The 144,179-nt window shown below is 44.2% G+C and overlaps 2 protein-coding genes across 6 annotated transcripts in view; one reads left to right on the forward strand and one right to left on the reverse strand.

Annotated features, from left to right (window-relative positions):
* The window catches only part of FAM168B (family with sequence similarity 168 member B), a 43,566-nt gene extending 31,440 nt beyond the window's left edge, over window positions 1-12,126 (reverse strand). The window contains exons 1-2 of one of the 4 annotated variants that reach the window (XM_047772587.1): window positions 11,946-12,126; window positions 2,082-2,162 (exon numbers count right to left, since the gene is read on the reverse strand). In XM_047772587.1, the coding sequence (XP_047628543.1) occupies window positions 2,082-2,151 (70 nt within the window). In that variant the 5' untranslated portion in view covers window positions 2,152-2,162; window positions 11,946-12,126. The other 3 variants (XM_047772584.1, XM_047772585.1, XM_047772586.1) reach the window with 3 other exon arrangements.
* A 9,703-nt stretch (window positions 12,127-21,829) lies between these two features.
* PLEKHB2 (pleckstrin homology domain containing B2) lies at window positions 21,830-81,631 on the forward strand. Of its 2 annotated transcripts, none has more exons than XM_047772588.1 (8): window positions 21,830-21,959; window positions 36,427-36,471; window positions 42,171-42,323; window positions 43,612-43,714; window positions 58,422-58,461; window positions 59,981-60,070; window positions 72,778-72,886; window positions 78,919-81,631. In XM_047772588.1, exons 2-8 carry the CDS (start codon window positions 36,435-36,437, stop codon window positions 79,053-79,055), a joined length of 669 nt encoding a protein of 222 aa, XP_047628544.1. In that variant the 5' UTR covers window positions 21,830-21,959; window positions 36,427-36,434; the 3' UTR covers window positions 79,056-81,631. The 2 variants fall into 2 exon arrangements, with proteins under 2 accessions (XP_047628544.1, XP_047628545.1); XM_047772589.1 differs by having other exon boundaries at window positions 21,833-21,959; window positions 72,781-72,886.
* Window positions 81,632-144,179: the final 62,548 nt, after the last annotated feature.

A 144,179-nucleotide genomic window follows, 5' to 3' on the forward strand; every position in this document is an offset into this window, starting at 1 on the left:
TTTTTTTCCCGTCTTTTTAGGGAGGTTCCCAGGCTAGGAGTCATATCGGAGCTATAAAGGCTGGCCTACCTCACAGCCACAGCAACATCAGATCCAAGCCATGTCTGTGACCTACACCACAGCTAACAGCAATGTTGGATCCTTAACCCCCTGAGCAGGGCCAGGGATAGAACCTGCATCCTTATGGATGCTAGTCAAATTCGTTTCCACTGAGCTACGATGGGAAGTTTTTTTTTTAAAAAAAAAGAACCTCTATTTCTTAACCCGCTTTCCTTATGTTGCATTCTGCTCCTCTTTTTAGAAGTGTTTCACCTGCAATTTATATATTCATATATTATTTAATTGCCCTGCAGTATATGGAGTTTCCAGGCCAGGGATCAGATCTGAGCCATAGTCATGACCTAAGCCACAGCTGCAGCAATGCTGGATCCTTAACCCACTGAGCTGATTCAGGGATCCAAGCTGCATCCCAACTCTCCCAAGACACTGCCAATCCTGCTGCACCACAGTGGGAATTCCACCTGCAATTTAACTTGAATTTTGTTCAAACTTTTGTTTTCACTTAAGTTCCACTTGGTTCTTTCTGTTTTGATTCTTCTAAATCTTCAACCATTCTAAACATGTTTGTGTGATGTGGTTCCATCCCTGCCATCTATCATGATTGGTGACTCTGACATGGCTGGTCTGCTGTTTTATAACGATTTTGACTTATTAACAGACAGAACTTTGTGGGAAAGCCATGCAATTTGAAATGAGAACATCTGCCTCCACAGGAGTTCTGCATTTGCTGCTGTCAGATGCTCCAGGGGGTAATGCAGCTTAAAGACTATTTTTTATGGTAGTTCCTCAATTCACGGTCCCCCTTGGGAAGGACAAGTAATTCAGTGCAGAATCTTAGAAAAGATTTCTCTCTTCCCAGAACCCAAGCAAAGAGGAACTTCCCAGTGGAACCAGTGCATGGACTGTGTATCTCACACCTCTCCATGGAAGCGTCACCCCCTGGAGGAATCAGAGTGATGAGGGGTCCTACTCCAACTCCCAGTCTCACATGGCCTGAAGGCCTCATTTTCCGATTCCAAGAGGGTTGTTAGTACTCACAAATAACAAATGTCCCTAGGACAGGCTGGTCAGCTTAACAGCCAAATGCTCTGGTTTTTATGTCACTTTTTTGGGGGTGGGGGCTTTTTTAGAGCCACACCCACGGCACATGGAGGTTCCCAGGCTAGGGGTCTAATTGGAGCTACAGCCACAGCAATGTGGGATCTGAGCCATGTCAGCTGTGGTGCAGGCGGCAGACATGGCTCAGATCCTTAACCCACTGAGTGAGGCCAGGGATTGAACCTCCAATTTCATGGTTCCTAGTCAGATTCGTTTCTACTGCGCCACTACAGGTATTCCATATGTCACTTTCATATTTAGCTGAAGTCTCTTACTTTCTTGCAAGTTCAGTAAACTTTTTTGAAATGTTTTATTCCATTTTCCAGAGGGTTTAAGCTGCAGGGTTTTGAGATTATCTGTTTTACTACATTACCTAAACTCACAATTGTAATATTACAAATAATTACTCCTTTCGAGTACCAATTAAGACAACCATTTGTTATTTTTGTCCCCCAAATTTTGCATTACCCCCTCCATCACAGGCCATGTTTGACTAGCCGACCTTACTAGTCAAACCTCAGTAGACTCCCTCTAGATCAGGGTGCTGGTATGAAGAGAAAAGAAGCCCTTCAGGGCTTCCCTGCAGAGCCAGACGAAGACGCTCACAGCCAAGAGAGAGGCTGAGCACCACAAAGACCACAACGGCGAGAAGTGTGACCTGTGACCCACTCCAAGATGACACTGAGGAAGTGATGCCAAGCACAGGAGGTAGATACACTAGACCCTAGTCCCCACTATTGGAGCCACCACCAGATCAGGTTTTGACCAAAGCCAGTCCTAATGCTTGATTTTTCAATTCCATGAGGCTTTTCTCTTTCTTATCCAAGTCACTTAATCTGGGTTTGTCCATCAAAAGCATTTTTAGTGACATGGAAATTCACCACGTGTTCAAAGATAATGGAAACAAAATTTTACTTGCTTACCTGGATAACCAATTCCTTTGGCATTTGCATAGGGAACCCCAGAAGAACCCGGGCTATAAACAGGATTCATGATTCCAAGTACTAAAAAAGGAAAAGAAAGTGATTTAGCCAAGCACTTTAAATCTTTTTTCTTTTTTTTTTTTGGTCTTCTTAGGGCCTCACCGGCAGCATATGGAGGTTCCCAGGCTAGGGGTCTAATCAGAGCTACAGCTGCCAGCCTACACCAGAGCAACAGCAACACAGGATCCGAGCCACGTCTGTGACCTACACCACAGTTCACAACAATGCCAAATCCTTAACCCACTGAGCGAGGCTAGGGATTGAACCCGAAACCTCATGGTTCCTAGTCGGATTTGTTTCCACTGCACCACGACAGGAACTCCAAGCCAAGCACTTTTGATCTCAGGTTTTTATCCACCATCAGTCTCAAGAGAGTAGGTAGCTCTAGCCTATTATAAAACAAGGTATTTTATGCTTCTGCCAACCAACAGAGGACAGAAAAAGAATGCCACAGTCCTAACGGGTGCCCATCAGGACACTGTAAGCTTTCCTTTACAGCCCTCTTCAGTCCATCAGAAGCTAAGGAAAAAAGGTGTTCTCTGTGTCCCTGCTAAAACCAATGAAAGAATATCTATAAATAATCTCAATATCCTTATAACAAAGAACAGTTAAGTAAACCAGAGCTATTCTTTTTTTCTTTCTTTTTTTTCTTTTTAGAGCCACACCTGTGGCATATGGAAGTTCCCAGGCTAGAGGTCAAACTGACCTACCACCCTACACCACAGCCACATGGGATCTGAGCCACATCTGTGACATATACCATATCCTGCAGCAACACCGCATCCTTAACCCACTGAGCAGGGCCAGGGATCAAACCTGCATTCTATGGATACTAGTTAGGTACTTAACCTGCTGAGCCACAATGGGAACTCTGAAACCAGATCTATCCAGAGCATGAAATACCATGCAGCTGCTTTTTAAAAAGTGTTTAGGAGTTCCCCTGTGGCACAGCAGGTTAAGGATCCAGGGTTGCCTTTGCAACAGCTCCAGTCACTGCTGTGGTGTGCGTTCAACCCTGGCCTGGGAACTTCTGCATGTCCCAGGAGTGGCCAAAACAAACAAAAAATGTTTAAAAACACAGAATGATATAAGGTTAAGGGGGGGAAGGGGGACAAAACTACATTATGCAGGATGATCCCAAATTTGCACCTACACGTACACGCACTTGCACCTCCAGCACAAACAGAAAAAAGTCTGGGAGGAAATTACAATATGAATAGGTGATTGTCTTTATTTTTTTTTTTGTCTTTTGTCTCTTTTTGTTGTTGTTGTTGCTATTTCTTGGGCTGCTCCCGCGGCATATGGAGGTTCCCAGGCTAGGGGTCTAATCGGAGCTGTAGCCACCGGTCTACACCAGAGCCACAGCGACGCGGGATCCGAGCCGCGTCTGCAACCTACACCACAGCTCACGGCAACGCCGGATCGTTAACCCACTGAGCAAGGGCAGGGACCAAACCCGCAACCTCATGGTTCCTAGTCGGATTCGTTAACCACTGCGCCATGACGGGAACTCCAGGTGATTGTCTTTAAATGGGGTAGTTCAGTACTCTTTTGGCACCTTATCGCTGAAATAATGTTTACTAAACATATGTATATTTCTTAAAAAAGACAAATCAACTACAGCCCAGCAACTCTATTAACTCATTCAATGTTCTATAATTCACAATCTTTTTTTCCTGGAAAGTTCAAGAACTTGAACAGATACAATCATGATTTTATCCCTTCCTCTGAATTTATCACCCAATGTATTCTTAAAGGATGAGCTTCATTAAGACTATTTAGTACTCTTTATCTAGCAGGTCAGCCACTGCTATATGTGGTAGTAAGAATTAAGGGGATGGGAGTTTCCGGCATGGTGCAGCAGAAACAAATCTGACTAGGAACCATGAGGTTGCAGGTTCAATCCCTGGCCTTGCTCAGTGAGTTCAGGATCTGGCATTGCCATGAGCTGTGGTGTAGGTGGCAGACGTGGCTCAGATCCCACGTTGCTATGGCTGTGGCGTAGGGCAGCCACTGTAGCTCTGATTAGACCCCTAGCCTGGGAACCGCCACATGCTGTGGGTACAGCCCTAAAAAGCAAAAAACAAAAAAATAAGAATTAAGGGGATCTTTTTTTTTGGCCACGGCCACAGCACATGGAAATTCCCACAGATCAAATCATACCCTTACCACAGCAGCAACTCAAACCACTGCAGTGATAACACCAGATCCCTAACCTACTGTGCCACAAGATAGCTCCTAGGAGATCGTAAATCCAAAAATAAAAATGGGGGAATTACCATTGTGGCACAGCTGAAAGGAACCTGACTAGGAACCGTGAGGACACAGTTTCAATCCCTGGCCTCCCTCAAGGGGTTAAGGATCCAGCGTGGCCGTGAGCTGTGGTGTAGTTGCAGACATGGCTTGAATCAAGCATTGCTGTGGCTGTGGCATAGGCTGGCAGGTATAGCTCCAATTAGACCCCTAGCCTGGGAACCTCCATATGCTGTGGGTGTGGCACTAAAAGGCAAAAACAAACAAACAAACAAAGAATGGGGAGTTCCTCCTGTGGCTCAGGCCACTGTAGAGGCACGGGGTTCAATACCCAGCCTGGCCCAGTGAGTTAAAGGATACATCACTGCCAAGGCTGCGTGCAGAGGTGATAAATAAATAATTAAAAAATAAAGATAAAAACAGCAATGGAAGAGGGGGCAGGTATATAGGAACTCTGCACTTTCTGCTCAATTTTGCTGTAAACTAAAACTAAACAAGCTAAAACTGCTCTAAAAATAGTTTACTTTTTATTCATTTTTATTTTTTATTTGTCTTTTGTCTTTTTAGGGCCGCATCTGCAGCATATAGAAGTTCTCAGGCTAGGGGTCTAATCGGAGCTACAGCGGCTGCCCTACGCCACAGCCACAGCAACGTGGGATCTGAGCTGCGTCTGAGACCTACACCACAGCTCACGGCAATGCTGGGTCCTTAACCCACTTGAACAAGAACAGGGATCAAACCCAAAACCTCATGGTTCCTAGTTGGATTCATTTCCGCTGCACCACAAGAGGAACTCCAAACAATTTATTTTAAAAGAAAAATAGGGGTTCCTATCATGGCTCAGCAGTTAACGAACCCGACTAGTATCCACGCAGACATGAGTTTGATCCCTAGCCTTGCTCAAGTGAGTTAAGCATCCAGCATTGCCATGAGCTGTGGGGTAGGTCACAGACATGGCTCAGATCTGGTGTGGCTGTGGCTGTGGCTGTGGCATAGACCCTCAGCTACAGCTCTGATTTGACCCCTAGCCTGGGACCCTCCATATGCCTCGGGTGTAGCCCTTAAAAAACAAAAAAGATAAAAGAAAAATAAAAACATAAACTGTACGTGAATTTGCTCTAGTGTCCACCTTCCCCACCACCTCCTTGGCTAGAACGCAGCCCCATGTAGGCAGGGAACTGGAACTTAGTCCTATTTGCAGTACTTCCAGCACCAGTAACAATGTCTGACACACAATGAAGTGCAACTACTTGCTGACTTTCTAAAAAACACATGCACCTTGGAGTTCCTGTTGTGGCACAGCGGAAACAAATCCAACTAGGTACCATGAGGTTACAGATTCGTTCCTTGACCCTGCTCAGTGACTTAGGGATCTGGCATTGCCGTGAGCTGTGGTGTAGGTTGCAGACGCAGATTGGATCTGGTGTTGCTGTAGCTGTGATGAGGCCTTCGGCTACAGCTCTGATTCGACCCCTAGCCTGGGAACCTCCATATGCCGCCAGTGTGGCCCTACAAAGCAAAAAAATAAATAAATAAATAAAAAACACACACACCTCAAAACACTCTAGGTATCAAATTCCATTACAAAGACAAAATACAAAAACAAACCATATCAAATTTTTAGCTCACCTCACTCAAAATATTCACAACCAAAGAGTTCAGTACACACAACTATAGTCAGTCAAGTTCTTAGCCTTTGTAACACGTTCTAATTGAAATTAGAAATAAATTGGGGTATCACTGATGCGGACATTCATTACTTAACTAATTTTTTTAACTTCCATACCAAAAGGCAGATGACAAACTGCCATGACATCCACAACTACGGCTAAGAGAGAGGTCTAGATCAGTGCTATCCAACAGTACCTTCTATGGAGAGGAAGATGTTCTCCATCTGGGCTATCCAGTGTGGCATCTATTAGCTACAAGTAACTACTGAGCACCTGGCAAATGGGGCTAGTGTAGAATCCGGGGGTTTTTTAGTTTTATTCAACTTCAATCTAAATTTAAATAGTGGCTCAGTGGTTAACGAATTCAACCAGGAACCATGAGGTTGCGGGTTCTATCCCTGGCCTCGCTCAGTGGGTTAAGGACCCAGCATTGCCATGACCTGTGGTGTAGGTCACAGTAGCAGCTTGGACCCTGCATTGCTGTGGCTCTGGCGTATACTGGCAGCTGTAGCTCGGATTAGACCCCTAGCCTGGGAACTTCCAAATGCCGAGGGTGGGACCCAGAAAAGACAAAAATAATAATAACAATGATAAATTTAAATAGTCACACATAGCTAGAGTGACAATGGACAATGGAGATCTACAGAACAGTCTAGAAAGAAACACGGATAGGAAGGCATTTAAAGAAGACAAGAGAACTGACTGTGTATTTTACACCACAGTTTAAGAATAAATAGTTGGAAGTTCCTGCCATGGTACAATACGTTAAGAATCTTGACTGCATGGAGTTCCCGTCATGGCGCAGTGGTTAACGAATCCGACTAGGAACCATGAGGTTGCGGGTTCGGTCCCTGCCCTTGCTCAGTGGGTTAACGATCCGGCGTTGCCGTGAGCTGTGGTGTAGGTTGCAGACGAGGCTCGGATCCCGCGTTGCTGTGGCTCTGGCGTAGGCCGGTGGCTACAGCTCCGATTCGACCCCTAGCCTGGGAACCTCCATATGCCGCAGGAGCGGCCCAAAGAAATAGCAAAAAGACAAAAAAAAAAAAAGAATATTGACTGCAACAGTCTGAGTCACTGTGGAGGTGTGGGTTCAATCCCTGGCATAGCACAGTGGGTCGCAGCTGCAGCTTGGATTTATCCCTGGCCTGGGATCTTCCATACGCCTTGGGTTTGGTCATTAAAAAATAAAATAAACAAGTTAGGAACTGGCAATTCCTATTACTCTGACCATTAAGCCATTCTGGGAGGATTTACAACATTAGGATCGTGGAGGTCTTCACATATTTCATCTAATTCTCTGGTTTGACTATCATCTCTAGAGAAGTGAATACCTCCTAAAACTCTATTTCTCTATTCTGTGCCAAGATCTAACTTCATTTTCTTAATTAAATTCAAGATAAGTAAAGCACTGTGCAAAAGCCGTAGAGTAAAAAAGCAAGTCACATTCCTTGTTCTGAGTATACAATCTTTTCTAGTGCTGTCCATAGAACTTCCTGTGAAGATGGAAATGTATGTCTGCTCTGTCCCCATACAGTTGTCACTGAACATTTGAAATACGGGTACGACCAAAGAACTGCATTTTAATTTAACTTTAATTGAACAGCCACATGCAGGTGATGGCTATAGTACTGGACAATGCAGGCCTATAAGACAAAAGACATAAATAAGGGAGATCCTCACTGTGACTCAGAGGTAACTAACCCGACTAGTATCCATGAGGATGTGGGTTCAATCCCTGTCCTCACTCAGTGGGTTAAGGATCTGGCACTGCCATGAGCTACAGTTTAGGTTGCAGATGCGGGCTTTCCTATGGCTGTGGTGTAGGCTGGCAGCTATAGCTCCTATTTGACCCCTAGCCTGGGAACTTCCATATGCCACAGGTAGGGCCCTAAAAAGCAAAAAAGAAAAAAAAAAAAAGACTAAAAAAGAGAACAAATGTCTAATAAAAAAAATGCAGGACTCTTCATAGCAATAAATGTGTAGTTGAGACATTTATTTAGAATATAATTCAAAACTCATCTATTTATTGATTAGAGGATATGAAAGCTGAACCCACCGACCACTCAACCATACCACTTACTATGTACATCCTCGTATGATGGAATTCCTCTACATCATCTGAGGTGTCCTGCTACCAAAACACTAAACTCTGAGTCCAATGGAGCCTATGCATCTAACTCCTGGGTTACAGGAAAAGGCAGGAGTTGGAGGAATATGCTGAATACCATGAAGCAACCAGGCAAACCCAAAAGGAGGGGTGTTCTAGAGGACAAGGGATAAGTCGATGGTCTGTAAAAAGGTGGAGAGTGCAGAGAAGGACAGTTCTAGACTAAGAGAGATTTAGACATGAAGGCCATAGTAAGCTTTTATTTGGATCCTGATTTAGATGGAAAAACTGTAAAAAGGTATTTTAAGGATTTGGGGTTACAAATAAATACATACTAGGTATCAAATGGCATTAAACTGTTAATACTGTTATGTATGATAATACCATTTTGGTTATATAAAGATGCATCGATTTTTAGAAGTACTGTTTTAAACTATGTAAGGGTAGGATTTCCCTGTGGCACAGCAGGTTAAGCACCTGGCACTGTCACTGCAGTGGTGAGGGTTGCTGCTGTGGCAAGGGTTCAATCCCTGGCCTGGGAACTCCATGCCACAAGCGAAAACAAAAACAAAAACAAAAAAATAGACTATTTAAGGATAAAAATGACATAGGTTTGTAATTCAAAGTATTTTTACAAAAGGAATTAGGAAGTTGAGTATATGGCTCTATATTTTGTATCTTACACTTTTTTTGGGGGGGGGTATCTTTTTTTTTAGGGCCGCACCTGAGGCATATGGAGGTTCCCAGGCTAGGGGTCGAACTGGAGCTGTAGCTGCTGGCCTATGCCACAGCCACAGCAACTCGGGATCTGAGCCACATCTGCGACCTACACCACAGCTCACAGCAACGCCAGATCCTTAACCCACTGAGCAAGGCCAGGGATCAAACCCAAAACCTCATGGTTCCTAGGTGGATTTGTTAACCACTGAGCCACAATGGGAACACCATCTTACACTTTTTAAATAAGAGAAAAAACCCACCATCTCTCTGCCTCAAATTCTAGTGCCACTAGCCATTCAGAAACCACCAATTTCCCAGTCTGATATGGTGTAGGCCAAGGATCCCAATTCCAAGGCTAGATCCAGAGGCCATTACTTTTTTTTTTTAAGTTTCTCATTTGTAATGACTCAAATGTCAGAATTCCTATGGGTGGTCTAAGACTTGCAGCAAAATAAATAAATCCCAGATTTACCTTTAAAAAAAATGACAGCAAAAATTTCTCAATTTGACAATTCAATAATAATCAGAAAGTATATTTAAGACTAAAAATATACACTGACCTAAACAAGGTTCCCTCAAAAACCTGTAATTCCAAAATTTTAAAGGCCTTGTATGTTAATATTTCGTATCAACAAAACAAATGTCAAGGAGCTTAAACTCTCTCTCTCAGACAGCAATGTACAAGATAAACTCTCTTTAGCATAATCAACACAGGAAATTCTCAGTAACATCTGATAACACCAGGAAGAGTATACATGGAGCTCCTGCTGTGGCGAAATGGTTGCAGAGTCTTGGGAGCCCTGGAACACAGGTTCAATCCCTGGCCTGACACAGTGGATTAAGGATCTGGCGTTGCCACAGTTGCAGATTAGCTGGCAACTTCAACTCGGATCTGATCCCTGGCCCAGGAACTCCATCTGCTGAGGGGCAGCCATAAATAAATAAGTAAATAAAGTATATAGGAGTTCCCATCGTGGCGCAGTGGTTAACGAATCCGACTAGGAACCATGAGGTTGCGGGTTCGGTCCCTGCCCTTGCTCAGTGGGTTAAGGATCCTGTGTTGCCGTGAGCTGTGGTGTAGGTTGCAGATGCGGCTCGGATCCCGCGTTGCTGTGGCTCTGGCGTAGGCCGGTGGCTACAGCTCCGATTAGACCCCTAGCCTGGGAACCTCCACGGGAGCGGCCCAAGAAATAGCAACAACAACAACAACAAAAAAGACAAAAAGACAAAAAAAAAAGAAAATATATAATTGGAGTTCCTCAGTGGCTCAGAGTGTTAAGGATCCTGTGTTGTCACTGCTGTGGCATGGGTTCAATCTCCTGCCCGGAGAACTTTAGTATGCCACAAGCCCAGACAAAACATAAAAACAAAAATTCTCAATTCCCCCCTCTCAAGGTCTGCAATATATTGGGAGAAATTCATGTAATTCTGCACAGAACTGGAAAGACTTCAAAGATATAGACATTAGGAAGAATACAGATGCAAGAAAAGTAACCATAACTCTATTACACCAGTATACTGTTTTAAAACTGCTCAACTGATCCAGGAAAAGAAGTTGCTCACCTAAGACAAGTTTGGGAGAAAAAATTTCCCTTTAAACTACAAAACAAATAAAAAGCTAAAATAGCACTCTTTAAATGCACTTAAGTTTTTTTAAAAAGTCAGTCCTCTACCTCTGTGGCATTGCTCTACTTGTTTCCCCGCTGTTTGAAAATTAAAATAATTTTGACATTACAGTTCTGTCTAACCTTACAAGAGAAGTGAGTTGAATGGCAGCTGTAGAGCAGAATACTAACTAAAAATCCTAACAAATATGTCAGGGCCTGATAAGAAGGCAGAGACAGCAACAGCAGCAGATGCAGACGGCGCTTCCTCCTCCTCCTACTGGGATGCAGGCTGCCTTCCACACACAGGGCCCAATCCTTCCACTATCCAAAGGGCAGGAGGCAGGAAAAGGGGATGCTACCTGCTTGGCATTTCTAGTGACTGCTTCACAACCAACAGCCATAAGAGCTTAGAGGAGGCCTGCTGTCGCCAACCCTTCAAGTCTGCGGGGACATCCACCAGACCTTCCCTTCCATTTTGGTCACAGACACGACTAAACCAAAGTAATTCTGCAAACACTCGTACTAGAGCAAGCCTGCTTCGTAGAGCTTAAAAAAAAAATCTTCACCGTGTGCACAAGACCTTCAACGTTAGAAAATTAACCTTTTATTGTTCAACTGTTCGCTGGCAAAGCAAAAATAAGTATCTTTACTCACCGAAGGGGAAAAACGCGTGCTTTCTAGAGTTGGCAAGTTTTTCCATATAATGTTTTGAGAAAATAATCTAAAATTACACAAGGACGACTTGAGAATTGGAGTGGAAACTAGACAAATCTTATCATTTCAAAAAAAAAATTGTCTTGCACGGTAAAACACTCCAAATACCTTTATGTATGACTTCAATGAAACATTAACTCATACAACCCATTAGATGCATTCTTACATACACTGTAAAAGAGAAAAACCCTGCGGACACTTTGTAAAGGCGCACCTCTCGCCCAAAGTTAACCCAGACTGGGCCACGATTCGTCCTTTCTGACGAAAACATTGAAAGTCTTTCAAGTTAAGGTTTTGCCAGGCATCGGAATAATATTTACTTTGTGGGTAAACAGAGTGAAGAGTTTACACACTGGAAACGATTAAAATCGTAAGAACCCTAAACCCTAAGTTACAGAAACACCACTCCACTGCTTCCCCATTTTTTCGCACGTTTTTCTGATCTCATCACCCAAACCTTAAAAGGGCCCAGACAACATTCTCATGCAACGAGTGCCCCTCTCACCGGTCCCCGCGCAGAGTCCCCGCCGCCCCTGCCGCACCTGCCCGCGCGCCAGGCCGCCCAGCTCCGCCTCCCTCGGGCCCCGCCGGCCCGCCGAGCCCCGCGGGACAAAGCACCGCCGCGGGCCCGACCTTGGCACCGCCCAGGTCGGCAGCACAAAGCGCCGCACTTCCGGCCGCGCACGCCGCCGCGGAGCCCCCCACCCGCCCCGCCCGCCCCGCCCGCACTCACCGCACCGCGACAGCGGCCTGGGCCTCGGTGACCAGCGCTCGCCCACCCGGAGCGGGCTCCGCGGTGTGGCTCGACGACGGGCGCGCTCCGCGGAAGCCTATTCCGATGCGGGGCTGAGCCGCGAAGCCCCGGTCGCCGTCGCCGCCGCCGCCGGCTCACCGGCCCGCGCTCCCGATTGCCCGGCTCGGCCCGGCCCGCCTCTCCGCAGCCCGCGCTCCCCGCCAACCGTGCGCAGCCGCCGAACTCCGACCTCACTTCCGCCTGGAGCGCGCCGTGCCGGGGGCGCGCCGGCACGTGACCCGACGGCGCCTTCCGGACTCGGGGCGGCGTGCGCGCTCCCGCCGGCAGCCGAGAGGCACCCGGATGCGGAGTCAGCGGGGGGCTGCGGGTTCCAGGCGTCCGGCTTGTGCAGGGCCGAGGGCTCGAGAGGTCACCGCGCCTGGGGACTGTCTCTGTTGACCTCTTCCAATACACGCTCATGTGAAATGTTTTCTGCTACGCTATTTGCGCTCCTATTCGTGCAGTACGGAAAGAAAATAATTACAGCATTTTAGTAACATAAAAAAATGTAATCATTTTGTATTTAAAAACAGCCACACTCTGCGAGAACCCTTGTGTAAATGCAGGGTCGGCGGTGGGGGGAGCGCGCCTCCCGGCTGCCAGGCTCAGCAGCCCTGGCTGGGGGTGCGCAGAAGCCTTGATCGCGGGTGGGCGGCCTGGGGCTCGGCGAGCTGGGACCGCCGGGATTGTGGGGCCGCCACGCTGTCAGCCCGCACGCGTGGGCACTCAGTGCGATCGCCTCTCTCACGCTCTGCACTCATTAAGTCACTTAATACTCATAATAAATCATTTTGCCGACCCAGGATTGAAACCCCAACCTTTAGCTTCAGAGCCCTTGCTCTTGAGGGTGGCTGGGGGTGTTCGGTTTTGCGCTTTCTCAGAACTGCCCTGTCTGCAACGTTAATAGAACCTACAAATTGCGTGCCTCAGCTGAGAGCCAATGGGTCTGCCTTGGAGAAAGGTGGAGGAATCAATCCTGTGGCCCGTACTCAGCAGAAAGAGTCCATGCAGCCTACCTTGCCCTAACCAAGCTGAGAACACAGGCTACGGATCCCAGTCTTTACTTGGCATCTAGAAGAGTTCAATGCAGGTTAAAATAGTTGCAAAGGACTTGATTTTTGGCACACTGTAAATAACAATGGTTTTAGATAAGACTGGATATTACTCTTTAAAATATATCCTTTGGCATATGGACAGCGTGGTGATTTGATTCCCACTATTTTCCATTTTAAAAATACTTGGGAGTTCCCCTTGTGGCACACAGAGGGGCAGCGCCTCTGCAGCACCAGGAGGTGGGTTCCATCCCAGGTCTGGCACAATGGGTTAAAGAATCTGGCTGCTGGAGTTCCCCGTTGTGGCACAGCGGAATCCAACTAGTATCCATGAGAATGCAGGTTCAATCCCTGGCCTCACTTAGTGGGTTGGGGATCCCGCTTTGCCCTGAGCTGTGGTATGGGTCCCATATGCGGCTGGGATTGCCAGTTGCTGTGTGGCAGGCAGCTGTAGCTCTGAATCGCCCCCTAGCCTGAGAACCTCCATATGCCACTGGTTTGGCCCTAAAAAATAAAAGGAATCTGGCTGTTGCAGCAGCAGCAGCATAGGTAGTAACTAAGGCTCAGCTCCCTGGTTCCAGAACTCCATGGCGGTTGGGGGGCGGGACCTAAAAAGAAAAAAACAAAAAACAAAAAACATGAATAAGGAAATTCCCTTGAACCTGAGCAGATTAAGGATCCAGCATTGTCACTGCTGTGGCTCTGGTTACAGCTGTGGTGCAGGTTCCATCCCTGGCCTGGGAATTTCTGCATGCCACAGGTGTGGCCAAATAAATAAATAAATAAAGTTCTGTAACAGAGTGAAATTCTGCTTGTTGGTTTTTCTTCTAAAACTCCTGCTTCCATACCACTGCCCCTACAGAATTTTACCCCAATATATTTGTGTGTTGAGTGTCTTTATTATTATTTTTTAATCACTTTATCAGGATAGCTAGTAAATGCTGCAGTAACAAGCCCCAAATCTCAGTGTCTTCATAAAACAGAAGTTTATTTCTCACTTAAGCATCAAATTCAGAGCAAGTGGAATCACCTAAAAATTACATGGACAATAAGAGAATCCTGCAACAGGTGATAATCAGAATGAGGGGGGGGAAAGCTATCATGAATCTAAATAACTAATTGGATGTAGAGTAGAAGAAAAGACTCATTGTATACGAGTTTACTTATAGGAAAAGTAAATAAGCCGATATATTAATATAACAATATAATACCTAGCAATGAACTCTCATGAGAATTGTGCAAGATCTGTATGAATAAAATTTTAAATAACCACTGAATGGTAGGCAACACTTAAACAAATGGAGAAAAACATCATATTCTTGGATAATTCCTTTAAATTTATGAGTTTAATACAATTCCTATCAAACACCAGTAATTATTTTTGATAAGATAAAGTGATTCTAATTTACACTTCAGGAAAAATTGCAACAAGAAAATTTAAAAGCAACGATTTCCCTTGCAACACAGCAGGTTAAGGATCCTGCCTTGTCTCTGCAGCAGCTCGAGGGGTTGCTGCGGCACGGGTTTGATCCCTGGCCCAGGAATTTCCACAAGCCTCAGGCATGGCCAAAAAGGAAAAGAAAAATCAAAAGCAAGACTATCTTCCAGGGAAACTTTGAAAATAAAAAGTAAGGAGTTCCCATCGTGGCTCAGTGGAAACAAATCTGACTAGTATACATGAGGACACAGGTCTGATCCCTGGCCTCACTCAATGGGTTGAGGATCCTGGGTTGCCATGAGCTGTGGTGTAGGTCGCAGATGTGGCTCGGATCCCTAGTTGCTGTGGCTGTGGCATAGGCCAGCAGCTACAAGCTCTGATTTTATCCCTAGCCTAGGAACCTCCATATGCCACGAGTACGGCCCTAAAAAGACAAAAGAAAGAAAAAAAGAAAAAGAAGGAAAGAAAGAAAGAAAGAAAGAAAGAAAGAAAGAAAAAAGAAAGAAAGAAAGAGAGAAGGAGTAATAGGGAGGGGGCTACCAGACCTACCAGGTAAGAAAATATGTTTAAAAGCCTCAATCAACAAAGCAGTGTGTTACATGAGTAGACAGACCAATAAAATATAACAGAAAATCCAGAAATAAACCAAAATAATTTTTGGAAGATGGAATCTGATAAAGGATATCAAATCACTAGGAAGATGGAATTCCTCTGTGGCTCAGCAGGTTAAAGACCTGGCATTGTCACTGCTGCCACTTGGGTCTCTGCTGTGGCATGGGTTTGATAACTAGTCTGGGAACTTTCAAATACCATGGGCACAACCAAAAAAAAAAAAATCAGATGGAAGAAAGATGAACTGTTCAATAAATGGTATTGTGACAGAAATATAGCCATCTGAGAAAATGTAAAATAAAATCTATACTTCACAGCATACCAGAATAAAACTCAAATCAAAAAAGATAAATGTACAACAATGGAACAACAGAAAAAGAAAATATGGAAAAATTATTGTTTAACCATTTTATTTTATTTTATTTTTTGGCTATTTGCAGCATGCAGCAAGTTCCCAGGCCAGAAATTGAACTCCTCTCACAGCTGTAACCAGAGCCACAGCAGTGAGAATACTGGGTTCTTAACCCACTGAGCCACCCAAAAAGGCCTTTTTATACTCCATCTCAAATGCATGGCTATGGAAAATTTTGGTTTGACAAAGTCACCATGAGCAGAGTGAAAAGACAAATGATTAACAAGGAAGAAACAGCCCTAACGCATATTATAGATAAAGGGTTTATCTCCTTAATATTCAAAGAGTTTCCATAAGTCAGTAAGAGAAAGTCTTACAAGCCAAGAGAAGAATGAGGGGGTTCATAGAAAAGGAAGTAAACGGGGATTCCCCTTGTGGCTTAGCAGGTTAAGAACCTGACTAGTATCCATAAGGATATGGTTCAATTCCTGGCCTCATTCAGTGGGTTAAGGATCTGGTGTTGCCACAAGCGTCAGTGTAAGTCCCGGATGCAGCTCAAATCTGGTGTTGCTGTGGCTGTGGTGTAGGCTGGCAGCTGCAGCTCCATTTGGACCCCTAGCCTGAGACCTTCCATATGCTGCCATAAAGAGTTCCTGCTCTGGTGCAAGGGGATCTGTAGCATCTTTGCAACACCAGGCTGCAGGTCTGATCCCCAGCCTGAGCCTGGCACAGTGAGTTAAAATATCCGGTGTTGTCCAACTTGCGGCATAAGTCTCAACTGTGGCTCAGATCTAATCCCTGGCCCAGGAACTCCATATGCTGCAGGGTGGTCAAAAAGGAAAAAAAAAAAAGAGAAAGAGAGAGAGGAGTTCCCGTCGTGGTGTAGCGGAAAAGAATCCGACTAGGATCCATGAGGTTGCAGGTTTGATCCCTGGCCTCACTCAGTGGGTTAAGGATCTGGCATTGCCTTGAGCTGTGGTGTAGGTCAAAGATGAGACTTGGATCCTGCATTGCTGTGGCTAGGCTGGCAGCTGTAGCTCCAATTGGACCCCTAGCCTGGGAACCTCCACAAGCCGCAGGTGTGGACATGAAAAGGAAAAAAAAAAAAGAGAGAGAGAGAGAGAGAGAAAGAGGCAAATACACATAAACCTTTTCATCCAATAATCCACTTTTGGGAGTGTGTCTACAGAGATAATCTCTGAAGTGTAAAATGAAATAAGTTCCAGCTCCTTCATTACAGCATTGTTGAGAGTAACAAAATATCCAAAACAATCCTAGTATTTGTCACTAGGGGACTGACTGAATAATTTACTCTATAACTCAAGAAAGAAATGAGCAACTTTTTATATACTGAAATGGAAATATCTTCAAGGTAGACTGTTAAATGAACAAAGCCAAGAGTAGAACTGTTGCTATGGGCTGAACTGTGTCCCCTACTCCCAATTCACTTGTGGAAGCCCTAAATCCCTGTGCTTCAGGAATGGAACTGTATCTGCAGCTAGGGTCTTTAAAGAGGTAATTAAGTTAAAATGAGGTCAGTAGGGTGGGCCCTAATCCAGTCTGACTGATATCTTTATAAGAAAAGGAGATTAGGATACAGACAACACAGGTCTATGGACAACCCTATGAGGACACAGTGAGTAGGTGACCATCTGTCAACCACGGAGAGGGGCTTCAGAAGAAACCAATCTTGGCACTGCGATCTCAGACCTCTAGCCTCCAGAACTGTGAGAACATCAATTTTGTTGTCTAAACTGTCTTGTCTGTGGTATCTGTTATGGGAGACTTAGCTAACTGATTCAATTGTGCTAAAGAACATTGTGTAAAAGGGGGAAATGAAAAAATACATATTTGTATTTATTTGCATACAAACACAAATAATTTTAAAAACTCAAGAAACTAGCAGTGCTTACCTGTGGTGAGCCTAGGGCTGAGTAGACCCTGAGCCCATGGGTGATGCGGGTGAGAAGGCTAATTTTCAAGATTTTGCTTTTGAACTATGTGAATATATTACATATTCCAAAATTAAATTAAGAATAAAAATCTCCCAGTTCCCTGGTGGCTCAGTGGATTAAGGATCTGGGGTTACTACTGCTGTGGCTCTGGTGACTGCTGTGGTGTTAGTTCAATCCCTGGCCCAAGAACTTCCACATTCCAAGGGTATGGCCAAAATAAATCTAAAAAAAAATCTGTAAGGATAACTTGATCCCCTTGCTGTACAGTGGGGAAAAAAAAAAATCTCATACATTTTGATAAAAAGTGTAAAATGGGAGTTCCCGTCGTGGCGCAGTGGTTAACGAATCCGACTAGGAACCATGAAGTTGTGGGTTCGGTCCCTGCCCTTGCTCAGTGGGTTAACGATCCGGCGTTGCCGTGAGCTGTGGTGTAGGTTGCAGACGCGGCTCGGGTCCTGCGTTGCTGTGGCTCTGGCGTAGGCCAGTGGCTACAGCTCCGATTCAACCCCTAGCCTGGAAACCTCCATATGCCGCCGGAGCGGCCCAAGAAATAGCAACAACAACAACAACAATAACAACAACAACAATAACAACAACAAGACAAAAATAAAATAAAATAAAATAAAAAGTGTAAAATGGTATAATCATTTTGGAAAAAAGTCTGGTCTTTTTTTTTTTTTTTGCTTTTTTAGAGCTGCACCTGTGGCATATGGAAGTTCCCAGGCTAGGAGTTGAATTGGAGCTTCAGCTGCTGGCCTAGGCCATGATTGTGACCTATACCGCAGCTCATGGCAACTCCAGATCCTTAATCCACTGAGCAAAGCCAGGGATCGAACCCCAGTCCTCATGGATACCAGTCAGATTTGTTACCATTGCGCTACAATGGGAACTCCTGGTCATTCCTTAAAAAAATAAAGATACACCTATACCAGAAAGTCATATGTATTTGCTAAAGAGAAATGAACGCATATCCCCGTGCAAAGAATTGTACAGAAATGTTCAAAGCAGTTTTACTGATAACCAAAAATTAGGACAAATCCACACCTCTATCTTCAGGAGAGCAGCAGCTAACCAGGCTCAGTGATGCAGAGGGCGGCTTTCAACAATTGCACTGGCACCTGAAATCCAGGGACACGTTTTCAAGAGTTTGGCAAGCCATTTGTCAAGCACAGACTCTATTAAAAATTAAATTATAGGACAAACAAAAGGAATATTCAAAATTGATTCCTTCCTTCCTAATTACTATCTTGTTCCCTGTGCCCTGAGGCTCTGGGGCAGCTTTGGGACCTGCTCAGTGGAACTGAGGACCAGCACTAGGTTTCGGGCTTGCTTCCCGCCTCCCCCTGGACCCTGAAATCTGCTAGTGCAGGAATGCAACTCATCAGATAATACTAATCAGGGCTTAATTTATTGTTTCTTTAGTTTTATAGACATGAATATGATGATAAAATATTAATAATGCAGATTAAAATTTAAAAGGGGCGGTGTCAGTGTCATATAAATAGTACAAAAACATTTAGAAAACATTCTTCTAATATTCAAAAATTATTACTGTCCTATACAGCAAAGAAGTCATTCATGTCTAATAAGGTTATTTCACTTTGATCTTACTAGGTAACATAAAGGGAAATAGCAACTCAGAGTACTCTGAGACATGAGAATAATAAATTGTACAAGTTTGTGGTAGCTCAGTATGAAGCAGTAGATAATCAGAGCAGCCCTCTCTTGAACAGCAGCAACTACCCAGCTCAGGTCATGAGATCAATCTTGTCACTAATTGCCTGTATTTTAAAAAATGAACTAAAAGGAGTTCCCATTGTGGCACAGTGGAAACAAATCAGATTGGTAACCATGAGGTTGCGTGTTTAATCCCTGGCCTCACACAGTGGGTTAAGGATCCAACATTGCTGTGAGCTGTGGTGTAGGTCACAGATTTGGCTAGGATCCTGCATTGCTGTGGCTGTGGGGTAGGCTGGTGTCTGTGGCTCTGACTCAGCCCCTAGCCTGGGAACCTCCCTATGTGATGGGTGTGGCCCTTAAAAGCAAAATGAAAAATAAAAAATAAAATAAAATTAAAAATGAGCTAGACTGGAAAATAAAAATGCAGAGTGTGTGGCACCAGAGTAAGGGTAAATATTGTTTTGTAAAACATTTTTCATATAAAATCTTTTACACGTATGTTATGTAATGTATTACAAAGCAAATGTATTATTTTACTTCAAACAGTTTGAAAAAATCAAACAGTTTGAAAATACTGCTTTAGAGTTCCCGTCGTGGCACAGTGGTTAGCGAATCTGACTAGGAACCATGAGGTTTCGGGTTCGGTCCCTGCCCTTGCTCAGTGGGTTAAGGATCCGGCATTGCCGTGAGCTGTGGTGTAGGCTGCAGACGTGGCTCTGGCGTAGGCTGGCGGCTACAGCTCCGATTTGACCCCTAACCTGGGAACCTCCATATGCCAAGGGAGCGGCCCTAGAAAAGGTAAAAAGACAAAAAAAAAATGCTTTAAGGCACTTACCTAAAAGTAGAATTGTTTAGTCATAGGGTACCTGCACCTAAAACCTACTAGGTAGTGCTGAGTTGTTCTTTAAAGTGTTTGAAACAAGCTACACTACCTATCCCCAGTAAGAAATGAGCTCTGGTGGTTTTACTTTTTTGTCATATTTATGATGAACTTCTACCTTTTTGCCACAGATAGGTATGAAATTGTATCTCAGCATTTTTTTTTTGTCTTTTTGCCATTTCTTGGGCCGCTCCCGCGGCATATGGAGGTTCCCAGGCTAGGGGTCTAATCGGAGCTTAGCTGCCAGCCTACGCCAGAGCCACAGCAACGGGGGATCCGAGCCGCGTCTGCAACCTACACCACAGCTCATGGCAACGCCGGATCTTTAACCCACTGAGCAAGGGCAGGAATCGAACCCAAAACCTCATGTTTCCTAGTCGGATTCGTTAACCACTGCGCCACGACGGGAACTCCTCAGCATTTTTTTATAGTTGATTATATAACACTATCAGTTTCAGGTGTGTTGCAAAGTAATTTAGATGTATGTATATGTATTATATATATAATTTTCAGATTATTTTCCATTATAGCTTACTATGAGATATTGAGTCTTACTCCCTGTGTTATACAGTAAATCCTTATTCCTTCTCTATTTTATATATAGTAGTGTGTTCAGGATTTTTTTTTTTTCTTTTTACTGCTGCACCTGCAGCATATGGAAGTTCCTGGGCTAGGGTGTCAAATAGGAACTGCAGCTGAGACCTATAGCACAGCCACAGCCACAGCAACACTGGATCCAAGCCACATTTGCAGCCTATACCGCAGCTTGCAGCAACAGTAAGAGCCTACTGATAGAGGCTAGGGATCTAACTCCTATCCTCACAAAGACTAGGTCAGATTCTTAATCTGCTGAACCACAACGGGAACTCCTGGTCAGGAGTGGTTTTTCTTTCTTTCTTTTTTCTTTTCTTTTTTTTTTTTTTGTCTTTTTGTGTTTAGGACTACACTTGCGGCATATGGAGGTTCCCAGTCTAGGGCTCCAATCAGAGCTGTAGCCACCGGCCTATACCACAGCCACAGGAACGCAGGATCCGAGCCCTGTCCAAGACCTACACCATAGCTCACGACAATGCCGGATCGTTAACCCACTGAGCAAGGCCAGGGATGGAACCCACAACCTCATGGTTCCTAGTCGGATTCGTTAACCACTGAGCCATGACAGGAACTCCAGGAGTGTTTTAATTTCCATTTCTTAAATATCTGATGTACATCCTTGTAAACAATTTTTGGCTGAAGTTCCTGTTTATTATAGAATAGCGGCCTCAAATAATTACTGGTTTAAAGAGTATGAACTATTTTACATAACTTTGTAAGCCAATTATATGCCAATAAAATTTAAAAAAAGTAAGGAGGAGTTCCCGTCATGGCTCAGTGGTTAACGGATCTGACTAGGAACCATGAGGTTGCAGGTTCGATTCCTGGCCTTGCTCAGTGGGTTAAGGATCTGGCGTTGCCGTGAACTGTGGTGTAGGTTGCAGACGAGGCTTGGGTCCCACGTCGCTGTGGCTCTGGCATAGGCCGGCGGCTACAGCTCCGATTAGACCCCTAGCCTGGGAACCTCTATATGTCGCGGGACTGGCCCAAGAAAAAAGAAAAAAAAAAGAAGAACTATTTTAAAACTCTCGATATTATCAAATTTTACTCCAGGATTGCATCAATTTACAGTTGCACAAGCAAGTTTATGACAGTCACAGTGCTTTCCCCGCCGCAGTTTTTGAGTCACTAGTTCCTCAAAGAAGCCCTGCTCGCCTCCTCTTATTGGAAGGTGGTATCTATAAGCACCTTCAGGGTTTACAGAGCCTTTCTTGCTGAAACTTAAGCCCGCCCCGCCCCGCCCCGTGCGTGCCGTGCGCATGCGCGCCAAGGAGGCGTGACGTCGGACGGCGACCTGGACGCTGGCGTCAGGCAGTTGAGCCGAGGAGCCAGGCAGTGTCCTTGTGCTCCGTTCCTTCTCTGGTACCGGGCCGCGGCCGGAGGCTTTGCAGGTGAATGTTCCTGTTGTTCCCATCCGGACCGGAAGATGCGGACCCCCCACAGGCCGGGCCTACCCACTCTGCGCCCCTCTAAGGGAACCTCAGGCCCGCCCCCGCTTCCCTACCCCGCCGTCGGTCCCTCCGGAGCCTCCCTCCGGAGACGCCGTCCGTGCACCCCCCACTCCCCGACCCGAGTGCCTCTCCTCCTTTCTCTCCTCTTCTATGCTCCTCCTTTTTCTCTCTGTCCTGTCCTTCCCCCTCCCCTCTCCCCTCTGAAGTCTCGCTGGAGCCTCTCCTAGACCTGCCCGCCTGTGCCCTCTCCCGAGCGGACTCATCTTTTCCCCCAGCCTGTTCCTCCGGAGTCTCACCTAGAGCTGCTCGCCCGCACCCTCTCCGGAGCGGACCCTCCCCTCCCCGTTCCTCCGGAGACTCGCCTAGAGCCGTCCGCTTGCCACCCCTCCCCAGCGGACTCCCTTTCCCCTTCCTTCTAGTTCCTCCTGAACCTCCCCTAGAGCCGTCCATCTGAGGGCCCTCCAGAGCGGACCCCCTCCCCCTCGTCAGTCTGGAGGCCCCCCCCACCCCCGCCCCGCAGTCTTGCCGCTCTCCCAGAGGGTGCTTCCCACTGGCCAGCAGTCTTTCTGCCCGCTAAGCGCGGGTCTCCGCCCCTGCGGTCTCTGGTTTGCGGGATTTGGGCTCTTTTTGTTTTCCTTCTTGCCGGGAGGTCGCATCCTTAAGGAGTCCGGACTCCTTGAGGCTTTGTGTTCGCGGGTGGGGCCTGCCTCAGCGTCGTTTCTCCTACTCTCGGGTTTGCAGTGTTGTTTTTTGTAGTTGCTTGGTTTTGTATTGTATTTTTTTCTCTCTCTCACGTTTGAGCCTCTGACCTAACCACACTGGGAGCCACAGAAGTTAGGGGTTTTCATTTCGCGTCAGAATAGTGTTTTTTGTTCGTTTTTAACTCAAAAGTAGAGAAATTTACATAGAAGACGCTTCATAAGTGACCCAATAGTAAACTTCCAGGTTTTCAGGGTGAGTGAAAGAAAAGAATGAGGTGGGGCGGTCACAGTGTCAAAAAAAAAAAAAAAAAAGATGGGAACGTGGTTAATTCCAAATGCCATTGACTCCTGAGAAACTTTCACATTTCTAGTGCCTTCACTGACCAGGACCGAGTGGAGCCACTGCGAGAGGGAGAGACGCTTTTGCCTAAAGGAAGGGACGTCTAGATAGTTCTGTTTGTTTGTTTTTTAAGGAAACCAGTGCCGGGGCAGGAAGTGACTTGTCTGAATTCACAGAGGGAATTCGGGCCCGAGCTGGGACTGTCAATTCCCTGTTTGTTTACGACCCTTAATATTTGTCTCACAAATTAATGACCAAAATATCTGTGTATATGTGCGTGTGCAGCGAGACTGCCCCTGCTGCTGGTTCTCTTGTGCTCAGTGTTGCCTGGGTCCAGGAAGTTCCTAACCCTGGGCTGGGGCTGATGGTGTAGATAGGAGGTGGGTGTTGGGAAAAGACATCCTGGCTGAGCAGGTGCCTGTCTGGGCTTCCCTTGTCCCTGGTGTTGACTCTGTGTGGTAGTGATGTCTTTATTTAACACCCCCCCCCCCCCCCAACAGACTGATCTCTAAAGGCAGGAGTCAAACATATGTTGCAGGATTATCCTGGCAGATAAGAATGTCTGGCATGATGTAGATGGTCAGTAAATGCTTCCTGAAGGAGGCTGCAGAAAAGAACTCAGAAATCGACAACAGTTCTTTACTATCATGTTTTTGTTTGTTTCTTTTCTTTTTTTGTCTTTTTGCCTTTTCTAGGGCTGCTTCCCACGGCATATGGACGTTCCCAGGCTAAGGGTCTAATCAGAGCTGTAGCGGCCAGTCTATGCCAGAGCCACAGCAATGCCAGATCCAAGCCACATCTGTGACCTACACCACAGCTCACAGCAACACTGGATCCTTTAACCCACTGAGCAAGGCCAGGGATGGAACCTGCAACCTCATGGCTCCTAGTCGGATTCGTTAACCACTGTGCCACGATGAGAACTCCTGTTTCTTTTTCTTTTTTGGCTGCCCTGGGGATTTGTAATTCCTAGGCTAAGGATCAGATGCAGTTGCAGCCCTGGCCAGGGGATCAAATCTTCGTCCCAGAGCTCCCAGTTCTGTTGGGCCACAGCAGGAACTCTCTCACTAGCTTGTTTTTAATGGTGTTAGCACATTCTGTGAGTAAATTTCCTGAGAAGGACTGAATTTGGGAAATGTGTAGGTCAGTGGTATAGAAGGAACAGAGGCCACTTTTGAGGGAGTCTTATTACTTCCAGGGAAGATAGAGGTTTTTCTTGACTCCTTCTAGAAGGTTTGCTGTACTTCCCAGCTTGCCATCCTACCTTAATATTTGGATTCTTTCTCTTTTCTTTCTTAATTGGATATATAAAGAAATTACAGAATTACCAAAAATTGCTGGGTAAAAAAAGGCTATTAAAAATGTTACAAAGGAGTTCCCGTCGTGGCGCAGTGGTTAACGAATCCGACTAGGAACCATGAGGTTGCGGGTTCGGTCTCTGCCCTTGCTCAGATGGTTAACGATCCGGCATTGCCGTGAGCTATGGTGTAGGTTGCAGACGCGGCTCGGATCCTGCGTTGCTGTGGCTCTGGTGTAGGCCAGGGGCTATAGCTCCAATTCGACCCCTAGCCTGGGAACCTCCATATGCCGTGGGAGTGGCCCAAAGAAATAGCAAAAAGAAAAAAAAAAAGGTTACAAAAAGTGGACTAGTTGAACCAGTCATTTTACTGTGTTTTATTGGTTGTATATTTGCTTCTGAATTTGATCATTAGGGCAGAAAGTTGAACTTTGTTGTCTCTTTGTTTTAGTCCTTTTTTTTTTTGGCTGTACCTGTGGCATATGGAGATTCCCAGGCCAGGGATCCAATGTGAGCTGCATGAGTTCCCTTTATGACTCAAAGGGTTAGGAACCTGACATAGTGTCTGTGAGGATGTGGGTTCAATCCCTGGCCTCGATCAAGGAGTAAGGATCTGGCAAGCTCATTGGGTACAGATGCGGTTCGGATTCTGTGTGTCTGTGGCTATTTGACCCCTAGCCTGGAAACTTCTACATGCTGCAGGTGCTGCCCTTAAAAAAAAAACAAGTAAACAGAAGAAAAAAAGAATCTGAGCTGCAGTTTTGACCTAGCTGTGACAGTGACACATCCTTAACCCATTGCCCCAGGGATTGAACCTACACCACCACAGAGACAAGGCCAGATCTCCACTGTGCCACAGGGGGAACTCCTAGTCTGTCCTTTGATGAGTGCTTATGTTGGGCTTGTTGTTAAGACGTGATTGCTATCTGGAAATGGCCAACACCGCATATGAATTGACCTCTAAATGATGATGGGTCACATGATCCTTCTTGTCCCCTGTGTTTTTTTGGAGTCCTTGAAGAACAGGGTTTTTGTCTCTTTGATAAGGAAATAACTTTTTAGCTAAAATACTAGTTTTTCTAGTTAACACATCCTCTAAGTAAAGTTCCTGATAATCTCAGGGACTGAATTTTGTGAAGTGTGTAGGTCAGTGGTATAGAAAGAACAGATACCATTCTTGAGGTAGTCATAGTATTCCTTGGGAAGATACTATTAACTAGAGGAATCAGGCAAAGTGGGCCTTCAGCTCAGAATTGACAGATTCCCTTTCTACCTCTTAAATTTGTCCCTTTGGACTCAGTGCCTTTTTTTTTTTTTTTGGTCTTTTTGCTATTTCTTGGGCCACTCCCTCGGCATATGGAGGGTCCCAGGCTAGGGGTCTAATCAGAGCTGTAGTCTCCGGCCTACACCAGAGCCACAGCAACGCGGGATCCGAGCCGCATCTGCAACCTACACCACAGCTCACAGCAACGCCGGATCGTTAACCCATTGAGCAAGGGCAGGGACCGAACCCGCAACCTCATGGTTCCTAGTCGGATTCGTTAACCACTGTGCCATGACGGGAACTCCTCAGTGCTTTTTAAAGTGACTTGAGTTTGTATTTAAAATAACTTGAGATGTTGAATATGCTTTTAAAACTTTCTGTAGATTTTATTGGCATGTGAGTAATGTGGCTATTTTATAGCCACTTTGCTGGCATTTTACTCTCTAGGGACCAACAACAGGACTTAGACTTTATCTGATGAAATTTAGTTTATGCATTAGATCCTGCTCCAGGGTATAATTAATAGTGAAATGTTGAAATAAGTTATGGAGAGTAGAATTCAGCAAAGTACATTAAAAAAGTATTCCTGTTCCTTCAGAGACTAATTTACTTAACATATTCTGGGAGGGGTTTTTTTGGTTTGACCCCCCCCCCCCAGGTATGTGTTCAAATTTTGAAAAGTCAAGGGCATCTTAACTAAGTTTCCTAAGTCATTCGAGAAGCAGCCTGATGTGCTTCTCTCTTCTAGAATGTTTTGGGTAAATTTCAGTTAGGTGGGTGGTGAAGAAATAGCAATAATAGTAGTAATAATTGCTTTTGGAGCAGCTACCATTTGTTGAATTTAGTAACTGTCAGGCACAATGCAAATGCAAGTTATTTCACCCAGTTTTCCAAAATCCTATCAAGTAGGTATTAGTATCCGCATTTTATGGATGAAGAAACTAAGGCTTGGGAAAGTTCAGTAACTTGCCCAAGATAGTTTATAAGTCATTGAGCCAGGATTTAAACATGTTTTGTTTTTGGCCACGCCCATGGCGTGAAGAAGTTCCTGGGCCAGGGATAGAACCTGCACCACAGCAGAGACCCAGATAGCTGCATTGACAACAGTGGTTCCTTAACCTAATGCTCCACGGTGGAACTCCTGCTCTTCATTTAGATGTAGTCTTTTGCTTCCTGCCAAAGGAGACTTTTCCTTCCTGTAGATATTCTTCTTGAGTCTACCAGAAACTCTTATGTCAGTTTTTGTTAATTCCACCAGAACCCTCCATCTTTCTCCAGTCAGGCCTGATTTTGTTCCCCAGGCATGTGGCACAGCGACTTCCTGGGCTTGCCTTCACCTGCATCCTGGGCATTTTCTTTCTCTTGGTTCCTTATTGGCTCCCCTAATTCCTTGTGGTTTATGCTCTCATTTTGATGGAATACATTTTTTCACTAGGTTCTGGAAACACGGTAGAGTACATGGAATTTAAGTCTTAAATCTTTCAGCATGTGCATAAATCTTTTTACCTCTTGATTTATTATTTGACTGGGTATGGGATTCTGGCTTGAAAATTTCCTCTCGGCATTTTGCAAATATTGACCCATTGCCTTCCAGCTTCCCACACTTTTGATAAAGATGCCCTAATGTTTTGCTTATCCTTTTGTGACCTTTTTTTTTTCCTCTTTTTCCTCGGGGAAGTTTTTAGGTTCTATTCTTTGTCCCTAGAGTTCTGATATTTCATTATAAACCTTACTGAGGAGCTTTTAAAATTCATCTTGCTGGACATTCATTGAAGCTCTTGTGTACAGAAATGTGTTGTCCTGTTCAGGGAAATGTTTGTATAGTATTTTCTTTCTGGTTTATTTATGAAACTGGGGCCAGGGATCTAACCCGCATCCTCACACAGGCAGCATCAGGTTCTTAACCTGCTGAGCCACAAGGGAAACTCCTCAGCACTATTTTAAAATTTGCGTAAGCATTTTTAACTGAGAGCTCTGAATGTTCCTACTTCAGATCATTTTGGCTTTTTCTTTGATACAGTATTGTTTATCATTTCTTTGATAATAGAAATTTTTAAGGTTTTTCTTTGCTCCTTACATTGTCTTTGATTCTTGTGAAGTTTTTGAGTTTGTTTTTTTTTTTTTGTAGCTGCACCTGAACCTTCACCTACAGCATATGGAAGTTCCGGGCTAGGGGTCAAATTGAAGCTGTAACTGTAGGCCTACACCACAGCCACAGCAACGCCAGATTTGAGGCACATTTGTGACCTACACTGTAGCTTGCGGCAATGCTGAATCTTTAACCCACTGATTGAGGCCAGGGATCAAACCTGCCTCCTCAGCGACACCTATGTTGAGTTCTTAATCCACTGAGTCAAAATAGGAATTCCATTTCTGAGTTTTTCTGCTTTTATTTTTTTTCAGTCTCTTATCTCTTGGCTTTCCTCAGATGTTTGATGATGCATGTTATCTGTTCCTAAGAGAGAGATTAAAAAAACTGGTTGAAAAGTTTGTGTATTTGTTTAAAGTTTATCACTTGGTGAGCTTTCCTGTAGGGTTTTAGCCAGAGACTGGCTTTTTTTGGGGGGGTGTGTGGGGGGGAGTATCATTGAGCCATGGGCTGTGCCCTTTGCCCAGAGCTAGAAAGTCGAATCAAGTAAAGGAAGAGGATGGGGAGTTTAAGACTTGCACTTTGTTACTTCTCTAAGTGTGGCATCTCATTTCCACTCTGAGCTCCCCCTGGTGTCCCCAAAGCTAGAGCCTCTGTTTCAGCTTTCCCAGAAAGGAAATCCTCAGAATTGGGGAGGGTGGTTGCCTGCATGTATAGAGGGCATAGTGACCTTCAGTACATTTTGATATTCTTCCCCACCTTCAGGATTATCTCTTAGCTCTGGTTTCTGAATCTTTGCCGTGTTCCGTGGCTAGAGTTGGCTTGCTATGTTTTGGCTTCTTGTTAACACATGAAAAGAAAAGGAAGCTGAATTTTATATTAGTTACTTCTTGTCCTTTTGCTTTAGAACTTTCATAGTGTTCTTAGCATCTCATCTGCTTTTGTCTCTGCTGCCACTCTCTTCGTCTTTGTGGATTTATGTCCTTTTAACTCTCATTTTAGATGCATTTTTAGGAGAAAGCAGAGTTAGGTCTTTAATCTGTTGTTAATGTTGGAAATAGTAAAGCAGTCACTAGTGTGGGTGATCTTTATGTTACTGATAGATCTTTTGTCTTGGATCCTCATTTAAAATTTTTCTTTCTCAGAGTTCCCATTGAGGCTCAGCAGTTAATGAACCCGACTAGGATCCATGAGGATGTGGGCCTAGCTCAGTGGGTTAAGGATCTGGCGTTGCCGTGAGCTGTGGCATAGGTCACAGACGAAGCTCAGATCTGACATTGCTATGACTGTGGCTTAGGCTGGTAGCTGTAGCTCTGATTGGACCCCCCGGCCTGGGCATCTCCATATGCCGAGGGTGTGTCCCTAAAAAGCAAAAACTAAAATCAAAGAAAATTTTTTTCTTTTTTCTTGTCTTTTTTTTTTTTTGTCTTTTGTCTTTTTAAGGCCATACCTGCAGCATATGGAGGTTCCCAGGCTAGGGGTCTAATCGGAGCTACAGCTGTGGGCCTATGCCACAGCCACGCAGGACCCAAGCTGCGTCTGCCACCTACACCACAGCTCATGGCAACGCCGGATCCTTAACCCACTGATCAAGGCCATGGATCGAACTTGCAACCTCATAGTTCCTAGTCAGTTTCGTTTCTTCGGTGCCATGACGGGAACTCGTCTTTTTTCTTTGTAGGGCTACACCTGTGACATAGGGAAGGTCCCAGGCTGGGAGTTGAATTGGAGCTGCATCTGCTGGCCTACACCACAGCCACAGAAACACCAGCTCTGAGCCACATCTGCGACCTGTGCGGCAGCTTTGTGGCATTGCTGGTGGATCCTCATTTTACTGTCACTGTTAAAAGTGACATTAATTGTTTTCTCTCTTTGACAGTAACTCTTATGTGAAGTGTAGTGTTTAGTGACAAGAAATATGTATTTTCCAGAAATAAGTAATATTTTTATGTATTGTAGAGGGGAGTAATGGGAGGATGGGTATTTAAAGTTTGCCATTTTCTTTTAACTCCCTCTGAGCACCAGTCCTAAGTAACCTCATAGCAAGGCAGGCCAGCAGGATCTGATCTAGGCTCATGAGTAGGGTACCTGTTTTAGGCAGTGGTATGTGAATACTCTATAAAGCTGAGAGCAGGTAGACTGAGTGACAGGTAGTGTTTCCTCCTCCTCTGCCTTGTGGCCAGTATTCAGGCTACATTGGAGGAGTTTGGCTGGGGGCAACTCTAGATAGATTTAGTTGTGGTCCAGCATAGGGAAGGTGGGTCATTTTAGAGCAGAAACAGACAGCTGCTTATTTAAGTACTTGTTGCCCTTGGTGTCTCTTATTTATACAGCCCAGTGTGGGGGTCTGTTGTGTGTTGTATCTTGCTTATGGGTTGGGAGCCAGAGCAAGCGTCCTCCTTCTGATGAGGCAGTATGCGCCATGAGGTGATGTGATGCCAACATGGTCCTGACAGAAAAGGATAGAAGAGTCACAAAGGACACACATCTTTTTAATGGAGGACAAGAACTCACTTTTCTGCCCTCAGATGACTGCCTCTTTCAGTGTCTGCCAGATATAAAATGCCCAGCCTCAGTCCCCTGAGAAGGTGCCTCTTGGCTGATGATGGTGCCTGATCCTAGTGAAGGTCCCACATGCACTTTAGGAAGTTTGTTTAATATCCTCTTGGCTGCTTCTGACTTTGGGAGATTGGCTTATAAGTGCCTGCCCAGCAGGTACAGGTAACCAAATGCACTACCTTCCTGAGGATATGCATCTAGGAGTCATTCTCCCCAGCAGCTTACGTTTGGTTTGGTTTGCAGCCTGTTCTGCAGTCTTCTCTGTGTTTCAGTATGTTTCAGTCTTTAATTCAGGCTGGTCTTAAGAGAGGAATCGTGACATCTTAGTAAACACAACATATAGCTTATTATCAGTGCAATAACTGAACTATCTAGTGAGGGAAAGGAATTATTCAAATCAGAGTGCTTAACTTTTTTTTTCCCCCCTCCAGTTGCTAGGATGCCTTTTAGCCTCAGCTGGTTCTAATGATATGTAATTATTATTTTCACATTGGCATTCATATTGCCACAGTTTGGCCATTAGATGCCCTTTCTTCAGCTAGTTAACTTTTTTTGGTAAGCAACATCATTTAACATTTACTTTTTGAAATTCTGAACTAGTTTGATTAGCTGATTTTAATCCTCTAGTGCTGCCTCTTTAAAATTTTTTTTCTTTTGTCTTTTTAGGGTCCCACCTCTGGCATATGGAGGTTCCCAGGCTAGGGGTCGAATCGGAGCTGCAGCTGCCGGCCTACGTTACAGCCACAGCAACACCAGATCCAAGCTGCGTCTGCCACCTACACCACAGCTCATGGCAATGCTGGATCCTTAACCCACTGAGTGAGGCCAGGGGTCGAACCTGCTGCCTCATGGTTCCCAGTCAGATTTGTTTCCACTGTGCCACCACGGGAACTCCTCTTTAAAATTAAAAAAAAAAAATGTTACAGCCGGTTGACTTTTAAAAATCATTTCTAAAGGCATTCCTGAAAGCATCTTTGTGTTTTTTTTTTTTGTTTGTTTGTTTGTTTTTTTTTTCAATCTTTGTGTTTTAACAGTAAGACATCTTAGGCACATCTTGAGGTATCCTGTCCATGAATTGTAACCAGCTCATTTTCAAGAAGTACTGCTTCCTTTTAGAGGAGACCAGTATTAGAGATAAAAATCTGGGCATGTGAGATTGTTCCATGTAGTGAACGACAGTAGACAGGGTGATACCAGATAAGAAGCTCCTTGAATGCATAGAACCATTACCCTTTTTCAAAAAGTCACGAGTTTTTGGAGTTCCCGTTGTGGCTCAGCGGGTCACGAACCCAACTAGTATCCATGAGGATGTGGGTGCAGTCCCAGGCCTTGCTCAATGTCTTAAGGATCTGGCATTGCCACAAGCTGTGGTGTAGGTTGCACATGTGGCTCAGATCTGGTATTGCTGTGGTAGTGGTGTATGTAAGCCTGGCAACTGCAGCTCTGATTTGAGCCCTGGCCTGGGAATTTCCATATGCTGAGGGTGCGCCCCCTCTGCCCAAAAAAAGGGGTCATTAGCTTCTGTTGCTAATTTCAGTTTGTTTCTTTTTTTCTTTCTACCTTGTTGTAATAATTTAATTTTCCCTCTTTTTAATAGTTTTGAACTATTTTATGTGGGCGTACCAAAGATATGTTTATAATGTCCTCTCAATGTAGAAGTTTTTTTTGTTTTGAATCTTGGCTCAAGTGGCCTGAAGTTGATTTCCAAGTCAACTTTTTGGTTTTCCCTTGTTGACATCCCTTATCTACCTGAAAAGTAAAAGAAATCTCACTTCACCTCAGGGAAACAGGAAAGAATACAAAGAAACACATTATCTGGCAACTCAGATGTTGACCCATGAAATTTATTGCAGGAAATCTCTAGGTCCTTAAGGAACTCTTTCTTACTCTGTGGATGCTACTGTTGGTGGTATTAATCTTATAGGCACACAAAGTTGTTGGCCTTGGATTCTTGAAGACCTGTGAATTACTGGAACTGTTCTTAATTTCAGTGTTAGGCTGAGCTGACATTTTGACTGTCATGAATGTCAGCAAGTGCAGCCAAATTAATATCAAGAATCATTAGAGATGTTAAAAAACTTACCACAAAAGTTCAGGAGACCCTTTCCTATTACTCCACATTTTTACACTCTTCACTTGGTTCCACAACCACCAGCTTGTAAAGTATCAGCAAAGTTGTGTGACAACATTTCACCGAGATTTTATATTTGTATTGTAACTCAGTGGCTCCCAATACCTACAAGTAGTTTTTGGCCTATTCCCAACTATTTTCCTTTTGACATGAAATACAAACTGAGGGTGTATGTTATTATGGCATGAAGTTTTAGTATAAATATCCAAGATTTGGCATGAATGAATACATAATTACACCCTAGCAGTTTTGTATTCTGAGGTAATAATATCACTGTATGTGTATAACATACCATCCCCTGTCTTTTTAACTTACAGATTTAACTTGTTTCTTCCATTAGAGTGGAAGCTATATAAAGCAGGAATTTTGGTTTGGTCAGTGCTGTATCCTTAATGCCTACTGCAAGGCTGGGCACACATTAGATATTCAAAGAATATTTGTTGAATGAAAATATGTTGGTATTATTTCTCTGTGTAATCCTTTTGGAAGCAAATTATTGTTTTTTTTTGTTTGCTTGCTTGCTTGCTTTTTAGGGCTGCACCTGAGGCATATTGAAGTTCCCAGGCTAGGAGTTGAATCTGTTATAGCTGCAGGTCTACACCACAGCCACAACAATGCAAGATCCAAGCCGAGTCTGTGACCTATACCACAGTTCACGGCAACATCAGATCTTTAACCCACTTAGTGAGGCCAGGGATCCAACCTGAGTCCTCATGGATCCTAGTCAGGTTCGTTAACTGATGAACCATGATGGGAACTCTGCAAATGATTGTTTTATTAAAAAAATTTTTTTTGTTTCCTTTTCTGCTGTACCCATAGCACTTGAAAGTTCCTGGGCCAGGGATGAAATCCAAGCTGCAGCTGCAACCTGCCTCACAGCTGTGGTAATGCCAGATCTTTAACCTACTTCGCTGTGCTGGGCGTTGAAGCTGCGCCTCCTTGGCGACCTGAGCCACTGCAGTTGGATTCTTAACCCACTGTGCCACAATGGGAACTCCAAATGATTGTTTTAGAATGTTTTGGGCTGCAAGTTGCAGGAAGCCAGTTCAACCCAGTTTAAATAATAAAGAAGCCTATCATTTTGCCTAATGGAAAGCTTTGTATGGGTATAGGTATCCCGGTGACTCAGTGTTGGCGCTGCCTTCTCAATAGTCAGCTGCCCTCAGGCTCATCCCCTCACTGTCCCTTCACTATCTCCCAGCAGCAGTGAGCACAGGCATATCCAGTGGGAGGAAGGGAAGAGACTGACTTTGGGCCTTAGTTCATTTTGACTGTATGTTTGAGTACCTGGATATATGAGAGAAAGATGGGGAAAGATGAAAAACATCTTTCCTTTTTTTGGTGAGGACAGATAGCATGAATTGGCAGACAATTGCAAAGAGGTTAAGAACTTTCAGATGATGACTTTGGACATGCTGGAATATAGGATGACTAAGGTTTGTGAGACCTGAGCCATACTTAGAGGTGGGAAAAGTTAAATGAGGGAGAACTGTTCTTCCCAGTGCTCTTTTGGGCACTTGGACTTATGCTCCATTTTGCTAACCTTCCAAACCTGTGTGCCTTGAAGAGAATACCTAAAAATGCTAAAGTGGAAAACAAAAGAGGTCCATTATCTCAGCCTCCAAATAGTATCTGTTGATTTATAAATAAATAAATAAATAATAGATTATAATGCTTGCAAATTGTTTTTAAAAACTTAGGTAGTATAGAAAGGTGCAATAGGCCTGAATAGTCATTCTGTTTTCTGATACATATACAGCATTGCCTCATTCCTCTCGTCAGAGGTACACTTTGTTCACAGTTTTTATTTAAAAAAATTTTCTATTAGAGTTGGTTTACAATGTTGTGACAGTTTGTTCACCATTTTTATGATTCTTTCCAGAAGACAGTTGTGCTGTATCAGCTGTGTGCTCATCAACTCTCACTGTTCTCCCTCATTCCTTTGCACATCTGCATCGTGATCTGTCATTTGTGGAAGTGCCCATTAAGCAGTCCTCTTTGGTTGGGGCTAGTTAGTGTTGTGCGGTATAAGCAACATTGCAGTGAATGTCCGTTAGTGTTGGTGAACCTGTGCAGGTGTATCAGTGAGGCATATTCCTAGTAATGCTGACATTGCTGGGTCAGAGTATATAAATGTTTAAAATTTGGATAGGTATTATTAAATTCCCCTCCCAAAAGATTGTAGCAGTTTTCATTCCTGCCATCATGCTTTCTCCTTCCTGGGTATCATGCTTTCTTTCATTTGTGTTTCTCTGATAGGTGATACCGTTAAGTTGTGATTTGAATTTTGTTCAATTGAGAGGAATGGAGTATCCTATGAGTTTTTTTTCCCATTCATGTTTCTTTTTCTGTGAACTGCCAAATGATTGCTGTTTCTGTTTTTCTTTTCCTTTCCTTTTCTTTCTTTTCCCTCCTTCCCTTCTCTCTTTTTTTCTTCAGCTGCAGCATATGCAAGTTCCCAGGCTAGGGGTCAAATCTGAGCTGCATCTGCGACCTGTGCTGCAACTTGCAGCAACAGTGGATCCTTAACCTACTGAGAGGCCAGGGATGGAACCTGCATACTCATGGATACTGTGTCACATTTGTAACTAGCTGAGCCACAACAGGAACTCCTATTTGCTGTTTCTGTTATAAGCCAATTTTGTCTATGACAGAAATTAGCTCGCTGCTGCCATATATATGGTTGTAAATGTTTTTTTCTTCATCTTTTACTGGTCTTTTTGACTTTTCTTGTCACCCAAATTTTTATTTTTATGGATTTAACTGTATCAGACCCCCTTGACTTCTGGTGTTCTGCTCTGATCTGGCCACTCCACCTACTGACACCAGTACACATCTTACCAGGCTGGATAAAGTCTTTAGGACACACCAGAGGTTAGGCCCAGGTAGCTGGACCCCAGGGCCCCAGGATACCAGGCGTGTTCGGAGAAGCCACAAGTCCTTGACTGAGCAGAATCTTTGTGTTCCTGGGGCTGCTTATGTCTGTTAGATGTAATAAGCTAGTGGAGTTAGAATTAGTAAGGTAGGCAGAGTGCTAAAGCTGAAGCCTGGAGTGTGTGGTGGGGAGTGTGTTGGCCCCATTAAGGAGGTATTGGCTGAATTCCAGTGGCTAGTGAGGTAAAATGGCTATGGTCCTTTCCTCAGCTGACACTGAAAGAGATAAGGATAGGGAGTTAGGCTAAAGGGCTGTGATTTTATATTATAGTAAAAAGCATGAACTTCTAAAACTTGTAATTTCCTGAGAGAGGTGCTACAAGTGTCTTTGTTATTCATAATAAACCACTTTTAACTGTACCTCTGTTTATGCTAATGGTGCTGATTCTTGGTGGGCTTCTATATAACTTCAGGTTGAGGCTGGTTGCTAAGGAACCAACCTTGTGATTAGAAAGTACTTCAGCTCCGTCTCTGGACCTCCAGAGATGGAGAGAGGCTGGAGATGGAGCTTAATCACCACTGTCCAATGATGCAATCAGTCATGCCCGCCTAAGGGAACCTTCTTAAAAAAACCCTAAATGACAGGGTTCCAAGGGCATTTGGGTTAATGATTACCTGGAGATGTTGGGAGAGCAGTGCCTGAAGAGGCACAGAAGCTCTGCACTTTTCCCCTACACCTTCCCCTCTGCATCTCTTCTGTCTAATTGTTCCTGTGATGTATCCTTTTATAACAAATAGGTGAAGTGCTTTCCTGCATTCTGGGAGCCACAGTAGCAAATTATCAAATCTGAGGAGGGGGTCATGGAACTCCCAGTTTATAGGTTACAAGTGCCCAGGACTTGGGTATCAAGTGGGAGCACACTTGTGGACATGAGCCCCTAAACTGTGGGCTCTGTTTCTAACTCCGTATAGCTTGTGTCAGAATCTAATTGAATTAGTAGATATCCAGTGGGTGTCCTGAGGGTTGGAGATTCGGTTGTTAGTGTGACACTTCACACATTTGGTGTCAGAAGCGTTTGAGTAAAAGCAGTTCATGTGGGTCATTCTCTTTTTGGGGTATAATTTTTAACCTGCCTGTTTCTTCTTCTTTAGGTGGAAAGATGGCATTTGTGAAGAGTGGATGGTTGCTGCGACAGAGTAAGTGCAGGGCATGAGCCCCTTAGTCTTGTTTTAGTGTTGCTTTAGGGTACATCTTTTTGTTTTTGGTCACACCTTTGGCACCCAGAAGTTTCCAGGCCAGGGATTGAACCTCTACCACAACAATGACCCAAGGCACTGCAGTGACACCGGATCCTTAACCCATTCGGCTACCAGGGAACTCCCCTTAGGGAACATCTTTATTTCTGTGGCTAGAACATGACATTTATAAACAAAATCTATTGATGTTGCAGATTTTTAGAGGTCTGTGAACTATTTTTCTGTACCCACAGAGCTCCTTCTTGGTTGCTGCCTCAACAGGAACCAGGGGACAGTGGTGGTCCCTGCTGGTTTCTCTTTTCTCGCTAGCATGCTGTATTTTTTTTTCCCCTTCTTTTTAAGGCTGCACCTGCAGTGTATGGAAGTTCCTGGGCTAGGGGTCAAATCGGAGCTACAACTGCTAGCCTATGCCACAGCACTTCAACTTAGGATTGGAGCCACATCTGTGACTTATGCCACAGCTTGTGGCATTGCCAGATCCTTAACCCACAGCCAGGCCAGGGATCAAACTCACGTCCTCATGGATACTAGGCGGGTTCTTAACCCACTAAGCCATAATGGGAACTCCTGTCATGCTGTATTGTTAATGGTTGACCTGAGGTTCTTGAGTCTACCCAAACTAGGCTAATACATTAGTGTGGGAGTACTGCTCACTTTATGGGAAATAGCTTTCTTATCTGGGGATTGAACAGTGGCAAGATTCTAAATCCTGGAATCTTTAATATAGATTGAGATTTGACTTGAGGGAACAGATTACTTAAAACCAGACTTTTTGTATCTCCAAAAAGGACTCTGGAGAAGAGACTCAGTTCTTTATTTATGGGATTGAGTTCATTAGATCTAGGCTTTTTTTTTTTTTTTTTTTTTTAAATCTTTAGGGCTCCACCTGTGGCATGTGGAAGTTCCCAGGCTAGGGCTCCAGTCAGAGCTGTAGCTGCTGGCCTACATCACAGCCACAGCAATGCTGGATCTGAGCTGCATCCACAGCCTACACTACAGCTCATGGCAATGCCAGATCCTTAATCCACTGAGTGAGGCCAGGGATTGAACCCGCGTCTTCATGGATACTAGTTGGGTTCGTTACCACTGAGCCAGAAAGGAAACTCCATTCTATTTTTATGGGCCTTCATATACTTATCTATATTTATCTCTGATACTGCCACTTGAAGTGGGATTCATAGTGTTTTAAAGCAGGAATAAGTGGCTCTTTGGGGATTTTTGTTCTTTTTTGTTTTCGCTTTTTTAAAAAAACAATGTTTAAGGATTTTGATGACAGTTATTTATTTTAATGGTAGGAACAACAAAGTGAAATGAATGCAGAGAAAGTCATTACAGTATTGAATCACAGAATTTTAGATATGAAAGCAACATTTTAAAAATAAATGGAGGAGTTCCTGTCATGGCTCAGCGGAAACGAATCTGACTAGGAACCATGAGGTTGTGGGTTCGACCCCTGGCCTTAATCAGTGGATTAAGGATCTGGCATTGCCATGAGCTGTGGTGTAAGTCAAAGATGCAGCTCGGATCCCGAGTTGCTGTGGCTGTGGCGTAGGCCAGCAGCAACAGCTCCAATAAGACCCCTAGCCTGGGAACCTCCACATGCCGTGGGTGTGGCCCTAGAAAGACAAAAACAAAAAATAAATAAATAAATAAAAATAAATGAAGGAATGTTAAAGACCCAGAGATTTTAAATGATTTGTTTAAGGTCATGTCACTGGCCTGGAACAAGCAAGAAGCATGGTGTCCTAGTTCTTTGTACAATATTAACCAGAATACATTTTCAGTAATTTCCATAAGTACTAAGAGAAATAGAAATCAAAGTTAACAAAGACACAAGAAACTTAAAAACCCAACTTGCCTTTCATCAATGAAAGGCAAGTTTTTTACACTCTGATTGCATAATGGCTTGAGAGCATGTTTTAATTGACCTTATTACCTACACAATTGAGGATTAACTGCTTATTTTTTTTTTAAATTTACTTCATTGAAGTATAGTTGATTCACTGTATAGTTTCTGCTCTACAGCAAAGTGATTCAGTTTTATATATGTATATGCTTTTTCATATTCTTTTTACATTATAATTTATTGTAGGATATTGAATATAGTTCCCTGGAAGCAGCTCTGTTTACTGAAAAAAAAAAAAAAAAAGGATTATTCTGCTGTCTTTCTAGAGCAGAGTTAGGAGAAAGTGACTAGTATATCATTTATAACTCTAGCAATAACATGTGGTAGTGTATACTGTTTATAGTTCAGATATGAATTTGGATTTAGGGGATACCTTCAATACTTAGCTACAGTTTAGTCTAGTGGTGAAGAATGAACTGCATACTTTAGACAATTCATAAAAACTATTTATGAAGCTTGTTTGTATTCCTGCTAGACACATTTTATATATGTTATGTAATTATCACAGCAGCTCTGTGAGGTAGTTTCTTTTCCACTTGGAGGAATTGAGGTTCACCGATAACTTGTCCCAGTGGTAACTATGGGTGGCAAGCCTACAATTCAAGACAGCCTCCTTTCAACATCATTGTTTTTTGGAGTTCCCGTCATGGTGCAGTGGAAACGAATTTGATTAGGAACCATGAAGTTGTGGGTTCGATCCCTGGCCTCACTCAGTGGGTTAAGGATCTGGTGATGCCATGAGCTGTGGTGTAGGTTGCAGATGTGGCTTGAATCCCACGTGACTGTGGCTGTGGCTGGCAGCTGTAGCTCCCATTGGACCCCTAGCCTGGGAATATGCTAGGGTGTGGCCCTATAAAGGAAAAAAAAAAAAAGCACCCCAAAAAACAAAACATCTTTTCCAACTAGGAAAGAAGCTTTCAGCCTGTCTGTCTTGTTATTTAGCTCTGTGTTCCCAGACGGGAAGCTGAACAAATGTCCTTTTAAGGTCTATGACAGTGCTGTGTTCTTTTTTTTTTTTTTTATTTTTGCTTTTTAGGTCCGAACCCATGGCATAGGGAGGGTCCCAGGCTAGGGGTCGAATTGGAGCTATAGCTGCTGCCCTACACCACAGCCATAGCAACACCAGATCTGAGCCAAGTCTGTGACCTACACCATAGCTCACAGCAGCGCTGGATCCTCAACCCACTGAGTGATGCCAAGGATTGAACCCACAACCTCATGGCTCCTAGTCAGATTCGTTTCTGCTCTGCAATGATGGGAACTTCCAGACCTGTGTTCTTAGATGGAGCTGTTGCATTGTTGGCTTAAAAAAAAAAAAAAAAAAAAAACAGTCCTGGGAGTTCCTGTCGTGGCCCAGTGGTTAACGAATCTGACCAGGAACCATGAGGTTGCAGGTTCGATCCCTGCCCTTGCTCAGTGGGTTAAGGATCCGGCGTTGCCGTGAGCTGTGGTGTAGGTCGCAGACATGGCTCGGATCTGGCGTTGCTGTGGCTCTGGCGTAGGACAGTGGCTACGGCTCTGATTAGACCCCTAGCCTGGGAACCTCCATATGCCGAGGTAGCGGCCCTAGAAAAGGCAAAAAAAAATACAGTCCTGGCATATTGGAATCTAGCTCCAATGTTTCTATGTTTCCTTGTCTTTGGTTTTGTGATCCTAAAATGGTCAGAGACATGGAGAGCCTTTCCTAGACCTAGGGCGGGAGGTGGGGTCGGGGGGGTGCCTTCCTTTTCTGCACCTTTCTTTGAGGGCAAGCTTTCCTTTCTCCATCATAACTCAATGTAAATGCTCTGTCAGCGTAAGTGAACAGTGAGTGACCCTTTCACCTGGCATGATAATGTACACAAAATAGATGTTCCGTAAATAAGTTGCACAGACTTGAGCAGTGTCCTAGTCATAGCTATCTCAGCAGTGTGTCAGGAGACTTGCTCCATTTCCCCATCTCCCCAATGTGTGGGTTGATTTTCCTTTTTTGCTAAAGCAGAAGTATCAGTCATGTGAAAATAAAATGAGGTGAGATGTGATATATTCACTGAGTTGCAGAGCAGCAGAAATATACATGTGGTTACATGTATGCACGGCTATGCTGTTTTCAGGATTCCTTTCCTGTCATTGGCAAATAATGCCTTAGGACCCAGTATCTGGACCACCTCATTTAGGGTTCTGCAGTCAGGGCTTTGTGGCAGGTGGGATAGCTGGGTAGAACTCCTCAACCTGATGATTATATCTGTCTGTGTTTGGGTAGCTGTCTTTGGTAGTTTCTGCACAGCTCAGGCTCAGCCAATCAGATGGATGCTGAGTGTCATTTAATCAGTTTGGGCAAGTCGACCCTCAGCAAGGGGGGTGCCTGATAGTGGTAAAAGAAATTCAAAAGGCTGCTTTGTCACGTATTTGATTGATAGCTGTAGCAGATATTGGCGCATAAGGAGAAACACATGCAGTGGAATTTGTGCATCTTGGCCAAGAACAGGGTGGGATCTACAGGAATGAAAGATACAGTCAGTAGCCTAGGGCTGTGAGAAAGGTGCAGAGGTAACTTGGAGCTACAGCTGGCTTTGAGTTTTCCCTTTTGGCTGACAAGGAAATTTGAGTTTTGTAAAGTAAAATGCCTAGTCCAAGATGACAGATGAAGGGAGAAAGCCTGAAACTGAAAAGAGACTGTGAAGTAGGAGGATGGGTACATGCAGGGTGGGAGTTAGGCCCTAGGCCAGGGGCAGTGCCCTCTGATGGCCATATCCAATGTCTGAGCCTGCCTTAGGCAGAGACTCTCCCACACTGGGCCGTAAGGGAAGGTGAATGTTAGAGACGAGTGTATGTGAATGCCTTTCAAGAAAAAGAGGAAACTTTTTTCCAGAAGAGGAAGGTATTTCTTTTATTTTTTTAGAGCTGCATCTGCAGCATATGGAAGTTCCCAGGCTATGGGTCAAATTGGAGCTGTAATGGCTGGCCTATGCCACAGCCACAGCAGTGTGGGATCCCAGCTGCATCTGCGACTTACACCACAGCTGACGGCAATGCCAAATCCTCAACCCACTGATCGAGGCCAGGGGTTGAACCTGCATCTTCATGGATACTAGTCGAATTTGTTACTGCTGAGCCACAATGGGAACTCACAACATTTTCTGATCAGTTTGACGCCACTGGGGAGGTTTAGATATCCCACCTGAAGAGTTCAATGTTAAATATGTTTTATTAGCTCAAAATCTAGGTTTTATTGAACTTTTGAACCTTTTAAGTTGGCAGTGTTCTTAGTATCTTGAAGTATTCTGCCTGCAGCCCTGTTGAAGCAGGGGGTGTTAATGCAGTTGGGGTCTGCTTTCACTCCATTTTCATGGACTGCTGTGGGCAGTTTTTTTGTTTGGTTTTGTTTTGGTCTTTTTAGGGCCATACCAGCAGCATGTGGAAGTTCCTAGGCTAGTGGTTGAATCAGAGCTACAGCTGCTGGCATACACCACAGCCATAGCACGTGGGTCCTGAGCCGAGTCTGTGACCTACACCACAGCTCACGGCAACACGGGATCCTTAACCTACTGAGTGAGGCCAGGGATCGAACCCATAGCCTCATAGATCCTATTTGGGTTCGTTACTGCTGAACCACAATGGGAACTCCCTGCTCTGGGCAGTTGTATGCAGGTATATTTTTGGGACCAGAGGAAAGTTTCTTTTGTTTCTGTTACTTGTGAATTAGAGGACAAAGTCCTTGCTTTTCCACTCAAAATTTCCCACCTTTTTTCAGGTACTATTTTGAAGCGCTGGAAGAAGAATTGGTTTGATCTGTGGTCAGATGGTCATCTGATCTATTATGATGACCAAACTCGGCAGAGTGTAGAGGATAAGGTCCACATGCCAGTGGACTGCATCAACATCCGCACAGGACATGAATGTCGGGGTAAGCGGGTCTGTTTGGGCTGGCTCCGTTGCCTCCCCTTCCCCATTCTTTGTGGGTGTTGATTCGTCTTCCTTACTCTGCTTTCATTTATAAACCAAAGAAGGGTTTCATCTGGGAAGAGGGAACCACATGAAACCAGGCACTTGGATTATGACCATATAGCTGGGGCAAATGAATTTTCTCATCTGAAATAGACCCATTAGTCCACTTTCCTTTTCTCATGGAGAAGGTGGTGGAGAACTAAAGAATCAGAGAGCTGGGAACCCAAAAGGATGGAGCCCTCCTAGGCAGTAGAGGTGTTGTGACTCAGAAACTGGCTTCTGCTTGATGTCAACTGCAGTCAGTTTCTTAAAATCCATGGTGTGTTGTTTTCCTGGAACCATGCCTCATATTAATTTTGAAGAAATATATATATATATATATATTTTTGTCTTTTTGTTGTTGTTGTTGTTGCTATTTCTTGGGCCGCTCCCTTGGCATATGGAGGTTCCCAGGCCAGGGGTTGAATCGGAGCTGTAGCCACCGGCCTACGCCAGAGCCACAGCAACGCTGGATCCGAGCCGCGTCTGCAACCTACACCACAGCTCACAGCAACGCCGGATCGTTAACCCGCTAAGCAAGGGCAGGGACCGAACCCGCAACCTCATGGTTCCTAGTCGGATTCGTTAACCACTGCGCCACGATGGGAACGCCCAGAAATATATTTTTTTAAACAAGCATAGACTTTTCTATTTCTAATTAATGGCATGTATAGACTTTCTGTTTGTTTTATTAGCTCTGCTACTGTTTGGATTAGAGAATTGTCTGCGACCACTGGTGTTCATAAAACACAAGTCTCTAGGGCCTGCTGTTGAAGTTCTTATCTAAACCAGGCTCCGATATCATCAGCCTTACTTCTTGGTACACAGAGATACTTGAAACCTCTGATTTTTACTTTTAAAGCAGCTATCTACTTTGATGCTACCTGTGAATAAAAGCAGTAAGTGTTTTGTTAATTGACGCTTTGCCACACTTTTCCTGTGCTTATTCTTCTAATGTCTGAGTTGTTTCGTACAGCACCATGTGTGGATTGCCCTTCAGAAGAGGCCTTCTTGTCACTCCTGCAGGAAGTTTAATTAGAAGGGAGTAATGATTCATGTGTTTGTGTCTGTAGAGCAGAACACAGATGTTTTATAATTGTAATGTACTGAAGTACTGGTCCTTTGCTTATCTGAGCTTTTACTTAAAAAGAAATCCTTAAAAAACCCCAACTATATAAATGTTATTTTATTCTATGTATTTCTCGTAGATATTCAACCTCCAGATGGGAAGCCAAAAGACTGTATGCTGCAGATTGTTTGCCGAGATGGGAAAACCATCAGTCTTTGTGCAGAAAGCACAGATGATTGTTTGTAAGTTTTTTTCCAATGTGTTTAATTTAAGTATTTTGTGTTTTAATTTCCAGTTAGCAGGAAGAGAAAAAAATAGGAGTGGAGTTTTCCTGTTCTGTAGGCAGTGGAATAAGTAACTCAGAGGATATGTGAAAGAAATTAATAGAGTCTTAGACCATGTCTGGTAACTCTGATCCTAGTTTATGCCTCTCCAGAACTGCCCGGGGGAAGGATCACGTTATAGTGGGCATGGAGGAAATGTTAGCATACAGTCGCTTTGCACTCTTATTTTTTCATTACTAACTGTATATTGGGTGATGGGCATAGCTGAATGTGTTCCTAAATCTTCTTTGTATTTAAATGTCTCCTTAAAAAGCATGAACATCTATATTATTCAGGCTTTTCTTTCTTTTGCTGATTCTTACTCCTATCTGTCATTTCTGAAGAAGGGATATGGAACCATAGAAGGGAAGCTCAACTTTATTAATTCTCAGCCTATTAACATTAGTATTGATGTTGGATCAGAATCTAAAACACTGATTAAATGGAATCTGGGAGAATTTTTTTTTTTTTTTCCTTTTAGGGCTGCAGTCAAGGCATATGGAGGTTCCTAGGCTATGGGTCAAATTGGAGCTGTAGCTGCTGGCCACAGCCACAGCCATGTCAGATCTGAGCCGCATCTGCGACCTACACCATAGCTTACGGCAATGCCGGATCCTTAACCCCTTGAGGGAGGCCAGGGATTGAACCCGTAACCTCATGGTTACTAGTAGGATTTGTTTCTGCTGCACCACAATGGAAACTCCTGGAAGAAGAATTTTTTTTCCTGTCCATACTGTAACACTACTGTAGGTTAACTCTGGACATTATTGAGAATTCACTAACAGAGATGATTTTAATATTCCTACATATTAAAATATTCATATATATGGACACTTCCATAAAATCCAGCTGACCAATTTGTTAGATGCTTGGCCCTGCATTTTATATATACATTCATTCTCAATATAGGCATTTATTCCATGCTGAACTCTAGGATTTATTTTAAATCCCATATATACTTTCTTTTTTACATTCTTGTATTTATTAGTGAATCTGAATGGCTCTTTTTTTTTTCCCCCCTTAAATGGCACTTTTGGGAAAAGATGTAGTTTTCCTAAAGACTGATGGAGAAATGACCACTTGTCAGGCCAGTTTGCTCCTTTTTTATAAACTGAATATATATTTTTACTATTTAATAATTTAAGCTTATGTATATTGACATTTACTTTGCACTGGGCATTGTCCTAGCTGCTTATATATATTGCTTAATCCTCTCCACTTCTTATAAGGTGGATATTGTTCCTTTTGTAGGAAATTGAGGTAAAGTGGCTTTCTGTGTCAGTTTTTTAATTCTCTTGTAATAAATTACCACAAGCTTAGTGGCTTCAAACAATATCAATTTGTGATTACATTTCTAGAGGGTAGAGTTCTAGGTCTCACAGTATTGGCAGGCCATGACCCTTTCTGAAGTCTCTAGGGGAGAATGTTTCCTTGCATTTTCCACCTTTTATTTTTATTTATTTATTTGTCTTTTGTCTTTTCAGGGCCGCACCCACAGCATATGGAGGTTCCCAGGCTAGGAGTTGAATCGGAGCTGTAGCTCCCAGCCTACGCCACAGACACAATGCCAGATCCGAGCCGCATCTGTGATCTACACCACTGAGCAAGGCCAGGGATCGAACCTGCATCTTCATGGATGCCAGTCAGATTCATTACCACTGAGCCACAACGGGAACACCTACAGCTTTTAGAGGCATCCTGTGCCCGTTGGCTTCTGTGCTGAGCCCTTCTAGTGTTGTCATCTGTCTGGTTCTCTGTAGCTGGGGCAGGTTATATGCTTTTAAGGACTTAAAGTATGGTTTTGAGCCAGCCTCATTTATCCAGGATAATCTCCATTTCAAGGTCCTTAATCTTAAGTTCAGTGGCAGAGTCCCTTTGCTCTGTGAGGTAACATTTTCATAGGTTCTGGGGGTTAGAATGTGGACCTCTGTGGGGAAAAGTCATCATTCTGCCTAAAGTACTTCCAAGGCCCTGGAGCTAAGAGACTAGACCCGCATCTCAACCTTTGTCTTTATAGCCTTTTGTAATAAACAAACAAAACCAAAATAAATATAACCTTTTGTTTTTAACAGCTATCTATTGTTTGCTGCACTATCATATATATGGAATTTCCATTAAGTAGTAGTGGAAGAAATATCTAGAATTTAAATTTTAGAATAGTTACAGAAAACATGGGAGGTTTTGTTATAGAAGAGGGAGAAAGGGTAGAAGTATGCTGAAGGACATGCCTTGTTTGGCCTGGAAGAGTAGGTGGGTCAGAGGAGGCTGACTTTTCCTTAATCTATATGGGAAAATAAAGATTTAAATATGTGTCTAATTTTAAGGGTACAGTTAGGGAGAGAACAATGGAGGATAATACTAGGAGAATAAAAAGGAACAGAAAATATTTCTCATTAAAAAAAAAAACAGGAGTTCCTGTTGTGGCGCAATGGTTAACGAATCCGACTAGGAACCATGAGGTTGCGGGTTCGGTCCCTGCCCTTGCTCAGTGGGTTAAGGATCCGGTGTTGCCGTGAGCTGTGGTGTAGGTTGCAGATGCGGCTCGGATCCCGCGTTGCTGTGGCTCTGGCGTAGGCCGGTGGCTACAGCTCCGATTCAACCCCTAGCCTGGGAACCTCCATATGCCGCGGGAGCGGCCCAAGAAATAGCAACAACAACAACAACAACAAAAAAGACAAAAAAAAAACCAAAAAACAGGTGGAGTTCCTGTTGTGGTGCAGTGGAAACAAATCCGACTAGGAATCATGAGGTTGTGGGTTCGATCCCTGGACTCACTTAGTGGGTTAAGGATTCGGCAATGCCATGAGCTATGGTGTAGGTCGCAGACAAGGCTCGGATCCAGCACTGCTGTGGCTGTGGTGTAGGCTCACACCTACAGCTCCGATTAGACCCCTAGCCTGGGAACCTCCATATGCTGTGGGTGAGGCCCTAAAAAGACCAAAAAAAAAAAGAAAGAAAAAAAAAGAAAAACACACGGAAAATTTAAAGCATGACAGGATATGGAGTAGCAGTGGTATCTATGATCTCAATAAATGTGAGTTGGTTAAATTCCCTTTAAAAAGGATATGATCTGAGGTTGGGAAGAAAATTCAAAGTCCAGCTGTTTATTCTCTTAATAAGAAACACATTTGAAATAAAATGACACAGAAAGGTAAAAAAGCAAAGACAGGAGACTATTCGTTTCTTGTGGCTGCTGTAACAAAGTACCCCAAGCTAGGTGATTTAAAACAACAAATTTATTCTCTCACAGAAGCTAGAAGTCTAAAATGATGTGTCAGTGGAAGAGCCCTGCTAAGACTATAGGTAGAATCCTTGGCCTTTTTCTAGTTTGGGTTGTGGCCAGTTATCCTTGGTGTTCTTTGGCTTGCAGATGCATCACTCCAGTATCTGCCTGTGTTGCAACATGTTATTCTCATGAGTTTTTTTTTTTTTTTTTGTCTTTTTGCTATTTCTTGGGCTGCTCCCTCGGCATGTGGAGGTTCCCAGGCTAGGGGTCTAATCGGAGCTGTAGCCACTGGCCTACGCCAGAGCCACAGCAACACAGGATCCGAGCCGCGTCTGCAACCTACACCACAGCTCACGGCAACGCCGGATCATTAACCCACTGAGCAAGGGCAGGGACCGAACCTGCAACCTCGTGGTTCCTAGTCGGATTCGTTAACCACTGCGCCACGACGGGAACTCCCCTTTTGTGCCTTTTTATTATTATTATTATTTTTTGCCTTTTTTTTAGGGTCGTACCTGTGGCTTATGGAGGTTCCCAGGCTAGGGGTCAAATTGGAGCTATAGTCGCTGGCCTACGCCACAGAGCAACGAGGGGAACTCCTGTGCCTTTTTATATCTGTATAGTCAAGAAGGGCTGTCAGAGGTATACTTAACATTCATGGGGTACCAGCCCAACTAAAAAATGAATCACTGGCATGGGGGAAAGACTTGATACTCTCCGTGAAAGTAGGGGAAAAATATTAAAGAGGAGAAAAGAACAGAGCTATGTTACAAAGATTAAGAGAGCTTATTAGAAAGATTATTGATGCCTGGAGAGTATAGAACCCGAAAAGGTTGTTAGAAATTTGATTCAAGAAAGATATTCTGCGGAGTTCCTTTCGTGGCTCAGTGGTTAATGAAGCCAACTAAGAACTATGAGGTTGCAGGTTCAATCCCTGGTGGCTGTTAGCTGTGGTGTAGGTTGCAGACTCGTAGGCCGGTGATTAGACCTCTGATTAGACCCCTAACCTGGGAACCTCCATATGCCGTGGCTGTGGCTCTAGAAAAGCCAAAAAAGAAAAAAGAAAAATATTCTTGGAGTTCCTGTCGTGGCGCAGTGGTTAACGAATCCGACTGGGAACCATGAGGTTGCGGGTTCGGTCCCTGCCCTTGCTCAGTGGGTTAATGATCCGGCGTTGCTGTGAGCTGTGGTGTAGGTTGCAGACGCGGCTCGGATCCCTCGTTGTTGTGGCTCTGGCGTAGGCTGGCAGCTACAGCTCCGATTCAACCCCTAGCCTGGGAACCTCCATATTCCACAGGAGCGGCCCAAGAAATGGCAAAAAGACAAAAAAAGAAAAATATTCTGAAATGGTAGAACTGGATTTGTAGACCAAAGGCCATACTGCACTCTCCCACATGATGCAGTAACAGCAAAAAATCCAGATACAGCATATAAATAATCCAATATGATAACCTTCAGCAAAATGAATGACAGTAGTGTATTGTTTAAAAATCTGTTGGGAAAGTTTGTAACCTCAGTGCATTCATTAGAAAATCAGAACATTTGGGAGTTCCTGTCGTGGCGCAGTGGTTAACGAATCTGACTAGGAACCATGAGGTTGCGGGTTCGGTCCCTGCCCTTGCTCAGTGGGTTAACGATCCAGCGTTGCTGTGAGCTGTGGTGTAGGTTGCAGACGCGGCTCGGATCCAGCGTTGCTGTGGCTCTGGCGTAGGCTGGCACTACAGCTCCGATTCGACCCCTAGCCTGGGAACCTCCATATGCCGCAGGGGCGGCCCAAGAAATAGCAAAAAGACAAAAAAAAAAAAAAAACAGGACATTTGAAAATAAGTTAGCAAAACTTTCGCCTCAAGAAAGATAGTAAAACAGAAAGGAATTGATAAAGATAAGAGGGATAAAGCCTAAGAAAAGTGAAGGGATGTAGGGGAGGGAGACAAACTTTTGAGATTTAAGATTTATGTATCTAGTTTTTGTGATCACATAGGGGAAAGTTGGTAGGAGTGGAATTTGTTAGCCCCTTTTTCCGTGGACATTGGGTAATACTCACTGAAATCAATTATATCTTTTGACCTAGCAATTTCACTCTGGACTTTTTCCTGTAGAAATGACTACATAAGGGTGAAGATGTTGGAGTTCCCATCATGGCTCAGTGGTTAGCGAATCCGACTAGGAACCATAAGGTTGCAGGTTTGATCTCTGGCCTCGCTCAGTGGGTTAAGGATCCAGCATTGCTGTGAGCTGTGGTGTAGGTCGCAGATGCGGCTCGGATCCCGAGTTGCTGTGGCTGTGGTGTAGGCCGGCAGCAACAGCTTCGATTAGACCCCTAGCCTGGGAACCTCCACATGCCGAGGGAGCGGCTCCAGAAAAGGCAAAAAGACAAAAAAAAAAAAAGAGTGTAGATATAATAAGGATGTTAATAGCATTATTTTCATATATGACAGGCTCATAGCTAACATCATATTCAACAATGAAATGCTGAAAACTTTCCCTTTAATATCAGGAATAAAACAAGGGTGCCCACACTTCTATACCAGTTCTATTTAACATAGTACTGGAAGTCTTGGCCCAAGCAGTTAGGCAAGAAAAAGCAATAAAAGGCAATCATATCAGAAGGAAGGAATAAAGTTTTCTGTTTATAGATTTTATGATTTTATATATAGAAGACCCTAAAAACTCCACCAAAAAAACTATTAGACCTTATAAACCAATTCAGTAAAATTGTAGGATATAAAATCAAAATTAAAAAATCATTTGCATTTCTGTACACTAACAACTATCTGAAAAAGAAAACAGTCCCATTTACAGTAGCTTCATAAATAATAAAACACTTAAATCTAACCAAGGAGATGAAAGATCTATGGACTGAAAACTGCAAGACATTGATGAAAGAAATTGAAGAAGACAAATAAATACAAAGATACTTCATGTTAATGGATTGGGAGAACTAATGGATTGGGAGGACTAATATTGTTAGAATTTCCATACTACCAAAGCCACCTGTAGATTCAGTGCAGTTCCTATCAAACTTTCAGTGACAGGGTTTTTTTTTGTTTGTTTTTTTTTTTTGCTTTTTAGCTGCATGTGGAGGTTCTCAGGCTAGGAGTCGAGTTGAAGCTACAGCAACACAGGATCCAAGCCACATTTGAGACCTACATCACAGCTCATGGCAATGCTGGATCCTTAACCCACTGAGCGAGGCTAGGGATTGAACCTGCAACCTCATGGTTCCTAGTCAGATTCATTTCTACTGCGATGGGAACTCCTTTGACAGTTTTTACAGACATAGATAAAACAGTCCTGAAATTCCTATGGAAATACATGGCTCAGCAGAAACGAATCTAACTAGTGTCCATGAGCATGCAGGTTCAATCCCTGGCCTCAATCAGTGGGTTAAGTAATTTTGGGCTTTGTTTGTTGTTCCTTCTCTAGGTGTTTTAGGTGCAAAGTTAGGTTATGAACTTTTTATTGTTTCCTGAGATAAGATTGTATTGCTGTAAACTTCCCTTTAAGAACTGCTTTTGCTGTGTGCCAGTAGGTTTTGGATTGTTGTATCTTTATTGTCATTTGTCTCTAAGTATCTGATTTTCCTCAGTTGTTCGTTGGTTGTTCAGTAGCATGTAGAAATCGATTGCATTTCTATGTACTAACAATGAAATATCAGAAAGAGAAATTAGGGAAGCCATCCCATTTACCATTGCACCAAAAAGCATAATATACCTAGGAATAAACTTAACTAAAGAGGCAAAAGACCTATACTCTGAAAACTATAAGACACTGATGAAAGAAATCAGAGATGACACAAACAGATGAGATACACCATGCTCTTGAATTGGAAGAATCAATAATATCAAAATGACTATACTACCCAAGGCAGTCTACAGATTCAGTGCAATCCTTATGAAATTAGCAAGAACATTCTTCACAAAACTAGAACAAAATATTTTAAAATTTGTATGGAAACACAAAAGACCTCAAATTGCGAAAGCAATATTGAAGAAGAAAAAAACAGAAATGGAGGATTCAAGTTCCTAGACTTCTGACTATACTACGAAGCTACAGCTGTCAAAACAGTTATGTTACTGGCACCAAAATAGAAATATAGATCAATGGGACAGGAGAGAAAGCCCAGAAATAAACCCAAGCGCCTATGGGTCAACTAATCTATGACAAAGGAGGCAAGAACAGAAAGTGGAATAAAGATAGTCTCTTCAGTATGTGGTGCTGGAGTAACTGGCCAGCTACATGGAAAAGAATAAAATTAGAACATTCTCTAAAACCATATACAAAGTAAACTCAGTGTATTAAAGACCTAAATATAAGGCCAGGTACTATAAAAGTCCTAGAGGAAAACAGGCAGCTGTGATTTAGATTACAGATGTGGCTCGGATCTGATGTGGCTGTGGCTGTGGTGTAGGCCAACAGCTACAGCTCTGATTTGACCCCTATCCTGGAAACCTCCATATGCCACAGGTGTGACTCTTAAAAAAAAAAGACCAAAAAAAAAAAAATCTTGTGGAACCACAAAGGACCCCAAATATCCAAAGCAGTCCTGAGATAGAACAACAAATCTGGAGGCATCACAATTCCTGATTTCAGTTTTTATGACAACGCTCTAGTAAGCAAAACAGTATGTTGCTAGCTTAAAAGTAGACATGTAGACCATTGGAACAGAATCAAGAGCCCAGAAGTAAACCTATGCATGTGTGGTCAACTGATATATGACATAGGAGCCAAGAATATTCACTGGCAAAAGGACAGTTTCCTGGACATTCCTCTTGGGTGTCCAGCACCTAAATGATGTTGGGAAACCTGGATATTGACATATTAAAGAATGAAATTGGTCCCTTGTCTTGATCACTCAGAAGAATTAACTTGAAATGGATTAAAAACTTAAATGTAAGACCTTGAACTGTAAAACTATTAGAAGAAAACATGGGGGAAAAGGTCTTTGACATTGGTCTTGGCAGTGATTTTGGCTATGACACCAAAAGTATAAGCAACAAAAGCAGAAGTAAACAGATTGGGATTACATTAAACTAAAAAGCTTCTGCACAGTGAAAGAAACAGAAAAATGAAAAGACTTCATAATGGAATAGGAGAAAGTATTTGCAAATAATTTATGTGCTAAGTGTTTAATATCTAAAATATGTAAGGAACTCATACAATTCTATAGCATTAAAGCAAACCAATTAAAAGATGGGGAAAGGACTTGAATAGATTTTTTTTTTTTGCCTTTTCTAGGGCCGTTCCCACGGCATATGGAGGTTCCCAGGCTAGGGGTTGAATCGGAGCTGTAGCCGCCAGCCTACGCCAGAGCCACAGCAACGTGGGATCCGAGCCGCATCTTCGACCTACACCACAGCTCAAGGCAACGCTCACAGATCCTTAACCCACTGAGCAAGGCCTGGGATCGAACCTGCAACCTCATGATTCCTAGTCGTATTTGTTAACCATTGAGCCATGATGGGAACTCCTTAAATAGATATTTTTTCCAGAGATGCTCAACATCACTCATAATCAGGGTTGTGCTAATCAAAACCAAAATGAGATCACCTCACCCCTTAGAATGGCTGTTTTCAAAAAGGCAAAAGCTAAGTGTTGGTGAGGATGTGGAAGAAAAGGGAACCCTGTGTACTGTTGGTGGGCATGTACATTTGTGCAGCCACCGTGGAAAACAGCATGGAGGCTTCTCAAAAAACTGAAAGTAGGACTACCATATGATTCCTCAGGTACCACTTCTGGGTATATATCTGAAGGAAATTAAATCATTGTCTCAAAGAGCTAGCCACACCACCTTGTTTCTTGCATTATGCATAGTAGCCAAGAAATGGAAACGCTCAGGTGTCTGACAATGGATGAATTGATAAATATGTTGTAAGCAAAACACACACACAGACTTGTGCATGTGTAGGCAATGGAATATTAATCAGCTGTGAAAAAGGAAATGCCACCTTTATGTCAGCACAGATTGATTTTGAGGGCATTATGCTGAGTGAAGTAAGTCAGACAAAGAAAAATACTGTGTGTTCTTACTTAATATGTAGCATCTAAAAAAGCCAAGCTCATGGAAGTGGAGAGTATAGTGGTATTTGCCAGGGGTTGAGGGAAATGGAGAGATGTTGGTCAAAGGGTATAAACTTCTAGCTATAAGATGAATAAATATTGGGCATCTATTGTAGAGCATAGTGACTGTAATTAATAATGCTATATTATATACTTGGAAACTTAAGAGGGTAGATCTTAAATGTTATCACCAGAAAAAATAATCATGTGCTCCAGTTAAAAGACATAGAGTGGCAGACTGGATAAAAAAACGAGCCTATGATATGGTGTCTGTAAGAAACTCACCTTAGGGCAAAGGGCACATATAAATTGAAAGTGAGGGGTTGGAAAAAGATACTTCATGGGGATGGAAAAGACAGGGAAACGGGAGTTGTAATACTCAGACAAAATAGACTTTAAAACAAAGGCCATAGGGAGTTCCTATTGTGGCTCAGGGGTAACAAACCTGACCTATATCCATGAGAATGTGGTTTTGATCCCTGGCCCCACTCAGTGGGTTAAGGATCTGGTGTAGCTGTGAACTGTGGTATAGGTCGCAGATGCGGCTCGGATCCTGCGTTGTTGTGGCTGTAGCGTAGGCCAGCAGCTACAGCTCCAGTTTGACCCCAAGCTTGGGAACTTCCATATGCTGCACATGTGGCCCTTAAAACAAATGAACAAAAAATGAAGGCCATGAAGAAAGGCACAAAGAAGGGCACTATTTAATGATAAAAGGATCAATTCAAGAAGAGGATATTATACTTATCAATATATGTGCCCCTAATGTAGGAGCACCCAGTTACATAGAATGAATAAAGACATAAAAGGAGAAATTGATGAAAATACAATAATTGTAGGATGCTTTAACACCCCACTCAGAACAATGGACAGATCCTCTAGACAGAAAGTCAGTAAGGCAACAGAGATCTTAAATGAGGCAGTAGAAAAGTTAGACTTAATTGACATTTTCAGGACATTACATCCACAAAAATCAGAATATATATTCTTTTCCAAGTGCACATGGAACCTTCTCAAGGATTAACCACATACTGGGGCACAAAATTAACCTCAAGTTTAAGAGTATAAAAGTTATTTCAGGCATCTTCTTTGATGACAATGGTATGAAACTAGAAATCAACCACAGGAAAAGAAATGAGAAAAAACTGACTACCTGGAGACTAAACAACATGCTAGTAAAAAAAAAAAAAAATGAGTCAATGAGGAAATCAAAAGAGAAATTGAAAAACACTTCGAGACAGGTGATAATGAAAACACAGCCATTCAAAATCTATGGGATGTCACAAAAGCAGTTTTTAGAGGGAAATTCATAGGCCTTCCTCAGAAAATAAGAAAAATCTAATCAACAACTTAATCCACCACCTAAAAGAGTTAGAAAAAGAAAAACATAACCTAAAATCAGCAGAAGGAAGGAAATCATAAAGATCAGAGAGGAAATCAATGAAATAGAGATTCAGATTTTTTGTTGTGGCTCAGTGGTTAACAAATCTGACTAATATCCATGAGGATGCAGGTTCAATTCATGGCCTTGCTCAGTGGGTTAAGGATCCAGTGTTGCCATGAGCTGTGGTGTAGGTGGCAGACAGCTCAGATCCTGTGTGGCTGTGGCTTAGGCTGGCAGCTGCAGCTCTGATCAACTCCTAGCCTGGGAACTTCCATATGCTGTGGGTGGCCCTAAAAAGCAAAAAAAAAAAAAAAAAAAAAGAAACAAAACAAAAAAACGTGTATGTGTGTATATATATATACAGATCCAAAAAACAACAGAGAAAAATCATAAAACCAAATTTTCAAAGAGCTGGTTCTTTGAAAGGGTAAACAAAGTTGACATACCTCTGGGCAGACTCACCAAGAAGAGGAGACAACTCAAAATAAGTGAAAAAAGAGAAATCTAAATGGATACTGCAGAAATACAAAAAACCATAACAATACTCTGAATAGTTACATGCCAACAAATTTGACGACCTAGAAGTGGACAACTTTCTAGAGATATACAGCCCTCCAAAACTGAATCAAGTAGATCAGTTGAACAGACCAATCACTAGAAATGAAATTGAATATGTAATAAAAACATTCCCTACCAACAAAAGTCCAGGACCAGATGGCTTCACAGGCGAATTCTACCAAACATACAGAGAGGAATTTATACCCATTCTTCTTAAAATTTTCCAAAAGGGTGAAGAAAGAATAATCCCAAAGAGATTGTATGAAGCCACCATCACCATAATACCAAAACTAAAGATAACTACCAAAAAAGAAAACTGTAGGCCAATATCTTTTATGACTATAGATGCAAAAATTCTAAAAATTTTAGCCAACTGAATCCAACAACACGAAAAAATCATGCACCACCACCGAGTGGGATTTATCCCAAGATTTCAAGAATGGTTCATTATACACAAATCAAAAAGCTGAAAGCCTTCCTGCTAAAATCTGGAGCAAGATAAGGATGCCCACTCTTAGCACTTTTACTCAGCATAGTATTGGAAGTACTATCCACAGCACTCATACAAACAAAAGAAATAAAAGGTATCCAAAATGGAAGAGAATAGGTAAAGTTGTTGCTCTATGAAAGTGACAAGATACTATATATAAAAAAACCTAAGGACTCCACACAAAAACTACTCTAACTCATCAGTGAATTCAGCAAAGTAGCAGGATACAGGATTAACATTAAGAAATCTATTGCAGTTCTGTGTACAAACAATGAAATGTTAGAAATATAAAAATACATTTCAAAATCACACCTCCCAAAAATAAATACCTAGGAGTAAACCTGACCAAGGAGGTGAAAGACCTACATGCTGCAAACTGTAAAACATTAATCAAGGAAATTAAGGTGGATAATCAAGGAAATTAAAGAGGATTCAAAGAAATGGAAAGATATCCATACTCCTCCATTGGAAGAATTAATATCATTAAATTGCCATACTACCCAAAGCAAATTACAGATTTAATGCAATCTCTGTCAAATTACCCATGACATTTTTCACAGAACTAGAATAAATAATTCAAAAATTGATATGGAATCATAAAAGACCCAGAGGTGCTAAATCAATCTTGAGGGAAAAAAAACCAAGCAGGAGGCATAACTCTCCCAGACTTCTGACCATATCCGAAGGTACATTAATCAAGACATTGTGGTAGTGGTACAAATACAGACATATGGGGGAGTTCCTGTTATGGCTTAGTGGTAACAAACCTGACTAGTATCTATGAGGAAGTGGGTTTAATCCCTGGTCTTGCTCAGTGGGTCAAGTGTCTGGTGTTGCCGTGAACTGTGGTGTAGGTCACAGGATGCAGCTCAAATCTTATGTTGCTGTTGTGTAGGCTGGCTGCTACAGCTCCGATATGACCTCTAGTCTGGGAACTTCCATATGCTGTGGGTGCAGCCCTTAAAAGCACAGAAAAAAACAACAACAGACATATGGACCAATGGAACAAAATAGAGAACCCGGAAATAAACCCAGACGCCTATGGTCAGTTAATCTTTGACAAAGAAGGCAAGAATGTAAAATGGGAAACAGTTTCTTCAGCAAGTGGTGCTGGGAAAACTGGCTAGCTTCATGTAAATAATGAAACTAGAACACACCCCTGTACTGTGAACAAAAATAAACTCAAAATGGCATAAAGATTTAAAAATAAGACACCATAAAACTCCTAGAAGAGACATAGGCAAAACATTCCTGACCTCAACCTTACAAATGTTTTCTTAGGTTAGTCTCCCAAGGCAATAGAAATAAAAGCAAAAATAAACCAGTGGGACCTAATCAAACATAGAAGCTTTTGCAGAGTAAAGGAAACCATAAAAAAGGTGAAAAGACAGCCTTTGGAAGGGGAGAAAATAGTTTCAAAAGATGCAACCGATAAGGGCTTAATTTCCAAAATATACAAGTAACTCATACAACTCAACAGCAGAGAAACAACCCAGTCAAAAAATGGGCAGAAGACCTGAATAGACATTTCTCCAAAGAAGACATACAGATAGCCAGTAGGAACATGAAAAAAAGCTCAGCATCACTAATATTAGAGAAATGCAAAACTACAATGAGGTACCACCCCACGCCGGTCAGAACAGCCATCATTAATAAAACTATAGATAACAAATGCTGGAGAGGGTGTGGAGAAAAGGGAACCCTCCTACACTGTTGGTGGGAATGTAAATTGGTACAACCATTATGCAAAACAGTATGGAGCTACCTCAGAAAACTAAATATAAAACAACCATATGACCCAGCAATCCCACTCCTGGGCACATATGTGGACAAAACTTTCATTCAAAAAGATACATGTGCCCCTATGTTCATTGCAGCACTATTGACAATAGCCAAGACATGGTAACAACCTAAATGTCCAGCACCATGAATGATTGAGAAGATGTGGTACATATACACAACAGAATACTACCCAGCCATAAAAAGAACACAGTAAAGCCATTTGTAGCAACATGGATGGAACTAAAGACTCATAGTAAGTGGTGTAAGTCAGAAAGAGAAATATACCATATGGTATCACATATCTGGAATCTAATATATAGCACAGATGAACCTATCTGCAGAAAAGAAGCTCATGGACATGGAGAATAGACTTGTGGTTGCCAAGAGGGAGTGGGATGGACTGGGAGTTTGGGGTTGGTGGATGCCAACTATTGCATGTTGGGGTGGACATGCAATGAGATCCTGCTGTATAGCACGGGGAACTATATCTAATCACTTGTGATGGAACATGATGGAGGATAATGTGAGAAAAAGAATGTATATATATTTATAACTGGGTCACTTTGCTGCACAGCCAAAATTGTCACAACATTGTAAATCAAGTATAATAAAGTCCCATTAAAATCCCCATAAGAAAAATAATGACATATGTATTATAGATTTATTTCTTTCCATATTATATAGTCCTAGTGCATGTCTCAAATGAGTCGATTGAATCTCTCAAATGAGTTAATACGATAGGCAAGTGCTAGGGACATTTTTCTTTTTTTTCTTAAGGGCTGCAGCTGTGGCATGTGGAAGTTCTCTGGTTAGGGGTTGAATTGGGGGTGCAGCTGCTGGCCTATACCACAGCCACAGCAGCACATGATGCCAGCTGCGTTTGTGACCTACACCACAGCTCAAGCAACGCTGGATCCTTAACCCACTAACCGAGTCCAGTGACTGAACCTGCATCCTCATGGATACTAGTTGGGCTTGTAACCTGCTGACCCACAACAGTAACTCCAAGATCTATTATTAAAACAAGCTTTTTCAGGAGTTCCTGATGCCAGTGCACTTTTCAGGACTGCTGAGATAGTTGTTGGATTGCCTCAAATTAAAGTAACTCTTTTTTTTTTTTTTCTTCCAGGGCCTGGAAATTCACACTCCAGGATTCCAGGACAAACACAGTAAGTTGCTAATGGCAGTTACCTGTAATGTTTTCACGTAGTCTTGCTGTAAGACACAGGAGAAAAATAGATTAAGAAGGGAAGTGGGGAAGATGGGTTTCTTGGCCATCCTGCCCTGGGTGAGTGAGCAGAGATAGGCAGGCTGTGTTTCACTGACACATAATCCATTGAGGAAGCTGGCATTTGGCAAACATTTTGACTGGAGGAGCTCTTTTAATAACACAGGCACACTGGTTCCAGTGTTGTGTTTTAGAAATGCTGCACAAAGATTTGCAGCACTTTGAGTTCTGCTATGGTTTACAGAGTGGGTCCTTTCCATGTATAGCATCTCAGCCTGTGAAACAAATGTTGGGGGCTTTGTCCTTGTCTGTAGTTCTTCTAAGTCTCTGAGACAGTAAATGCCATTTGTGAGCCTAGTGATGCCTCTTTGTGTTTGTCAGGGAATCAAAGGCAGCTTCCTCTGTGGTCAGTGTTTTCATTCTTCAGACAGTATTTTCTCTTTTCCTTTATCTCTCTAAAGAAAAAAAAAAAGGTAGGTGGAGCTCCTAAAAGAATTTGTGCAGGTGGGAAAAGAAAGTAAAAAGACTTAATATCCAAATGTTGTTTTTTCCTAATTTTGTTATCCTGAGAGTATTCTCCCTCCCACACACACCCCCGAGCTTACTCTGCAGCTCCAGTAACCTCTTCTTTGATGAAAATCCTTTACTTGAATGAAATTAGTATTGATAATTCATGTAGTTTGGGGCAGGATCTAAGGTGATTCTTTATATGGATTTTTTTCTTTTCTTTTTTGTCTTTTTAGGGCTGCACCCGTAGCATATGGAGGTTCCCAGGCTAGGGGTCTAATTGGAGCTGTTGCTGCCGGCCTATGCCATAGCCACAGCAATGCCAGATCTGAGCTGCTTCTGCGACCTACACCACAGCTCACAGCAACGCCAGATCTTTGACCCACTGAGCGATGCCAGGGATTGAACCCGCAACCTCATGGCTCCTAGTCAGGTTCGTTTCCCCTGTGCCATGACGGGAACTCCTGGATTTTTTTTGTAAAGAATACATCTATATACTTTTGTTTTCCACTGGGGAGTAATTTAATGAAAGATTTTTTAAAGTGCAAAAACAAGACAGTGTAGAGCATACCCCTGACTGCTGTATTTCAGACTGTAGGATTTTTACTTGTGAAGAGAAGGGTTGTTGAGAGCGTTGTAACTTCTAAGAGGCCTGGGTAAGGATGGAGCCTCTGTGGCCTTCTCGGGCAGTGAGCACTCTGCTTCTGCCCCCTGCTGGTGGTTGGGGAGGATTACCTCCTGAATTCTAAGGATACTGGAGCAGTTTTGGGGGGCAAGGGGGAGATAGTCCTTTTAGTCATTGCTTCTTAGAGAGCTGTTCTATTTCCTCTACAAAGATTAAACTTTTTGGCTTTTAATTTTTTAAATTTTCTAAATAAAAGGATGTGGCATCATAAGAGCCTGTAGTTGCTCTGTGACAACTCACTTATTTTCATACTTTCTCTCCTCTCAAGGCTTATGTTGGCTCAGAAGTCATGTATGATGAGACTGCCGTGGCATCCTCCCCACCTCCTTACACAGCCTATGCTGCACCCACCCCTGAGGTAGGGAGCAAATCTTCATGTTACAGATTCCAAGTAAGGGAAATTTGGGGTTTCTGTGCTACTGTCCTTTTGAAATGAAAAACCTTTCTTGAGCCAGCCAGTATCAGAGAAATTAGTAATTTATAGTCTAAAACCCTTTTCTTCTTTTTTCTTTTGGCTACACGTGTGGCTCATAGAAGTTTCCAGGCCAGGGACCGAATCTGAGCCAAAGCTGCGGCCTCTGTGACAGCTGGGACAATGCTGGAGCATTAACCCACCGTGCCAGGCCAGGGATTGAACCTGTGCCTTAGCAGTCAACCAGGCTGCTACAGAGACAACACCAGATCCTTAACCCACTATGCTACAGTGGGAACTCCTAAATTCTTTTCTTTTTTTTGGCTGCATCTGTGGCATGTGGAAGTTCCCAGGCTAGAGATCAAACCCGCACTCCAGTTGCAGCCTGTGCCACAACTAAGGTACTGCCAGATCTTTAACCTGCTGTGCCACAGGGAACTTCTAAGACTTTTAAAAACAGGTTATCAACTTTGTTTTCATAAAACAACTGCTTTATAATTTTCACATTCATGTTTTAATTTTAAGTTGGATTTGTCACTGCTGAGCCACGACAGGAGCTCCTACTTGAATACTCTTATCGGGGGAAAAAAAGGCTTTTTTTATTTTAATAAAACCTTTTAAAAAAAAATTCACATGGTTCCCATCGTGGCTCAGTGGAGATGAATCTGATTAGCATCCATGAGGATGCACGTTTGATCCCTGGTCTTGCTCAGTGGTTTAAGGATCTGGTGTTGCTGTGAACTGTGGTGTAGGTCGCAGACACAGCTCGGGATCTTGCATTGCTGTGGCTGTGGTGTAGGCCAGCAGCTACAATTCTGACTTGATCCCCAGCTTGGGAACCTTCTTATGCTGTGGGGGTGTGGCCCTAAAAGAAGGCCAAAAAAAAAAAAGTCACATGCAGATACCTTGAGGTGTTCCCTAGTTAGAAATGCCAGGTTTTCAGTGCTACATACACGTCTGTATTGTGAGATACTACTGCCTTTTTTTGTTTGTTTGTTTTTATTTTTACTTTTTTTTTTCTGCCCCTTGGCTTATGGAGCTCCTGGGCCAGGGATCAGATCCAAGCCAAGCTGTGAGCTAAGCTGCAGCTGTGGCAACACTGGGTCCTTTACCAACCATGCTGGACCAGGGATCAAACCTGCGTCCCAGCACTCCCAGTCCCTACTGATCCTGTTGTACCACAGCGGGAGCTCCTGAAATAATTATTGATTCATAAGAGGTTGCTTTGGTAATAGGGAGAGACCTCATGTACTTTTCACCTAGTTTCTCAGCTGTTACTTGGTAGATAAAATCAAAACCAGGAATTTGAAATTGGTGCAATATTTATGTCCAGTTCTGTGTCATTTTATCATATGTGTAGATTTGTATAACCACCACTTCAAGTTGAAAAACTGTTCACAATGTCTTCTCCCTGCTATACCCTTTTATAGTCATGCCCTCCTTCCCCTTCCCTAACTCTTGTCAGCCACTGATTTGTTCTCTATTTACGTAATTTTGTCATTTCCACAGTGCTATATAAATGGAATCATACAGCGTGTGATCTTTTGAGTTTGATGTTTTTACTCAGCAGTGACCTTGAGAGTCATCCAAATCATTGCATGTGTCAATATTCTTTTTATTGCCGAGTAGTAGTCTGTGGTAAAGATGTGTACTGCATTATGTATTGAGGGACATTTACCTTTTGGGGGACATTTTGGTTTTCAGATTTCAGCTGTTACCATTAAACCTAATGTGAATACTCATGTACAGGTTGTTGTGCAGACATAAAGTTTTATTTCTCTGAGATAATACCCAGAAATGTAATTGCTGAGTCAAATGTATGGCTAGTAAGTATATGGTTAGTTTTTTAAAAAGCTGACAAACTACTTTCCAGACTTTGTTTACCATTTGACTTTCCCACCAGTAATTTATGGATGATCCAGTTCCTTCTTATCTTCACCAACATTTGGTGGTGTCACTGTTTTTTATTCTATCTCTTCTTTTTTTTTTGGTCTTTTTTAGGGCCTCATCTGCAGCATATGGAGGTTCCCAGGCAAGGGGTGGAATCAGAGCTGTAGTTGCCAGCCTACGCCACAGCAACGACAGATGGAGGCTTGTCTGTGACCTACACCACAGTTTATGGCAATGCCAGATCCTTGACCTGAGCGAAGCCAGGGTTCAAACCCGCAACCTCATGATTTCTAGTTGGATTCGTTTCCGCTGTACTAGGACGGGAACTCCAATATTCTATCTCTTCTCATAGGTGTGTAGTGATATTTCACTGTGGTCTTAATTTGCATTTCCATTACAGCTTGTGATGTTGAGCATCTTTTTATGTGCTCATTTGCCATCTGTATATCCTGTTCAGTAAGATGTCTCTCATGTCTTTTGCTTATTTTCTAATTGTTTTGTTATTTTTTAATTGTTGAGTTTTGAGAGTTTTTTTTGTTTTGTTTTTTTGTTTGTCTTTTGTCCTTTTAGGGCCACACCCTTGGCATATGGAGGTTCCTAGGCTAGGGGTCTAATCGGAGCTGAGTCTGCGACCTATACCGCAGCTCATGGCAATGCTGGATCCTTAACCCACCGATCAAGGCCAGGGATCGAACCCACATCCTCAAGGTTCCTAGTCGGATTCGTTTCTGCTGCACCAGGACGGGAACTCCTCTGAGAGTTCCTACATGTTTGAAATAGGAATCCTTTGTCAGATATGTGATCTGTAGCATATCTTTTAATCCTCTTTTTTTTTCCGCTTTCTAGGGCTGCACCTGCAGTACGTGGAAGTTCGCAGGGTAGGGGTTGAATTGGAGCTGCAGCTGCCAGCCCACACCCCAGCCATAGCAACGCTGGATTCGAGCCATGTCTGTGACCTGCACCACAGCTCATGGCAATGCCACATTCATAACCCACTGAGTGAGGCCAGGGATTGAAACCCGGTCTTCATGGATACTAGTCAGGTTCTTAACCTGCTGAGCCACAACAGGAATTTCCATCTTTTAATCCTCTTAACAGTGCCTTTCAAAGAGTTTTTTATTTTGATGTAGTCCAATTTATCAGTTTTTCCTTTTATGGATCATGTTTTTGGTGCCATCTTTATCACTTCACCTAGGCCAAGTTTCCTAAGATTTTCTTCTATGTTATCTTTTGAAAGTTTTATAGTCTTAGTATTTACATGCCAGGTCTTTTCCATTGTGAGTTAATATTTAGTAAGGCATGAGGATTAGGTTGAATCCCCCCCCCCCCCACACACCTACAGCATGTGGAAGTTCCTGGGCCAGAGATCAAACCCATGCCACAGCAGTGACCTGAGCTGCTGTAGTGGCAACACTGGATCCTTAACCTGCTGCACCACTAGGGGACTCCTGCACTTATTAGTTCTGTAAGTACTTTTTTTTGTAGATTCTTTGGGATCTACTACATAGACAATCATGTCATTTACAAACAGTTTAACAGTTTTATTTCTTCCTTTGTAGTTTGTGTACCTTTGGTTTCCTTGCCTTGCCTTATTGCCCTGATTAGAACTTTCAGTATTATGTTGAATAGCAATGGTGAGAGCAGGCATTCTTGCCTTGTTACTGATTTTAGGGGGAATGTATTCAGTTTTTCCACATTATAAGTATGATATTAGCTTAGGTTTTTTGTAGATGTTCTTTGTCAAGTTGAAGTTGCTTCTTTTTCTAGTTTTCTGAGAGTGTTTATCATGAACGAGTGTTGGATTTTGTCAAATACTTTTTCTGCATCTATTTATAAGGTCATGTGATTTTTTTTTTTTAAACCTACTAATATGATAAGCTGCATTGATTTTTCAAATGTAGTTTTAGCCTTGCATCCCTGGAATAAAGCTCACTAGGTCATGGGGTATGATTTTCTTTATTTTTTGCTCAGTTCTGGGTGGGTGGTCTTGGGAATTTTTGCATTTGTATTCATGAGTGATATGGGTCTGTTTTCTTTTTTGTGCACTCGTAGTTTGTTATCAGGTAATACCGGCTTTATAGAATGGTTTTGGGAAGTATTCCCTGCTCTTCTGTTTTGAAGAAGATACTGTGTAGAATTGGTATTAATTCTTCTTTAAACATTTGGTAGATATCTTCAGTGAAAATATCTGGAACTGAAGATTTCTTTGGGGGGAATATTTTGTTTTATTTGTTATTATTATTATTTTTTGTCTTTTCTAGGGCCGCACCACAGCATGTGGAGTTTCCCAGGCTAGGGGTCTAATCGGAGCTGTAGCCATTGGCCTACACCACAGCCACAGCAATGCTGGATCTAAGCCGTGGTTACGACCTACACCACAGCTCATGGTAACGCCAGATCCTTAGTCTACTGAGTGAGGCCAGGGATCAAACCCACAACCTAATGGTTCCTAATTGGATTCGTTAACCACTGAGCCACGATGGGAACTCCAGGGGGAGATATTTTAAATTACAGATTCTGTTTTCTTAATATTTATAGGACTTTTCCATTTTCTATTTCATATTGAATGGGTTGTGGTATTCTGTGCTTTTTGAGGAATTGATCCTTCTCATTTATGTAAGTTGTCTAAGTTATGTGTGAAGCTCTGGCATTTGGTCCATACATACTTGTATTTTCTTGGTGGATTAACAATGTCATTGTGTAATGTCCCTCTGTTTTTGGTAATTTTATTTAGTCTTGTGTCTACTCTGAAAGTAATATAGCTACTTATGCTTGTTTTTTTAAATTGGTTAGGTTTAAGGTGTTCTATATGTTACTTTGATACCTTTTTTTTTTTTTTTGGTCTTTTTTGTCTTTTGTGGGCCGCACTTGTGGCATATGGAGGTTCCCAGGCTAGGGGTCTAATCGGAGCTGTTGCTGCCAGCCTATGCCATAGCCACACGGGATCCGAGCCACGTCTGTGACCTACACCACAGCTCATAGCAGTGCCGGATCCTTAACCCACTGAGTGAGGCCAGGGATCAAACCTGCAACCTCATGGTTCCTAGTTGGTTTCGTTTCCGCTTTGCCACGACGAGAACTCCTGATAGCTTTAAATACTGTAAATGATTGCCAATGTAGCAATATTTATTACATTTCATAACATAGTATTGTATTATTGTGTGTATTCTTTATACAATATTAGATCTCTCAGCTTGTTTACTACTTGTTATAAGTTTGTACCCTCAAATACCATCACTCTTTTTCTTCTCTATAAATCATTTACATTCAAGGTAATTTTGTAATAAGTATGCCATTTTATTTTTTGTTTTCCTTTGCTTTTGTTTTTTTATTTGTTCTTTTACTTAAATTTTCTGTGAGTTATTAGGACATATTTTAGAATTTTATTTTGATTTATCTGTAATGTCTTTGAGGATCTCTTTGTATTGCTATGTAATGGTTACCCTAGTTATTACACAAATATGTGTATTTTTCAATGTCGTGTTCAACATTTTACCAGGTGCAATGGAGTGTCAAACCATTAATTACCTCCAAATTCTTTTTTCCCTCAATTTATAGTATGATTGTCTTAAATATTTCTTTTACATATATTGAGAACCATATTAGTTGGTGTTATAAATTTTGCTATAGCTGTCAAACTTACTAGAAAAATCAATATGTTAGAAAATTGACAGAACACTGTAAACCAACTCTAATGGAAAGAATAAAAATAATTATAAATGAAAAAAGAAAAATAGACAAAAAAAAAAAAATGGGAGTTCCCATCGTGGCTCAGTGGTTAACGAAGCCGACTAGGAACCATGAGGTTGTGGGTTTGATCCCTGGCCTTGCTCAGTGGGTTGAGGATCTGGCATTGCTGTGAGCTGTGGTGTAGGTCGCAGATGCGGCTTGGATGCCGAGTTGCTGTGGCTCTGGCATAGGCCGGTGGCTACAGCTCCAATTAGACCCCTAGCCTGGGAACCTCCATATGCCACGGGAGTGACCCTAGAAATGGCAAAAAGACAAAAAAGAAGAAAAATAAAGATGTGATTTTTTTTTTTATTATATTTACACCTATTCTGCTCTGATCATATTTTCTTACTTCCTGATGTTTCAGAATTTCTTCTTTTATTATTTAGTGTCATTTTGTCATCCTCTTAGGATAGATCTACTGGCAACAGATTCTCAGGTTTCCTTTATCTGAGAATGTCTCAGTTTCATCTCTTTCTGAAGAATATTTTCACTAGTATAGAATTATGAATTGACTTTTCTTTCAGCACTTGGTAAATGTGTGCTATTTCCTTTGGTCTTCCTGGTTTCTGATGAGAAATCTGCTGTCATTTGAAATTTTTTCCCCCATATAGGTAATGCAATGTTTGTTTTTGGCTACTTTGTCTTTAGTATTCAAAAGTTTGACTGATGGTTAATGGTGTGGATATTTGGAAATTTATCTTTTTTTGGTGTTCATTCAGTTTCTTGAATACATGGGTTTATGTTTTTTGCTAAATTGGGGAAATTTTAAGACTATTATTTCTGGAATGTTGTTTAGCCCCACCCTCTTTCTCCTCTGAAATTGATACCACTGTTAGATGTCTCACATGTCTCAGAGATTTTATTCATTTTTTTCCTTCAGTCTATTTTTTTGTCTTTTGTTCTAATTGGGTAATTTCTGTTCTTTATACTCATGTTCAGGGATTACTTTTCTATGTCTTTATTTTGTTGTTGAGTCCGTTCATTGAATAATTTATTAGTGATTTTTTTATTTCTAAATTTTTCTTTTGGTTATTTTTTATATATTCACATGTGTAAGTATGCAGATAAATCAAGATATATATCTTTTTCTTTTTTTTGGTTGCACTACAGCATGTGGAAGTTCCCAGGCCGTGGATCAAACCCGTGCCATAGCAACCCAAGCCACTGCAGTGACAACGCTGGATCCTTAACAAACTGTGCCAGAGGACAACTCCAATATATATCTTTTTTTTTTTCCTAAATTGAACAAACTATATATGAATTTATTATTTAACCCGGAAATCCTAATTCTATATATTTATACCAAGTATACACTGGAAAAAATATGACCTACTGTATGCAGAGCTACTTGTTGACATTATTTGTGGTAGAAGACAGATTGAATAAATTATGGTATCCCATGTCATAGAATTCTAAACAGTGTAAAAACCTTTTACAAGGAATAAAAGGAATAGATACTTAATTTCTCTGGCATAATCTCCAGGCTATAAACCTAGAGGACCAAAACCAAGGTAGAACATAGTATGTGTTGTATGATATTATTTATCTGAGAAAGGGAGGATCTGAGCACATCTGCATATATTTTATTAAAAATCATAGTTAAAAGATGAATAATCTTTTTTAAAAAGTTACCTGAAGAAGGAAGGAAATATGGTGAAAGAAAAAATAAGAAGTTAGATTTCCCTACTTTGTCTTGTAGATTTGATTTTGGAAATCATATGGATATTTTATATCACTGTAAAATAAGAGTAGAATTAAAATCAATTCATAAAAATTAAAAGAAAAATGAGACTGCTGGACTTTGGAGTTGGAGGCTTAAATACTCAGTTTATTTCAAATGGCTTTAAACACAATCCTCTGAAAGGATACCCTCCAATATATATCTTTATGTAGTCTTTCCTAAGATTTTCTGGTTTTGTGGAGACCTTTTTTTTTCCTTTAGTGTCACAAGTGTGGCATCTGGAGGTTCCCAGGCTAGGGGTGAAATTGGAGCTGCTGTTGCCGGCCTATACCACAACCACAGCAACGCCAGATCTGAGCTGCATCTGTGACCTACTCCACACTTCACAGCAACCCCAGATCTTTAACCCACTGAGCAAGGACAGGGATTGAACCCTTGTCCTCATGGGCACTAGTCAGGTTCATTTCTACTGAGCCACAGTGGGAGCTCCCTCTCCTTTTTTTTTTTTTTTTAATGTATTTCAAGTATGTTTATAATTGCTTTTTGAAATATTTTAGTGATAGTTGCTTTAAAATCCTTCCTAGATAGTTTCATCATCTTTGTTATCTTGGTGTTTGTCTCTTTCATTGTTTTTTCTCATTCAGTTTGAGATCTTCTTGGTTCTTGGTATGACAAACTACTTTTGATCAAAATCTGTACATTTAAAATATTATAAGACTAAATCTCTTAAGTCTTGCATTTTAGCAGACTTCCTCCTAATGCCCCTTTGGTGGGTGAAGAAGTGTCCACTTCATTGGTTCCATGTAGGGGTGGAAGTCCAGATTGTCTACTGGGTCATGTTGACCCAGAGGCATGGGCTTTTTGTCACTTTTGGGAAGGCCAGGAATTCAGGCCCTTCTTTAGGTATCTGCTGACACCATCCTGTCTGGGAGTTGGAGGGGTCTTCCCTACTGCTTCCCACTAGCCTCCACTAATACTATGGTTACTGATAAGAGATTATGAGAGTTCTTGCTCCCCACCAGGTCTTTGTTGATTCTACTCTAGCAGGACAGGATAGGGGCACCTTATTTCTGCTGGGCAGAGATGGGAGTTCTGGCCCCCTGCCTGTTCTCATCTGACACTGTGGCATGGGACTAGGGTCTGGCTTGTTTCCATTTGGCAGGTGGAATTCCAGCTTCCCACTTGGCCTTCTCTGACACCACTTGGAATGGGGGTGGAAGAGCACCTTGTTACAGCCTGCCAAGTTCAGACTCTCCATACTTAACCTTGGCTGGTGGGAGTAATAGCCATAGCTATTTTTGTTGTGTTTGGCTTGAATGGAGTAGTTATTGCTTAAAAATGGTCAAAAGATCATCCTTTTCCTTCCTAGTTTCTTTGGGTAGAGACAGCAGGCTTTTCTTGAGGTCTTTTTTGTTTTTGCTCAATGTTATTTCTTGGTTGCTGGCTTCTCCTAGACTCTGCCAGTCTAGGATGTAGGAGGTAGAAAGGAAACCCAGGGAACTCACTGTTTGTTCTTCTTAGGGTCATGAGGTCCGTAGACGGTCACCTGCCTTTTCTCCCAATTTTCAGAATTTCCTTGTGTTTGCTGTAAGTATAATGTCCAGAGTTTTCAGTTGTACTTAGCAGGAAGAATAGGGAAAAACGACTGCATCTATTATGTCTTCTAAAAGCAAAAATCGTGGCTGAGACCTACATTTGTGTTGGCCAGGCCACAATTCCGTGTTCTCCTCTTTGCCATAGCCCTTGTCATGTAATGACAATAATTGTAATTGTTTGTAAACATGTCTGCCTTACCTCTGAGCTTGCAAAGAAGGCCAGGCCTTTTATCTTCGTATTTTACAGTATGTAGTAGTCCTTCAGTTGATCACTGGAAGGCAGTCCAGGGCCCATTTTTGGCAGTGCCCTTTCATAAACATGTCCTGCTGGAAATCTGCTAGTCACCTGCCCAGGTCTCAGACCCAGACCCATCCAGTATCTTCAGTCTCTTATATTCTCCTTCCACGAACTGCTGGAAATTGAGCTGGGGAGGATTGTGCTGCTAAGTTGACTTCACCAAGAGAAAACTGGCTTTGCATGAAACTCATTTATCATCTGATCCAAACTGATCATTTTAGAGATGAACAAAAACAAGGCGTTATTATTGTTAAATGAATGACTGAAGGTCAAGTTAATGATATAGCTGTATTGAAATCCAAAACTCTGGTGAGTCCAGTTCTCTTTTTTTTTGTTCTGTTTTTGTGCCTTCTTCATTTTAGAGCCTTTAAGGAGATTCCAGTTGTGGGTTTTTTGGTGTTCTTTTTGGTGTTTTTTTTTTTTTTTATTTTAAAATAAAAGGCATAAGCACACTGTCTTATGTTTTTATTTTTCTAATTGACTGTCAAACTTTATTGATTGCAACTTGGAAAACAAATTTTAATATATTCCCAGTAGTTTCAAAATTGTATTTTTTTAAAAAATTGAAGTATAAGTGACATGCAACCTGTTAGTTTCAAGTGTAGAGCATAATGATTGGTATTTGTATATATTGCAAAATAATCACTGCAGAGGACTAGTTAACATACATCACTATACATAGTTAAAGAATTTTTTGTGTGTGTTAACTTAAATGTTCTTTTAGCAACTTTCAAATATGCAGTATACTGTTATTAACTATAGTCACCATGCTGTACATTATATCCCCAGGACTTGTTTATTTTATAACTGGAAGTTTGTGCCTTCTGATTCTGTCACCACTTCATCTACTCCTCCAATGTCCCCTTCCCCTCTAGCAACCACAAGTTTGTTTTCTGTATCTGTGTGCTTGGTTTTTTGTTTGTTTTCTAAAATACAGATTCTGCATATAAATGAGATCATGAGGTATTTGTCTTTTTCTCTCTGACTTTTGAACACTCAAGGTTTATCCATGTTGAAAATGACAGAATGCCCCTTTTTATGGCAGCTGACATTCTGTTGCATATTTGGACCACATTTTCTAAATCTGCTCATTTGTTGATGGATTCTTAGTTATTTCCATATCTTGGCTATTGTAAAATAATGCTTTAGTGAACATGGGGATGCAGATATGTTTTCAAGTTACTGTTTTTGTTCCCTTTGGATAAATACACAGAAGTGGAATTGCTAGATAATCTGGTCATTCTGTTTTTAATTTTTGAGGAACTTCCTTCCATTACTATTTTCCATAGTGAAGGCACCAGTTTATATTCCTACTAGCTGTGTATGAGGCTTCCTTTTTCTCCAAAGCCTTGCCAGGACTTATATCTTGTCTTTTTAATAATAGCCATTCTAATAGGTGTGAGGTAATATCTCATTGTAGTTTTGATTTCTGTTTCCCTGGTGATTAGTGATGTTGAGTTATCATTTCATGTGCCTGTTGGCCATCTGCATTTCTTCTTTGGAAAAATGTCAGTCTCCCTGCCATTTTTTCATCAGATTGTATTTTTGCTGTTGAGTTGTATGAGTTCCTTATAGATTCTGGGTAGTAACCCCTTATTCAGATATATGATTTGCAGATATTTTCTCCCATTTAGTAGGTTGCCTTTTCATTTTGCTGATGGTTTCCTTTGCTGTACAGAAGCTTTTTAGTTTGATGTACTCCCCACATGTTTATTTTTTCTTTTATTGCCTTCACTTTTGGAGTCAGATCCAAAAATTGCCAAGACCAGTATCATGGAGCTTATCACCTTTATTTTTATCTAGGAGTTTTATGGTTTAATTCATTTTGAGTTAATTTTTATGTATGGTATAAGATAGTGGTCTAGCTTCATTCTTTTGCGCTTGGCTGTTTAGTTTTCCCAGCCTTTATTGAAGAGACTGTCCTTTCCCCATTGTATCCCTTGGCTCCTTTGTCCTCAGTTAATTGACCATATACATGTGGGTTTTTTCCTGGGCTCTCTGTTATGTCCCATTAATCTATGTGTCTGTGTTTATGCCAGTACCAGACTGTTGTGATTACTTTGTAGTATAGTTTGAAATCAGAGAGCTTCAGCTTTATTCTTCTTTCTTTGGCTATTTGGGGTCTTTTTGTGGTTCCCTACAAATTTTAGGATTGTTTCACTTTTGCAAAAAATGCCACTGTAAATTGGATAGGGATTGCATTGAATCCATAGATTACTTTGGATAGTATGGACATTTTAGCTACTAATTCTTCCAGTCCATTATCTTGGAATATGTTTCTATGTATTTGAATTTTCAGTTTATTTCATCAGTATCTTATAGTTTTGAGTATGCAGACCTTTCACTTGGTTAAATTTTTTCCTAGGTATTTTTATTGTTTTTGATGTAATTGTAAATGGCATTGTTTAATTGATTTATATATATATATATATATATTTTTTTTTTTTTGTCTTTTCTAGGGCCGCACCCATGAAACATGGAGGTTCCCCGGCTTGGGGTCCAATCGGAGCTGTAGCCGCTGGCCTACACCACAGCCACCGCCACGTGGGAGCTGAGCTGCGTCTGTGACCTATACCACAGCTCACGGCAATGCCAGATCCTTAACCTACTGATCAAGGCCAGGGATCAAACCTCATGGTTTCTAGTTGGATTCGTTAGTCACTGAGCCACAATGGAAACTCCAATGGCATTGTTTTCTTAATTTCTCTTTCTAATAGTTTGTTATTAGTGTATAGAAATGCAACAGATTTCTGTGTATTGATTTTTGCATCCTGCAACTTCACTGAATTCATTTATTCTAATAAATTTTTGGTGGAGTCTTATAGGATTTTCATTATAATCTGTCATATGCATATGGTGACAGTTTTACTTTTTCCTTTCCAGTTTGGGGAACTTTTCTTTTCTTGTTTAATTGCTGTAACTAGGACTTCCAGTGGCATATTGAATAAATGTGGCTAGAGTGGGCATCCTTATCTTGTTCCTGATCTTAGAGGAAAACCTTTTAGCTTTTTACCATTGTATATCTTGGTAGCTATAGTCTTGTCATATACATACATAGCCTGTATTATGTTTAGGTATGTTTTCTTCATACTTACTTTGTTGAGAGGTTTTTTTTTTAGTTGTTTTTTTTTTTTTGTCTTTTTGCCTTTTCTAGGGCCACTTCCCATGGCATATGGAGGTTCCCAGGCTAGGGGTCTAATCGGAGCTGTAGCCTCTGGCCTATGCCAGAACCACAGCAACGTGGGATCTGAGCTACGTCTGCAACCTACACCACACCTCACGGCAACGCCAGATCCTTAACCCATTGAGCAAGGCCATGGGTCAAACCCGCAACTTCATCGTTCCTAGTTGGATTCGTTAACCACTGTGCCACGACAGGAACTCCTGTTAAGAGTTTTTATTATAAGTGAATGTTGAATTTCAAAACTATATTTCTAATGGGCCTTTATCTTTTCAGCAGGCATATGGCTATGGTCCATACAGTGGTGCGTACCCACCAGGAACTCAAGTCGTCTATGCTGCAAATGGGCAGGCTTATGCTATACCGTATCAGTACCCATATGCAGGTAATTCATGCTGGCCTTTCATTCTTTGTTTCTTTTCATTTAGTGAGTAGATCAGTGAAACCTGAAGAATTTTTATTTCTCAGTTTAAGGGTAAGTGAGTTGTGTTTCTTTTGGTTATAGGCACAAATTGTTCTGCTACTATGCTTTATTAACGTATAGTTAATTTACAGTGTTTCTTCAATTTCTGTTGTATAGCAGAGTCACCCAGTCACACATAGTTACCTGTGTTGTACAGTATGAACCCAATGCCCATCCATTCCAAATGTAACAGTTTGCATCCTAAAACCCCAAACTGCCATCCGTCCCACTCCCTCCTCTCTCTCCCTTGGGAACCACAAGTCTGCTCTCCCTGGCTGTGATCTGTTTCTGTTTTATAGATAGGATCATCTGTGCTGTTATTTTAGGCTCCACATATAAGTGAAATCATATGGTATTTGTCTTTTTCTTTCTGGCTTACTTCACTTAGTATGAGAATGTCTAGTTCCATCCTTTTTGCTGCAAATGGCATTAGTTTGTCCTTTTTTATGGCGAGTAGTATTCTATCTTATATATGTACCACATCTTCTTAATCCACTCATCTGTTGATGGGGATTTAGGTTATTTCCATGTCTTGGCTATTGTGAATAGTGCTGGGATGAACATAGGGGTGCATGTGTCTTTTTGAATGAAAGTTTCATCTGGATATATGCCCAAGAGTGGGATTGCTGGATCATATGGTAGTTCTATATTTAGTTTTCTGAGGTACTTCCATACTGTTTTCCATAGTGGTTGTACCAATTTGCATTCCCACTAACAAAACCCTTTCTAGCATTTGCTCTTTGTTGACTTGTTAATGATGGCTATTCTGACTGGCATGGGGTGATACCTTATTGTGTTTTTGACTTGCATTTCTCTAATAATTAGTGATGTAGAGCATTTTTTCATGTGCCCCTTGGCCATCCATATGTCTTCTTTGGAGAAATGTCTGTTTAGGTCTTCTGCCTGTTTTTCAGTTGGGTTGTTTGTTTTTTTTGCTGTTGAGTTGTATAAGTTGTTTGTATATTTTGGAGATTAGGCCCTTGTTTGTTGCATCACTTGCAAAGATTTCTGTTATGCTTTTAAAAAATAAAGCATATATTTTCATACTGCTTTTAGAGTAGTTAGAGTAGGCTTAATTTTTTTGTTTTGTTTTGTTTTCTCCACCTATGGTATATGGAAGTTCCCAGGCCAGGAATTGAACCTGTGCTGCAGTTGCAACCTGGGCCATAGCAGCAGCAGGCTTGATTTTTTTTTTTTTTAAGCTTTACTATTGTATTCAGATTTCATTCCACAAAGGAGAATTTGTACTTACTGAGATTCACTTATATTAAGAAGCAACCAAACTAAGAGGCCCATTTTAAAGGACAAGAGGCAGTCTTTCTCCTGCTTTTTTCCTTCTGGTAATACCCTTCAAAAACTATCATTACTAAGGTGATGTTCCATTTTGCAGGTGAAGTAGAGGCCTGGAAGGGCTTATATTTACTCTGAGCTTTTAATGGGCTCGCTCCATTTTTCACCTCACCTGAAACAAATTGTAGGTGTGAGTGACTGGTTCAGTACGTAGCATCAAGTCCTGGGTGCAACCTGGGCAGGGGGAGGTCTGCAGAGTACAGGTGTAGGGTAATGCTGTCCGTGGTACTGGTGCCTACAGCTAGGGCAAGGGGGGCCAGAGCCATGTGGCTGATGCCCTGAAGACCATACCCAGGTCATAGTAGGTATAGCATAGCATGTCAGAGCAGTACATAGGAGGGTAAGCTGGTGAATGGACTGGAACGAGAGCCCAGGGTTTGTCAGGAGATGAGGAATCCGAGGGGCTGTGAGCAAACCTAGCATAGTGCCTGAACACAGAAGCAGTGGAAGGAGAGTCTGTTACCAGAAGGGAGAGTGGTCACTGACGATAATGCCACAGAGAAGCCTGCCACAGGGTCTCTGCATTTGGCCAGCACAAGACTCCAAATGTCCTTTTGGTTAGTGGTGGTTACTTTGGTTTCTTATATATTAATACCTAATTCAAGAGAGTTTCTTCAGTCATCTGTTTCTGGAATCTGATGCAGTTCACTCAACTAGCATAGACTCTGAAGGATTCTGCCTTGCTTGACATTTGCATGTCAGGTTGAATAATGATGCTAAAAATGAACTATTTGTCCTCTGATCCTAGCATAACTCTTTTTGTTTGAATTACTTTCCCCATATAAAATAATTGTTTTATCTTTGTTATCTTACATTACTTTTTGCATTCTGTTCTCATTTAAAAATGTTATATGTTTAGTCTGGAGTGCTATAATAATCTTAAGGTTTTTTGTTTTTTGTTTTTCTTTTCCTTATGGCCGCATCCACAGCATATAGAAGTTCCTGGGCCAGGGACTGAATCCATGCCCCAGCTGTGACCTATGTTGTAGCTGTGGCAATGCCAGATCCATAACCCAATGTACCACAATGGGAACTCCTTTAAGTATTTTTAATGATTGGATACTATTATATGGGGCGATGTATTATATTAGTTAAGTCTATTAGTATTTATTGACTGTTTACTCTTTTCATTTTTGTTATTGTAGAAATTACTTTGAATATTTCTAATTGTTTTTATTCCTGTTAAATGTCTTAGAATGTATTTCTACTTTCTGCATATTAAATTAATATTCCAAAAGGCATAACATTTTTTTCTTCTTTTATCATTAGAAATTATGAAAGTTTTCAAACGTATAAAAGTAGGGCCAGTAAATGAACAGTCAAATTTGCCTGTTACCAGAGTTCCCATTGTGGTGCAGCAGAAACAAATCCCGCTAGGAACCGTGAGGTTGAGGGTTTGATCCCTGGCCTTGTTCAGTGGGTTAAGGATCCGGCATTGCCATGAGCTGTGGTGTAAGTTGAAGATGCGGCTCGGATTTGATGTTGCTGTGGCGGAGGCTGGCAGCTGTAGCTCCAATTTGACCCTTAGCCTGGGAGCCTCTATAAGCCACGGGTGCGGCCCTAAAAAGACTGAAAAAAAAAAAAATTGCCTGTTACCAGCTTCAACAATTACCATATCTTGTTTCACATGTACCTTCTCTTCCCACCGCTGGATTATTTTGAGGGAAATTCAGACTTTATATCATTTCACCTGATCCTATTACATTAAGTCTTGTTACCATTTTCCAAGTTAATTCCCAGAATAGTTCACCAGTTTATATGCCACTGGGAGTTAATGATGTATTGGTTTCTCTATAGTCCTATAAAGATTGTATATTTTTGTTATCCTCTCAAGTTTTGATAACCCCATTAGGTCTTAACCTGGAATCAGGTTGCTTTAGTTTGTATATCTATGATAACTGGTGAAGTTAAACACTGTATAATTGTTTAAAAATTAGGTTTTCCTTTGTAAGAATTTTCCCTCCATTTATTTTGAGGTTTTTAAGCCTAGGCTAATCATCTGATAAGAGCCAGCCTTATATTCAGCCCCTAGACCACAGATGGGAATAATCTCAGCTGTTTTTTACTCTGTAGAAAGGCAGTTTTGTAGGAGTGTTTGTGAAAGGAATTTCTTTGTGTTGAACTGCATCCTGACTTTGGCTGTTATCCTCAGAGAAGAGGTAGCACTCTTGGGGCAGCCTCCACGCACCTTGGGTGGCATTCCGCATTTGTATGTGACCAGCCAGTGGGCAGGCTGTATTGGGGTGGTCATCCTGCAGCTATGTTGTGCTGGTCACCAGACAGGAGCTCTCCACGCAGCCATTTTGAGACTGGCGTCACCCGCTTCATGACACACTGCCCTGCAGTGTCCATAGAGACCCCTGTCGTGGGTAGAGCTGGTTATGGGCCTTCTCTTTAATATGATGGGGACCAGTTGCCAGTCAGCCAGTTTAAAAAGTGCAAAGAGTGCTTTGTGCACACTCTATTGTGTTTGATTTACCCACATTAGTGGATACTAGCTCAGCTATCCTTTGCTGTGGGCTTGTGATCTTTGGCTTAAGTTGACTCCTTTGGTTGGAGTCCTGTTTCTGTCATGTAGAGAATGGTACTCATGAAACATAATTGCACTGCAGTTGGCAGGGCCAGGTCTGAGAGCAGACCTCTAGATTTTGTGATTCTAGGTGTTTTCCCATCTTTGATAATTACTCAGTTCCTTGGTTTGATGGTAATTTGTAAAAGTTACCTGCCTTTCTTTAGTCTTTTCCTAAGGTATCTCACTTAGTTGTCATAGAAAAAATATCTGCCTTTTTCATATTCATGTTATGATCATTTGTATAAAAATTAAATTAGGTATTGAAAGTAAGTACAACTTGGAACATCCCCAGCTGACTTTGGTAATACTGAAAATTAGCTTGCTGGTAGAAACAGAGTTGAACAGGAGCTGGCGCAAGTCAGCTCCAGGGCATGCAGTGCGAGTGTCCTTCTGTGGGGCTAACAGAGGGAATTCAGGTTTAGATTTTCTGGGCCATCTTTCAGTTAGGTCAGCTTACCCCTTCCTACCATGATACGTTTCTTTAGTTAGAGTTGGCTAATTGAAACTTAAAATTTCAAGGCTGTGATAGTCAATGTTAAATTTCACCAGTTTCAAAGTTTAAACATGACATAAAAAATTGTTTGCTTCTAATGCTGTTACCTGTACTTTATCAACCTTTAGATTTATAGTGGTCTCCTTCTCTGTGATTTTGATTTTTGTTTTTCCTACCAGTCACCCTCCTTAGTATTTGAGGCATTGGTGTTTATGAGCACACAGTGAGTGCCTGGGTCGGCCCTGTGTGCCTCACTTTTTGTCTGTCTATAAGATAGGGTTGCTGTGAGAATTAAGTGAGTCAGTACATGTGAATGCTTGTAATACTAGAAATGCTTAAACTGGTAAGCACTTAACAGATGTTAGACTTTAGTCTCACTGCTGGTTTCATCTCCATGTACATATCACTACTGAATTAATTTCTTGGGTTGAACTGTTAAGGGAATAATGGGTCAAGGAGGAAATTTAATGCTAAATATGTGCAATTTTAAAGCTAATTATTATACAATATAGCCATCAAGTATAGAAGAGAACAAACAATGCATTTCAAGTTACACATTTTAATTGTGCAGATAAATTTTAAATTTGTTTAAAGTTTTCTTTTTAGAAGTTTTCCCTCTAACATAAATATTTCCTCCTTAAAGACAGGGTTAAAAATGAAGAGCCAGTTATATTAATAGATTTAAGGTTTAATTTTTAATTTTAAAATGGTTTGCATGAGTACTAAGAAGCTAATTAACTTCTAGATGGGGTTTTTTTCCTTTCTGACTTTCAAAGGGGAGTCTTTTTTTGTTTTGTTTTTACATTTTTAGGGCTGCACATGTGGCATATGGAGGATCCCAGGCTAGGGGTCAAATCGGAGCTGCAGCTTCCGGCCTACACCACAGCCACAGCAACGTGGGATCCAAGGCGTGTCTGCAACCTACACCATAGCTCCTGGCAATGCTGGATCCTTAACTCACTGAGTGAGGCCAGGGATTGAACCTATATCCTCATGGATACTAGTCAGATTTGGTTCTGCTGCACCACAAAGGGAACTCCCTTTTTTTTTCGATGTGGGGTCTTTGTTCCCACACCAGGGATTGAACCTGGGCTGCAGCGGTAAAACCACTGAGTCCTAACCATTAGGCCACCAGGGAACTCCCATTGGGGATTCTTGACTCTCCCATTGTCTGGGCTCTGTGCCCCCCACACTCCCCTTCTGCTTGCCAGCCTCATGAGCACAGTGTGGGTGGCTGGAATGGACATTGGGGTTGGGTTTTGCAGCTTCATTAAGATTCTCCTGTCTTTAGTGTCTGGGACTTTGGACCTTGGGAAGCTAAGTGTCTTGATGTTCTTAATGAGATCTTAGAAGTGGAGATGTCCGCCTCACTTAGCCAGGTCCAGTTGCCTTTGCCTGTGGAGGAGAACTGGGGAGTGCTCACTGCAGCCACCCCACCGCCTCTGCAGAGGGAGAGTCCCGTCAAGGGAGCCACCTTTTTGACTGAATGCTGGACTTCACAAACTGCTCCTCAGGACTGTACTTTTCCTTCTTTTCTAGGACTTTATGGACAGCAGCCTGCCAACCAAGTCATCATTCGTGAGCGGTATCGAGACAATGACAGTGATCTGGCGCTAGGCATGCTGGCTGGAGCAGCCACAGGCATGGCCTTGGGGTCTCTGTTTTGGGTCTTCTAGGGCCCTTGGAACCTGGATGTGCATAGCTTCTGATACCCTGTGTGCAATAATATAATTTGCAGGGCATTTCTGTTTGTGATAAATGTTTTTAATAATAGTTTTAATAGGTCTTTTGAAAGTAGTGACATCATACTTATAACTAATCTATGTAAGTACCATGGAGAAGGCTTTGGACTGCTGTTAGTGAAAACATGGACTATTTGGGGGCACTGGCTCATTCTAGAAGTTTCCTCATAGAACCCTCAGAATACCTTGTTTGAACACACCTATTTTGAAAGGCCATTTTCTTTTTAGAATTTGGTGTAGTGCTTAAGGGATAATTTATTGTAGTGTTATGCTAGTGACATGGTGATGTATGAGTGTTGAGTGATTGTGGCAAGAAAAACTGCAGCTTTTTTGGTGTAATGCCAGACTTTGAAACCTCAGACCAGAACTGGCTGCATGTTACTTCAGAAGCTATAGGCTGGACTGTCCCTGAGGCAGTGGTGTGACATCCCATAGCCTTTGGGGCTCCAAGGCTCCCAGCAAAGCCGACTGCTCAGGATGATGGGGGGATGGCAGTTCCCCCTTTTAAATGATGCTTCTTCATTTTATTCTTGTTTGTTTTTGGTAGTGATCCTTGGAAGACATCCCAAATTATGAATAGGTCTGTCATTTAAAACTAGAAGAAAACAAAATACAACAAATATGTGGAGATAGATTTGCTTTATTCATTGTTTGCTTTGAGTATTTTAATTGCCACCTTGGCCTACTTAATAGCTTATTTTTCTACTTGTTGAGAAAGTAATATTAAGAGAATGATGAGGAAAGTGGAATGAGAGCCATAGTTGGTGTTACTATTTCAGGAGATTTCGCTGCACTGAGGATGCCCTTCCCGTCCTGAGGCTGTTGCAGAGCCTTTGGCTGTCCCGTGCAGGACCTCGGAGCCCCGGTGGTGGTATAGGTTAGAGATGGGAATTGTGGCCACGCACATGAATGACCTGCTTAAAACATCACTCCTCCTGACCAGGACACCACCCTTGTTTTTATTCCTGACTCAAGTGTCTTAGAGAAGCTTAAACCATTTAATTTTGAGCCCCAAGTGTGTATGGAGCTCTGGAGAACCCAGAGTCCTGTGTTTCTGTTATTTCTTCTTTATCTATGTCAATTTAAAAACTTCAGTTATTCCAGTTTTCTGTTCTGCATGCTTTAAAAAATGTGCTTTTACAAAAGCAGTTGAGCACCTTGAAAATCTTTGCCCCCACACTCCATGTGGCCCCATTTTCCGTAAAATACACTCCTAGTAGCACAAATTCTATTTTTATTCTGTGTAGCCAGTTCCATACATAGTCTTTTTGTGGAAAGACTGGTCAACTGACTCCATCTCAAAGTCATATGTGACGAGGTCTAGCTCCGAATGAGCCCATGTGCCAAATGCACTTTGCGGTGATCACAGGTCTGTTTTCCCAACCAATTCTACTGCACTTGCTGACACCAGAGCATCCGTTTCCAGCTGAAAGGAAGTGTATTTAGCTGTCATCTCTTTGGATGTTTGACATAGTGGAAAATTGCCAGATGTGATGTGTGACACCATTGGTTTTGTTGATTAAAGCTGTTGCGTTTGTGATTTTACATTTTATATAATAAGAGTGGTTTTGTTAAGATGTTAATCATTAAAGCTCTATGCTTTACTTACAAAACACTAAACTCAATTTTTAATGTTGCATTGGGTATTAATTTTGAACTTCGAGTTATTGGAACCACAGAGTACTGAGTTATGTCACTGAAACACCCTTGAAGCAAATGTGTCTCCCCTGTGTCTCCTGGCCGCCCTCTGACAAAAAGGAGTAAGCTGTGGCCTGAAACTTGGGCACACGTGTGTGCCCGCATCTCCAGTCCCTGTCCCCAGAGGGGCCAGCCTTGTTGGGTATCTAGAGTTGAATCTGGAAATTCACTGTCACTAGTGATTTGATCCTGCGAGGAAATGCACACTTGGTGTAGATGGGCTGAGATACCTCATTTCCCTGGCCCCAACTACCGTAGATGCCAATCTTTTGGTCGCCTTGTTTAGGTAACCCTAAATCAAGAAGGAACTTGTTCAGGTTTGAGTCAGCATTTTACTTCTGTGTGTACTTTTTAAGAGTGTACCTGAAAGAAGTTGGCAGTTGACATTGCACACATGCCAGTCTGCTTGTGTTTAGCTCTGTTCTTTAATTCCTTGAGTTAACTTCTGGGTCTTAGAGGTGAAGAGAAAGGAGAGACCAGTATGTTTCAGATCATCAAGAAGTGAGCCAGACCAGGACGTGAGATCTGGATCATGGAAGAAAGACCTGCTGTTGAGACAGAATGACCCACGTTTTATTATCTACATTAATTGTGATCCTGTATGATCTTTCTTTCTCCTATGCGAGTTTATGTACACACTAGCATGGAACACAATTCCGTTGTTTTCCCCTAGAGGTGATCTTTTTTCTGATTGCTTGCCTGTCTCTGGTATTCTATTGTGTCCTCAGAACCTGTTTTTCCCTATGTATGCAAACTGTATGTTTATAAGTGAAAATGTTAATACATTAAATGATCATTAACCTTAAAGCATATTTCACTGACCTGTATTGTTTTCTTTTTTCTTTTTCTTTTTCTTTCTTTCTTTCTTTTTTTTTTTTTTTGTCTTTTTGCCATTTCTTGGGCTTGCTCCCATGGCATATGGAAGTTCCCAGGCTAGGGGTCTAATCGGAGCTGTAGCTGCTGGCCTACACCACAGCCACAGCAACTCGGGATCCAAGCTGCATCTGCGACCTACACCACAGCTCATGGCAATGCTGGATCCTTAACCCACTGAGCAAGGCCAGGGATCGAACCTGCAACCTCATGGTTCCTAGTTGGATTCGTTAACCACTGAGCCATGACAGGAACTCCCTGTATTGTTTTCTTTTAATTCAATTTATTTAAGAAGATAAAAGCATTTCATGCATTTCTCCCATCCCTCACCCCCTACCTCTGGCAATCACTAATCTGTTTTTTAAAAATTTTGTAGTAACACAGTGTTGGCTTTTTCTCCTGCATCACAGGGGATAAGAATGCCATTTTGAACATTCCCTCAGTGCTAGGGCATGCACATTTGACCTCCCACTTATCACATCAGAAAACAACTTATTAAATTCCTATAGTAACCCCATAAGGGAGGTATCATCCAAGTTACACTGGATGAAACAGGCTCAAGAGTTAAATTCTTGTCTTGGGAGCACACCGGTGGTAGATGAAATAGATTTATATCTCATGTTAAAACATTTTTCTTCCTTGTGCCGTTTGCATGTGAGTATAATTTCCACAAGAACATTGTAGGGTCAGTACTTCTAGGGCTGTTATCTTCTGCGACCAGATCTGCAGCGTGGGTTCAGCAACTTATCCAATATGATTGTGTATGTGACTTGCACACGTAAAAAAAAAAAAAAAAAAAGTAAAATTTCCTTTTGTTTCTGAATTACTTCACTTTGCTCTGGCTAGATTTTCTGTTTATCTCACCTGTTGCAGACTTTGATTAAATTGTGTTATGTGCTTGCCTTCTATAGTTTAATATGAGGAATCTCATACTGGAAGCTCTAGGTCTCTTGTTTTCATTTCTTTAGAGAAGAATTCTCTAGTATTTTGCCTGGGGAAGTTATTTCTGTGTGAGGGGAGGGCAGACACTCCACACAGACTTTGTAGACCTCCCACTTATCAGCTGGACTTTATGCTCATCTTTGGTCAAGCTGGCTTGCTGCCTTTTGGCACTTTTTTTTTTTTTTTTTTTTAGTTTTTGAATATGCTATACATAACTTGAAAATTAAAAAAAAAATAAAGGATCTTCCATTTAACCACTCATATTTTTTTATTTTATCTTTCATGTGTTTTTTCATGCATTATAAGCTAGTACAAAGATAAGCTCCTTTTTTTTTGGTCATTTTAGAGTTGCACCTGAGGTATATGGAGATTCCCAGGTTAGGAGTCCAATTGGAGCCTATAGCTGCTGGCCTACGCCACAGGCACAGCAGCCACAGCAGTGCCAGATCCAAGCCACATCTGTGAACTACACCACAGCTTACAGCAACACCGGATTCTTTTTTTTTTTTTTTGCTATTTCTTTGGCCGCTCCTGCGGCATATGGAGGTTCCCAGGCTAGGGGTCGAATCGGAGCTGTAGCCACCTGGCCTACGCCAGAGCCACAGCAACGTGGGATCCGAGCCGCGTCTGCAACCTACACCACAGCTCACGGCAACGCCGGATCGTTAACCCATTGAGCAAGGGCAGGGACCGAACCCGCAACCTCATGGTTCCTAGTCGGATTCGTTAACCACTGCACCACGACGGGAACTCCAACACCGGATTCTTAACCCACTGAGCGAGGCCAGGGATCGAACCCGCAACCTCATGCTTCATAGTGGGATTCGTTAACCACTGAGCCATTACGGGAACTCCCAAAGAGCTTTTTAAGGTAAGTTACATCTATCATTATTTACCATGTTGGAAAATAAAATTGAGAAAGTTTAAAATTTTTTTAGATTGTAAACCCATTTTATAGTGACTTTTTTTTTTTCTTTTCTTTTTAGGGTCACACCTGTGGCAATGGAAGTTTCCAGGGTTGGGGTTGAATCAGAGCTGCAACTGCTGGACTGTACCACAGCCACAGCAACTTGGGATCTGAGTCACATCTGCAGCCAACACCATAGCTCACAGCAATACCGGATCCTTAACCCACTGAGCAAGGCCAGGGATTAAACCTGTGTTCTCATGGATACTAGTTGGGTATGTTACAGCTGAGCCACAACAGGAACTCCCAGGAGTAATGTTTTAAAAATAGAGTTTATAAAAAAATTTTCCAATACAAAGTGAGGCAAAGTGTTTTCACATTTGAAAAAATTTAACACCTGGCTTAATAGATTTGCCTATCCACTTATGCATTCAGTCTGTTGTGACTTTTGGGGGGCTTGAGGTATTGAAGGAAATACGGCTTCACATAGATACATAGTTGGAAAGGGAGGAACTTGCAGACCCTCTGAAAGGGCTTTGGGCACCCTCAGAGGTCCTTGGATCATATTTGAAAACTACTGAATTGTATGTTGTTATATCTTTTTTTTTTTTTGAGGTGTTTCAATATCATCACATAAGAAACACCCATTCATTTTATTTGTCCTTTAATTTTCCCAGCACCCTTTTACTTTTGTTGCTAACAACACTGCCGTGAAGGCTACTGTACAGAAGTGATTCATCCCAGGGTGGGGCTCTTGGAGCTGTGGTCTCTTTGACAGAGTGCAAGCAGTGGATGACAGAATTCCCTGGGGTATAACTGTCTTACAGTCCCCCCATTAGTCTGCACCTCCACAATCACCCTGACAACTGGGAGAGGGACTTGGATAACTGTCTGCACAGAGACTGACCGCTGTGACAAGCACCCTCAGCCTTAGTAGCTGGAGGCTGAAAGTCTGCTGCTCTAGTCCCTGTCCATTGGGGTTTGCATGGAGGGAAATTTCAGTTCCAGGCAGTCATTTGGGACCTGAAGCTGCTTCTCTGTGGTCCCTCAGAGTCCTCGGAGCTTCTGTGTCCTGCTGGAAGAGAAAGATGGTGAAGGCACACTCCCCCTCCACAGATTGGCAGCACTGCTCAAGCTTCTCTCATTCCAATTGTGAGAGTGTCACGTGGCCCTAATGTCACACAGGTGGTCTAGGAGGTGTAGTCTGAGCTCAGGAAGAAGCCATCCTGGCCACAGCTGCTGTTGTAGATAAATGGTAAATACTGTCCTGGTCACGGAAGTCAGATTTCTGTTAACCCTCATTTGCATAGTATTTACTGATTAGTAAAGTGGGTGGTGGCAGATTACATATAAATTGTTGGTTCACACAACACAAATGTCCTTTGGTCATAAGGTTTTTTGGTTGCTCAATTATTTCTTTCCCTACTTACCAACTTATGGGCAGGTTTGCATTTGGACATTCACCCTTTCCACCCATTTGTTCTTTCAAATTATTCCATCAATTATTTCCTGAGCATCATGGCAGATTGCATCATGGCTCCTGATTATTCCCTCTCCCTCCTTCCCCCATTCTCGCCTATTGCTGGGTAATTTCCAGGGTCTCTTCACTCGCTGGGAGAATAGATCTCATCACTTCACCTGGGATGTAGGGTGTGGTGTTCTTTGGCTCAGGAACATTGAGGTCCAAACTGGTGCCCAAGTGCTGATGAGTAATGAATGCCCAGAAAGCCCTGAGGGGTTCAGGGTGGGCCGAATCGTACTTCCTCCAGCCCCCAGGGATTCTCTCCACCCTCGACCCTCCCCTGGTCTCAGCTCCCCCTACCTGTCCCAAACACTTCTATCTTCCTCTCACCTCTGCCAGAAGCATCTCTTTCCCCACTCACAGTGCCTTCTGACAGCCTGGAAGCCTGTCTTCTGCTCTGGGCTCAGCACTGTGAGGAGAGGAGCCAACACTGCACTGGCTTTGCATGTGTCTCTGGCCTTCACCTGACTGGTGGGAAATCAGATCAGACACCTCACTCTGGGCCCCAGGAGTACTGGCAACTCTGTCATCCCCCACTGGGCAGTGAGCCTTGGTGCTTTTTTTTTTTTTTTTGTCTTTTTGCAGTTTCTTTGGCCGCTCCCACGGCGTATGGAAGTTCCCAGGCTAGGGGTTGAATTGGAGCTGTAGCCACCAGCCTACGCCAGAGCCATAGCACTCGGGATCCGAGCCGCGTCTGCGACTTAAACCACAGCTCACGGCAACAACAGATCGTTAACCCACTGAGTGAGGCCAGGAATCAAACCCACAACCTAATGGTTCCTAGTCGGATTCGTTAACCACTGAGCCACGACGGGAACTCCAAGCCTGGGTGCTCTTGAGTAGACTCAGGCAGGGTCCTGCCTGGTTCTTTTGGTTACCTGTCAGGCCAGGTGAGACCTCCTGGGCACAGGAGTGTATTCTGGGTGCAGTGGGAGGCTGAGGGCTGGGGTCCCTGCAGGGAGGGGTCCTGGCCAGTGTGCCCACAGAGGCTGTTCATTCAGTTTTCAGGAGCAACTTCCCCTGCCCAGGGGGACATAGCCAGTACAAGTGCAGGCTCTGGCTGCTCAGCAGACATGCAGGAGGGACCACAGGGAAGAGTTGGGACCAGCACTGCAGAAACGCAGACAGTGTGGTCTCTCCAAGTTTCAGCTGCCTCTTCTATAAAGTCGGCGCCATGGTGACTGTCCCTTCCCAGAGGACACATAGGGAGCACGGCCATTGCTTCTCTTTCACTCCACTCCCTTCCCAGACCACCAGCAGCCTCTAGGAACCTATTAGAAATGCAGAGTCTCTGGCTCAGCTTCCACTCGAGTTCAGGTCCTGAGAACCACTGGTCTAGAATAGACTCCTTCCCTCCCACCTTCTCTCATCCTCTCCTCCTCCCCCTCTGTCCCTCCAGCCTCACCTCTGTGTCCCCTCCCCCATCCTACTTTGGGAGCAGCCGCACTTCATCGTTGCTGCAGCTGGTTCTGAGAGTCACCACTGGGTGTCAGAGCAGCCCCAGGAATGTTACCTTGTCACACTGGCTCCCAGCCCCTTCCCCCTCCCCCCCAGTCCCTGCTGTCAACCAGGGTTACCCAGACATAGCCCAGGAACAGAGGAAGTGCTTGGGTCAGGGCTTGGGTCTGACTGCAGAGTCCCTGTCCCTGTGCTGCTTCCTGTTACTTTCCTGGCCTGAGGCACCAGCCCCAGGGCTCTGAGGAGGGGCCTCAGACAAGGTCCTAAGTGGATAAAGGGTCTGCCTGAGATCACCCCTGAGCCTGTCAGGGTGAGGGCTTTTCCCTGTCCTTTCCTCACTGCCTAGGATGAGCACGACGCCAAGGTCCTTTTTCTATTAGCACCCACGTGGTGGGGGCCAGGTAGCCCTCTCCCCTCCTTGCAGGCTTCCATGATAGGGGGTGGGTACCAGCCCCTACTCCTGACACATTGCATCTTGCTCATTCTGCCTTGCCCTCCACAAGGCTTCTCTGGCCTCCCTGCTCTGGGACCTTCCCCAAACATCCCATCTGTGCAGTTTTCTCCCTTCCCTGTCCTCCTGCAGTGCTGGTGAGGGACCCTGGGCTGCCTGTCTCAGGCCCCGTCAGGACTCCTTCCTCCACATGGCCTGCTTGGCAGGGGGCCAGCCTGCTCCTGAACACCCATCTCCAGGCTTTGCCCACAGTCCCTGCTGGGCTTGACTGGCTCTGAGTCTCCCACCCATGTACCTAACACATCTGGGCCCAGCTCAATGCCAGGTGCAGGCATGAGGCTGGACAGAAAAGGTCACTCTGCTTTGTGGAGTCAGCAAGGTCTCAGCAACCACCCTGTCACTGTGGGTGCTCAGCTGCGCACTGGGAGGGGCTGCAGGGGACAGTACGGTTATGCTGGCTTTCCAGACCAGGAACAGTGGTCTCAAGTCCCGCACGCAGGACTGTCTGGGAGAGGGTGGAAAAGGGAATGAAGACTAGGGTGGAGCCATGGTGGCCAAGATCCTGGCCCCTGTCCCTGGGAACTCAGTGATGCTGGGGCACGTGAAAGGAGATTTCTCCCCAACATCCTGGTGGTCATGTCTTGAGGTGAGGACAGAGGTCTGGGAACAGGGATGGTAAGGCCTGGAGCTGGGGAGCAGGGAGCAGAGGTGGTCTCAAGATTGACTGGCCAAGGTGGGGGAGGAGGAGGGCCGAGGGTGGGGAGAGCAGAGTGGCTACGCTGTGGAGGGTGCGGTCAGTGGTGCCATCAGGGGAGGTGGCAATGGGGGGTGGCCACTGGGTTTGGCAAGTGGAGGTCGTTAGGACCTTGACACGCTTCAGTGGAAAATGGAGAGGACAGGAATGGATTTGGGGCAGTGCCTGCACACAGACCCCCACACCCTCTTGAGCTTTCCATCCCCAAGTCCTTTATGGCAGGGGCCTGGCCTTGGGCATCAGGGCTACCAGCTGGCTCTGAAGCTCCTCTTCCCAGGGATTAAGCGCCAGGTGGTGCAGGCTGAGCACCTTTGGCAGTGCGTGGCCTGTGGGTTCCGTCCACTTTGAGTCCCTTGCTGAGGGGCCTGTGGCACAAGGAGGGGACTAGGGGCCAGATAGGCACACCTTCGCCTCCAGGAGCTGCGTGTGGACATGCTCAGTTGCGCACACACAGAAGGGGCGTGTGTTCTCCAGACAGCACCTACTGGGCGTGCTCCTCATCTAAAACTTGAGGTGGTTATCGCTGTTATTGCAGCCCACTTGCCAGGTTCAAGTATGGCCCTGAGTTGAACCCACTCTGTGAATGCCTGAGCCTGAACTGTCACTGGTACCTGTGTGCCACATGCCACAGGGTCTGTAAGAGAATCCTGATTACCAGTGCAGGTAGGCAAGTGCGTGCTTGGTGGGGACCAGGAAAGAGAGACCTGGAGAGAGAAGGGCCCAGCTGTCTCCCTTCTTCTCCTCCCCTGTCCCTGAGCCTCAACGACCTTGTTTGTAAAGTGGGGACATGGCAGGAGCTGCCTCAGAGGGGTGCTCAGCCTGTGGTGCTCACTCACAGGAGACACACTTAAAGAGCTGAGTGCTCTGTGTGCAGCTCCTAGGACTGTTTCCAAAGATGAGGACACCAGCCCAGGAGGGTAACCCAGTAGGGACTCCTGCGACTCTCCCACTCCCAGGCTGGCTCCAGCGTGCACTAGTGGCTTGAGGCTAGGAGCCCAGCAATGGTGGAATTCACCAATAATGTTCTGGTAAATACTCAGGGTTGGAAAGTAACATCAAAAGTGTGTCAGGGGAGTTCCCACTGGGGTGCAGTGGAAACAGAAACTGACCAGCGTCCATGAGGACGTGGGTTTGATACCTGGCCCCACTTAGTGGGTAGCATATTCAGCATTGCCATGAGCTATGGTGTAGGTCGCAGACAGCTCGGATCCTGTGTTGCTGCGGCTGTGGCATAGGCCGGCAGCTGTAGATTCAGCCCCTAGCCTGGGAACTTCCATATGCCATGGGTGTGGCCCTAAAAAGCAAAACAAAACAAAACAAAAAACACTTGTAGCCAGTCTTTGGGCCATCTGTGAGGGAGTGGCATCTGCTTGCCCTAGGATGAAGCCTTGGCTGGTACAGACTGGCCAGTTTTTCCAGACCACACCATGAAGCCACAGGAACCTGGTGCTGAGTAATGGGAAAGGCCTTTGGTCAAGAAGTGGTGCTCAGGTGCAGGATCCTCAGGTGCAGCAGTCTTCCCATTCCTCACAGGATTCAAGGTGAACGCCTTCCCAGCACTGGACTGTCCCAAACCTCCCTTCTCTTCACCTGCCAGAGGCTTCTGGCCTCAGGGCCTCTGCACTCATTGTTCCCCCTGCATGGACACTCTTCTATGCTCCAGAGTCATCCCATCCACTTCACTCTTTGCTCATGCTATTCCCCTCCTACCCCATGGACCCTGTTCCTTGTCCCAATGGCCCCTCCCCCACTGCACTTCACTCTTTGCACATGCTGTTCCTCTCCCATGGACACTGTTCCCTACCCCAAAGACCCCCCGACCCCCACCCTACTTCACTCTTTGCACGTTCCCAGCATGGACATGGCTCACTGCCCAATGTGCTTCCACTCCCTACCCATTCTGCATCGCTCACAGCATGCATCTGCTGCCCAGTTGGTTCTAGCTCATCCTTCAACTCAGCCAAAGCAGCACTTCCTCAGGGAAGCCTCCTCCAGCCTTGGAGACAGGCTCTCATTTCTTTGATGGTGCCTTCTTTTGTCTCACCCCTCCTCTGAGGCTCCTCCTGTATGTGCATGTTTGTATAATTATCCAATCAAGGCTGCCAGTCAGTGAGTGGCATGTACCTCTGTTCTTATTGCTACCTCTGGGCCTCATGTAGCACCTGGGGGACAGGAGTTGTTGAATGAATGAACTTCTGTTGCTTATGTCTCAATGTTCTCCCTGTCACTTGCAAGGGGACACTGCCAGAGACAAGAGCCCAATGGGACATTGAGGCACTCTGAAGAAATTAAAAGCCTGCTTGATAAGATCTCTTTGGGAACCCCCTTCATGAGAACTGTCCACATGGGGAGCTTAGTCCTCACAATGTCAGGCTTGTGTATGGTCTGAGTTCGCTCCATGCCCCCTACATGGCTCCTCCCACTCAGGGAATAGCTGCCATTGTCCCCGAGGGGAGGCTAACCTCTGCCTTTTAATACGAGTTTTTTTATATTTAAAGTAATCTATAATTATAATTATTATTATTATAGTTAGGGCTGCACCCACAGTATGTAGAAATTTCTGGGCCAGGGATCAAATGCGTGATGCAGTTGTGACTTATGCCACAGCTACAGCAATGCCAGATCCTTAACCTGCTGTGCCACTAAGGAACTTCCTAAAGTAATTTACTTTAATGAAATTCTTGCTTCTGCCATTTGCCTTTTTTTTTTTTTTTGTCTTGTCTTTTGTGGCGTATGGAGGTTCCCAGGCTAGGGGTCAAATCAAAGCGGTAACTGCTGGCCTACACCACAGCAACGTGGGATCCCAGCCACGTCTGTGACCTACACCACAGCTCATGGCAAAGCTGGGTCCTTAACCCACTGAGCGAGGCCAGGGATTAAACCTGTGTCCTCGTGGATGCTAGTCAGATTCATTAACCACTGAGCCATGATGTGAACTCCTGCTTATTTGTTTTTTTCTATATCTTATATATATTTGGTTCCGCTATTGGTTTTTTTTGTATTTTATTTTATTTTTTTGTAGTGTACATTTTGATTCTCTTTTAAAAAAATTTTTTTAAAGTTATTTTCTAAGTGATTACCTTGGGGGTTGAAATTAACAGTTGTTTTAAGTAGGAGTTCCCATCGTGGTGCAGCAGAAATGAATCTGACTAGGGACCATGAGGTTGCCAGTTGGATCTCTGGCCTGGCTCAGTGGGTTAAGGATCTGGTGTTGCTGTGAGCTGTGGTGTAGTTTGCAGACGTGGTTCGGATGTGGCGTTGCTGTGGCTCTGGCATAGGCCAGCAACTGTAGCTCTGATTAGACCTCTAGACTGGGAACCTCCATATGCCATGGGTGTAGCCCTAAAAAAGACAAAAGACAAAAAAAAATTGTTTTAAGTAAACAAATTTTGCATGAATAATATCATCTTATCAACAGTATAGAAATACTCAGCTTGTAGACATTTCCATCCTTACCCTTTATATCATTGTTGTCAAAGATTACATCTTTATAGATTATTTTCTCATTGACATTGATTTATAATTATTGCTTTATGTATTTGCCTTTTAAGTCATATAGGAAAAAAAGAGGAGTTACAAACCTAAAGTACAATAATATCAGCCTTTATATTTACTTATGTAGTCACCTTTGCCATTTTAATTTATTTCTTCTACTTTTTGGGGAGTATTTTATTTTTTTGGTCATGTGTGTGGTATGCAGAAGTTCCTAGGCAAGGGATCAAACTTGAGCCAAGCAGTGACAACTCTAGATCCTCAACCCTCTGGGGCACCAGGGAACTCCTATTTCTTCTAACTTTGAGTTAATGTCTAGGGTCTTTTCATTTCAATGTGAAGGTCTTCCCTATCATCTCCTGCAGGGTAGGTCTATGGTAATTCACCATCTGTTTTTGTTACTATGGAAATGTCTTAATTTCTCATTCACTGTTCAAGGATGATTTTGCTGGATATAGAATTATTGGTTGACAGTTCTTTCTTTTTATTTTGTTTTTCATTTTTGGCCATCTTGTGGCATATGGAGCTCCCAGGATAAGGATCAGATCTGAGCCTCAGTTGTGATTTAAGCTGCAGCTGCGGCAACACCAGATCCTTTACCCACTGTACCAGGCCAGGGATTGAACCCATGTACCAGTGCTCCGAGACACTGCCAATCCTGTTGAGACACAGCGGGAGCTCCTCTTTCAGGACTTGAAATATACCATCTCATGTCTTCTGGCCTCCACAGTACTGATGGAAAATCAGCTCTTAATCTTACTGAAAAATCTCTTGTACATGATGAGTCTGTTCTCTCTTGCTGCCTGAAAAATTCTCTATGTTTGTGTTTTGATAATTTACTATAATGTATATTGGTGTGGATGTCTCACTCAGCTTGGTATTTGTTGAGTATCTTGGAGGTGTATATTCATGTACTTTGTCAGTTTGGGGAAGTTTCTGGCCATTATTTCTTAAGTATTCTTTCTGTCTCTTTTAGTTTCTTTCTGTCTTCTCCCAGAACTCTATTATGCCTGTGTTGAGGGTTTTTTATTTTATTTTATTTTTGCTTTTTAGGGCAGCACCTGTGGCTTATGGAGGTTCCCAGGCTAGGAGTCTAATTGGAGCTGTAGCTGCCAGCCTACACCACAGCCAGAGCAATGCCAGATCTGAGCCATGTCTGCGGCCTACACCACAGCTCACGACAACACCAGATCCTTAACCCACTGGGCGAGGCCAGGGATCAAACCCACAACCTCATGGTTCCCAGTCGGATTTGCTTCTGCTGTGCTACCACGGGAACTCCAATGTTGATATTTTTGATATTCAAGTCCATCAGACTGCCTTCCTTTTTTTCCTGTTCCTTAGACTGTATATATAATTTGAATTGCCTTATCTCCAAATTCATTGGTCCTTTCTTCTGCTTCCTCTGATCTGCTGTTGAATATCTCTATTTTCATTTCAGCTATTGTAACTTCCATTTCCAGAATTTTGGTTTGATTCCTTTTCATAATTTTTTTTTTTCTTTTTAGGGCTTCACCCATGGCATACGGAAGTTCCCAGGCTAGGGGTTGAATTGGAACTGTACCTGCTGGCCTTTGCCACACCCACAGCAATGTGGGATCCAAGCTGTATCTGCAACCCATGCAGCAGCTCACAGCAATGCTGGATCCTTAACCCACTGAATGAGGCCAGGGATCAAACTCACTCCTCATGGATGCTATTCGGGCTCTTAACCCACTAAGCCACAATGGGATAATCATACTTTCCTTCTTTTCATAATTGTATCTCTTTATTGATATTCTTATTTTGCTTACATAGCTTTGCTGATTTCTTCTTTTCCATGGTTTCTGCCAAATACTTTCCTGTGAATCAACTTTCCTTTGTATGATTTTTAATTTTGTTGTTATTATTGTGGTTGAGAAAGGGGCATTCTGAATATAAAAGTATAATGTGGTAATTTGGAAATCTGATTCTTCCGCTCATTAAACATTTCTGAGTTTAGCTTGTTGAGGGATGACCATTATTTAGTGACTTTTATAAATACACATAAATATATGAAGGTGAGTGAAACTAAAAGGAAGTAAGGAAGTATATTTCACTTGAGATAAAATCTGCTATCTATAAATCTTTAGTGTACATCCTTACTTCCTTTTAGTTTTATCTTTTGTATTTGAAAATATTGTTGCTTTTTATTTTTTATCCTTATTTTATTTTTATTTATTTATTTGTTTTTTGTCTTTTTGCTTTTTTTAGGGCTGCACCCCCAGCATATGGAGGGTCCCAGGCTAGGGGTCTAATTGGAGCTGTAGCCGCTGGCCTACGCCAGAGCCACAGCAACATGGGATCCGAGCCATGTCTGCAACCTACACCACAGCTCATGGTAACACCACATCTGTAACCCACTGAGCAAGGCCTCATGGTTCCTAGTCGGATTCGTTAACCACTGAGCCACCACGGGAACTCCAAAATATTGTTGTTTTTGATATCAGATCATGTTATAATTTCTGTTATAATTATCAAGTATGATTGATATATTCTTTAGAGGAGAAGTATAATCTATAGTATATTCTTGCATTTCTACTCTTAACTGTTTTTCTTATTTCTTCTTTGATCATTGTACTGCAAACATTAAGACCTTTAATCTAGCTTTAAGTTTAGGTCTGTTAATGGCAAATTATTTTAACATTGTTCATTTACAAATACCTTTATTTCCTCTTTGTTTCTGAAGATAGTTTCACTGAAAATAGAAAATTACATTTGGGGAGTTCCTGCTGTGGTGCAACATGATTGGCAGCATCTCCGCAGCACCAGGATACAGGTTCAATCCCTGGCCTGCACAGTGGGTTAAAGGATCTGCCATTGCCAAGCTTCAGTGTAAGTTGCAACTGTGGCTCAGATATGACCCCTGGCTTGAGGATATCCATATGCCACAGGGTGGCCAAAAAAAAAAAAAAAAAGAAAAGAAAGGCAGAAAGAAAATAAAGTTACATTTGGGAGGAGTTCCATCAGAACCATGGCAGAGTAAAATGCTCTCTTTATCTCTCCCTTTCAATCTATGGCCAATAAAACATACATAACTCAACGGACTTGCTTCTACGCAACACAACAGGATGTTCTACGCAACACAACAGGATGTACATCTAAAGGTAAGTGGACTGGAACCCACAAAGGAGGTGGAACCAGGGAACAGCGGAGGTGGTGCCTACAATCCTGGTATCCCAGCCGGGGCTGCTAAACTTGCAGCCCCAGGGAATCCATTAGTTCAGGGGAGGTGATAAATGGGACTTTGGCCTTTCAGCTGCAGTGGTACCTGCAGATGTGGTAACTCAGCAACAGCAGCAGTGGGGCCTGGGATCATGTACCTTCAGCACCCCCATCCCCAGCTCTAACAGTGAAACCTTTGAACCTGACAACGCCTGACACAGCAGAGGCTCCTGCAACTCTAGCTACCCTCCCACCTTTCTCCATTCCTGGATGTGAGCGTGGGATCCAGGAGATCCTGAATGTGATGGAAGAGCCCACTGTCCTGGTGCCCCAGCCAGTGATGCCAGTAACACTTCCAGCATTAAGGTACCTATTACCCCAGGGCAACAAGCAGTGATAATGAGGACTCTGGGTGACATCTCTAACAGAGGTGTTGAAGAGTGAAAAGTGGGACTCAGGTGTTTAAAGGACGCTCAGGTAAGAGAACCCAAAAACTTGTGCTATAGCACCACCTACTGGAAAACAAAAGAAAGGCCTCTAATTTCTAACATTGAATCCTTAGAATCAAGGTTTTTGTTGTTGTTGTTTTTTAAAAGCTTTACCTAAAGAAGAAAGACGTTCACTACTTCAAATATGCTGGGAGAGGAACAATTCATCAAGCACCGTGAAGAACCACAGTAATGCTGTACAACAAAAAAGAAAATGATAATTCTCCAGAAACCAAACTTAAGTCATGGAGTACTGTGATCTAACTGATAGAATTCAAAACAGCTGTCTGGAACCTCCCATAGCTGTCAATGAGCTACAAGAAAACTCAAGAAGACAGCTCAACAAGCTCAGGAAGAAATTTAATGAACACAAGGTATATTTTACCAAAGAGATTGAAACTCTAAAAAAGAACCAAACAGAAATTCTGGAGCTGAAGAACTCAATAAATGAGAGGGAGAATGTCTCAGGATGCTCTGGAAACAGGGTAGAACTTATAGAGGATAGAATCAGCTGGGGTCGAAGATAGAAATCTAAAAATGATGCAAACAGAAGAGGAAAGAGAATTAAGACCTAAAAAAAAAAAAAATGAAAATTCTACAAGTGCTATCAAACTCTTTTAGGAAAGGCAACATTATGGTAATGGGCATCTCAGAAAGAGAAGAGAGGAGAAGGGAAGAGTGAGTTTATCTAAATAAATAATAGTTGAGAACTCCCCAGACCTGGGGAAGGAACTGGGTATACAAGTCCATGAAGCTAAGAGAAACTTCAATGCAAAAAGCCCTTCTCCAAGACATATTATATTAAAATTGTCAATGACAAAGAATTTTAAAGGCAGCCAGGGACAAAAGGATGGTAGCCTACAAAGAAACCTCCATTTCTCAGCAGCAACTCTACAGGCCAAGAGAAAGTGGAATGACAGTCTCAAAATACTGAAAGATAAAAACGGTCAGCCAAGAGTATCTAGCACAGTTATCCTTTAGATATGGCGGAGAGGAATAAAGGCTTTCTTAGACAAACAAGAGCTGAAGGAGTTTATCAACACCAGACTTGCCTTACAAGAAATGTTGAAAGGAGTTCTACCTGAAACAAAAAGGCAAAAACACACGAAGCTGAGTGAGGTGATAAATAGAATCAGAAAATTGCAACTCTATCAGAATAGGTTTTTAAACAAACACTTTGTTAGAGCATAAAAGCTAAAGGGAAAAAATTAGAAAAATTAACTATAGCTAATTTGGTAACAAACTCACAATGTAAAAAGGAATAATTTGAGACAACAGCATAGCAAAAACAGAAGGGTAAGAGGAAAATGATGAAATCCACAGAGGTAAATGAAGGTAGATGCTATCAGCAGAAAAAGAACTATTCTGTGAGATGTTTTATACAAACTTCATGGTAATCACAAAACGTAAACTTAGAGCAGAGACATGAAATGTAAAAAAGAGCAAACCAAAAATAACAGCAAAAGGCCAAACCAAAATGGCAGACAGAAAGGCAAAGGAAAAGAAATAATGGATGGGGAGTTCCCGTCGTGGCGCAGTGGTTAACGAATCCGACTAGGAACCATGAGGTTGCAGGTTCGGTCCCTGCCCTTGCTCAGTGGGTTAACGATCCGGCGTTGCTGTGAGCTGTGGTGTAGGTTGCAGACGTGGCTCGGATCCTGCGTTGCTGTGGCTCTGGCGTAGGCCGGTGGCTACAGCTCCGATTCGACCCCTAGCCTGGGAACCTCCATATGCCGCAGGAGCAGCCCAAGAAATAGCAAAAAGACAAAAAAAAAAAAAAGAAACAATGGATGTATAGAGCAACCAGAAACAAAAACATAAAATGGCAGTACTAAGTTCTCATCTATCAATAATCAAAATGTAAATGGACTGAGTTAACTTTTCAGAAGACACAGAGTAGCTGGATGGATTAAAAGTAAGGCCCAACTAATGCTGCCTCCAGGAGACTCACCTCAGCTGTAAAGACAAACATAGGCTGTTTGTGAAGGGATGGGAGGTGATACTCTAAGCAAACTGCAGCCCAAAGAAACCAGATGTGGCCATACTCCTATCAGACAAAATAGACTTCAAGCCAAAAAAGTAGCAAGAGACAGAAATAAGCAGTATATAAAGGGGACAATTTGCCAAGAAGACATAACAGTGATTAATATATATGTAGCTAACATAGGTGCACCAAAATATATAAAACAATTATTAAGACTTAAAGAGAGAAACTGACAGCAGCACAAAAATAGTAGGGGACTTTATCACTCCACATACATCAGTGGATAGATCATCCAGACAGAAAGTCAACAATGAAACAGCAGCCTTAAATGAAACATTGGACCAAATGGACTTAAGAGGTAATACAGAACATTCCATCCAAATGCAGGATAATACACATTCTTCTCAAGTGCACATGGAACATTCTCAAGAACAATTCATAAGTTGAGACACAAAACAAGTCTAAATAAATTTAAGAAGATTGAAATCATATGAATCTTTTCCAATCACAATGATGTGAAACTAGAAATTGACTACAAGAAGAAAGCTGAAAAAAATCACAAACATTTCAAGACTGAATTCCAGGCTACTGGACAACTATGGCGTCAACAGTGAAAAGAAAAATCAAACATTGTCCAAAGACAAATGAAAATGAAAAAAAAAAATAACATACTGGAGTTTCTGTCGAGGCTCAGTGGAAATGAATCTGACTGATACCCATGAGGACGTGGGTTGGATCCCTGGCCTCACTCAGTAGGTTAAGGATCCAGTGTTGCCGTGAGAATAGGTTGCAGACAGGGCTGGGATCTGGCTGTTGCTGTGGTTGAGGTATAGGATGGCAGCTGTAGCTTTAATTCAAGCCCTATGCCACAGGTGCGGCCACAGGTATGGCCCTAAATAGCGAAAAACCAAAATACCTCATAATTACTCTAGAATTTCTTGATTTTTGTATTACAAAGGTTTGGGGGTTATTTTAGTCCACCATCTTATAGGACCTGGAAATCAGTGTATACTATCCATGTGGGGGGACTGGGTCCCCAATGGGGTAGTGGCTTGGCCAAGAGTATCTGTAAGGATGTAGGTTGATCCCTGGCCTCACTCAGTGGGCTAAGGATCCCGTGTTGCCATGAGCTGTGGTGTAGATGTGGCTTGGATTTGGCGTTTCTGTGGCTGTGGTATAGGCTGGCAGCTACAGCTCCAATTTGATACCTAGCCAACAACAACAACAACAACAAACTTCTCATATTTCCTAATATGTAATACCTGAAATGATGTTTCACTTTTTGGATCATTGAGACTCAAAGACATAGTTTCCTGAAAGTGAGTGACTGGGCCAGTCTCTTTATGATGTTACCCCTCCATCTCTCCATCACTCCAGTCCTTCCTTCCACAAGCATCTGTGGGGCCGGCACGTGCCTGACCCTGGCAGTAAGAAGGCACTGTCTCTACTAAAGGAGTTTTGGGTCTAGTGGTGGAGAGAAGAATAAACAGAATCAGGAGAGGACAAGAGAGGCTCCGATGGGTAAGCCCAAGGCAGTGCTGAGCATCTGGGAGCACCGGGATTGAGACGGTGGAACAAGTGGTCACGACTAAGGTCAGACCTCGAGTGTGAGTCTGAGTCGTTCAGGCACAGGAGCGGGGAGGATTTTCTCTGAGCCTTGGCCTGCAGGTGCCTGGATGCCTGGACTGTCCTGGGGACTTCAAGTCCCTGAGTGAAGATGGACCTCCGGGTGGGGGAGAGGCGGCAACAGAGGCGGGGCCCCGCCGGGGCGGGGCCAAACAGGGCAGGGCCAGATGTGGGCAGGGGTGGTAGGGGACCACGGCAGCAGCCCTGACACTGCAGGTTTGTGCCTGAGCGCTGCCTCTGTCACAGAACCCGTGTATGTCCTGCTCTCTCGCCAAGCGCCTCCGCAGGTTAGGCGGTCAGGAGGCCGATTTGTCCTGTCTGCAGTGTCCTGCCAACTCTCCTCGACAGGCTGGGAGCAGGCCACGTGACGCTCTTCTGTAACCTACCGGGAACCGCCCTGCCAGGATCCAGAGAGGGGTTACAAGTGAGACTTTCCAGTGCTTCCCCGGGAACACAGAACAAGCCTTCCAGCTGAGCTTAGGTCAGAAGTACTGGCTGACTTATCTAGGCCAGCAGGACTGCTGGCCTGTGCTCCCTGCACCTTCTGCAGGGCTCCCTTGGCCTCCTGATCCTATTTCTCTGCTGCCCAGGCTCAGAGCTCTCTTTTCGGGGGGAAATGCCTGTTTTTCTTTTATTTGGACATCTGAAATTATGGCCTCTCCAATAGGCAAGACGTAACAGGAAAGGAGCCCTCCCTGGCCATGTGGTTAGGGACCCACAGTCACCCTGTGGCCGGTTTGGGGAGCCCTTCTGCTGGTCCATCCAGGGGACTGAGAGATGCTTCAGGAATGTGAAATCATCTACCATGAAAACAGATAAATTAACTGATGTTTATGCTTGTGCTCATTTAAGCTCCAAAGATGACTTGCTTAAAAAGCAGGCATATAAATTGTGGAAAGGAAGAGTCAAGATTAATTGAAACAGTAAATCAACTTATGGGCATGTGGGAGAATGTATTTCTAGTGCATTTGTCACCACCTCACTAAAGCAGCACCGTTTAGGATGCTGAGTTACAAATGGAAAGGGGGATGGCTTAGGGCATCAGAGTGCTTCACTGTGCTACCAAATTAGAAGATTCTTTTTATCTTTTAGTCTTTTTAGGGCTGCACCTGAAGTATATGGAAGTTTCCAGGCTAGGGGTCGAATAGGAGCTGCAGCCGCCAGCCTACACCGCAGCCATGGCAACACCCTATCCAAGCTGTGTCTGTGACCTACACCACAGCTCACACCAATGCCGGATCCTTAACCCAATGATTGAGGCCTGGGATCGAACCCGAGTCTTCATGGATCATAGCCAGGTTTGTTTTCACTGAGCCACAACAGGAACTCTGATATTGCTCCACAGGGATTTAGGACTTGGCCTGGCTGTACACACTCAAATAGGCCGAGGAGAGAAGGGAAGCCAGAAAAGAGGCCTAGGTCCCCTGATCTTCCTATCTCTTTGTCAGGGTGGGTGCTAAGTCTGGGTGCTATTTTGTTCAGGGGAGGGAGCCCCTCCTTTAGGCCAAGCTGAGAGCAGCCTTATGTGAGTGTGAGCAGACATGCTCGGCACCACATGGTCTGGGTTGGGGTGCCAGCTGTTGTGGGAGCTGTCTGGGAATACCAGCTGCCAAGCAGCACCTGGAGACTGTGGCCTGGCAGAAAGCTGAGCATGGCTAATCCCCTCCTACTGGGATACTGGGATCAGGGCCCCTGGCCCCCCACCCCCACCTCCACACCACTGTATTATCCAGGCCACCTGGAGCCAGCCTCAGGGTTACCTTTGAAACATTGTGCTTGTTGCCTCACATTTTATGCTGATGACCCAAAGTACACAGGGCTGCACACTTTGTTTGAGATTGTGTAATTTCAAGATGCACAGCCAGATTTTGTTACTGAATGTGGGTCACTCTGCTTGCTGCTCTAAAGCCAATAAAGAGGCAAAGTTGGTGGAAAGGAAAGTTTGCTTTATTTCGGAGGCTAGCAACAGTGGTGGAAGGTAGACTTGGGTCCAAAGACTGGCTACCTCCTCACTGACAATTAGTGGGCAAGAGCTTTTATAGGCGGAGGGATGGGGCTACATGTAGAGTAGCACAGTCAGCTCTGACAGTCACCTTGAAATTGGTCATGTGATGGTCTGACCAGCGTCGTCTTGATTGTTTTAAGTACAGTTAGTCTTCAGTTCCAGGGTCAGTTTGTTTTCTTGAGGTCAGTTCTCTGAATGTGGCTACACTCTGGATATCGTGTAGTTAATGTCTTCTACCTGGTGAAAGTTTCAGTATCTAAAAGGTACTGAAATAATAATATTCTGAGTCAAGCTCATAGGCTATGGCTCAGAATATTACCTATCATCCTTGACTTTGTCTAATGATGAAACTATTATTATTCGGGTTTGTTTGACTGTTTTCCATGTCTTCTATATCTCATTCCTCTGATTAAACTTCTTTTTTTAAATTAAAAAAAATTTTTTTATGGCCGCACCCCCAGCATATGGAATTTCCCAGGACCAGGGATTGAATATGAGCCACAGATGTGGCAATGCTGGATCTTTAACTTAGTGCACTGGGCCAGGGATGAAACCCATGCCTCCGCAGGGACCAGAGCCACTGCACTCAGATTCTTAACCCATTGTGCCACGGTGGGAATTCTTTAAACTTCTTTGGCTAAAGTTTTTCTACAGACAAAAGACACGTGGAAGACATGGGGGGAGGACACAGGGTTCTGCTCCATTTCAGTTTGACTCCCAAGATTGTTGCCATCCTGCCCAGACTCCTTCAAGCTGCTGAGCAATCTTGGGAGAGACCTTGACATTATCACTGAGTTACCTCTGGGGGACCTGACATCTGTGATATGGACATACCTGCTGTGGGGGAGGGGGAAATATCAGGGTCTGCCCTGGGCTATGCCTGGGGTTCTTGGTGCCCCCTCTTGGTTGCTTCTGGTGTCTTTACAGCTGAGGCTCAAGCCTGTGGCCACTCACCTGGATTCATGCAGTGAGATTTGGTGAGTCAGGGTCAATCTCAGGCCACTGTGCTGAGTGACCTCTGCTTAGCACTTGCCCTGTCCTGTGGCAGTTCCCAGTGTGCTGCAGCTTCTGCAGGTTTTCACCCGAACTCCTTCCTGTGATGCCTTGTGAACACCAGCAGGGCCACATTTCCTCTGCTTCTGCCCTTTGGGCAGTGTCCAGGTGAGGCTGCCATGTGCAGCCTGCTATCCAGTTGTGACTGGCCTTTGGTACTTTGGGGCCGTGGTCTCAATCAGCTTCGACACCTTCTATCTCCTGCTTCTCAGCTGTGGGGCTTTGCCTGTCCTCACACGTTGGTTGGAAAGATCCAAGGCTCCTTACTGAGAGGCCTTCCAACCCAAATGGTAACAATAAACAAGTCAATAAGACCCCTGGGCACAGGAAATATGATGGACCAGCGTGAGGGGCTCGGCACACAGAACACACACTGCAGGGCCTGTCTGGGGGCTTCCTTCTGGCCGAAGCAAAGAGGAAAACTGTACTGAAATTTGTTTCTGTGATGGGACCTGGGGTGCAGAGTCTTGAGCTGACATTTTTGCAGGGCATGGCCTGAGACAGCAGCCTTCTTGTTTTCTCCCCTGCTGAGAATTAGACTCTCAGCAAGGCTGTGGCTCCTTCTGCCTCTATGTGTGTTTCCCCCTTCATCTTTGCATGAGGCTTGTTTGCTGGCATTCGTCTGTTATAACTGAGGCCCAGGCTGGAGGAGACCCCAGGTCAGGGGAGGTCCTGGCATGGGTAGTGCTCTGTGACCAGGACCTTGAGCCCAAGCCTGATTGAGACCTCCCTGCTCCACTGGCCACTTGGCCTCTGTTGTCTCCCTTTATCATGGGGTGGGGTTGGGTGACCATGGGTGGGAGAGAAAAAGAAGACAACTCAGTTCAGAGATTATAAAATTATAGTGAAGGGAGATTACAATTCTGCTTTTATTTTATTTAAACTTACTATTTCATTTCATTTCTTTTAGGCTCGCACCTGTAGCCAATAAATGGAAGTTTCCAGGCTAGTGGTTGAATCAGAGCTGCAGCTGCTGTCCTATGCCACAGCCACAGCAATGCTGGATCTGAGCCATATCTGTGACCTACACCACAGCTTGTGGCAATGCTGGATTCTTAACCCATTGAGTGAGGCCAGGGTTGGAACCTACATCCTCATGTATACTTGTCAGGTTCTTAACCTGCTGAGCCACAGTGGGCACTCTCTACATTTCTGCTTTTAAATCCTCAGTCAAAATAGACCTCTTGGAGCATTGGGACCCCGGCCTGTCCCTGTGGTGCCCGGAGGCCTCAGTGACATAGTTGGGTTGGACTGACATCTGTCTCCTGGGAGGGTGGGGGTTGGGAGGGCACAGTGTCATAGGAGTAATAGCTCAGTAAGGTGCCCCTGTGTGTCTGTGTGGACAGTGTTCCTGCCACCACATCCGTGAGTGATATAGCTGCTTTCCTAGGACAGGCCTTAGGCTGTGCTATTCACAGGGCCCTGGACAGCGCTGTAGCTGATGGTGGGCTCTAGGGAGGGCCAGGAGCCCAGTGTGCTCTGTGCACAGCTCTGCCTTAGGGGTCCTTGTCCTGGCAGGGGAAGCAGAGGAGGCTGGGCTCTGAGCCCCTCACCCACTGTTCCATACCCATGCCACTTGTTCTTGTTTCATACGTGGTGTTTCCTTTTAAAACTTTCATTTGGGGAAGGAGTCCACCGCTCAATGTTCCCAGAGCCCTGTGGTTCTCATGGGCAGGCCACCAGCCAGTTCCTGGGCTACCTTCTCCCCATGCCTTCAGGGCACTGTTTGGACAGCTGAACAGGCAGCACCGCATTTGGAGCAGAAGGCCAGTACCCTTTGTTGACCTCTGTTGTCCTGGCCTCCATCCTCTTCCCCCTTCCCCTTCCTGCCCTGGCGGCACCAGGGGGCTGGGCTGCCTGGGAACACAGGAGGCTGCTTATGGAGCAGAGACAACACACAGGGGTGGACACCATGGATTCGAAGATTGTCCACAACCTTTGTTGGAGTAACTCTGGGGCTCCATCTGTGGATAAATGTATACAAAGTTGCTTCATGGGTTTAATAATCATGTCAGAGTCATTTTTCTGTGTAGCCAAACGGTCTGTATCCATAGCTTGCTATAAAATATAGGCATCAGAAGGCAGGCCCTTTTATATTTGTGAATATTTCTGTATCACCTGGAGACAACCTCATAAATATTGTTGAAGGATGGCGGCTTGACTGAAAAATTCTTCCAATGGAGGTAAATGGTCCTTCTCTGAGCAGAGGACAGCAGAGGATGGAGTGTCTCTGTGGGCAGAGCATGGCTCAGGCACTTGCTTCTGAGCTGGGGGTTCACTGCAGCTGTTGGGAAGGGATGCTCCCTGGGGTAGGGGACTGGGGTGCTCAGAGCAAGTGGGTGGGGTACAGAGGGGCCAGGCTGTGCAGATGCTCAGTCATGGCAGCTAGAAGGCCCAGGTATGCTCTGGATGGAGGGGGTCCAGGATCACCTGGAGGCTGCTAGGGACCTTCTCCATGCCCAGTCCCTTTCTCAAGGACACCTCAGCAGTGCCAGGTGATGACTCTATCTTACGGAGGACCCGAGGCTGGAGGAGAGTCCTTGATGACCCAGGTGAGAGCTAGTTTGGAGTTCAACAAGTGCCTGCCTGCCTGATTGGTGCTGTCTGAGAACTTGCCCAGGGAGTGTGGAGCCTGGCTGCAGACAGAACCCCACGAGAGTGCATTTCCACCAGAAGCTGGGCTGCGCTGTGAGCCCCCCACTGCCTGAACTTGGAGCTGTGAGGCTGAGCCATATGCTCTTGCAGCCATGATCGGAGGAGTAAAGGAGCTGACTGACACACACTTAAACAGTGATTGGCAGTAGGAGCAGCTGGCCAGGATCACCTGCTGCTGTGGCTCTGCTCTCAGTGCTTAGCGAGTGCACCCTGCTGTGCTCTCCTGACATCCCCTGGGCCTCGCAGACATCTGGGAGGCTGTGGCTCTCTCACTCCATCCTCCCTGACCTTTCCTCCCAGACCTCTCCCTGTGCAGGCATATTTGGGGTGGGCCTGGTGGTGAAGGCCAGGGGGCTGAGGCTTCACATTTGTGAGGTCATCTAATTTCCTCAGCACCTGTGAAGTAGGCCCTCTGACCCCCTTTCCCACATGAATGACCTGGGGATCAGAGAGATTAGGTGGCTTGTCAAAAGTCACAGAATTTGGGAGTTCCCTGGTGGCCTAGTTGTTAAGGATTAGACATTGTAACTGCTGTGGCTCAGGTTATTGCTGTGGTGTGGGTTCCATCCCTGGCCCAGGAACTTCCACATGCCATAGGCATGGCCAAAAAAAAAGTCATAATTTGAATGCATGTCCTAGTTTTCCTCAAAAGCTGTGTACTTACTATATTTTATTTGCTGTCCTGCGTTGCCCTGTATGGCCTCCTGTCAGCGCAGAATCAGTTAGGACCTTTTGGAATTGGTGTGACCTGAGGCCCCATTTTTGCCTGTATGGGGGATGTATCAATGATCTTCTGACTGTTAGATGTGGTATAAAAGACTTTGGGGCACCACGGTGATTTGGGTGATAGAGACTGATCTTCTGGGTCTCCAAGGGGCCAGGTCCTGATACCTCTGGCTCACATTTGTCCAGTGGAAGTGAGTCTTGATGATTATGAGAAAAGAGAGTGACTTTGTGAGTATTAATCTGGCCACATCCTCCTAGGCTGTCCCTCTTTGTCAGTAGAATCCAGCAGCTTTTTGGGGAGATGGAGACTGATGTCCTCGGGCTTGGGGATGCACACCATCTGGGCAGTGTTTGCAAGTGTCCAAGGGTGGCGCTGGTTTGTGGGTGCTCTCTGTCACTGGCTGCTGAGGGGAGGCCATATCCCCCTGGCCTCTCCACAGGCTGGCATGGGTCCTCCAGCGGAAGGCAGCTTTGCTCCCTGGCACACCCCTCTTCAGATCTTAGCACCCTTCACCCATCGCTTTCCTGCCCAGCCCTCTTTGTCTTGTGGAAAAGACTTTTGCCTCTGTCTTCAAAATGGATTCTAGGGTGCTCCTTTGTGGCTCAGTGGGTTAAAAACCCAACGTAGTGTCTTTGAGGATGTGGGTTCAATCCCTGGCCTCCCTCAGTGAGTTAAGGATCTGGCGTTGCCATGAGCTGTGGTGTAGGTTGCAGATTTGGCTCGGATCTCACGTTGCTGTGGCTCTGGTCTAGGCCAGCAGCTGCAGTTCCGATTAGACCCCTAGCTTGGGAACCTCCATATGCCGTGAAAAAAAAAAATGGATCCCACACCCAGCTATACCCACTTCTCTACCACTGGCCTGGCACAGGGCGTTGGGTCCTCCTGGCCCCTGCTGTCTGTCTGCAGGGAGGCCCCTGGAATCTCCAACACCCCCTGCCCTCCAACGTGTCCCTAAGGCTCCACTAGATCTGCTCCTGGTTGTCTAACCCCACCTCCCTGTCTTCCGTCTCCTGCTGTCACTCTGGCCCTACTCATGTGTCTCTCACTTGGAGGTGCACACCCCCAGTCCTGGGGCCTTTGCTTGCATCTCCCTGCACTCCTGCCTCGGGAGGCTTTCACACTCTTATGCGCCCATTCAGTCCCACGGTCAGTGTCACCTTGTCAAAGCTCTCATTGCACACCCCTTTGTTTAGTACCACCAGGCAGGAAAAGATCTACTTCCTTGTTTACCATCTGTCTTTCCAGCCGGCTCCATGCTCTGCCCACTGCGGTGTCCCTCCCACTGGCTTGTGCTGGGAATGCTGCTTTGGGAGCAGCATGGACAGGAGAGGGACCCTGACTATAGAGAGAAGACAGGGAGCCCAGGAGATCCCCAAGACCCCAGACAGGCACATCTCTCATGAGAGGAGAGTCTTGTTCTGGGCTCTGCACTGGACAGACAGATGGACGTGCAGGAAGTGGGACAGCTCATCAGTAAATGGGGTGACCCTACCATTTACAGGGAGCTCACTCTGGCTCAGCCCTTCACAGGTCCATGATGCACACTATCTCCTCGAAGGGACAGGATAATGCTGGGCTCATAGAGACACATGTCCTCCCAGGCACCTCCCCTGCCCCACCTGCTCCCCTTGGTCAGGTCCCAGTGGAGGGGGCTCAATGCAGACGGGGCAGCACCCTGCACTCCTGGGCTCACCTCCTGCTGGCTGGGCCTCCTGGCAGCTCATTCACTTATTCAGTAAATGCTCACTGATAGGGGATTCCTGGTGTGGCTCAGTGGGTTAAGAACCTGATTAGTATCCATGACGATGAGGGTTTGTTCCCTGGTCTCACTCAGTGGGTTAAGGATCTGGTGTTGCCACAAGCTTTGGTGTAGGCCACAGATGCAGCTTGAATCTGGCATTGCTGTGGCTGTGATGTAGGCTGGTAGCTGCAGCTCTTATTCCTAGCCTGAGAACTTCCATATGCCACAGGTGTGGCTCTAAAAAGACAGTAAATAAGTAAGTAAGTAAGTAAGTAAATAAATAAATAAATAAAATCCTTGTTGAAAACCTGGAGCCAGTGGCTGGGCATGCAAATGTGAAAAAGACTCACTGTTGCAGGGAGGGTGAGCAGGGACTGGCAGGACAATGAGAGGAAGGAGAATAAAGACAGGAGAGGGAGTGGCTCCCTCCTCAGTTCTCGACACTATCTATGTCCCAGCTCCAAGTTGAGGCTCATGTGAAAATATGTTCCCTGCCTGTGGATGAGCTTGTCCTTGCCATGAGGGCAGTCAGTGCACATCTTACTGCAGAAAAAGCTCCTGGGGAGGCAGGTTGTTGTTGGCGAAGCTTGGCTAGTGTTCTAGTTAGCTGTGGCTGAGTAACAAATTACCACCCCCCCCCCAAATGGAACTTTAAACAACAACAACAATCACCTTATTATTATCAGTGATATAAGTGATATTCTAGGAGTTGAGTAGACTCAGCTCAGTGGGTCTCACTCTCAGAGTCCCTCATGGGATTGCAGACAGATGATGTATAATAATTGTATATATTATCTTTTCAAGGGTGTAGCACCCATATATTTGATTAAAGTCAAGTCCACAGTTGCCTTTGAAAGTGTTTTTTAGATGTGATTGACATTTAAATCACCCTCCATAATGTGGGTGGGATTCATCCAATCAGTTGAAGGCTTTTAGAGAAGAGACAGAGATTGCCTGGATTTGGGGGCGATGGGGGAGGTGTAAGGAATTCTGCCTCCAGAATGCTGTTGGATTCAAGATTGCAGCAGCAACTCTCATTGGGTCTCTGGCCTCCTCGCCTGCCCCATGGATTTTGGACTTGTTAACTCCCACAACCTTATGAGCCAATTTCTAAAGACAAATCTCTCCGAACAGTGGAGAACACTAATACCCAGTGTCATCTAAAAGGCACAAGAGAAAGCTCCTGGGTGGTTTGAAGGGCTGGTAGCACCTCTCAGAGTGGTTGAAATGTGAGCAGGAGCTGGCCAGAAAGGAAGAGAGAGGCCACTGGCTGGGGGCTGCCCAAGGAAGTGCTCAGAGGAGGGAGGCAGCATGGCCTCTGCAGGAGGAACAGCTCCTGGGTTTCTGGTGTGGGTCTGAGACACAGCTGAAGGAAGTGGCCTTGTGGGTTGGTGCCCCCCTCACTTGCCGCATAGGTCCAGGCCTCCCCCACATCCTACTGTTTGGAAACCTCCAGAACAAGGAGCAGCATGAGCTGCTGAAAGTCAGTGACCAAGTGGCCTGAGCTGTGTGAGGAGCTACCACAGGGCTGAGCATATGGCACATGTGTGGGTGTCCAGTGCAATTCCCGGGTCAGTCACTGATGCAGTGAGGTGGCCAGCTTTCTTCACCTGAGCTTGCGTTTGCTGGTCACAGGGTCCAGCTGAGGGAGGAGCAATGAAGCCAGCTTGCCCTGCCAGATCTAAGCCTGATGGCCAGCCTGGCTACTATGGGTGACAGGGGCTGAGTGCTCTCTGCTTCCTGGTGTGGAGCACATTGAACTCCAGACATGGACTCCAGGGTGTTTGCCAGGTGGTGTTACCAACCAGGGTCCTTGGCCTCCTTAATCAATAGGAATTGGTCAGAGGCCAGGCAAGAAATCCAGACAGGGCTTTATTGCTGCCCCTGCTGCAGCAGGAGGGAGCAAAACAAGCAAGAGTTTCCCTTGCTTGCTCCTCCCTGAGGGGGGTTGAGCTGGTTCCTTATATGGGGGAGGGGAGAGGCAGGTCCAGGGTTTGGCCAGAGGGGGTCTTAGGTGGTTTGCCTACCCCTTGGATGGTGTTGTGTGCAGGAGGCATGCCCAGTAACCTGCTTTTGCTCTTGGCTCTTCACAAGCTGGGAGCTGATCTCTTAGACTTTTTGTATCCTGTTTCCAGAATTTGCCCCTTAGAGTTTCTTTGCATTTTGCTGCTGGAGGAGATGTTTGTCCACGTGCAAGCATTGCTGCAAAGGGTCCTTGGTCCCAGGTCCCAGCCTGTCTCAGAGGTGCTGACAGCAGCACCTACAGATTTCTCTCTGATGAGTCATCCATCTCCCTGGTGAAACTCTGAGTGCAGGCTGACCCCTGACAGGTCCTAGGGAAAACTCGGTCCTAGCCACACTTGAGCACAGTTTCATCTCCCAGGGTAAAGTGAGCCACTTTGCTTGGGACCTGCAGACTCTGGTTGCATTGTGCCGAGTTGGCAGAGCCAGTCAGGAGAGGTGTTTCTTGCTTTAGCTGGAAATTCCAGAGATAGAGCTGGTATTGGATGAGGAGACCAGTGCATGTTAGTTATAGCCGTTCAAGAACTGTGCAGGTATTTCCAACACTGTACAGATCTCTGGGGGAAAAGTGAACTTTTCTACCTCCAGCCTTGTACCAGAGTAAATTTCAGACCAAAGCTTTTAAAAGTAAAATAGAAATCCATAAAGATAACTAGAAAACATTTATAAAAATTTTAAAAATTCTTTTTTGTTAATCTTATTTTAGAGCAAGCTTTCTTAAGTATGAGAACCACAAGAACATAAATGAAAAGTAATAAACTAGAAGACTGTTTAAAAAGTTCCACATGGTATATATACACAATGGAATACTACTCAGCCATAAAAAAGAATGACATAATGCCATTTGCAGCAACATGGATGGAACTAGAGATTCTCATACTGAGTGAAATGAACCAGAAAGACAAAGACAAATACCATATGATATCACTTATAACTGGAATCTAATATCCAGCACAAATGAACATCTCCTTAGAAAAGAAAATCATGGACTTGGAGAAGAGACTTGTGGCTGCCTGATGGGAGGGGGAGGGAGTGGGAGGGATCGGGAGCTTGGGCTTATCAGACACAACTTAGAATAGATTTACAAGGAGATCCTGCTGAATAGCATTGAGAACTTTGTCTAGATACTCATGTTGCAACAGAAGAAAGGCTGGGGGAAAAATGTAATTGTAATGTATACAGTAAGGATAACCTGACCCCCTTGCTGTACAGCGGGGGGGGGAAAAAAAAAAAGTTCTACATGGGAGTTTCCATCATGGCGCAGTGGTTAACGAATCCGACTAGGAACCATGAGGTTGCGGGTTCGGTCCCTGCCCTTGCTCAGTGGGTTAACGATCCGGTGTTGCTGTGAGCTGTGGTGTAGGTTGCAGACGCGGCTCGGATCCCGAATTGGTGTGGCTCTGGTGTAGGCCGGCGGCTACAGTTCCGTTTGGACCCCTAGCCTGGGAACATTCATATGCCGCGGGAGCGGCCCAAGAAATAGCAAAAAAAAAAAAAAAAGTTCCACATGGAAAACTAGAAATATATAAACAAAGTTAAGAGGCAAATACAAACTAGGGTAAATATTTTCATCAAAAGCATTCGTGTCCAGAGAGGCAGATGGCCAAAAAACTCATGAAAAGATGCTCAACATGACTAATTATTAGAGAAATGGGAATGAAAACTACGGTGAGGTCCGGCTCACACCTGTCAGAATGGCCATCATTAAAAAGTCTACAAATAACAAATGCTGGAGAGGGTGTGGAGAAAAGGGTAACCTCCTTCACTGTTGGTGGGAATGTAAATTGGTACAACCACTATGAAAAACAGTATGGAGTCACCTTAAAAAACTAAAAACAGAATTACCACATAATCCAGCAATCCCACTCCTGGGAATATACCCAGACTAAAAAAGATACATGCACCCCTATGTTCGTAGCAGCACTATTCATGATAGCCAAGACATGGAAACAACCTAAATGTCCATCAACAGATGACTGGATTAAGGAGATGTGGTACATATATACAATGGAATACTACTCAGCCATAAGAAAAGAATGAAATAATGCTGTTTGCAGCGACATGGATCCAACTAGAGACTCTCGTACTAAGTGAAGTAAGTCAGAAAGAGAAAGACAAATAGAAGATGATATCACTTATGTGTGGAATCTAAAATATAACCCAAATGAACCTATCTACAAAACAGAAACAGACTTAGAGACATGGAGAACAGACCTGTGGTTACCAAAGGAGAGGGGAGTGGGGGAGGGAAAGATTGGGAGTTTAGGATTAGAAGATGCAAACAATTATATATAGAATGGATGAACAACAACAAGGTCCTACTATATAGCACAGGGAACTATATTCAATATCTTGTGATAAACCATAGTGGAAAATAATATGAAAAATAATGTATGTATGTGTATAACTGAATCACTTTGTTGTACAGCAGAAATGGCATGACATTGTAAGTCAACTATACTTCAGTTTAGAAAAAAGTTACCATGAGCTACCTTTTCCATCTACCAGCTTGTCAAGGAGCTGTTCCTGGTTGTGGGGCTATGGGCCCTCTCATATGTTGGTGGAGGAGGGTGGGACTGGCTCTTGGAGGAGGGTGGTGTCTGTGGAAGACACTCTGGTCCCATCTGTCAAAGTGAAAGTGCATGGAAATTTCCTGCAGCCACACAGTTGCTCATGGGAAGTGACACTGGTGCAAGAACATGCGCTGCGGTATTGTCAGTAGTTGCAATAGGTTTGAACACCCCGCTGTCCGTCAACAAGGCACTGATTCAACATATTTTGATACATTCAGGCATGGAATATGATGCAGCTAAACCAGAGGAGTGAGGAAACTCCCTAATTGCTGATGTGCATGGATTTCCAAAGTGAAAAACATGAGATGAGAGAGGGCTGTGTCACCGTGGAGGGAAATCTGGGCAGATGCAGGTGCTGCCCTCTACCTCTGGAGGGAGGCCCAGCACAGGGAATGGGCAGAGGGTGGAAGGGGGCATTTTTCTATGTAAGGCCTTTTGTATCTTTTAAACTTCTCCATGTTGACATCAAAAACATAATTTCTTACACATTAAAGTTTACATATTAAAAATAATTTTATTCTCAGATGTTTCTTTTTTTATTTTCACTTTGGGTTTATTTTGGGGAAGAGGACATGGAGAATGGGAAAGGAAAAAACAGTACAGGAGTACAAGATAAGACAAACGGGAAGAAATCTTCAGGCTTTAAAGATGTCTGTATGGGAGGCAAACCTGGGGCTGATGAAACCTGGTTGAATGACCTCATTGTCTTCCGGGGCCTCACGGTCGCGTTGTTCGCCCGACGGGGGCGGGGGGCAGCGGCGGGGGGGATTGGATATGAGTACGTGTGTGGCGGCGGGTCAGCACTTTGTGAGCTGACCTCACGTGGGTTTAAGGGGACGCGGCGCAGAAGAGCTGGGGAGCTAGGGCGGCGCTTGGCTGCCTGACGCCGAATTCGCTGTCGCTGTCGCTGCCGCTGCCGCTTCGCCGCCACTGTCCGGTGGAGAGGAGGGGGCCGGGCCGGGCCCAGAAAGGAGGGTGGCGCCCGGAGCGCAGTGGCACCAGGCTGCTAGACATCTCAAAATAATTAAAAAAAATTGCTGGAGACAAAGTGGTTACGTTGACAATGGTGGATTTCTTCTAGGGAATCTGGTCTCACTCCCTCTGGCCATGAGGACAGGTGGGAATTTCTAAGGCCACTGCAGGCCCTCCAGTCTCTGTAGGGATTTGTGGTCACCACTCCCAGGACTTGATGATTAACTCACATCCTGGAGACACTGCTCTCTGCGCAGTCAGCCTTTGCTCTGCAGCACACATTGACAGCATCGCCATGTTTTCTCGTCACCAGCACCTATCTCTTGCTGTCGGGTCTGTGGGTTGGCTGGGATGGGCTGAGCTCAGAGGCTGGGAGGCAAGGGGGGCCCAAAGTGCTGGCAGGAGTGCAAGAAGGCACCCGGCCACATCGGCATCGGGGGTTGCATCTGCCAGCGCCCCATCTGGCAAAGCAAGTCACAGGGCCTGACCCCCAAAGCCACGTGTGCATTGCAGGTGGGTCCCAGGGAGTGGAGCCTGAGCATCCACAGCATGCTTAATTCACTTAATTCCTGTTCTCTCCAGGGAATCTGTAGGGCTCAAGTGGGTTTAAGGGGAGGTCTTTCTCTGTCCACCTCCTCTTCTTTCCCAAAGATTTCTTTTCTTTTTCTTTTTTGTGGCTATACTCATGACTAGGGGTAGAATCGGAGCAGCAGCTGCCAGCCTACACCAGAGACAGCAACTCCAGATCTGAGCCATATCTGACTTTCGCCGCAGACTGTGGCAATACCAGATACTTAACCCCCTGAGCAGCCTCATGGAGACAAGTCGGGTTCTTAATCCACTGAGCCACAATGGGAACTCCCCAAAAGTTTCTTATTTAAAGGTGTGTGAGTCCATAACAAGACTCCTCCCTCCACTTGACAGAAGACACAGAGGAGCGGGAGTGACTAGAATGAAAAGGCAAAAATCCTTCATCCCAAGACAATGTGAAATACATGAATTACAAGATCAAGCCTACATTTGCTAAAATCCTGAAAGAAGAAACAAGAATATAATTTGTTAAGGTGACTGGATTATGAGCGACTTTCTCCTATAATACATACTTTCTGTCATGTTATATATAACTTTGGCAAGTTTTAAAAATTATTCCAGGGAGGGGGTTCCTGTGGTGGCACAGCCGAAACGAATCCGACTAGGAACCGTGAGGTTTCAGGTTTGATCCCTGGCCTCGATCAGTGGGTTAAGGATCTGGCGTTGCCGTGAGCTGTGGTGTAGGTCTCAGACGCAGCTTGGATCTGGCGTTGCTGTGGCTGTGGCATAGGCCGGCAGCAATAGTGCCAACTAGACCCTTATCCTGGGAACCGCCATATGCCGCGGGTACAGCCCTAAAAAAAAGACCAAAAAAAAAAAAAAAAAATTCCAAGGAGTTCCTGCTGCGGCTCAGTGGAAATGAACCTGACTGGTATCTGTGAAGATGCGAATTCGATCCCCGGCCTTGCTCAGTGGGTTAAGGATCTGGTGTTGCCATCAGCTGTGGTGTAGCTGTCGTCTAGCGTTCCGCCCAGTGTTTGGCAGTGACTCTAGTGCTCTGGTCACAAGTGCCTGGCTGGCTCTTACGAACAGCATGTGCGAAAGTCTAAGGGTGAATTCTGCAACTTTTTTTTCTTTATGCAAGCCAAACCTAGGGTCTAATTGCAGCTGCAGCTGGGGCCTATGCCACAGCTGTGGCAACACCAGATCGGAGCTACATCTGTGACCTACGCCCCAGCTTGCAGCAAAGCAGGATCCTTAACCCACGGAGTGAGGCCAGGGATCCTCACTAGGTCAGGTTAACCTACTGAGGCACAATGGGAACTCCCGAGGGAGAATTCTTGGTGTGTGGTAATGAGGCAGCATCAATTCACCTCTGCCCAAGAGGAAGCCAGTGAAGGGTGCTGCCCAAAGATGAGGAACACAACTGGACTGAACGTCCACAGAAACGGCATTTGTAAAACCCAAGAAGACTTAGTTGTCCTGGGAGGAGGCCTATGTACAGGGATGCTGAGCAGAAAGGTGGGACCTTCCTGGGAGGCCAAGGCACAGTCATGTCACACTGTGAGCTCTTGGGCAAGGGCCAGGTTGTCTGGGGTGTTGGTCTGTTCTGGGGTGACAGGAGCTGGCTGGGGAGGGACCTTCCCGGGAGGAGAGCCATGAAGGATGGGGTGGCTGCGTGTGTGTGCTGAGGCCCAATTCAGGAGGCCTCACAAGTTCAGGCTCTGCTGCTACATGAGCAGATCTTGGTGGGATCTTTTGGGTCATCAAGGGTGCACCTTTCAAAGGTCATGCAGTGTCCAGGACTGAGCTTTATAGGGACTCCATCCACGAAGCCTATAGATTCTGGGAGAACTGTAGTGACCTGTGGATGGCAGCTTCACAAGCCAGAGATGATCCTGTTAAAACTATAAGATGATTAAAGCACAAACCTGCCTATCAGCTGGGCCTGACTTGGTGACACTGGGGAGGCCGTCCTGCTGGGAGCAGAATTTGGGGCATGGTGTAAGGACGGAGTAACTCCACTGGCAGTACTGAATATGGAGGACATGAGCTCTGTGCCAGCATCCACACCGGGTGGAACACTGGCAGAAGCCCTTCCCACGGGGCCTGCTGGCATCTGGTATGCTTCTGCCCTATTGAGTCCCACCACATCTCCTCAAACAAAGTTAAGTCCCAGGGGTCTACCAGCAGCCCTGTTACCAGGCTGTACATTGCTAAGTAAGAGTAACAGCCAGGCAAGGAGAACATAAGCACCCGGCCAGTGTGCGGGGGCCTCCCTCCGGGCGTGTCGTTGGGACACTGACCAAAAGTGGAACGCTGTTGCTCTGGGACCAAGTTCTCCTATTTCTTCGTCGGGCGGAGGCACAGGGGTTGGCCTGGGGCTGCAGACAGAGTGCGCTAAATTTTGGGGTTTCCGTTCGAGGTTCATTTCCTAGTGTGACTGGCATCCCCTGGGTGGAGGGCCTTTTCTCCTCTCTCTAAGCAGTTCTGCCATTTGTCCTGGAGCTATATCAATCTCTGTGAGAGTTTGTGATAAATTTGGTTTAGTGAACCAGCCTTGGTAATCCGAATAGAGAGGCAAAGTTGGTGGTCTTGGTTTAGTTGTGGCTGGTGCTGGGCCAAACTATGACCTCACGAAATCTGTCCAATCGTGACCTCTGGAGTTCCCGTTGTGGCTTAGCGGTAAGAAACCCAACTAGTATCCACGCGGACGTGGCTTAGACCCCTGGCCTCTCTCACTGGGTCAAGGATCCAGCGTTGCCATAAGCTGTAGGTCTGATCCTGAGGGGGTTAGTCTTTGCAGGAGACTGGTCATTGGGGTGGGAGTTTGAGTCCTGAGGGCCAGGAATCGAGCAGTATTAGAGACTGGGTGGAAAATTTCTGCCCATTTAGGGGAACACCTATTGTTTGAAAGTGTGAGGAAGGAGCCTGTCTTTGAGTAGGATACTGTACCTCTTGTACTTTCAGCTGCTTGGGGCTGGTCAGCCAGGTGGAAATTCGACAAGATTGCACTTTCTAGAGCCTATGACTGAACAACTTGGTGAAATGGGTACACGGATCCGAATCTATGATATCTGGAGGGTCAAAGGGGATGAGCACATACCTGGATAAGTAGGCGATGACGTCGTGGGAAGCAGTTTCTGGAGGGCGTGGCCAGCAGGGTCCCGGGTCGGTGTAGTGATGGTGGTGGGTGCACACCCGCTAGTTTCAGCAGAGGGCAGCAGCAGCCCAACAAATTCAGTTTGCCATGGGGATTCAACGTGTCCCCACCTGGGAGCCTTCCAGAGTTTTGCTTGGGGATGGGGACTTGTGCGTGAAGCCCGGTTGGCTGCCGAAATTTGTCATGCAAGCGGCCGTAGTGGGCTGCTGTTTGGGGCAGGCGTTTGGGCCAGAACCCCACACACAACCAGGTAGAGCTGCGCTTAGTTCATTGACTCCAAGAGGTGTAGTCACCAGTGAGTCAGATCCAAAGTCTGAGCTCTGAGGGACCAAGGTCAGGGCCTGCTGTGTGCCCGACTGCCCCATCGTAATGCAGTCTGTTGATTTTTCCCCAGTGGAAAGAAACTGATTTTCCTGAAATGGCACAACTAGCCTAAGTAGAATGGTTCAGTGTGGTCTGTGTCTGAAATGTACAGTGTCTGTCCTAATGTGGTGGAGATGGTGAGGAGCTGGCATTTTTCAGGGAGAAGAATTTCATGGCCTGAAGCTGCCCACTCTGTGCCCAGAAGCTTGACAAAGTTGTGGTCTTTGGATCCTATGGGGGCAATGGTCTACCTTTTCTGCTGTAAGTGTAACTAGGTACAAGCACTCCCAGAGGGTGAGTCCTAACAGGGCCTTGTAGTAGAATGTCATCTGTATAATGCCGAAGGCGGCAGTGGGTTGGTTGGGGTGAATTCAGGTCTGTTGGGCAGGGGTGTTGAGATAACCTCTGGGCAATGGAGGAAAGGTGACCTCAAAAATGGAAGCAGGAGTTCCCATTGTGGTGCAGCAGAAACGAATCCGACTAGAAACCGTGAGGTTGCAGGTTCGATCCCTGGCCTTGCTCAGTGGGTTAAGGATTCGGCGTTGCCGTGGGCTATGGTGTAGGTCACAGATGCGGTTCAGATCTGGCGTTGCTGTGGCTGTGGTGTAGGCCAGCAGCTGTAGCTCTGATTCAACCCCTAGCCTGGGAAACTCCATATGCCTCAGGTGCAGCCCTTAAAAAAAAGGGGAAGCAAATTGAGGCTGTGTGTCTCCTGCTTTCAGGACCGAGTAGACTGTGTTGGCTATAGATCTAGTCCAGCAAAGTCAGGGTCCTGAGGCTTCTGGCAGACTTCTACTGTCTATAAGACACTGGGTATGGAACATTAATGGCAGGAACTCGTACAGTTGTTAATCTCTTTCACTGATGGTTTAACTCTGGCCAGATAGGCTATTCCAGGGTGAGATGGTGGCCTAATGACCCAGTGTCAAACATATTTCTAATGACCAGTCAAGGATCCTCTGCACCAACTCTCTTCTTCTTTCTTTCTTTTTTTTTTTTGGGGGCCCAACCTGTGGTATATGGAAGTTCACAGGCCACGGGTCAAATCAGAGCTGCAGCTGCTAGCCTACACCACAGCCACAGCAATGCCAGATTGGAGCTGTGTCTGCAACCTACACAACAGCTCACGTAAACACCGGATGCTTAACTCTCTGAGTGAGGCCAGTGACTGAACCTGCGCCTCCATGGATAATAGTTAGGTTAATTACCACTGAGCCACAATGGGAACTCCCCTCTTCACTAGCTTATTTTAGCCTGTTGTGGTGTGTTTCCTGTCTACACTGCGGGAGGCAGGAGGATATGCTCCCATTTGGCAGCCCATAAGGAAGCCCAGGAATTTAGATTTGTTCCATCATGTGTCTCCATATTGTCAACAAGAAGAGAGAGCCAGAGAGGGCTGCCACCACTGGCAACTGTTCCAGAAAGATATACGGTGTCAATAGACACATCCAGCTTAACTGGCACTCCTTTTACAGTTTTACCTGCTCTGCCTTCTGTGCTGTTTGAGTTCCCTTGGGGTGGGTCCACACAGAGGGCTGGGCAGAGTGCAGTCAGAGAGGTATGCTTTGTGGTTTCCAGGCTAAGACTGGATTGGTTAGTCCAAACCAGAGCAGGGTTTTGCTAACCTTCTGATGGGTTTTATCTAGAGGGCCCACAGGAGAGTACAATAGCAGTTGGGCAAGTCCTATGGGAAACTTATTTTACCTGTGACTGTGTGCTTCTGTCTAGAGTGACTGCTTGTGTGAGGAGCTAAGCCAGTTTAAGGCCCTGTGGGGTGCTTGCTCAAACAAAGTGGATGCTGAGGAAGCAACACTGTGTTGAGGCTTAGCTAAACCCTTTACAAAATCTGAACAGGAATGGCTCAACAGCAAAAGTTGTTTTCTAGACCGAAGACATGGAGAACAGCCAAGGGGAAGGGAGGAGGGAGTGGGATGGACTAGTGGGGTTAGTAGATGCAAACTTGGAGTTCCCATCGTGGCGCAGTGGTTAACGAATCAGAATAGGAACCACAAAGTTGCGGGTTCAATCCCTGACCTTTCTCGGTGGGTTAAGGATCCGCATTGCTGTGAGCTGTGGTGTAGGTTGCAGATGTGGCTCGGATCCTGTGTTGCTATGGCTCTGACCTAGGCCGGTGGCTACAGCTCTGATTAGACCCCTAGATTGGGAACCTCTATATGCCGTGGGAGCAGCCCTAGAAATGGCAAAAAGACAAAAAAAAAAAAAAGTAGATGCAAACGATTACAAACTATTACATTTAGAATGGATAAGCAATGAGATCCTACTGTACAGCACAGGGAGCTATGTCTACTCTCTTGTGATAGAACTTGATGGAAGATAATATAAGAAAAAGAATGTATAGTATATACATCCATGTACATATGACTGGGTTGCACTGCTATACAGCAGAAATTGGTGCAACATTGTAAATCAACTATACTTAAGTTGATTTCTTGTTCATGTGGCTCTCATGGGCTACAGAGTAGAACTCTAGGCTGGTTCTTTTCCATGTGGTCATTTGGGGCTGTAGCTGAGAAGGGTTATGCCATTTGAACATGTGGCTTCTGCCAGGAAGAGCGTGGAGGTTTTGAGGGTGGCCAGGGCTCAGGCACAGACGTGGAGGCTGAGTGCCAGCCTGGTTGTGTGCTGAAGAAGCTAAGGGGTGAATAAGGATGACCAGCTAGCCACTGTCTGCCACAGTTACCAAGGATGCTTTAGAGATGCAGAAACTGTGAGCAAGAATTGGCGTGATGGAGTTCCCGTCGTGGCTCAGTGGTTAACGAATCTGACTAGGAACCATGAAGTTGCGGGTTCGACCCCTGGCCTTGCTCAGTGGATTAAGGATCTGGCGTTGTGGTGAGCTGTGGTGTAGGTCGAAGACGTGGCTTGGATGTGACATTGCTGTGGCTCTGGTGTAGGCCGGCGGCTACAGCTCTGATTAGACCCCTAGCCTGGGAACCTCCATATGCCGCAGGTGTGGCCCTAGAAGAAGACAAAAAAAAAAAAAAAAAAAAAAAAAGAATTGGCGTGCTACTGCTATTTATAATGGTGAAAAGCTAGAAACAACCCAGCTTCTAGCAATGAGAGATTAGCAAAAATATCTACTCAGTGTAACATTGCACTGCTATTAAGAGGTCATGTTTAGGGAATATTTAAGGAAGTAAGAAAGTGATAATATAAAATATTAACTGAAAAGAGGCAGGTACTAAGCTGAACATTCAATACCTCACCTTTGAAAAATATAGACCAGTAGGAAACGTACTGAATTATTAACAGTGGTTTTCTCTGGGCAGGAGAATTGTGAATAGCTTTATTTCTTCTTCATCCTCCCCCATTTTCTAATTTTCTGCAATGAAAACAGATTCATAATCAGAAAAAAATGATACAGGTGTTCCCTGGTGGCTCAGCATTGTCACTGCTATGGCACAGGTTTGATCTTTCGCCACAGAACTTCAAAAAAAAAAAAAAGATACAAAATTACATGCTGATTTACAAGGAGCAGGCACGAGAGCCCTCTCCTTCTCCCACAATCTAGCCTGTGTTGATTGATTTCTGCAATTGGCTGATTTGGGAGGCCTGCTGTAGCCTGGTGGAATTAAATCAGCCTCTGGGCCTTGTGGGCTAGGCAGGAGATGGGTCTCCTCCACCACATTCCTTGGCTTTCTTTTCTCTGGAGTGTCCACTTTTCTCCAGTGTTCACAAAGCAGAGCGTGGGCTTGCATAGCAACCCTAGACCTTTGGGGGAGGCTGAGGAGTAGGTGCCTAGGGTCTCTGACCCATGCAGACCCCACCGTGGCACCAAGGTGCTTTTGCTGCCTGGGGAGGCCAATGGAGACAGCGTGCTCCCCACATTTTGACTGCATAGTCTACTTGCCTCACGGACTGCCTCTGACATTGTCTTTATTCATCCAGCCAATGAGGAGGCGGTGCCAGACGGGAAAGCGCTCCGCCAGAACTGATTGGGAATGGATGCAAAGACAGGCCTGATTGCAAAGTCCTGGGACAAATCTGCCCCACCCAATCGAGCTGTAGAAACTCCTAAGCTTTTCCTTTCCTGAGGAGACAATGTTCTCCTCTGTGGCCTGAGCTGTCATGGAAATCCTGACTTGTGGCATGTGGGTTTTGGCGGTGCTTCTCTGTTGCAGGTTGGTCCAGTACAGTAGCCTCAATGCAGAAGGATGAGTACCCGGGGGTCTGGTAGACTTGTCTAGAAGCACCAGTCTTCCAGGCAGAGCCCAGAAACAGGCAACTGGTGGATATAGGGTGAGCTGGGGGCATTTCCAGTGAGTCAGGAGGAGCCTGCAGCCAGAGGGTCTCAGGCTGACATACCACTGAGACCTGGTCTCACCTGCACTGTGGCCAGCATTACCAAAGCTCATTTTTTTGGCCAAACCCACTATGTGAAAGTTCCCAGACCAGGAATTAAACCTGCACCACAGCAGTGATCCAACCTGCTGCAGGGACAATGCCAGATCCTTAACCCTCTGTGCCACCAGAGAACACCTAAAGCTCATTTTTATTGCTATTGCAGGTAAATCTCATACTGGATTCACTAGGAAGAGACCACCTCTCTGTTTTGCACTAGCAGAAGGGTTAGAGGATTTAAGTGCAGGAGTGGGGTCTAGGACATGGGGCTGGCTGGGTGCCTGGCCCCAGAGTATCAGACTCCTGTTCCCTGCCCTCACTGTGCAGGTCCTGGCAAGGGATTGCCCTTCTCCAGGAACGGGGAGGGGGAAGTGTGGGAGTTTCCACTGTGCCCCAATGGGATCGGCATCGTCTAGGGAGCACTGGGAAGCAGGTTCAATATCTGGCCCCAGCACAGTGGCTGAAAGATCTGGTGTTGCTGCAGCTGCCGGCTTGGGTCCGGACTGCGGCTTGGATCGGATCAGTGGCCTGGGAACTCCATGTGCCACGGGTTGGCCGAAAAACAAAAAAAAAGTCAGCATCTCTGTCCCATCTTTCACCTGAGTGGGGGTTTTATATGACGCAGAAGTCAAAAGACTGTATTAAATTGTGCTGTATATTCTTGAGGAGGAACTGGGACTGTTTTATCACTGAACTATTGTTTCTTGACCATTTTTTCTTTGTTCTTGCTTTCCTCACTTCCCTTAAGACAGGAAGACTGAGGAGTGATTAATGAATCCGACTAAGAACCATGAGGTTGCGGGTTTGATCCTTGGCCTTGCTCAGTGGGTTAAGGATCCGGCTTTGCAGTGAGCTGTGGTGTAGCTCGCAGAGGTGGCTCGAATCCCACGTTGCTGTGGCTCTGGTGTAGGCTGGTGGCAACAACTCCGATTTGACCCCAAGCCTGGGAACCTCCACATGCTGCGGGAGCGGCCCTAGAAAAAAGGCAAAAAGACAACAACAACAACAACAACAACAAAAGACAGGAGGACTGAGACCTCTTTAGGAATGAGCTTGTGGCCAGGCTTAGACCACAAAATGGCTTAGGCCAGAATGGCTTCGCTTATATCAAGAAAGCCATGGCTGGTTCTCTTTCTCCAGAGACTCCCTAACCTATCTGCTTACAGTTCCTGGTGCAGGGGAAGAGGATCGGCCAAGTTCAGTCTCAGTGCTGGAGGACCTGGAGCAGGGGCAAGCCCCATGGTCCACCTAATGCACAGAATAGAAATAGGGGCATGCCAGCTTTTCTCAGTTCCACTGTCCCTGACACTGTCCTTCTCCTCAGAAGCCCTGGAGTCCTTTATCTGGTAGTCTCACTCCCAACCGCTCAGGAAAAAAAAAAATCTGTGTTTAGGTAACCACAGTGTTTGGGAACCCAAGTGGGCTTATTTGTGGAGCCGAGCTGGGCTCCTGCAGCGTTTACTTTGGCTGCGATTGTGACTGTCACCTTGATTTACCCCTCCCTCTGGGCATGTGTTGGCCTGTGAGCTCTTACTGCAGGGATTTCTATTTCCAGTCTCAAGCCTAATTAGATTACGGAAAACTCTGACCTCAGCCAGCAGGTAGGAGGATAATCGAAAGATCAGAAAACAACAAATATTTTTTTTTAACAGGGTCTTCTTGGTAAATGGAAAATTGCAACAAAAATGACACTATTAAAACCACACATTCAATGAGTGTTTACCATAAACCAGCACTTTTCCAACTTTATCTCACAAACCTTCATTTTACTGAGGAAAGAATAGATAGTGGGACTGGATCCCCAAATTAATGACACAGGTGTTGCTCAGCCCAGCTGGCTCCTTGCTCCTCTGCTTCCCCGGGTTCCTGTCTCAGACCTCCCCATGTGAGCAGAGACTTTGATGTTTTTGTCACTGTCAGCAGCACCCACGCAGGGCTGCCCTACCTCACCCAGCCCAACCCTCTCCTAGCCCCAGGCCCACTCAGGGCTTCTGGGTCAAGTGCCTCTTGTGTCATAGTCCTTGCAATGCATATGGGAAAAAGAATTTTCCAGCATAGCCAGGTGAAAAGAGGAGTTTATTGAGATGAGAGATGCTGCTAGCACAGCAGGATGACTTTCTGATGATCAAGGAGAGCTGACCCTTGGTGTGTGGTCATGTCTGTTTACAAAGCCCAGGGAAAGGTGAGGTTTTATGATATACCTGCTGACTTCCTGATTGACAGGGGAAAGAGGAGTCTTGCCATACACTTGCTGTTTGGTTGGGGACATATAAAGGGGCGGTGTGGGTGGTGGGCCACAGACCTTTCTTAGTAGGGGGTCTTAGTAGGAGTAGGCCAGTTTGCCCAAGGTGGAGGAAGGGACATTACAATGAGATGGGTGAGGTGATGATAAGAGTTTGGTAATTCTTGTCTTGGCCAAAGGCTTTGAGTTCTGTCTCCTTGAAGGGAGCTTGAAGTCCTGCTTCTTGCAGATGTTGGCTTATTTAGGCTTCAGTGGGGATAGGAGGTAGGAGTGAGGTAGGCAGATGCTGGGACTCTGGGAAAGTGCTTCAGCTCTAAGCCAGGGTCCCAAGGGGGAGGGCAGCCTTTCTCTGCCTCCAGGTGTTTCCACATCTAGATATGGCATGCTCCTTGCCTGCTGCTGCTGCCACACTCAGTAGAGAGTATAGCCATGGCAGAGTGGGTTGTGGGGGTGAGGTCTACTGGAGGACAGAGCTCCAGTCATCCCTGGACCCCTGGGTGTAGGAGATCACACTTACTGCACTGCTGTGGGTTTGCTGTGGCTCCCTGAAGTCACTTTAGTTGAGATTGCCCCAGACCAGCACCAGGCATCTAAATGCTTCACTGATTTAAGTTTGCATGACTTACTGAGATATTATAGTTTTCATTCCAGAACATGGGCATAGCCATTTCAACAAACCCTGTGGGGCCCTCATTCAATCTCAAGTTTAAAATCCCCCAGTCACTGTGGTGTGGAAGGAGCTAGATGTCCTGAAGATGTCCTGCCTCTGTGAGTCGTGATTCTGAGGTCTGGTGTGGAAATGCAGGTGAGCCTCTCTCCCCATGTTTACACTTTGACAACCAGGTTTTTTTTTTTGGCCAGAGGATATTACACATGGCATAGAATTTTTTCAGTCTTTGTGAATACTGTGCACATGTCTGCAGATTCTAAAAGCCTCACTGCATTTTCAAAAATGAAATGAGAGGAGTTCCTTCTCTCTGGAGCAGAGGGTTAAGAATCCAACTGCAGTGGCTTAGGTTGTTGCCGAGGTGCAAGTTCGATTCCTGGCCTCCGAGGTTAAGGGATCTGGTGTTGCTGAAGAGCTGTGGCTCAGATTCAGTCCCTAGTCCAGGAACTTCTATATGGGGTGGGCACAGCCATTAAAAGAAAAAAAAGAGGAGTTCCTGTCGTGGCTCAGTGTTTATCGAACCTGACTAGCATCCATTAGGAGGCAAGTTCAATCCCTGGCCTCATTTACTGGGTTAAAGATCCGGTGTTGCGGTGAGCTGTGGTGTAGGTCACAGACATGGCTTGGATCCTGCGGTGAAAAATTAGTTTCAGGTGTACAGCAAAGTGAAATAGTCACACATAAATATATACCCATTCTAAGGCTCCAATTGGACCCGTAGGCTGGGAACCTCCAGTGCTGCAAGTGCGGCCCTAAAAAGACAAAAAGATCAAAAAAAAAAAAAAAGAGAAAAGTGGGGGAAACCCAATGGTACATGTGTAGTGGAATTGAAGACAGCACCGAGTTAAACTTGCTGTATCTCACCCATCTGCTCTGTTGCAGGCCCCCCGCCCGTCTGGGGTGCCCTTAAGTAAACAGCAGAGATGTACTGCTGATGGGATTATGGAGAATTCAGTGAGAATTCCCAGATGATGGCAACAGACAGGCCCAGAGGATGAGCTCTTTTTAATTTAATGTCCCTAAAACCATGTTTCTGAGATGGTCATGTCATGGTTTCTAAGAACCTTTTTTTTTTTTTTTTGCTTTTCAGGGCCAGACCCATGGCAAATGGAGGTTCCCAGGCGAGGGGTCGAATTGGAGCTGTAGTTGCTGGCCTACACCACAGCCACAGCAATGTTGGATCCTTAACCCACTGGTGGAGGCCAGCTATTGAATCTGCGTCTTCATGGGTAGCATCCTTATGGATAGTGCATCCTCATGGATAGTGGATTGGTTGTACCACTGAGCCATGATGGGAACTCCTACAATGTAACAATTCTTGAAATGAGAGTGTTTCAGTTGAATTCTAAAAAATTGTGTGTGTTAATTATAGGGCTAATCTGAAGTTGGAGGGTGTGTGTGTGTGTGTGTGTGTGTGTGTGTGTATGTTGGATGGTAGGGAATAAAGATAAATTAGATGCTGCTAATGCCGGGAAAGATGGTCTGACACACTTGAACTGAACTGTGCCCTTGTTCATCCATGCTGTGGACAGTTGTCAGCCCATCCACACATGTACCCTGTCCTTCCTCCCTCTGCACACCTGACCAAGTGCAATCATGCTCTGGGGACATCTGTGTGTGAGTCATTGACTTGTCAACCCTCCCACCATGCTCTGAACTCACACTTTATGGATGATGATATGGAGGCTCAGGGAGGATGCAGACTTGGTCACACTACACAGCTTTCAAATGGCACAGGTGACATCAAGCTCTACCTGCTACCCAGTTGCTCTGGCCCCACTGACTTATATAACTGCCAACTTTGACAGTCTGTTCTACACTGGACATTTGTGTCATTTCATTCATTCTTTGAGAATCATTTACTGATATCCTGCTATAGTCCATGCACCATGCTCAGGACAGGGAATATTAAATACTCACAGCCCTCAGGTTGGCATCTACATGCACTGGGTACACAGATGCACAGAATAGTTAGATGCACTGGGCACACAGAGGCACTGGCCATACATCACACTAGGGCCCTCTCCAGGTTCATGATTCCATGGAGGCTTTGAGGAAGGGTCAGCTCTATCAGGGTCACAAGCCAGAGGAGAGGTTAGCCTGGATTGGGGTCAGGTGTTTTTATGGAGGAGTCAGCCTCCTGCACAGGCCAGGAAGGACACAGCCTGGAGTTGCTGGTGCTCCTGCTCTGTGTGTGTGCGTGGTTCTCTGAACTTGCAGGCACAGGAGTTTCAGGAAATGTGCACAGAGTGGAATGAAAACCACTGTATCTGACTCTTCCATTTCCCATCCACCCAAGGTAGATAAAATAAAAATGGCACCATTTCTGGGGAACAATCACTTTAGCTAGACTTTGATAATAGCCTTTTTACAGTGCTGGTGAGTTTGAAAGGAGGCACAATAATTAGGGTGGACATTGGGCCTACCTTTCTGGAAAACACTCTTTTTACTTGGTTAACATTTGTACTTTTTTTTTTTTTGCTTTTTAGGGCATATGGAGGCATATGGAAGTTCTCAGGCTAGGGGTTGAATTGGAGCTACAACTGCCAGCCTATGCCACAACCACAGCAAAGCAGGAACCGAGTCACATTTGCAGCCTACACCACAGCTCACGATAATGCCGGATCCTTAACCCACTGAGCAGGTCCAGGGATCAAACCTTCGTCCTCATGGTTCCTAGTCAGATTTATTAACCACTGAGCCACGACAGGAACTCCAGCATTTGTATCTTTTTGATTTATTAATTCTGATCTTAGAACAGATTCTAAGAAATAATAAAAAAAACTCAAAGCAACCAGCAGAAACCCCCTGGTGGTGTTAAATTGTTGGCTTGGAGGCAGCCTGACAGTTGCAGAAAGGAGGGCTGTGTGGGGGAAGGGGGAGTTGAGGAGACCTATGTAACCAGTTGTGGTACATTGTGGGAGTTTCAAATAGTAGGGGAAATGCTTATGCTTTGATGTTAAGTGAGAAAAAGCCAATACAAAGAAGTGGTGTCATCACAGCAAAGTAAAACTTCACATGGACAGAAAGAAACTCTGGAAGGAATGTGCTGGAGTATGACTGGTGGTTAACTTTGAGAGAGACAGATTATAGCTGAGTTAATTTATTTCTTTGTAATTAAAAAACATTATCGGAGTTCCTGTCGTGGCGCAGTGGAAATGAATCCGATTAGGAACCATGAGGTTTCGGGTTCGATCCCTGGCCTTGCTCAGTGGGTTAATGATCCGGCGTTGTCATGAGCTGTGGTATAGGTCGAAGATGTGGCTTAGATCTGGCGTTGCCGTGGCTGTGGTGTAGGTCTGCAGCTACAGCTCTGATTCGACCCCTAGCCTGGGAACCTCCATATGCTGCGGGTGTGGCCCTAGAAAAGACAAAAAAGACCAAAAATCAATCAATCAATCAATCAATCAATCAATAAAAACATTGTCTACTGTAAGCCTTTAACAATTGATTAATAAAGACCTCATTATACAGGTGAAACAAGACACTTTGGTTGAAGCACTGGACAAAAGCATGGGGTTTATTTGTTTCCTATGGCTCCTGTAACGAGTCACTACAATATTACTTACTTACAGTTCAGGTGGCCAGAAGGGTGAAATGGGCTAAAATCAAGGTGCAATCCTTCTGCCTGTAGGGGAGAATTGTCTTTCTCACTTCTTCAGCTTCGAGAGGCTGCCTGAGTTTGGTCAGGGCCACATAACCTCAACGTCTGCTTCCTTTGGCTGGTCTCCTCTTTTGTCTCCATTTTATAAGGACCCCTGTGATTACATGACCCCCCTGAATAACCAGGATAATTTCTCCATCTCAAAATCCTAAACTAAATTGCATCTGCAAAGTCCATTTCACCATATAATGTAGTGTGGTCAAGGGTTCTAGAGATTGGGACATGGACATTTCTGAGGAGTCATTATTCTGCTACCCCAGGGGACAATTTACCATGCAGAGGTTTTTTGTTTTTTTTTTTAATTAAAATTTTTTTTTTGGTCTTTTTAGGGCCACATCTGAGGCATGTGGAAGTTCCAAGGCTAGGGGGAGAAGTGGAGCTGAAGCTGCAGGCCTACGTCAGGGGCCATAGCAATGCCAGATCTGAGCCGTGTCTGCAACCTATACCACAACTCACGGCAACGCCAGATCCTTAACCCACTGAGCAGGGCCAGAGATTGAACCCACATCCTCATGGATACTAATCAGGTTCATTACGCTGAGTTACGACTGGAACTCCTAAATTTTAATTTTTTTTATTAAAGTATAGCTGATTCGCAGTGTTGTGCCAATTTCTGCTCTACAGCAAGTGACTCAGTTATACACATATATGCATTCTTTTTAATGTTCTTTTCCATCCTTGTCCATCCCAGGAGATTGGTTATAGTTCCCCATGCTATAGAATAGTTTTTTTTTAAATCCTTTATAAATATAATAGTTTGCATCTACTAACCCCAAATTCCCAGTCCATCCCACTCCTTCCTCCTCCCCCTTGGTAACCACAGGTCTATTCTCCATGTCTGTGAGTCTATTTCTGTTCTATAGATAGGTTCATTTGTACCATATTTTAGATTCCACATATAAGTGATGTCATGTGGTATATGTCTTTCTCTGTTGGACTTACTTAGTATGAGAATCTCTGGTTGCATCCATGTTGCTGTGAATGGAATCATTTTGTTCTTTTTAATGAATGAGAAGTATTCCATTGTCCATATGTATCACATCTCTTTTTTTGGTCTTTTTTTTAGGGCCACATCCATGGCATATGGAGGTTCCCAGGTTAGGGGTCCAATTGGAATCATAGATGCCATCCTATACCACAGCCACAGCAATACCAGATCCGAGCCACATCTATGACCTACATGCAGCTTGCAGCAATGCCAGATCCTTTAACCACTGAGTGAGGCCAGGGATTGAACCTGCATCCTCATGGATTCTAGTTGGGTTTTTGACCTGCTGAGCCACAATGGGAACTCCTCGTGTCTTCTTTTTTTAAAATTTTTTAAAAAAATATAGTTGACTTACAGTGTTCCTTCAATTTCTGCTATACAGCAAAATGACCCAGTCATACATATATGTACATGTTCTTTTTTTTTCATACTGTCTTCCATCATATTCTAACCCAAGAGACTGGGCAATACTTCCCTGTACTGTGCAGTAGGACCTCATTGCCCATCCATTCTAAATGTAATAGTTTGCATCTCACCCCAAACTCCCAGTCCATACCACTCCCTCGCAACCCCCTGCCCGGCAGATACAAGTCTACTCTCCATGTTTATGATCTGTTTGTTTTGTAGGTAGGATCTTTTGTGCCATATTTTAGATTACACATATAAATGATATCATATGGTATTTGCCTTTTTCTGACTTATTTCACTTAGTATGAGAATCTCTAGTTGCTTCCATGTTGCTGCAAATGGCATTATTTTGTTCCTTTTTTATAGTTGAGTAGTATTCCATTGTATATATGTATCAAATCTTCTAAGAAGATTAAATCCATTCATCTCTTGATGGACATTTGAGTTGTTTCTATGTCTTGGCTGTTGTGAATAGTGCTTCAGTGGACATAGAGATGCATGTGTATTTTCAAATTATAATTTTGTCTGGAGATATGCCCAGGAGTGAGATTGTTGGATATATGGTAACTCTATTTTTAATTTTCTAAGGAACCTCCATACTGTTTTCCATAGTGGTTGTACCAACTTACATGCACCAAAATTCCCCCGGTGGGGGGAGGGGGGTTTGAGAGTTCAATGGCTGATGCCAGGGAACTTGCCCAGTGCATCACCACCACACTGTGGGAGTATTTCCTAGTTTTTGGCAAATCCAGTGTAAAGTTTTGAAAAGGATAAGTTGATCATCTTTCTGATGTTGTCAAAGGGTGACCCTTCTTGGTAAATGCAGTACCCACAGAGACTCCTGACTGAGGGTGAGGTAGTAGTGGTGGTGGTGGCCTGCGTATCTGGGTTTTGGAATTTCACCTGACAGTTGGCTTTAGAGATAGAAGCAAGGTGGGGGGCGGGGCACATGTTGAGTGGAGCATGAGATGGTCTGAACCCATTCTGAGGTAACAGAGATCATCAGTACCACTGCTTCATTTCAAGGTTAGATGGCTTCAGGCTCAAGCCATGGGACCACCCTGTGGAGCCTTTGGGGAGAGTTGGTTTCAGCCTTAGGGCCACAGCATCTGTGGGGCAGCATTGGAGGGGGCACCACCCCAGTAAGCTTGGAGGGCAGAGCATCAAACCAAGGAAGGCTTTTCTCCAGCTTTGAGGTCTGGCGGCAATTCCTTGCTAGGTTTTGGACTTGCTGGAGATTCGCCATATTTCCTTCTCTCCAATTTGTCCCTTTTGGAATGAGATCATCTTTGCTTTGCCTATCCCACTTTCATAGTGTGTAACTTGTCTGGTTTCACAGTGCTCAGCTTGCTTCAGGATGAGTCATAACTAGTGTCACCTGTGTCTGATTAAGATGATACCTAGGTGAGGAGTTCCCGTGGTGGCGCAGTGGTTAACAAATCCGACTAGGAACCATGAGGTTGCGGGTTCGGTCCCTGCCCTTGCTCAGTGGGTTAACGATCCAGCGTTGCCGTGAGCTGTGGTGTAGGTGGCAGACGCGGCTCGGATCCCGCGTTGCTGTGGCTCTGGTGTAGGCCGGAGGCTACAGCTCCGATTAGACCCCTAGCCTGGGAACCTCCATATGCCGCGGGAACGGCCCAAGAAATAGCAACAGCAACAACAACAACAACTACAACAACAAAAGACAAAAAAAAAAAAAAAGATGATACCTAGGTGAGACTTTAGACTTCAGCACTGGTGCTAGAATCAGTTTTTTTTTTTTCCTCTGATTTCTTGGATGCATCTGTGGCATATGGAAGTTCCTGGACTAGGGTTCAAATCCAAGCTGCACCTGCGACCTATGCCACAGATGCAGCAACACCAGATCCTTAACTCACTGTGCCATGTCAGGAACTCCATCTTTTTCATAATATTTTCCATTATGGTTTATCATAGGATATTGAATATAGTTCCCTGTGCTATATAATAGGACCTTGTTAGTTATTCATTCTATATCTATATATAATAGTTTACATCTGCTAATCCCAAACTCCCAGTCTCTCTCTCTCTCTCCTCTACTCCCCTTGGCAACCACAAGTCTGTTCTCTATGTCTGTGAGTCTGTTTCTGTTTTGTAGATAGGGTCACTTGTGCCATGTTTTAGATTATACATATAAGTGATATCATATGGTATTTATCTTTCTCTTTCTGACTGTATCATATGGTAGTTCTACTTTTAGTATTTTAAGGAACCTCTATACTGTCCTCCATAGTGGTTGCACCAATTTACATTCCCACCAACAGTTTTCTTTTTTCCCACATCCCTGCTGGCATGAAAAGTGAGCACTATTAACCACCACACCAGAGAGACAGGGACAGAGAGAAGATAAATAACATGCTCAAGGTCAGGTCTTACAGGTCAATTTGAGGAGCTGGGATCTGAACCTGGTGGTTCAACTTCAGTGTCCACTCTGGGGTGCGATGACACACCAACTCTGTCTCTCCAATAGCCAGATAGTGTCCACTGTCTGAGTCTTACATCAATAGCAGTCTCTGGAGAGAATTCTTTTTTTTTTTTTTTTTTTGCCTTTTCTAGGGCCACTCCCATGGCATATGGAGGTTTCCAGGCTAGGGGTCTAATCAGAGCAGTAGCCGCCAGCTTACACCAGAGCCACAGCAATGCAGGATCCAAGCTGCGTCTTTGACCTACACCACAGCTCATGGCAATGCCGGATCCTTAACCCACTGAGCAAGGCCAGGGATTGAACCTGCAACCTCATGGCTCCTAGTCAGATTCATTAACCACTGCACCACAATGGGAACTCCTGGAGAGAATTCTTAAATCTGGAACTCTAAAAGGAATAGCAATGAAGGAGAACCATCATGGGGGACAACGCAGGATTACAAAGGATTTAGCTGGTAGTCCTGTGGTTGGCAGCTTCTCACATGGCCCCCATACCTTGCTTCCTGGTATTGAGCCCTCATGTAGTCTCTCCATTTGAGTATGGGCTGGACAGAGCAATCCGCTTCTAAAGAACAGAATATGGCAGAATGATGGGATATCATTTGCATAGGGGGAAGCCAGCTTCCATGTGAATAACCACGTGAAGAGACCCATGAGCCTTGATGAGGAAGTGAGGCCTCCATCCACCAGTCTGGGAGGAAGCGAAGTTTGCCAACCACCATGTGCATGACCTTGGGGCAGGGCTGGGCTGCCCCACCCTCTACCACCATAGCTGAGCATTCCAGTGAGACCACAAGATGAATCCAGTAGCTTAACTGTGTCCTCATGAGAGACCTTGAGTTGGAGAGGCCCAGATAAGCCTGAATACCTGACCTGCAGACAATGTCAGATCATACTTGATTGTTGTTTTAAGCTGCTCAATTGCGGGATAATTTGTTAGGCAGCAATAGGTAACTAATACACTTCCTATGTAGAACCTACCAATCCATTAAGTAGGGGGGCCATATCATTAATCTTTTTTTTATTTTTTATATTTTTAGGGCTGCACCTGCAGCATATGGAGTTTCCCAGGCTAGGTGTTGAATTGGAGCTGTAGCCACTGGCCTGTGCTACACCACAGCTCATGGCAACACCAGATCCTTAATCCACTAAGTGAGGCCAGGGATCAAACCTGCATCCTACAGGATGCTAATCAGATTCTTTTCCACTAAGCCATGATAGGAACTCCTCATTAATCATTTTAATTGGAACAATTCTGAGAATGAAATTATGTTGGAATGACAGGCATAAACTTGGACTATCCCTGGCAAATCAGGACACATGGAACATAAGGAATACTTGTGACATGTTGGAATTCTCCTGGGGTCCTTCCATGTTCCTCATTCTCCCTCCCTGGTCTGGAGGTGCTGCATGCCAAACAATTGCTTTCAGAGCATCAGAGCTAGGTCTTGGCTCTCATTACTTTTGCATGTGCTCCTGACCTGGCCTCTAAGGGCTTAGACCTTATCACTTGATTGCCACAGTGTATTTGCTGCCTTCCAATTCTCTGTGCATAGAACATGGGGTCTATCTGTTAGGCTTTGGAAGGGCTAGGGATGGGAAGCTCTTTATCCCTCTTTCTCTGCCATGAAAATGTCATTTGAGGCAAGAAAACCCCCATCTTGCTTAAAGTTCAAGCCAAGAGAAGGTTTTCCATTCTTGGAAATGTGGTTCCAGTAGCCCTGGTGAAGATTGAGCTTATATGGAGGCAGAGAACCTAATTTCAGGAGGAATTATGGCAAGAATGTTTGTGAACTGGAATTGCAAGGCCATTTAGTATGAGCACCTTTCTCCATCTTGTGATAACTGCTTCTTGTTCTCTTGCTTCTAAACTGACCTCCCAGCCCAAATTCCAGAAGGAAACATCCTGATTACTTTAGCAAATTAACTCACTCCTTGGGTGTCAGGTCCTTATGAGCAGACCATCTTAAAGATAGTTAACTTATTGATGGACCACCTTTGGGGGAAGATTCCCCCTCAGGTGTACAAAACAGTACCCACTAGGCAGCAAACTGCCGAATGTTGCTTCCTTGAGCAGGGGCTGAAAGTGGGACCCAACCAGCTGAAATGGGGCACTGGTTATGGTGGTTGCCTTGAGTCTTTTCCAGAAGCAGCAGGATGACTTGGCCACATTGTCACTTCAACCATGTCTTGGGGTGTCTCCTGTTCTGGAGTGTCCTCACAGTCACTCTGACAGATTGTGCTGTAAGAGTGTTTTTTTTTCCCTTCTGACTGTCTTGAGTTCTGAACTCTATGGTGGCAGGAAGCAACAGTGTTTCCTAAGAGGCTTCAGAGTGATGGACCCCTCAAGTCACCCCGTGCTGCCTACCTCAAGGTGGTGATTAAGACACAACTGCATTTAAAGTTGCTGCCTGTGTCCATCTGATATGACATCTGTGGGTCTCTTGATCACTGTGAAGAATCAAGGAATCACAGTTGGCCAGAAAGACTGGATGTGCTCCGCCTTTGGGCTCCATCCACCAGTGGGGAACCTCTTGCAGAAGCTTCTCCTCAGCCATTGCTAAGTTCTTTTCTGGACAACTCACTTCCTTTGGGCAGTGCTTGCTGACTCTCTGTTAATTATGCCTTCAAAGGAATGGAGACCAATTGATTTCTGTGTCAGTCTTTCTTACTCCCATTGCAAAGTTACTTTAAGAGGCCATAAAACATTGAGTTTTGATAGACCTTTGGAAGACAAGCATCCAGGAAAATGCTATTTTACCTTCTCAGTTATTAGTGCTGTTTTTAAATTGATCACAGACCAGGGCCCAATTCAATTTCTCTTAAGTGTCTATTTGAAGTAATTAAACCTCTTCAAGGAATTCAATAGCAGGACACTTGCAACTTATCTCCATACTCAAACAATAGCAAATTATCTTTTTTTGGATCACTCTGTCAAGTAATTTCAAATAAGTATCATAAAACCACATTGAAAGGAATTTGGAAAGGTTTCAGGTGAGAATTTAAATCTTTTTGAAATAAGATTAAGAAGAAGTTGAAAAATGAGTCCATGTTCTTTGGAGTAGTTGGAACTCATTTTCAGACAGTGCTTCACCACTGGAAGGAAATTAAATCACCTTCTTGATGAAGGAGACACAAGGTAATTTAGAGTCATTAAGCAAGGCCATTAGGAAGTATTTATGTGCCTTGCCTATCAGTTAAAACTCTGTGTGTGCATGTACAAAGTGTTTCCCAAATCTACCTTAAAAATAAACGATGCTATTCCATTCTGAAAACCCAAGGCACCTATTCAGAGGTTGATTCCTTCCTATAGTAAGACCCCTTTTTATTGGCATTACCAGGAAATCAAGTGTCCACACAAATTCTTCCTTCAGTGCAGAACTTTACAAAGTTGTACAATTCTTTTTTTTTTTTTTCTTTTTATGGCCACACCTGTGGCATATGGAAATTCCTAGGCTAGGGGTCGAATTGGAGCTGCAGCTGCAGGCTTGTGCCACAGCCACTGGCAACACAGGATCTGAGCCATATCTGTGACCTAGGCTGCAGCATGTGGCAACTCCACATCCTTAACCCACTGAGTGAGGCCAGGGATCAAACCCACATCCTCATGGACACTATGTTGGGTCCTTAACCTGTTGAGCCACAATAAGAACTCCCAAAGTTGTACAATTCTTGATTTTTTGATCAAGAATTCTTTCTGGGGAGTTCCTGTTGTGGCACAGCGGAAATTAATCTGACTAGGAACCATGAGGTTGAGGGTTTGATATCTAGCCTTGCTCAGTGGGTTAAGGATCCCGAGCTGTGGTGTAGTTTGCAGACATGGCTCAGATATGGCATAGCTGTGGCATAGGCCAATGGCTACAGCTCTGATTGGACCCCTGGCCTGGGAACCTCCATATGCCACAGATGTGGCCCTCAAAAAAAAAAAAAAAAAAGAAAAGAAGTCTTTCTGGCCAGCCTTACATTTCATTGTTTTCTAAACAAAACACATTGACCATAATTTAAAGTTTCCTACATGATTCCAATCATCATTAAATATCCATTTGACAACTTCTGGTGTTCGTTGAAGGCACTAATGCTGGCCTTGGGCTGGACAGTGAGGCCATTTGAGAAGAACAAGCGGCTGGGGCTGATTTAGGGGGACTCGCTGGGGGGACAGGCTCTTAAATAAGCACCTGTGCCCAATCCAAGGCAACGGCAGCTAAAGTACCAGGTGAGGCAAGCTTTCTGGGAGGCTTTAGGGAGCTGAGTCTTGAGTAGCTGTTAACCATGTGGTGGGTGGAGGCAGGTGCTGATTCACAGGGTCAGAACATCAGAGCTTCCTGCAGAGGGAGGGACTTCCGGGAAGCTCCTCCTGGGTGAGCTCTTTCGAGATACTTCCTGGTTAAAGAGAGTGGGAGGGAGTTCCGTTGTGGCTAGGCGGTAATGAACCTGACTGGTATCCATGAGGATGTGGGTTTGGGCCCCTGAATCCACCATTGCTGTGGCTGTGGTGTAGGCTGGCAGCTGTAGCTCTGATTTGACCCTGGCCTGGGAACTTCCATATGCCATAGGTGTGGCCCTAAAAAGCCAAAAAAAGAAAAAAAAAAGAGAGAGAGAGAGTGGGAAATACTCATGTCCCAGCCCCTGTGGCTGATTTTCCAGGGACTTGGCCTTAGTATTAGGATAGGAAAGAATTCAAGACATCCTTTTGGAAAGAAACTGACTTGAGTTTGTTTAATCCAGAACTTTCCACATATGTTTGGTCATAGACTGCCCCTCTCCCAACTGGCCATGCTGTTTTGGTATAATACTATTTCCTGGAGGAGTGTTCAGACAGCCTCTAGAAATAGTGGAAACCTGACAGTTTATAGAAGGATGGTTTCTTTACCTCCCAGGCTGGGCGCAAAGGATACCCCACAGGGCCTTCCTCTGCCAGCCCTGCTGTGCCCTCTCTCTATCCTTGGGGTGGGGATGGGCACAGGCTGGGAGGGATCCACTTGGTCTTTTTTGAGCCAGAGCTTCTTCTCATTTCTGAGGGGCCAGACTATAACACGTGGCCTCACCTTGCCTGAAGAGAGTCAGGGACGTTCCTCTTTCAGGGACATTTGCTACCCTCAGAAGAAGAGGAAAGTATTTGAAGTGGATGGTTCCCAGTGTGTCAGTCTGGCTTTAGGCAGTGAGAGGGTGGAGAAGCATCCTGGGAAATAGGGCAGGGAGAGCCTTTTGTGACTTGGGTGAAAAACATCACTTTTTCCTGTAGACAGCAGTGTCAAACTGAGTGTTAGATGCGAGGTCTCTGCAGAGATGCCTTGTGCACCTAGTAAAAGATCAATTTGAATATTATTTTTTAAATATAAGTTTCAGGTGTACAGCCTTTACAGGTCAACATCTGTGTGTGCTACAGAGTGATCACCACCAAAAGTCTAGTTACCATCCATCACTACACATAGAATTGACCCCCTTTACTCATTTCATCCATTTCCCATCCTCCTTCTGCTCTGGTAACCACTAATCTGATTGCTTTATCTATGAGTTTTTTTTTAAATAAATGTATTTTTATTTTTTGTCTTTTTAGGGCCTCACACAGAGCATATGGAGGTTCCAAGGCTAGGGGTCGAATTGGAGCTGTAGCTGCTGTTCTACACCACAGCCACAGCAATGTCAGATCCGAGCCGTGTCTGCAACCTACACCACAGCTCATGGCAACTCTGGATCCTTAACCCACTTGAGCGAGGCCAGGGATTGGATCCGCATCTTCATGGATGCTAGTCAGATTCATTTCTGCTGAGCCATATCAGAACTCCAGTTTTTGTTTTATTTTGTTTGTTCAGTTGTTTTGTTTTTAGATTCCACATATGAGTGAAAACACATGAATTACTTTTTTTTTTTTTTGGCTGAGACCGTGGCATGCTGACATTCCTGGCCTAGGGATCAAACCCATACCACAGCAGGGATAATGCTAGATCCTTAACCACTGAGCCATCAGAGAACTCTGAGAATTACTTTTTAAAAAGAGTTTTGGGAGTTCCCGTCGTGGCGCAGTGGTTAACGAATCCGACTAGGAACCATGAGGTTGCAGGTTCGGTCCCTGCCCTTGCTCAGTGGGTTAACGATCCGGCGTTGCTGTGAGCTGTGGTGTAGGTTGCAGACGTGGCTCAGATCCCGCGTTGCTGTGGCTCTGGCGTAGGCCGGTGGCTACAGCTCTGATTCAACCCCTAGCCTGGGAACCTCCATATGCCGCGGGAGCGGCCCAAAGAAATAGCAAAAAGACAAAAAAAAAAGTTTTAAATGATTTAAAATGCCACTCAAATGTGTGGTATATCTTTTATGGTTCTATTCACAGGCAAGAGGAGCTGATGCTGAAATAAACTCAATGGCCGCTGGTTGCCTAAGGCGGTGATTTTGGACCTTTTTTTTTTTTAAGCCACCAAATCCCTTTCAAACCAAAGAAGATGTGGTGTGGCGCTTCAGCAAATAAGACTGGAGTTCCCATTGTGGCTCAGCAGGTTAAGAACGCTATGTCTCTGTGAGGATGCGCTTTGATCTCTGATCTTGCTCAGTGAGTTGAGGATTCAGTGTTGGCCTGGCTGTGGCATAGGCAAGGCCAAATAGTTAACTGCTAGGCTACCAGGGAACTCCTAATTTTTATCTTTTATAAAGCTGATGGCCCTCAGGAAAGAAAAGGTAGAACTATAAGGAAGGAAGATAAAGGGAGCAGGGGACCAGTTACAAAGTTACCACAATAGTGAGAGATGATGGTGGCTCAGACAAAGGTAAATATGAAATGAAAGAATAATTTGAGGAAAATTTTGGCTTCAGAGCCCCTTGGTCCTAGTTGATGGATTGGATGATAGGGTGAGAATAGAGTGAGATAATAGGGTGAGAAAGAGAAAACCAGGATGACTTTTGGGATTCTGGCTTGAGCAACCAGGAGATTCTGGTGCTAGTTTTTGAGATTAAGTGTGGGACCCTGAATTTACTTTACGGAGGCATGTTGAAGAACATCACTGATCCTATGAACTAGATACAATGTCAGGGGCAGCTGTGGGAGGTAATTGTAAGGAGTGATAGAGAGATAAGCCTGATAAGGAATTACAAAAAAAAACAGGACATCAAAGTAAGCTCAAGGTAACTCCGGCTACAAATTGGATAATGTCTGTTTACTAATAGTGGAATGATCGATAGGAATTGTTGCTTTTAAGAGTTCCCCTTGTGGCTCAGTGTGTTAAGGATCCAATGTTGTCTCTATGAGGATGTGGGTTTGATCCCTGGCCTCACTCAGTGGGTTAAGGATCCCCATCATTGTAAGCTGTGGTGTATATTGTAGATGTGGCTCGGATCCACTGTTGCTGTGGCTGTGGCATAGACCTCAGTTACAGTTCTGATTCAACCCCTCCCCCGGGAACTTCTATATTCCGCAGGTGCAGCCATTTGAAAAAAAAAGAGGTGTTCCTGTCGTGGCACAGTGGAAACAAATCCGACTATTAACCATGAGGTTGTGGGTTCGATCAGTTGGTTAAGGATCTGGCGTTGCTGTGAGCTGTAGTGTAGGTTGTAGATGTGGCTCGGATTTGGCACTGCTGTGGTTATGGCATAGGCTAGCAGCTGTAGATCTGATTGGACCCCTAGCCTGGAACCTCCATGTGCTATGGGTGCAGCCCTAAAAAGCAAAAAAAGAATTGTAGCTTTCATTATAATTTATATCAATAGAACCCCAAATCCACCGTAGTTCTGTAGACACTTGCTGGCTACCTAAATGCATTTGAGATTTTTTTCTAAATAATAGAATGATTTTTCCATTTATGAATTGGTATGTTCCTTTGGGTCTTGCTTCTTCTTTTTTTTGCCCTAAAAATTTGGTGACAAAGATGGGAATGAGCCTTTCTGCTGGGCAAAGGCTTGCTATTGTTGTTGGAGGGTTTACCTTTGATCAGGTAATTGGCCCTGTTTGCTAAAAAAGTGTTTCTTCAAAACTGGCTCAGTAAATACAGCATTTGATCAATCTCACTTTTATAACTTATAGCCAAGAAAAGTCAAGTTCATGTGTGAAACAATATCTTCTCTCTATCTGAAATACAAGGAGTAGAACTTGTAATTAGTGAACTAGAAAAACAGAGAATAATAAAGAAAGGACATTTGTATTCTAATAACCCATACTACCTTTGAAAAGGGAAGGAAAATTTGTTGAGGAATACCAACATTTGTATAGATTTGTATAAGATCTGAGAGGGAAATCAGTATGTTTATGTTTTCTCTGGCACTATCTTTTTTTTCCCTGACTTTTTTTTTTTTTTTTTTTTTTTTTTGCTTTTTAGGGCCGCAACTGGGGCATATGGAAGTTCCCAGGCTAGGGGCCAAATTGGAGCTGTAACAGCTGGCCTACACCACAGCCACGGCAATGTGGGATCTGAGCCATATCTGTGACCTGCACCAGCTCATGGCAATGCCAGATCCTTAACCCACTGATTGAGGCCAGGGATGGAACCTGCATCCTCATGGATACTAGTTGGATTTGTTACTGCTGAGCCATGATGGGAGCTCCCTTTTCTTGACTTTAAAAAAAAATTAAAGTATATTTGATTTACAGTGTTGTGCTAATTTCTGCTGTACAGCATAGTAATCCAGTTGTAATATATATACATTCCCATTCTTATGTTATCTTCCATCATGGTCTATCCCAAGAGATTGGATATAGTTCCCTGTGTTATACAGCAGGATCTCATTGCTTATCCATTCTAGATATAATAGTTTGCATCTACCAACCCCAAACTCCCAGTCCATCTCACTCCCTCCCCCCTCCCCCTTGGCAACCACAAGTCTGTTCTCTATGTCCATGAGTCTGTTTCTCTTTTGTATATAGATTCATTTGTGCCATATTTTAGATTCCATATATAAGTGATATCATATGGTATTTGTCTTTCTCTTTATAACTTAACTTCACTTAGTATGAGAGTCTCTAGTTGCATCCCTGTTGCGGAGAATGGCATTATTTAATTCTTTTTTTATCACTGAGTAGTATTCCACTGTATATACGTACCACATCTTCTCAATCTATTCATCTGTCGATGGACATTTTGATTGTTTCTATGTCTTTGCTATTGTGAATAGTGTTGCTATGAAAATACAGATGCATGTATCTTTTTGAATTATAGTTTTGTCTGGATATATGCCCAGGAGTGGGACTGCTAGATCATGTGGTAGTTCTATAGTTAGTTTCTGAGAAACCTCCATACTGTTTTCCATGGTGGTTACACCAGTTTACTTTCATGCCAACAGTGAAGTTGTGTTCCCTTTTCTCCACAACTTTGGTACTATCTTAACATCTCTATTCAGGTGGGCCAAATATTTTTCTCCAATGGGCTTATGTTCAATTTTCTTTAGCAAAGGAATGAAGGTATTTCTTTGTATTTACTTATGGAGGCTTTCAATATTTGTGGCAACAGATCCCCATGAATCCAGATATTTGCCTGACATATTCTCTAGGTATTTATAAGAGAACTCAGATAAATGTTTCCCACCTTCACGGTCCATGCTAATTCACTCTATGGATGACTCACTGATAGCTAAAATTTTCTGTGCTTGTAAGGAAGATACTCCAACTTTGCCCTTCATAGGTAATATGTCATATTATCAAACTGAAGTCAAGTATTTGAGACATCTGTGGTCAGCTGATGGGTGGAAAACACTTCAAATAAGCCTATTTTACAAATGAAGTGACCCACTATGAGAAACAACTCTGCCATGTTGAGGACCTCTTTATTCTTTGGAGAGGCTCAGCTGCTCATGGAGGTGGCTGGTACAGACAGCATCACTCACATGTGCTATGTAAGCAGATCAGTTAGACCCCCCCACTCCCCAGAAGGAGAAACAGGCATGAATTTCTTGACATAAAAGAAGACATTTTGGCCTAAGCCATTTTGTGCTTTAAGCCTGGCTAACAGTTCTTGCCCTTAGACAGTCCTCAGTAATCAATGATCTTAAGGGAACAAAGGAATGCAGGAATAAAGAAAGGGCAGTCAAACAATAGTGCAGTGATAAAACAGAGTCCTGGTTCCTTCTCAGGGGATATAAGTAATAATGTATCTTTGAGATCTGCAGAAACAAAAGCCTCCACCCAAATGGAAGATGGAATGGTGATGTTGACACTACTGATTTCAATCAACTGAAATTTGGACTCTGTCAACCTTTGCTCAAATTCTATGCTGAATTCTCCTCTGCTCAAGCCCCTTCATGAGTATGCATGTACCCTTTGCTTAAAACTTCCCCAGTTTTATTGTTTGGGGAGGCACTGCTTTGGGAAAGAACCCTGTTGTTCTCCTTACTTGCTACAAGTAATAATAAATACTTCAGTCTCCCAGTCTTTGGCTTGGTTGTGTCTATGGACTGGACAGCCACCAAGAGGTGAATCCAGTTTTTGGGGTAACACTTACTGTGGTCCAAAGAAACTAAAGAAAGCTTCCAACTCCACAAATATCCACTGTTTCCCCACCTATGTTAGGAGTGCCTCATTGACAAACTACTCCACCTTTTCTGTAGGAGAACAAGGGGCTGTTGATGCTATGCTTGCTCAAAATTAATGCTTAGCCAAATTAGCTACTGTCTCCCTGAGTGTGCTCTGGATGCAGGTTGTTCGTTAGCCACACCAGCAGCGCTTCTGCCTGGAAGGTCCCTGGCTGTAGCTCTGGGACATTAACTTCCTCACATGAACCTTAGCTCTTAATGCTATTTACTAAGTTTCCATGACACAGCACTTGTCAATTGTCAATGGGCCTTATTGTTTCTTTCTTTTTTTTTTTGTCTTTTGTCTTTTTGCCTTTTCTAGGGCTGCTTTCCCTGGCATATGGAGGTTCCCAGGCTAGGGGTCTAATCGGAGCTGTAGCTACGGGCCTATGCCAGAGCCCCAGCAACGTAGGATCAAAACATCAAAGCTGTGTCTGCGACCCACACCACAGCTCATGGCAATGCTGGATCCTTAACCCACTGAACGAGGCCAGGGATTGAACCCGCAACCTCATGGTTCCTAGTTGGATTTGCCAATCACTGAGCCATGATGGGAACTCCTATTGTTTCATCCTAATGTGATTATAGGTGGGGGTAAACCCTGGAACCCAGCCACCCTGTTGCCAGATTCTGATAAGATGGGTGAATGTGACCACTGTGAAATCAAATTCATATTTTATGTCAAGACAAGAAATATTTGAACATAAAAATTCTTCTCTGCCATTTCACCTCCTCTCTCCTCCAACCTGTGCATTGTGTATCTGCATGATGCATAAAGCAAATCTCCCCCATCCACAGGAATACCTGCTCAACTGTAAAGGGTAGCATTCTTCCAGAACCAATGAGAAAACTCCTTAAAAGACAGCCTTTTTTCTTTTCTTTTTTTTTTTTGTCTTTTTTGTCTTTGTTGTTGTTGTTGCTATTTCTTGGGCCGCTCTCGCGGCATATGGAGGTTCCCAGGCTAGGGGTTGAATCAGAGCTGTAGCCACCGGCCTACGCCAGAGCCACCGCAACGCGGGATCCGAGCCGCATCTGCAACCTACACCACAGCTCACAGCAACGCCGGATCGTTAACCCACTGAGCAAGGGCAGGGACCGAACCCGCAACCTCATGGTTCCTAGTCGGATTCGTTAACCACTGCGCCACAGTGGGAACTCCCAGCCTTTCTTCTTGATCTTACAAGAGGTCACATGACTCATCAGAATAACTTAGATCTGGATTATGTGAACTAGTGATACATCATTTGATGTATAGTCCTCTGTCTCAAAAAACTTATATAACTGTGCTTTGACTTCTAACTGGTCAAACAGTTCTCAGAGCTTTCTGAGATGTTCTTCCTGGGTTATAATCCTAAAATTTGGCTGGAATAAAATCTTCTAATTCTTTCTTAGACTGACTGATTAATTTTTCATCAACACCACCTCACAGCCATGGAGGAAGATCCTCCACCTCGGTCTGATTGATCTCACATTCTTATCCCCCGTGTTGACTGAGATTGTTTATCAATGGATCTTATGTGAGGGACACACAGGGAAATATAAGTGTGTTATGTAATAGTCGGTCCCTGTGGGACTTAAGAGGCTTATGTTCTCCCAAACATAAAGTCTGTCCAAGCACTGGAACTCATAAATTTTAGATGAGCTGTTAAATTAGTCACCGGTCTTAACGTGAATATCTATACTGATTGTAAATATGTATTTGGGTCTGTCATGCTAGGAGACAGATGAAAAAGCACAGAGGCTTTCTAACATTAATGGGAACTAAAATATCACAGGGGAGACTAATTGCTGATTTGCTAAAGTCATTAAAGCCTCATCATATTTCTATAACTCATACTGGCTCTATAGGGGCTCAGTGGGGGGGTTGGTGGGAGGCACTGGGTCATTAAATGTTTTGTAGGCCTGAGGACCTTCAAGCTGGCAGTATGGAGCAGCCTGGACTTAAGCATGGTTGTGAGGACAGAAACTGGGAAAAATGGAAGAAATATGAAGAAAGTACTTGGTGATGACTGGAGAGTCAAGGAGAAGGAAGGAGACATCTAGGAAAGTGCCTAGACTTTTGGACTTAGTGTCTGGGAGAATAGTTGTGACATTTTTCACTACTGGAAATATTGGAAGAGGGTGAAGACTTGTAGGACTCATTTTTTATCATGTTGGATTAAGGTGATTGTGTGCATAAATGCTGATGTTCTGGATGATGATGGAAGCTGGATGTGTTGCAGGGGAGGGAAATGTCTCATCCGAGAACTTGCATGAGTCCTTGGAACTGACCACCAAGTGAGGATCCTTGGCTTTGTGCAGGGTCAACAGCCAATAAATTGAGGGGCATGCTTTGGTAGAGAAGAAAGATCCTTTATTCAGAAAAGCTGGCAATCTGGGGAGATGGTAGACTACTGTTTAGAAGCCAGTGCTGAAGATTCTTCTCAGCCATGACAATTCCTAAAGGGGAAATAATCTCAGTTAATCATTAAGGCAGGAGGCCAGATTCTCTGTCATCTTTCCATTTCGTGCAGATCTGCTGACTTCTCACCATCTTCCTTGGGACACTCTCTTGCATGCAGGATCTGCTTACAACTGGTTATTCTCATCCCTGTATAGTCTGCCTGATCCCACAGGGTCC

The sequence above is a fragment of the Phacochoerus africanus genome, chromosome 3 (assembly GCF_016906955.1).
Source record: "Phacochoerus africanus isolate WHEZ1 chromosome 3, ROS_Pafr_v1, whole genome shotgun sequence".
Classification (NCBI taxonomy): Eukaryota; Metazoa; Chordata; class Mammalia; order Artiodactyla; family Suidae; genus Phacochoerus; species Phacochoerus africanus.

Bases quoted from the DNA above. Each gene is read 5' to 3' on its own strand.
- PLEKHB2 (XM_047772588.1), top strand. From the start codon at position 36,435: ATGGCATTTGTGAAGAGTGGATGGTTGCTGCGACAGA. The intron at 60,071-72,777 runs GTAGGGAGCAAA...TTATCTTTTCAG, and splicing joins ATGCTGCACCCACCCCTGAG to CAGGCATATGGCTATGGTCC. The intron at 72,887-78,918 runs GTAATTCATGCT...CTTCTTTTCTAG, and splicing joins GTATCAGTACCCATATGCAG to GACTTTATGGACAGCAGCCT.